At 39.6% G+C, this 144,179-nt stretch overlaps 1 protein-coding gene across 1 annotated transcript; it reads left to right on the top strand.

Moving 5' to 3' along the window:
- Nucleotides 1–80,614: 80,614 nt before the first annotated feature.
- Nucleotides 80,615–133,139, top strand: Pdp (pyruvate dehydrogenase [acetyl-transferring]-phosphatase 1-like protein, mitochondrial). Its single transcript, XM_067140499.2, has 3 exons — nucleotides 80,615–81,258; nucleotides 81,339–81,480; nucleotides 124,056–133,139. The coding sequence occupies exons 1-3, from the start codon at nucleotides 81,028–81,030 to the stop codon at nucleotides 125,216–125,218; spliced, it is 1,536 nt and encodes a 511-aa protein (XP_066996600.1). The 5' UTR covers nucleotides 80,615–81,027; the 3' UTR covers nucleotides 125,219–133,139.
- The last annotated feature ends 11,040 nt before the right edge of the window (nucleotides 133,140–144,179 follow it).

The following is a 144,179-nucleotide window of genomic DNA, read 5'->3' as shown; positions in this document are numbered from 1 at the left end:
GGGGAACATGTTTATGAACGTATGCCATGCTCCACAAAACAATACCTCACACCCACGTATATTACCAACTAAACTTTGTTCTTCACCGTTGATGTACACAAAAGAACATCGATTGATTCAGAACCCAAACGGAAATGTCCAAGTAGGTGCGAAAACAAAGTGAAAGCAGTCCTCCAGTGTGGATTTTTATCACAGTTGGAGAGCTTCAGTACGGTGTATATCCTCCACGAGCATTTATTATAGCTTGGCACCTACGTTGCATGCTCCGTATTAGTCGACGGAGGTCACATTGCGGTATCAGGTTCCATTCTTCCATGAGAGCCTGTTCGAGTTCTTGGAGAGTCTGTGGTGGAACAGGACGCCCACGAACATTTTTGTCAAGCCTATCTCACACTTGATCGATGGGATTAAGGTCGGGACTCACTGCTGGCCATTCCATCTCTTGAATGTCCAGTTCTCGCACGACAGCTCTGGTGATGCACGCTACATGAGCCCTAGCATTGTCGTGCATGAGTACGAATTTAGGGCCAGCACCGTATGCAGCAACCAACACGTGCTGTAGAAGTATCATCTCGATGTACCCCGCAGCGGTAAGATTATCATGGACGACGAAATGATCCGTACGGCCATCAAAACTGATGCCACCCCACAGGACCACAGAACCTTGTCCGAATCGGTCGCATTCCTGGACAACATTTAGCATGTATTTCTCCCCACACCGTCTCCATACATGTTGACGTCCATCACGCTGTGTCAGGGGAAATCTGGACTCGTCTGTGAACAACACAGGTCTCCATTGGCGAAGTTGTCAGTTGCCGTGGCGACGGGCAAACAGAAGTCGAGCTGCGCGATGTTGCTGCGTTACTCGCGGCACTCGAACAGGACGTCTGGGTCGTAAGGACACTTCCCTTATCCTGTCCCTTACCGTCTGGTCAGACACCGTGATCCGGTGAGCTTCCTGATGTCTTGTCGCTGTTCTCTGGCAGTTGCTGAACGACGCAGCAACGCACAGATGGTCAGATATCGGTCATCCTGTGGGGTTGTCATGCGTTCACGACCTTGTCCAACCCTCCTTGTGAATTGGCCTGTCCCATTGCAGTGATTCCACAAGCGGTGAATAACTGACGGTGAGACATTGAGATTCACAGCAACACGACGAAAAGTCCATCCTTCCTGGACCAAAGCGACAGCCCTGGTGACTTGAACCTCGTTAAGATGCCTCATGGGATGTGCTAGTTGACATACAACGTGTTCAAATGACCGCAGTAGTCTGTGTACCTCACAACGACACACTGACGCACCGCTATTCACTTTGTTTTGAGGGATCACCTGGCAGTTTACTGCATAGCTAACCTACAGATGGAGTGTAACTTCGATTTGACATTCCCTGGGTAGCTAGGGACTCAAGGTATGCCGTACGACCATTGGAACCCCACCTACAAAATTAACGTTCACATACCAGACGTTACGAAACATGTTCCACTAATTGTTTTGAACTGTGTGTAATAATGCCGAGCTGTGTGGCTCAGACGGTTGAGGCGCTGGCCTTCTGACCCCAACTTGGCAGGTTCGATACTGGCTCAGTCCGGTGGTATTTGAAGTGCTTAAATACGTCAGCCTCCTGTCGGTAGATTTACTGGCACGTAAAATACCTCCTTGGGACTAAATTTCGGCACCTCAGCGTCTCTGAAAACCGTAAAAGTAGTTAGTGGGAAGTAAAGCAAATAACAATAATTATTATCCGACACAATAAACATGAATACTAGTATTTAAAAAGCAATGTCATCGCTGTACAAGCCATGAAGGCCATTCTAGGGGTGGAAGGTAAGAGCTTCCATTATCCATAACCTTGGCACTAGGTGGAGTAGAGTGGTTGGCTGTACGCTCGGCCTCTTTTGCCCCCAGGTGTTAACCTGGTACCTACTGGAATCCAGCCCACGTCCTTCCGGATGGTCGATCCATACACGCCTTTACAGCCTCGGCCATGGAGTCCCTAACGTGATTATTTAGTATAATTAATTTTACTAATTATACTAAACTTTTACTGAGCAAATACACCGCTTCCTAAGAATTAAGTTCGTCAGATTGTACATTTAACTGAGCATGTATGTTATGGAGGTGGTATAGCATGAACCGACATTTTGAACAGTCACAGAGCATATTCTCAATTGTGGTGGTACGACTAAAGTTGAGTATCTTCTTCGATTGATACGTATACTGATGAACAATTGAAACAGTTATTCCTGACTGGTAGCATGTAGGAACACCTTTCGGCCTGGCAATTATGACAACATGGAGTGCCAAGGGCTCGAAAAAACACTGGAAACTTTGGGAAGTCATCCTGATTTACAACCACTGCACAGCCTCCAATAATGCGGAGAGGTCTGGTGAAACAATAACCAAGGCGCCCACATCCCTCTTGACACCATCCCAGATGTGCTCCATGGGATTGATGTAGGGGGAGGGGGTGTTAACTCACTAATGCCTACCGAATGATATAACTTATCATACTTAAAATTCACTCTTTGGAACAAGATGATGCCCGCCTCTGTGGTGTAGCGGTTAGCATGATAAGCTGCCGCCCCCCCTCGGAGGCCCGGGTTCCGACTTGCGGCTCTGCCACGAAATTTGAAATGTGGTATGAAGGCTGGAACGGGTTCCATTCAGCCTCGGGAGGTCAGCTGAGAAGAGGGTTTTCGATTCCCATCTCAGCAATCCCCGAAGTAGTTTTCCGTAGCTTCCCACTTCTCCTCCATGCAAATGCCGGGATCGTACCTAACTTAAGGCCACAGCCGCTTCATTTCCCTCTTCCTTGTCCACCCCTTCCAATATACCCATCCCCCTACAAGGCCTCATTCTGCATAGCACATGAGGCCACCTGGGCGAGGTACTGGTCCTCCTCCCTAGTTTTATCCTCCAGACCCAATGTCTCACGCTCCAGGACACAGCCCTTGAGGTGGTATAGGTAAGATCGCTCTCTGAGTCCGAGGGAAAAACAGATTATGAAAGAAAGAAAAAAGAAAGAGAATGATGTGCGGCCATATTACAGTCACTGTAAACGGCATTAATCGAAAAAATAAAAAAGGGTACTACTCTGTGATTCGAAACTACTACCACGCACCTTGGCTGACGCAACAGCAGTGATGCGTGGTTTAACCACCTTAGCTTCCGTGAGCCTCAGTGCAGTGTTAGCACGCTGTAGTCCTTATAGACACTTCCAGTCCAAACGCAAGATAGTGTTATTCGCCGCTGTGATAGTCTTCCACGTTCATTATAATTTAAGTAGTAGAAATAACACTGCTTTTAATGATTTCTACCATATTCGCGACATTATATAAATGGTATGGTTATACTAAAGCCAAAAAGAAGCAGGTGCTAATGTTTTGGGATGACTATGATATACGCGTTAGTTGTGCTACATACCTCCGAAAAAATAAGGGGCTAGTGAACCGTTCGATATATAAGAAAACATAAAGGTAAAATAACACTGCCTTGAGGAATTCTCCACATAATTATTACAGGGGCAGATAATGCTTCACCTACTCTAATTCTCTGAGTTCTATTTTCTAGAAATATATCCACCCATTCAGTCAGACTTTATCTAGTCCAGTTGCACTCATTTTTTCCAGCATTCTCCCATGATCCATCCTATAAAATGCCCTAGAGAGTTCAATCGTGATACACTACATTTGATCTCCTGAATCCAAGATATCTGCAGTATCTTGCTGGAGTCCTACAAGCTGAGCTTCAGTGGAATAACATTTCCTAAATCCGAACTGCTTTCTATCGAACCAGTTATTAATTTCGCAAAACCTGTCTATTATAATCAGAAATACAGAAAGGATGTTTCCCAAAGCTTACATGCAATGTATGTAGAACTGACTGGCCTGTAATTTTCAGCTTTATGTCTATCACCATTACTTTTATACACATGGGCTACTATAGCAACTCTCCATTCATTTGATATAACTCCTTCATGCAAACAATAATCAAATAAGTACTTAAAATATGGTACTATATCCCAACCAATTGTCTTTAGTATATCCCCAGAAATCTTATCGATTCCAGCTGCTTTTCCAGTTTTCATTTATTGTATCTTATTGATAAATGTCGTTGTTATCTTAGGTAAATTTTAATACTTCTTTAGTATTAGTAACCTCTTCTATCTGGATATTATTATTTTAACCAACAAACCTTACATACTCCTGACTGAATACTTCTGTCTTTTGAAGATCCTCGTATACACACTCCCCGTGTTCATTAATCATTCCTGGAATGTTCGTCTTGGAACCTGTTTCTGCCTCAAAGTACCTATACATACCGTTTCGTTTTTCACTCAAATTTGAATGACTGCCAATTATGCATGCCATCATATTATCCGTAGCTGACTTCTCTGCTAGATTTAATTTCGTAGTAAGTTCCTTCAATAATTTCTCCTTACTTCCACATCCATTCCTAACTCTATTTCTTCCCAACCTGCACCTCCTTCTTAGTCTCTTTACTTCTCTGTTATAATATAGTGGGCCTTTGCCATTTTTACCACCATTAAAGGTACGAAACTTTTTTCCACATTCCTCAACAATTGCTTTAATCCCATGCCAGAGTCTGTTTATATTTTTATTTGCCGTTTTCCAGCGATTATATTTACTATTTAAAAACTCTCTCATGCCTGATTTATCAGCCATAAGGTACTGCCTAATAGTCCTACTTTTAATACCTTCCTCGCTATCACATTTACTTTTAGCTACGTGATTTTCTATAGATCTTATTTGGTTTTACCAACACCATGTTCAGAATATTCTTCCCTCTTGTTGGTTTCATTACTTTCTGAATCAGCAATCCTTCCCAGATTAACTTATTTGTTATTTGTTGGTCATGCTTCCTGTCGTTCGCATCACTATAACGATTGACATTTGTTAAATTGAGATCACCATCTACAGTCAGATTCCTTTCCATATCGTTTCCCACTTAGCTGATTACCATATCAAATAATTCCCAATCAGCGTCAGCGCTACCCTTTCCCGGTCTGGGCACTCCAAAGACATCAAGTTGCGTATTATCTTTAGAGATGAGCCTTGCACCTAGAATTTCATGTTCGTCATTTTTAACTTTTTGGTAGCTTCAAATTCTTCTTTCACCAGAATGAATACTTCCCCTTATGCCACTCCTATCCTAACTCTACGATCCACACTTCAGTTCCGTGAGAAAGTTTCTGTATCCATTATATAGTTTATCAGCCATGATTCAACTTCTAGTACAATGCCTGGTACGTATACAGGATATCTATTAAATTACTTAATTCTATTCCTTTCTTTAAAATACTTCAACAGTTCTACACTAAAATTTTAATGTCATTCCTACTTAACTTCCAGATTCTTGTTCCGGTACCAGCGCTCCCCAATACGCCTTAATGCCTGGCCACATCCACAGTTCATACACTTGCACTTATTAGCCAATCTTTACGGAATATTTAAAAGAAGAGGAAAAATGAAATAACTTATTCTGTGCAAAAATGAAAGGAAAGTAATATTGTCTTGGATAGTACACAAAGATCACACGGCAATAACGTAATTAATATACTACTAAACTACAGTACTACTTAGTCCTATATTTCCCTGAATGTACCTCCGTATAACACTTCTAAACACATTTCCTAACTTATACGTACTACTGCTGTTTAAGTGATGGGCATCTGAACGCAGATCGCTATCTCCTATCCACCCATAAGGATCTAGAAATCTCACTCCCTGTTTTCGACATACCCACTCCATAGTCGCATTCAAATCGCCAATCACCTTCCAGTCAGTATTCGTCCTACACAGTGTTCCACTGATAACAATCTCCGCTTCCTTAAACTTCGCCCGTGCTGCATTTACCATATCTCACAATTCCCCAACTATGGTGGTACTTATACCTGCTTGCCTTACGTTGTTGGTACAAACTACCACCTTCTCCTTTCCCCGCTTCTTCCCTTCTACTTTCCTCAAAATCTGCCTTAAACTAATTCCTGGATAACACTCTACCCTGGTTCCCGTTCCTACACACTTTCCCCACATGTCTAACAATGGAATCTCCCATGACCAGAGCCTGAAAACTACCCACCTCTTTTGATCCCCACCCTTCCTGGTCAGCTTTGTCTTTCCTGATGGCTGCAGAAGCTACTTCCTCCTCGCTTTTTTCCTCCCGTGACTCTGTTTCACCTGCCTTTTCCTATTTTTAAATGCTATTGGTTCGGGGCGTCGACAAATAGAGATATTTTGCACCTACTTGCACCATGTGATATGAACCTGCGTGTAATTGGAATGGAGGAAGTGTACAGTGTTGAATGTGATGTCTTTTCCTATATTCTACATTTCCGTTACCTACCTTTTTCTTTCCTCCTACTTCCACACTTCTCAGCAACAGTTCAATGTTCCTCATGTTCCCTCTGTGGTTCTACCTACAGTGACTCGCCGATTTCTCACAGGCACTTGTCCTGAATTCTGATCCTGAATAGAGTCCTTAGCCTGCGTTCTCCTTTCCCTTGGAGTATTAGACGATCTGTCTTCAACAATTGCCCACTTTTCTTCCCATCCCACTTTTCTGTTTACTATATCCTGTACATGGTTTGAGGGAGACCTACCTTCCTTCCTGTGTTCTGAGAGAATCCTAATTATCTCCCTCAAACTCTCCAACTCCTCTCTCATATTCCTTAATGCCTGGCCACGCCCACAGTTCATACACTTGCACTCCTTAGCCATTCTTAAAGGAATAATGAAAAGAATAGAAAAAATAACTTATTATGTGCTAAATAGAAATGAAAGGAAAGAAATATTGTCTAGGATAGTACACAGAATCACACGGCAATAAGGTAATTAATATAGGCTATTGCTGCACTACAATACTACTTATTCGTACACCCTAACAGGATGAAACTGCCGTTAAGTACTGAAAACCGAAATTAATACACAATAATTACACAATTTTTAAATGCGCACTTAAGTCCATCCTAATTACAACAACAGATTTCTAGTTAGATAGTTTCTGCAGAAATTTCTACTATACTACACAAATAATTCACTATAATAGAATAAGCACGCTATGTTCTTATAAGATACTACAATACACTAAAATAATTTTAAACTACGTTGAGACGTATCCTACGGAGCTCGATAGCTGAAGTCGATTAAGTGCGGCCAGTATCCAGTAATCAGGAGATAGTGGGCTCGAACCCCACTGTCGGCAGCCCTGAAAATAGTTTTCCGCGGTTTCCAATTTTCACACCAGGCAAATGCTGGGGCTGTACCTTAATTAAGGCCACGGCCGCTTCCTTCCCATTACTAGGCCTTTCCTATCCCATCGTCGCCATAATATCTATCTGCGTCGGTGCGACGTAAAGCAAATAGAAAAAATAGGGACGTATCCTAACAACAATGGTTATTACTGAGCATAGAGATGAAAATTGCAATTAAATTATGAAATTCGCAAGAACTACTCAAGGATTACCAACGAGGCTCAATAAATGCGTGGATATATTAATATAAGTACTGTTTATCCTACTATGCTCTAATAGAAATGGATATTGCCGTTTGGTTAAATGCTGAAATATCGAAAGAGTTACCGTACACAAAGATACACACAAATATAGCAGGAAGGGTACGTCGAATATATCGTATCTACAATACAATTCTCAACTGAAATGTGGTTATGTGATATTTACAGCGGGTGAATTACTATTATTTTCCCTACTACGCGGGACGGAGTGTGAAAGTGTTCTTAAGTGCTGAAAAATAAGAGGTTCTATACAGTAATTCTCAAATAGATACTTCTTTCAGAACTACGCAGGGGACTTGAATTGCAATTATTGATATATAGGAATTTGATTATTAACTTTTACTCGATGAATGATCGAAGGTGCAAAGTACGAAGTATGCCGGAGACTTGAAACTACAAATTATCGTGATACAGTAATCAGCTGGTTCTTGTATTTGTTTACTCAACTACTTTATAAACTTTGGTCTCTTCGGAATGCAGCAAATAATTGTCAACAATCTAAGGAGTGTTGAGTAACCCTCCAGTACCTTCTTTAGCTTTCTTTATCGAAGTTTACAAGCGTATCGTGTTAATGAAGTGAATAAATTATTACATTCGTGAGAGTTTGAACGGATATCTATACGAAATACCGTGTCTATTGTCTGCTTGAATGTAAAAGTTGTGGAAGTTACAACTCCGTAAATATCATACCAACGAACCTACAGATATTTAAATTTTAAAAAAAAATTAATATTATTATCTAACTGATTTCAATATCCTAAATACGAAACAAAGCACACCTACCCAGCCTACTTAACCCAGGAAACGCAATCTACTGAACACCAATTGAACTGCTTGATATGAAATCTTTATTGTACCAGGAACGCTGATCCAACATTGGAGTCCACGCATTTCAAACTGAAAACACGCGCCGAGCGCCAACCGAGCGGCTAGCTGTAGCGGACGTTCTGTGCTTGACATGGATCGGTGCCGTAGGAACCGGCCCCGGCTCGCCAAACCTATACGACATCATGCATCGAACATTCCAAATATTCTATCATTAATAACTTTTATAGGAATTATAATACGAGGATAATGACTACATCACAGTAGGCACTTCTTCAATATCTTCAACGCCACCAAGTTTTGTTGAAATCCGCCTCGGGTTAAAGAAGATGAAAATGAAAACCTACAACCTGTTTTCCAGTCAGCGACTGGGTAATGGATGGAATGAATGAAGCCGCCATCTTGCGGCGAGGAAAAGTCGGTCGGTCGGTTGGTCCGTCGGTCGGTCGGTTGGTCGGTACGTGTTATTATATATATATGTTGTAACAGGAAATGTCCGTAATTTAGGCTTGAAGAGCACGATAATTACTCAGGACGTGTTCGGTACATCAATTGGCGTGGTACAGAGAGCGAGAGGGTCTGCTGAAATGAAGTTCGTTAATTTTTTTTAGCTTTTGGTATTTGCACCAAGAGTTGGCAGCGAAAGAGGAAATAAGGAAGGTGCGGGCTTTAAGATCAGAGCCATTTACCAGTCATGCAATAAGGTCGATAGAAACGTTAGCGGGGCCGATGACCTTCGATGTTAGGCCCCTTAAAACAACAAGCAACAAGCAGAAAAGTTAGCGGAAACCGAGACCATTTGCTATGCTAGATATTTATTAACATAATGCATTCTACCAAGAACAAACATTGTTTACAACTGCGGGCCTGCCCCTACACTATACAAAGTCTCTACTATTCCTTTCATAACATGAGTGGGGTGTTTCTCGAATGCGTTCTCACTCGAATACCACAACACAATTCTCAAATATTTAACAATTTTAAAGGTATTTGCCCATACACAAATTAACTTCAATGAGAGCGAAATAATATTGACTGCCAAATCTGCCCAACCATTATGATTTTACCAAAGAACAGAGGCTCAGCTTCGTAAGGAACATCCTTAAAACGCAGTATGGCAACCTAGATTAAAAAGAGATCCCATATATCAATATCTGATTCGAAAAGCTTATTCTTTGCAACACACGAGGCCCGTACCCTCTCTTAGTACAATTAGCAAATACATTACATTTTCAAGATTTAAGAAACTCCCTCCCTTTGCCCAAAAGAAGGTTGACGAACATTCTCCCTACCTCCACACCCGTAGATGAAGTGAGCGGAACACGCCACTGCTTTTCGGCCAGACAGCTTGCTCGCACGGAGCAATGTGTCTGACTCTACGCAGGAGGCACTGACCTCAGTACATACGCGCCACGCCCCCTCTCTCGGGAGGAGCGGGGCGAGGCGGGGAAGCGACGAGACGGGTGTGAAGATCTGAGGAAGGCTTACTAACAAAAAGATGGGGAAATCCACCAGGGCGGTGTGTCACAAGGGGGGTCATAAAGGGGAAGGGGCAAAATACCCTTTATTAGGTAACACAGAAAAAGAACACATACACAAATAATCCAAGAATACACACAGATCGATCTGGGCAAATAGATAAAGCTGAAAAAAAAGAAATGAAGGCGAGGGAGAGTAATTCATGGTACAGTTGTATTGTAAAAATTCAAGTTCATATCACTTCAGTACAGTAGCCGATGAACTGGGTGTGTCCTATCTCCGTCCTGTGGCTGGCGATGTCCCGCGTTGTTCTACTCGTCCTCACCTTGGATCAGCTCTCGGCACCATGGAGCCACGTATCCTCCAGCGATGGAAGCTCTAGAAGTACTAGCAGTTCTGGAAGGTCGGGAAGTTCTAGAAGATCTGCGAGGTCTAGAAGATCTATTCGCCGAGATCACTCACTCGGAATAATAGCGTAAACACCTGTATTTAAGCCCTTGGACATATCGGGCCTGCCAATCTGAGGTGCCACTTCTGAGCTGAGGAAGAATTAATGCAATGATGAAATCGTAAATAAATCTTTCTTAGAGACTCATAAACTGTTCACTTAAAATAATAGAAAATTAAGCTTTCATGCGGTCGAAAGTCAATGGAATCGAACTCGGAATATAAATTGATCACTTGAAAAATAATGGAGCAATTAATTTTCATGTGCTCGAATGTCAATGGAATCGAACTCGCAAATAAATTTATCACTTGAAAAGAAACGTAGCAATTAACTTTCATACGGTCGAATGTCATTGGAATGGAACTCTCAATTTAAATTGGTCACTTGAAAAAATAATAATAAACGTTCATGCGGTCAAATGTCAATGAAACCGAACTCGCAACTCTAGTTGGTCACTTGAAAAAAATAAAGTAGTAAACTTTCTTGCGGTCAAATGTCAATGAAACCGAACTCGCAACTTAAATTTGTCACTTGGAAGAAATGAAGCAATTAATTTTCATGCGGTCAAATGTCAACGGAATCGCGAATTCGCAAATAAATTTAAAGTACGTGACACTTGGCACAAAATAGTTCACTTAAGGTTTCGAAGAATACGGCACAATCGTTTAGAGTTCTTCCGCTTGGCGATTATTTTACAAGTACTTACACAGTTTATTTAACGCTGAATAGCAATGTTAGAAGAACTAAATGCTTTTTGTGAAATTAATCTCGTTCACACGCACTGTCACGAATAATAATGCTGATAATGAAATAAATTCTGTTCACAAACAGTCCTAGGTTTATGAGTGAATTCACACGTGACACTTTTCAGATTTCACTTGAATAAACACAAGTTCTAATGCACTGTTCTGCAAAATGCTTCAATCATTTAGAAGTTTTTAAAGCTTGAGAAAAACACGTTCCTTCTGCACTGTTCTGAATTTAATAACTGCAGACATGTTTCATAGCCTAAGTTTCCTAGCTGTGAAGATATTCAATCACCTCGAAGTACTTAACACTCGAGAAAATATGTTCTAATATACTGTTCTGTAGAAATATTTCATTCACTTGATGTACTTAACACTCGAGGAAATACGAGCCCTATTGCACTGTTCTATCAAAATATTTCAATCACCTTGAAGTGTTTAACACTCGAGAAAATACAAGGACTAACGTGTTGTTACAGAGTCTAAGTTCATTAGCCATAGAATTATTTCAATGACTTTGAAAGAGTATGACATCGAAGAAAATACAAGTCTTCATGCATTCGTTTGAAAATCCTAAGTCCGCAAGACTTACAATCACTTCTCGTAATTTCGCAGGTTGTTACATCGCAACGCGAACCTCCACCAGCCAGCCGTGCGGGCTCGACTGTGGGGATACACTGTGCCGTGTTGAAGTTTTCGCTCACTTTTTAAAGCAGGATCGTGGAGATTGCAGCTATTTTATTTTATTCAGTATCTTTTTTAATCCACGGAAGCCTCCGTGGATCAGGCGGCAGCACATTGGCCTCACACCACTGGGTTCCGTGGTTCAAATCCCGGTCACTCCATGTGAGATTTCTGTTGGACAAACCGTAGGCGGGACAGGTTTTTCTCCGGGTACTCCGATTTTCTCTTTCATCTTTCATTCCAGCAACACTCTCCACTATCATTTCATTTCATCTGTCAGTCATTATTCATTGCCCCGGAGGAGTGCGACAGGCTTCGGCAGCCGGCACACGTATTTTCCTACCGAGCTCGATAGCTGCAGTCGCTTAAGTGCGGCCAGTATCCAGTATTCGGGAGATAGTAGATTCGAACCCCACTATCGGCAGCCCTGAAAATGGTTTTCCGTGGTTTCCCATTTTCACACTAGGCAAATGCTTGGGTCGTACCTTAATTAAGACCGACCGACCGACCGACTGACTGACTCATCATCGCCGAGCCGAAACTGCTGGACATAAAGAGATGATATTTTGAAGATACATTTATATTACAATGTAGGAGCTCACTAAGGGAGGAGTTTTGGATATTCCTACGGGGTTGAAAAGGGGGATGAATTGTAAAAATGAGTGTATCTATGTCTCAAAACTTCACAATTTAAGGACGAGAAAATTGTTATTTGGTATCTGCTTTAAAAATAAGAAACACGTTTCGTTTTGTTTTCGGAAAATCCCCTTAAGGGGGGTTAAGAAAGGTGAAAAATGGGTTGAATACCTTTTATGAGGATACTTATATCTCAAAAACAAAAGATGTTACAGTCATGAAATTTGGCATTTAGAATCTCCTTTAAACATAAAGAAACGCGTATTTTTTTGGAAAATCTACTTAAGAGGGGGTAAACAGGAGTGAAAAAAGGGGTGAATTTTAAAAATGAATATATCTACAATATACCGGTACCTCAAAAACGTTACATGCTACAGACGTGAAATTTGTGTTTGGAATTTCCTGCAAAAGTAAAGGGAAATGCATAATTTGTTTTCTGAAAATCCACTTAAGAGGAAGTGTTAAAGGGGGTACATTTTCAAAATCATCATATCTACAGTATATCTCAAAAATTGACATATTACAGACGTGAATATTTTAATCTCGTTTAAAAATAAATTTACGCGTACTATTTTGTTTTTGGAAAAAGCCTTTAGGGTAAGTAAAAATGACAAAGCCGGGTTGAATTTTTTATATTGCAATGCTGGTATCTACCATACTGAGGATATTGCAGTCGTGAAATTTGGTATTTGGAATCTCCTTTAAAAATAAAGAAGTACGCATTCTTTTGTTTAACGGAAATTCCAATTGGGGGGAAGAAGTGATTTGAAAAATGAGTTGAATTTTTTTAGGATACTTATATCTCGATAGCGAAGGATGTTACGGACTAGAAAATTGGTATTTGGATTCTCCTTTAAAAATAAAGACACACGTAATATGTAGCGGGGGTAGGGGTGGCATCAATTGAAGGGGATGTAAAAGGGTTTCAATTCTTTTTATGACGACACAAATAAGAAGTGGACTTAAAACAATACGTCCCTAAGGGCAGTTTGACGGGGTGAGGAATGATGACAAAAAATATGCATTTATATGAAACCGTTTGAATTATGAACTTAAATTACAAATGATATCCTAGGTGTTAAATAACAAAAGGTTTGAAACAAATTTAACCTCTCAGAGAGTTAAATGGGGGTTACGATACGAAAACAAATATATTAATTCCTCTCTCCGAAACGGTTTAACGTGCAAAAACATAATTCCAAATAGCGGTACATATATTTTAAATCCTGTGTGTGAAATAAGAAGTACTTTTTAACGTTCCACCCATAAAGTGTTAAACGAGGTTAATTCTGTAAACGAAATTATTAATCCCTCCAAACCCGTTTGACATACAATGTTGAAATGTAACGAGAAGTGTCTTCTTTTATGTCGTAGGTGTAAAATATCCTATACTTCAAAATGTTCCTCCCCTAAGGGATTTAGATAATGGTTGACTCCCTCAAACACAACATCCATTCTTCCGAAATCGTTTCAAGCACGAACTAATTTTTTTATGAAAGGAGGTCTTCTATGCCCTAGTTGTTAATAAATATTTTAAAACATTCACACATTGAAATTGTATTCATTCCTCTATTACTGTTCGACGTACAAAATCAAAATTTCACAGGGTGGTCGCGTTTACATCCTAGATGTTAAATAAGATAGGGTTTTAAACATTCAAATTTTCCGTATGGTGTTCAAATGAGTGTTATATTGGGAAGTAAATAGTCATTCCCCAAATACGTTTGACGTACGAACTGAGGGCTTATTTTACAGGTTCAGCTGACAGTGGACTCTCGAAAATCTAGAACTGAATAGTACCTTTCAGCTTAAAACCGTTGCGAAGCATGGGTATCTTGCTAGTTAAAATGTATATCACTACTCCCAATTTCTACCAACAAGCACTAAACACCAGTACCGTATGTAATCAACACTAAATGGCTCACACACACACAAAATTAAACAATTTCAATAGTTTCTAACTACGGAACTTTATCACTACGATAAAGCACTCTCAACAGAAGAACATTCACAAGCGCGTCCAACAATGGAACTCCATATATCTAGTCACCCGTAGGATATATTTAAGTACCGGTATCTCAGCCTGACAGTATATGATAAATTCCACTTGCCTATATCCAATAAATAACATTTCCACTTGGCCCACCTGATCAAGATTTTCCTTCCGCACAGCTTTAGCTCGGTCAAATCCATGGCCAGGCCTTGAAGCCACGGTCTTGTTATAACACTGCTCCGCCACAGACCATAATAATTCGACAGCATTGATAAATGTGTGATATGGGGAAGTCACAGTATAGTATGGCCTTCATTACGCAGCATCTCATCAACAATATACCTGGTCTAAAAAACAGAGGAATGTTGTTATGCATACATGTAAGTAAACAACATTACCTAAACTTATGTTTAGATGTTACTACACTTCTTTAAGTGACTTCAATTCATATGACACAACCTTTGACTTTGAAGGTCATCATTTGTTGCACTTTCTGGTGGAGACACCCCATTCTGCTTCAGCCGTTATTATAAATTAAAGGGAAACTTAAAAAATAATTCTGTAACATTATTAAATATCATTCAGTAGAAAAACATATTCAATTTATTATAAGCAAGTAAGTAAGTAATTAGTCTTTACTCGTGGCGAACTTAGGGCTCAAGGCCCTCTCTTACACCTAATCAAAATATTTATAAATAATTAACAGAAATACATTTTTAAATACAACAACTAATTTTAAAATAATATAGTTCTAATAGTAAATAAGGAGACAGAAACAATAGAATTTAATTATAGAATGTATAACATGACAATATATATGAACACGATAATAATAATAATCATAAGACCATCAATAGTAATAATAAAAGCAAGAAAAACGGCAGAAAACTACAGCTAGCAAACACGTTTCTAATTTTTATGAAAATATGCTCATTCACACTTCATTCACCGTACAAGTCAGCTAGAAGTATTCAGCAAGTGATTTCGGCAATCAACCCCTGTGGGAGGGGGACGCAGATGAAGAATACACCCATGGTATCCACTTGTCGTAAGAGGTGACTAAAAGAGGCGACCTAGGCGTGGACATGAATTGCGGTTTGCTATCTGGTGTTGGACTCCCTGTGGATGAGAGGGGCTGAATACATTCACAAGTAATCCCTGCCTGTCGTAGACTAAAAGGTTCATGTGGCCATCGCTCCCCACTTTTTTTAGTGCTAATAGTAGACCGATTCACAACTCTTGATGTGCGTGCTGCGCGGAGATGGGCTGTTATGTGTGCGATTACGCCCGAAAGCCCGCTCGTGAGCCCGGGAAACCTGCGGCTGTGAGCGTCATGTACCCGTGCAGTAGTATCCACCTGACAAGCAGAGCCAAATGCCAGAAGGACATATTATTATTGTTTTTTATTTTTCTCTATATTTATTACTCTGTACACGCTATGGGGTACATGGTATTGCGGGTGATTGTAGGAAGGGAGTCCTAGTACTCATTGCTTCAGTAATCGCGTATTAGTCATCGTTCAACATCGGATCCCGGGCAATACCTGCTACGACCAGGTGGGTATTGCCTTGGCTGCTTGGTTCGACTGGAGAGGCCCCTGATCGGAGTGAGTGGCCTTCGGGGAGGATGATTTCGGGCATAACTGCGAAAAGTGTTCAGCCTGCCAAAGGTGGTCCCCCACTGAAGTCTTTAACATTTGATTCCTTGAGGGGTTCAACCCCCTGGGAACAAGCGCAGTGTGAAGGAGTGGGATCCACATCCCTAACGTTCTGGTGCTACCAAAACTGATGGGAGTGACTTAAAGCAGGTAACGTCTATTTTGTTTAGTAGGCACATAGAAGGTGTCTACGGTGAATTGGAAGATCTGCAGAAAATGCGCAACGGTAGTTTGTTGCTAAAGACGAGCACTGTCGTGCAAGCTGATCGGTTGCTCAAGTGCGACCACTTTGGCGATATTCCTGTCAAAGTGGAGGAGCACAACACCTTCAATCTGGTTCGTGGGATTATCTTACACCGCGATCTCATCTTGAACACTGACGATGATTTGATGGAAGACTTGAACCACCGTGGCGTGACATACGTCCGGCGCATTGCGCTCAAAGTCAACGGCGAAGACGTTGCCACGGGTGCGTTCATTGTCTCTTTCAAATTGGCAGTATTACCAGAAAACGTAAAGGTAACAATCTATCGCTGCCATATGAGGCCGTACATCCCGCCCCCCCCATGCGCTGTTACCAATGCCAGACTTTTGGGCATATGTTATATCTTTGCTCGAATCAGTCTGTATGTGGTACATGTGGCAGAGTAGCTCACGGCGCGGAAGAGCGCAACACCCTAACAGGTGTACTAATTGCTCTGGTCTTTATTCACTCCGAGATCGGAAATTTCCGTTATATCTCGGTGAGAAGAAGATCCAGGAGATCAAGACCCAGGATGGTCTTTCCTACAAGGAAGCACGTCGTAAGTTCAATTCTATGAATGCACCTGTCAAGACACAAGACTACAGTACGATAGCACGGGTTCTCCAGGTTTGTCGTTTACATCATCTACACCTGTTAGGATCGCTGCGCCCAAAGCGGCTGTTGCACGTTGAGAAATGCTGCAAAGAGTGAAAGATCGAAGGAGTGGAGCACCCCACTTTCGACCATAAAGGCGTCTGTGTCGGCTGGGAATCCTAAGCCGGCACAGCAGGGAGGGGTTTTGAGGAGAAGTCTTCCTCCTTTAATAGGTCAGCGATCGCAGTGCCCATGCCGGCGGAGGCGTCATCGTCGACCAGGGCTGGGAAAATATCTCCCAGCCCATATAAACAAGAAAATAAGGCGGAGAAAATCAGCGCCATTACCAGGCGCTCCCGCACTTCTCCTGTAAAACTGAAACTAAGTCGAAGTTCTAGGCGTCAGTCCCCTCGTCGTTGAGGATGTGATATACGTCAGTAGATGTATAATGTAGATATGGCCCCAAATTTGAAACACCTATGTTTTTATATCGGAAAACGCTATAGTCATAGAATGTCGTACTGCACTTGTTTTCATATTTTTCCCTATGTTGACGGAATGCGCATGGCTTTTAATTATTTTTCCATTTCCAAGAATTGGTTAGCCTGCCCCTCCGTATATTTTTGTACTGAAAAACCAGAAATGTTATAACCCCCCCCCCCTGTATATTTTTGTACTGAAAACCGGCATTTTTAAAGTATAATTTTTGCTAAGAATAATCGGTGTTCATTTTACTGAAAATATGTGTTAAAACTGGGACAGACCCCATGCAGACGAAAGAGCGCTTTTTTGGGCGTTTTTCCTAAAAAAAACAGCATTTTTTACACCAATTATTTTTCAAACCTGGGAAAACAATGGTTTTTTACTCCATATATTTTGCAAAATTGGGGCCAGTCCCCAAATTATATAAAGTATTTTTCCAGTAGAGGAAGAAAGAAAAATACTTGAAAAATGTATTAAATGGCCAACCTGCACATTATGAAAACTGCTAAGCTGAGAGGAATAGCCAAACAGCGGCAGGTAAAAGGTTATACAAAATTGAGTTGGGCCAAATTAATAAGTCCCATCTGTTCAAGTTTTCCTTTCCATTTCGCTAACGAAATATCTGGTGAACCGTAAGAAGGAGTTGAATGTTGTGAGACTTTTACGACTTGGAGTAAACTTGGCTACCGTTGCTATTTTTTTCTCCAGATGCGAAAAATCCACACAACATCTTTGCATACCGAGAGAAGAGGATGCACAATATTTTAGTTGACTTATTTCACGCAAAGCAACTTCCAAGCCTCAGCAGCATAAATAAAATTGAAGAGATGTTCGAGGTCTTTAATGACTATTACAAAGACAAGGCGCTACCTTATAAATGTTTATTGCAAAAATAGCCGACCTCTTGAACATAGAACACAAAATAAAAATTAATCACAAGTTGAAGAGGAATGACAAACTGTGGGCAGAATTTTTAGCTATGAATCCATTTGAACAACTACAAAAGAAGGAAGAATTTGAAGTGTACATTGCAAAGCAACTTAGGTACTCTCGTAAATGTGTAAACTGATGGGACGAAGAAATTAAATTGACGAATATTTGTTGAAAATTCATCTTATGTCAGATAGCTCTATTTCTTTGTTAAATAGCAGTTTTCCAAATGCATCTAAACATAATTTGAAGGGAGATATCATTTCAATATCATGGATTTTATCTTTAATAATTTTAATATTTTGCGAGTTGAATGGTGCTTGTGAATTTATATATTTTTCCATCTCTTTGACATTGTACTCACCAGGAGGAATTATTAGATCTTTCCAGATCCCATCTTCTCCATATTGTAACACAGTTTCGCGTATATCTGTTTTTGTAGTATCCGATGGCATGTTCTATTTATATAGATAAACATTCTTAGAATTATTTTCTTTCTTGCGTCTTTTAAGAATTTCAACGAAAGAAACAAAACATATGGTAATCAACTCAAGAATGCCTTGTAGTTTTTTTCATTTATGTTGCTCAAAATTTCTCTGTAACTAGTTTATATTGAGCGTAAAAGACGAGATTTTTCTTTCCGTACATAATTACATACATCCGTGTGTTTGCGGTTATAGTAGCACAAAATGTAGCGTACATTTTCGTACCTGTCTTTACAGCAGTTACAACATTTCTATGCTTACTCATGTTGATGACATAAATAGCATACGGTCGAATAAACTGTCGAGGACTGATGCCTACGTCTGAGATTAGTTGAGTTATTCTTTAGAAATCTGTAAACGCATCGTAAGCTTTAAAGCTTTGTTAGGAGGATCAAGATTCCAAAATTTTCTGGAAATATTTCATCTCTACCGTTTTTCACATACCGGTATGTGCGTTAAAGCTGGACATGGTCGAACTGAGATGAATCGAGCGATTGATTTTCCTTTCTGTTGATCTGAAACACTATAAGCATAAATAAAGGCGGTCAAACTCCATAGACGGATAGAAATTGGTGACGTCTAGTTTAAAGTTTATTTTCCAACAATATCAGAAAATTTGTGCGCTTGTAGGTCGAAAAATGATTTGAGACTTTTCGGACTTTTATATATTTGTTATCTGCGTTCAACTTCATTATTCGGCTCGTACTTGATAACAGGCACCCGTATTTCCATATGTGTAATGGTTACTTTTCCTTCTTCTGGAAGAGAAGTATCGTCCAATATTCCATTTTCTCTTATTGAATTCCATCTGTAAAAGGCATCTTTTGCGTATGGGCTCCAAGTAAAGCTTATTGTGTAATTGCCATCCCACTCAGTCTCTTCGTAATCGTTAAAGAATCCTCCAAGATTTTCCAAAGGATATAGCACTTCGTTTGATTTTCATTGCAGCTTACCGTTATTGACAACGTTATATTCTAGCCAAACTTCATCACTTAAAGAGGAAGTGAGATAATGCAATACTGCTGCGGCGATATCGTGATGCTCTATTCTAGAAACAAGATAGTTAACCTCTTTGATAGTTACTGCTGACCACAGAAAAGCAAGGAAATTATCTATGAGTTTTACGTTCGATTGTCCTTCGTAATGTGTATAGTCGGTACCATTGGCGTGAGTAACATGAAATTAATGGCTAGTTGAAATGTATTATTTTCCCATGCATCGCCAACTTTGATTTCTATTGCGGTGTCTTTATTTCTAACCAAAAGATTATTTTTTAGTTCTTTCATTTGGTGAGAACGAATGCCACGGATAGCTTTCAGTTTTATCCTTTTATAGAAAATAAAATGTGACGTCATCCATATGACTCCTTCGTCGGGATCTACAGTTTCAGATTTTAAAGGATGGTCAACGGTTAGTTCTCCAAACATGATTACTTGAATATGAATAAGCATGACTACTCCTCCAAGTGTAATTGGCTTTACTTTACTATCCTTGAGGACAAAGTTCAGCACATCTCTTGCTTTAATTTTTATGGGAAGTGCACTTATGTCTGTTTTATTTCCTTTATCGTTGATGTAGACATCGAATAGTTCTTTTATTTGAGATTCCGTGTGTACTCCAAGTACTTCAGGAGGGCTTTATGAAGCGATAACAATTTTTCTGATCCAGCACTCGTACCAGAAATTGTGAATAATAAAGGCAGTATCAGTTTCTAGTTCAGCGTTGACTTCTATCTTTCTAAAAACCTTCTTGTCGCTATATGCTAGCTTTCTTGTTAGGTTATGAATTACATTGATTAAAGGAGCGTTTTCTGTTTTTGTAGAGTAATCTCGAAACAGTATCTCCATTTCATCTTTAGTGAAATAATTTTTCAGATCACGAGTCCCTTTGCTTGCACTTTATGATGCTAACTGCTTTTCTAAATATTCTAAATATTCTTTGGTGACTACATTACGTTTATCAACGGGTTCTGATACGTTAACTAACCTCTTCTTGAGAAAATTAACGTAATTGTCGTATGGCTTGAAAATATTAGAGCGGTTTTCATTCACGTAATTTAGCAGACTCTTAATTTTCGCATCTAGCTCATCTTTTGTCACACCAAACTTAACTCGAAGTTGGTTTCCTAAAATGGCTAAGGCCATTTATTGTGTCTAAAGTTTCACTCGGATTATCGTGTCCTTCGAAAAACAGTTTCAAAACACATAGGCACAAGTGACCACAGATGTATTCGTCGTAATTTTGTATTATTTCTGCATTAAAAAGTAAGTCATCGGGTTTGAGATAGTCAACTAATTCTTTGGGTACATTGCCACCGTAGGAATCGAATACAAATTTTTCATCATCTTTCTTGAAATAGCAAATCCAGTGCGTACCAACATGATAAGAAGTATCTAGATTTTCAATGCCTGATTCAAAAATTTTAATTGGATTAGCCGGTAGCTCATCGATCATAAACACACCTCTAAATTTTTTAATCTTTAAATTTTAAATTGATTTTTCAATGTCAAAATTGCTTAGTGGACGTGGATATTGCTTGACCAATGAATTTAGGATATTCGCGTCTATTTCTCTAAAAAATCCATTGAACAGATTTCTTCTCTGTAGCGAGATTATGCCTTTTTAGCTCTTCTAGTTCTGCATCGTCCTTTTGTTTATTGTGCACAGCGCTTGTTATGTTTACTGCAGCACTGACACCTGTAGTGATTATGGATGCAATCGCTGCTGCATTTCCTAAAACCCCTCCTTCATGTTTAGTCAAACCCGAACCCTCTTTCTTTTTTCGTATATTTTTTAAAATACGGGTATATCAAATGTTGGAAGTAAACTTCCACCATTTTATCTGATTCTTTTTTCTTTTTCTGTGCATCAGTTAAGTAATTATCGAGGACATCAAATTCCTTCAGCTCATCGTTAGAAAATTGTATAGAAACAGACTTGGGTTTACATTTGCCATTTGGACAAGGCGCAAAGTTTAAACTAAATGGTTTCATTTATAGACAATAAAAATGGTTTACAGACCTAAACCATTTTGATCGACTTCGATACTCATTCCTAATTTTGTTTTTGCATATATTGCTGCGGCAACGGAAGCTGCGGCTACTCTTTCTTTCTAATCTGCATCTTTACTTGGCATTCTCTCTACAGCTGCATATTGTAATTCTTTATTGGCTTTACGCCTTGATTCTAAATCTTGATGATCTCTATATGCGATATCGTGAGGTTTACATCCTTTTTCGTCAAGAGAATTTATTCCTACAACGCCTTTAGCTACTTGCCCATCTAGTGGATTGCCCGGACCGGAGTATTCGAAACAAAAAGTGAGTTAATCTGATGTTATGTTTTCCTGCTTGATGAATCATCCTGTTGACTACCCCACCTCTGAGTTTTTCAGGTGTAGGTATAATTAATTTCACGCCAAATTTATTCGCTAAATTTTTCAACCGATAAGTTATATCTTCCCCTATTACAGATACTACATTTCAATTTTTCCAAAACTGTTCTGGAGTTGTATTTAGATGTTGAGGGATACTATTTAGAAATGATACAATATAAGGGACTCGTCCGAAAATTCCATGTCCAGCATGATTATTTTGAAGAACTTCTTTGCCATCCTTTTCCAACTTCCAGAAAGTATGAGGAAGATTACTCAAGAACCGGATTAGATAGGGAATACCTTTAGGATGATTGACAATAAAGTCACTAAACATATTAGTTAGCATTTGTGTGACCCCAAATTTCTCGTTGTAAAAATTGTTGCCGGCATTTTCCTCTCCATGAGTGACTACAAGTCTATCGATTAAATCCCGAACATCATTCATTCAAACATATTCTACTGGCTTTTCTGTGTATTGCTTCACACATCCTGTACCAGGTTTTGGCGGAGTGCTAACAGACTTTCATCTCGATTTTTCCCTACACCCTTTTCTTCCTTTATTTGTTTCGACAGTTCACTTAGAATAAGCATTCATTTGTCTCCAGTATACGATCTTACTGTTCTCGTAGTCGGATCGTAGTTTTCATAAGCCAAATTTGTGTCTATTGCAATTTCTTTCTAGTGATCTAAACCTTCCGCTGTGTACTCTTTGTTAAATATATATTTTCTCGTTAACAGTGTCAAAAGGGCTTTTATTCCTATATGTTTTTGCCAGTGCTTTCAACGACAAAATCATCGTGATCAAAAATGACTCTTGAATATCCAATAAACCTCTCTTTTCCTACTGGCCTAAATCCAAATATAAAATCATTGACATTGTTGAGGACTTCTAGTAACTCAGGTCCTACGTTGATGAGATTTGAGTTATGCTTGAACACACCTTTTTTACCATTCTATTCCTTCTTGCTTTTCAACTTGTTACAAAAGTGGCTCTAAACCTATTCTTGTTGAAGACGGGATCGATTCATCGTCAGCGAATAAACTTTTTTTCAAACGACGTTTCTTCAGGGGAATAAAATATTAAAGTTGTGTCTGTAAGGTACTAATTTTTTCAACTCTCCATTTTCTTCTATAGCTTTAATGGCACTCTCTTCGATTCCTCCTAATTTACTTTCAACTTTATTAATAGCATCTATGACGGGCTGATCTTCCTTCTTCTATTTTTGGTATTCTGTTATCGGCTTTAAATTCCAGGCTCTGAAACCCTCTTTTAGTTCTTGAAGTTTACTAAGATTATTTTTGCTTGCTTAACTGCTGATTCAGAATCTTCTGTTGCTTGTTTAATTTGTTTCTTCTCCTTCTTTGGCTGTTTATCAACCACAGACTCACAATGTGCTAGCATTTATTTGCCAGAAAACAGGCTGTTGTTTACATGAATGTTTGAATCTCATTTCTGTATCTGCCATCGTGTGCTTTACGAGTCAGGTCTATAGTTTCAAATCCAAAATCATTCTGATTCCAACATTTATTGCCCTTTTGTTTAAATTTGTCGAGTTTCATGTCTCCACCAATTTTTCGTGGTATAGGTGATTTTATAAGATCAAGTTATCTCTCACCAACTGTTTACGAATTCTAGAATAAGTTTGAGCTAAATAAAAGCAGGCAATGCCCTTGTGTCTACCCCTAGTAAAATATTCCCAAAAGATGTCCTGATTTTCTAGAATAAAATCGTCAAATAAAACTACGGAACAATCTTCGCACTCATCTAAAAGTGTAGCAACTTCATTATCGTCGATAACTGTAGCCATCGAATGACCACTTTTATCTTCAATTTTCGTACATCTGCTGATGAGATCTTGATACATTGTTTGGTCTAAGCTCTTTGAATAAATGTACAAGTGTTTAATTCTTTTCCAATTGAGCCAACCTGGAGCTAGGAGGTACTTGTCAATCATAGTAGATAAAGTCAGGGATTCGGCGACCTCCTCCTCCACAGGCTCCCAGGGGCCTCCTCCTCCGCATCCGCACGGGTGGCCTTCCCAGGGGCCCGCTCCTCCGCCTCCACACTGGAGGCCTTCCCAGGGGCCCGCTCCTCCTCCCGCGGGAAATTTGAATTGGTAAACAAAGCAACGTGCTTTTTGACAGCTGTCATCGACAACAACGCATCGCTAACCTCACTGCTGCCATCTTGACGGGCCTAAACCTCAAGCTGCCAACTTAAACTAACTAGCGCGAGATTTGAATCGGTAAGCAAAGCCACGTGCTTTTTTGACAGCCACGTGCATTTTGACAGCTGTCATCGACAACAACGCATCGCTAACATCACTGCTGCCATCTTGATGGGCCTAAACCTCAGTGGTGCCAACTAAAACTTACTAGCGCGAGATTTGAATAGGTAAACATAGCCACGTGCTTTTTTGACAGCCACGTGCTTTTTGACAGCTGTCATCGACAACAACGCATCGCTAACCTCAGCGCTGCCATCTTGACGGGCCTAAACCTTAGTGATGCCAACTTAACCTGACTAGCGCGAGATTTGAATGGGTAAACAAAGCCACGTGCTTTTTTGACAGCTGTCATCCTCCATCTTTAATCAAATGAGCACCGTGCTGCCCTCTTTAGGTACATACCTTTGAAATGTGGTGGCGGATAATTTGAAAAATGCTTTTTGACCACCTGCCACCTTTAATCAACAGAGCACCGTGCTGCTATCTTTATCGTAGTTGTGGGCAATTCCGTGAGCACTCATCCGCCATCTTTAATCGACAGAACACCGTGCTGCCCTCTTTAGCTACATATCTTTGAAATGTGGTGGAGGATAATTTGAAAAATGCTTTTTGACAGCAACCATCTTTAATCAACAGAGCACCGTGCTGCCCTTTTTAGGTGCATACCTTTGAAATGTGGTGGCGGACAATTTGACAAATTCTTTTTGACAAGCTGCCATCTTTAATCTACAGAGAACCGTGCTGCCCTCTTTAGCTACTTACCTTTGAAATGTGGTATTGGACAATATGAAAAATTCTATTTGACAAGCTGCCATCTTTAATCAACAGAGCATCATGCTGCCCGCTTTAGCTACATACCTTTGAAATGTGGTGGCGGACAATATGAAATATGCTTTTTGACAAGATGCCATCTTCAATCAACAGAGCACCGTGCTGCTATCTTTATCGCAGTAGTGGGCAATTTCTACGTAGCAGCTGTCATCTACCATATTGCATCGCAAACCTCAGTGCTGCACTCTTTAACTACTTACCTTTGAAATGTGGTGGCGGCAAATTCCACGTGCTCTTGTTTGGAAACAAACCCACGTGTTTTTTGACAGCTGTCATCCGCCATCTTAAATCAACAGAGCACCGTGCTGCTATCTTTATCGTAGTAGCGGGCAATTCCGTCAGCTGTCATCCGCCATCTTTAATCAAGAGAGCACCGTGCTGCTATCTTGCAGGCAATTTAAAAAGAATTCCGTCAGGTGTCATCCGCCATCTTGCATCTCAAACCTCAGTGCTGCTATCTTTAGCTACTACCTTTGAAATATGGTGGCGGATAATTCAAAAAAAATTACAGCAGTCATCTCACGACGCTAATTGCACAAGATGGCGGCTATACATGACTCCTTAAGGGTGCTTACGCAAGATGGTGGCTGCAAGATGGCTACTATACATACGTTCTTTTGAGACTCCCTTGGGATGCTTGCGCAAGGTGGCGGCTATACATGGCTCCTTATGAGACACCTTAAGCGCGATTGCGCAAGGTGGCGGCTGCTCTTATGAGACGGCTTAAGGGTGCTTGCACAAGATTGCTTGAGACGCCCAAAAGATGCTTGCGCAAGATGGCGGACACAAGATGGCGGCTATACACAGCTCCTTATAATACGCCTTAAGGGTGCTTGCTCAAGATGGCTGCTCCTCTTATCAAGAAAGTTAGCTGAGTGTCTAACGTGCCGTGCCGGTTCGATTCATTAAATTTGGGGCTTAAATGCATAATGTTAAATAGCTCGAAAACGGTGCATCGTAGAGCAAAACGGACAAAATTTTTCTGCCGAATACCTAGGTTCGCAGTATGAGGAACATGATAGCATAAGAAAAACATAGTCTAATGATGAGATCAACGCTTCGGTTCTTACTTAGGCCCTTTGGCATTTGCTCTGTTTTAGCTTGTATTGAAGCAAGTTTTTGTAACATGATCAGATCTAGCTATAGTAGAGAGTATAACGTGCCGTGCTGGTTCGATTCATTAAATTTGGGTCTAAATGCATAATGTTAAATATCTCGTAAACGGTGCATCGTAGAGCAAAACGAACAACATTTTTCTGCCTAATACGTGGGTACGCAGTATCAGGAACATGATAGCATAAGAAAAACATAGTCTAATGATGAGATCAACGGTTCGGTTCCTACTTAGCCCCTTTGGCATTGACGGCTATCTAATTCTACAAGATGGCGGCTGCTCTTATGAGACAGCTTAAGGGTGCTTGCATAAGATGGCTGCTTCTCTTATGAGACTCCCTAGGGGTGCTTGCGCAAAATAGCAGCGACAAGATGGTGACTATACACAGCTCCTTATAATACGCCCTAGGGGTGCTCGCACTAGATGGTGGCTGCTTTTATGAAGAAAGCTAGCATAGAGGCTACGGGGCAAGATGGTGGCTGCTGTTATGCATGCGGTGGAGGGCAATTTGTAATTCTACGTGCTCTTGTTTGTAAAATTCTACGTGTTTTTTACAGCTCTCATCTTTAATCAACAGAGCATCGTGCTGGTATCTTTACAGCACTAAACCTCATAACTTTGAAATGTGGCGGCGGGTAATTTGAAAAATTCTACGTTTTTTTGACTGCAGCTATCTTTAAACAATAGCGGTTATACATACGTTTTAAGGCCTCCTCTTATGTCAAGGCATAGCTCTATTGAACAAGTTTAAACCTGCATCGCGAAGGTAAGAGTGTGCAGCGATAACATCATTATGCATGTTTAGACTTGCAAATCACAAAAGAAGTGATTGAAACATAACAAGACTAGAATTGAACACTGTGTTCGATGTCGTTAACTTCATCATGTGATCGGAACATTAATAGATGTGTTCAGAACACTAAATAAGTAATCAAGTCTAAAATAGAACACTGTACTCGATACAACATGTGTTTAGAACGTGTGAGGGAATACCTTTGTTCTAAGAAGATGAGATTATCGCACATTCATTGTAGGGCTAATAGACTAAAGGGCTAATGGGCAAAAGGGCTAAAGGGCTAAAGGGATAATAGGCTAAAGGGATAATAGGCAAAAGGGCTAATAGGCTAAAGGCCTAATAGGCTAGGGTCCCTCTCCTCTCTTTATCCGGGCTTGAGACCGGCTCTACATCTAGAGGCGGAGTTAACACCCTAAGGAAGGGAGAATGTTGGAAAATAATCTATACGAATATAGCTACTCGATCGACTACATACTACAGAAGGATGACCTAGGTGAGGGTAAGCGCTGGATTGTAGGAAGGTGTTTAAGCTGTTGTACTGTAGAGAGAGAGAGAGCTGTTACTTAATAATATCCACACGACGTAATTCACGCTCTATTTCAAAAATATCTGCTTTGTACTGTGTGTAACCAGCATCATGGTAGGCTCTTAGCAGTTGCAAACGTTTTACGAGTACGTTGGGGTCTTTACAGTATCTTATGTCTACATAGGGTAACAGAGGCTTGTTGTGAACTTTGAGTCTATATGCAGACAGTTGATGTGTGGGGATTTGTTTTGATATAATACGTGCTTCAGCAGTAGCGTTTCTAGGTACAAACTTAACTTGTTTCGATAGCAATGAAGCGTTGAAGTTTTCTTCTTCTTTATCTCGCATCTCTTCTTGAGATATTTGCACTGCGACAGAATGTGTAGTAGGCTTAGGAAATGAAGTAAAATCATCAAACTGTAATGGCAATGAACCATTGAGATCTTATTCTTCTTCTACTTTCTCTTTACTACTGTTTTGATCAACATCATTATCCTTATTATCATAATCATGACCTTGCCTCTCTTTATCTTGAAGTTTGTGCTTAGTAACAGAACTTGTAACAGGCCTAGACAACAAGGGAGAATTAAATATCTCTCGCAGAGGTGTACTTTTTAAAAATAAATCAGTGTTCGATTGAATACGGTTGTGCTCTTTGTATTTTGTTCTCGATGAAGCTACATTACACGCGGCTTCATGACGTTGAGCGTTGTATGCGTTCTTGAACTCTCTTCTACAATGTTTGCATTGAAAAATTGTCCTACATGATATCTCATGACGTCTCTTGTGATAACTTAGGGAAAATGCTTTTCCACACTCTTTGCAAATATACCTAGAAATAGAGTTTTACATGACGGAGTTTTATCTTCTGCTAACAGATTCTTCTTTAAATCTGCTAGACACTTGTTACTCGCTACTTTGGTGATGCGATCAGCTTAGCGATTAACAGTAAACTAACACAAAAGCGTATAACTAAGGTAGGAACAGTAAGGTTTAACCCCGTCAAGATAGCAGCAGTGACGTTAGCGATGTTCTGTTGTTGGATTCTAAATTCCGCGCTACGACATGCATATGGTGGCAACCTTGATGTTTAGCGCCGTAAAGATGGCAGCAGTGAGGTTGGCGATGCTCTATTGTCCTTCAAAGTGAGGTTAGGGTCCGTCAAGGTGACAGCTGTCAAAAAAGTACGTTGCTTTGTTTACCAACAAGAGCACGTGGTCGTAACGTCACGGTCACGTGGTATGCTACGTCAGCATGCGAAGTTCAAAGTCCACACCTACGTAGTTAACACTCTGCTATGTTCACAAGGTTTTTACACATAGTTATTCTTTATGCTTTTAGTTCATACACATACGTTATGTTAAGATAGCAGCACACGTACAAGCGATGGTCGCACGCTCGAGTAGAAGATCTATGCTTTATTAAAAGGTGGTGTGTACACGCTTTTATACTTTGCTATTCTTACTGCTACTATGTTCGCAACATTTTTAAACATCGCTATTCTTTGTGCTTTAAGTTCGTGCGCATAGGTCATGCTAAAATAGCGGTTCATTCTAGCGGAATAAGTTTAGTACGATAGTTAATACACGCATCATCGATAGGTGATGTGTACACGCTTTTAAACATAGCTATTTTCGCGCTTTAATTTCACACACATAGGTTATACTAAGATAGCAGCACAATCTAGCGGAAGAATTTAGTACGACATTTGATGCATGCAAAATCGATAGGTGATGTGTACACGCTTTTAAACATCATTATTCCTTCTGCTTTATGTTCGCTTACACAGGTTATACTAAGATAGCAGCACACTTGTACGATTTTAGCACACTCTAGTAGAATAAGTTTTGTACTATAGTCGATGCGTACATCATCGATACTTGATGTCTACACGCATTTAAACATTGTTATTCTTACTGCTGCTGCTATGTTCACAAGACTTTTATACATCTCTATTCTTTGTGCTTTAAGTTCGTGTACATAGGTTATGCTAAGATAGCGACACACAATTGCGATCGTTGTACACTCTGGCGGGGAAAGTTTAGTACGATAGTCGATGCATGCAAAATCGATAGGTGATTTGTACACGCTTTGGAACATAGCTATTCTTTGTGCTATAAGTTCGTGCAAGACCAACTCCAATGCTCAGACCTCAAGGCAGGTTTCGATTATTGGCAAGATGGCGGTGAGCGCGGGCCATAAATGAATTCAGTGTGATCGTGAATGCCAGTTTAAAGTAATCGTTGTGACTGAAGTATTTCGGGTCTGCTTTTGTGGCTGCGTTTAATAGCTTTCAATAGTGACAAGGAAGTGTAGGAGTCGTCCTTTTTTTCTGGAAGTTTAATATACTAAGTATAGGTTATCTCCTGTTTACACGTGGTCACTTATAGGTTATGTATTTGTTTATTTTTGTGTTCGTGTGTTATTGTTAATATTATTAGTGTCGTTTTAGAATGTAATGTAATGTACGTATTTTCGATTAATATGGGTTATTGAGAAGCTTAAAAAGTACAACAAGTGTGCATATTGAGTTGAGATGCTACAGTCCGAAGGAGAAATGGTGATACACTGTGATGTTGACCAAATGCTCTCATATTTTAGGCAGTTAAACAAAGGTGGCTTGAAGTGCCCATCACCGATCATGGTTTCTATGTGTTGTAAAATATTCATGCTCTTTCAGGTCCTCATAAGTAGTGCTTATGAAGAAGAATTTTCAAAATTGCAAACGGATGCAATAGTTGCTTTAGGAGTTGAAGTCTTTGAAAGTTGTGTTGATAATGAGAGTGATATATGCCAGTGTGATATTCCTTTGACCAGAATTATGAATATGTGTGTGAAAATTCTGGCCAATATTTTTATCAACAATTACACAAAGGTCTTAAATGAAAAGAAAATCTCCACAACAAAAATTGCCAAGAAACTTGAAAATCAGGGTGCCAAGGGAAAGACTGATGAGACAAATCTCAGGCAGAAACAGCACTCAGCAGCAAGTAACTTTAAGGTAATAAATTCATTAATTTTTAGTCATTAACTCATGTTTATTTTTTGGTGTAGGAACTTTTTTAAAACTGTTTGTTGGATATGCACAGTGCTAGTTTTGTTCAACTGCAATATTTTGGTGAAGGGTATATAATGAGCTAATGGGTATGTTGTGTTAAGTTAGAAGGAAATTTGTTCTTTGCTTGGTGTTATGTTGCTTAGTCTGTAGGCCTAATTCGTATGTTGGATGTGTGCACTACTAGTTTTGTTCGACTGAAATATTTTGGTGAAGGGTGAATAACGAGCTAATGAATATGTCGTGTTAGTGTTGATAAATTAGGAAGAAAACATATTTTTCTGGGCTTAGTGTTATGTCACTTAGTCTGTAGTACAAGTTTTGATCGACTGCAATAACTCAGGAGGAAAACGGATTTTTTTCTTTGCTTGTTACAGTATGTTGCTTAGTCCGTATTCCTAATTTGTACGTTGGATGTGGGCACTACTAGTTTTACTCGACTGTAATATTTTGGTGAAGGTTGAATAACGAGCTAACGGGTGTGTTGTGTTAGTGTTCATAAGTCGGGAGGAAAACTGATTTTTTTCTTTGCTTGGTGTTATGTTGCTTAGTCTGTAGGCCTAATTTATATGTTGGATGTGTGTACTACTAGTTTCGTTCGACTGCAATATTTTGGTGAAGGTTGAATAGCGAGTTAATAGGTACGTCGTGTTGGTGTTAAAAGTTAGGAGGAAAATTGATTTTATTCTTTGCTTGGTGTTATGGGTTTAGTCTGTAATTTGTTTCTTGGAAGTGTGCACTACTAGTTTTTGTTCGACTGCAATATTTTGTTGAAGGATGAATAACAAGCTAATGAATATGTCGTCTTAGTGTTAATAAGTTAGGAGGAAAACTGATTTTTTTCTGTTGCTTAGTCTGTAATTTGTTTGTTGGAAGTGTGCACTAGTAGTTTTGTTCAACTGCAATATTTTGGTGAAGGGTGAATAATGACCTAATAGGTATGTTGTGCTAGTGTTATTAGAATGAAAACTGAGTTTTTGTTGGTGATATGTTACTTAGCACTGACTGTAATTTTCTTGAATATGTGTTTACATTTAAATGAAGTCGCACTTATAACCTACTGTTTGTTGTAAAGCTCTCAAAGTCCGCCCTATGTGACATACTCTCATAGACAAAGCGCAATTTAAAATACCACTGTTATTTTATGTTTCAAATATTGCGTGTTTAATAACCATGGATAAACATTTTCGTACTACAAATTTCTTACGACTATCAGGTTATTCGTCGCCATGTCAACTTTGGCCCGGTACGGCAGCCATGTTTTTCTTGCATTGTGGTCTGAGTATTGGAGTTGGTCTTGATTCGTGCACATAGGTTATGCTAAGATAGCAACACACAATTGCGATCGTTGTACACTCAAGCGGGAGAAGTTTAGTACGAGAGTCGATGCATGCAAAATCGATAGGTGATGTGTATATGCTTTGGAACATAGCTATTCCTTGTGCTTTAAGTTCGTGCACATAGGTTATGCTAAGATATTAATGCGATTGCTACATGCTTTAGCGGAAGAAGTTTAGAACAATAGCCGATTCAGAGTCAAGCACCCTTGAATGCCGCAAACATAAATATTGTAGCAAAGAAACAGTTGAATGGAGTTGAAATTAAAAGCGACTTTAAATTATGCTTTGACAAAGAAGAGAGCATTGGGTCAGTGTTGGGATTCAATAAAGAAATTGTAGACCCGAAAACAAAAATCCTTGCTCGTGACATTCCAAAAATAATTCCCTTCGAACTGATCAAAGTTCACTTTAATTTAGCTGATGGAATGTTTGAAAAAGATGGACACCACTACCACCGAAAAACATACGTCATTGCTTCTGTTATGCTAGAAACAAACGTCATTGCTTCTGCTATACTAGAAACATACCGCATTGCTTCTGTTATGCTAGATGCTCAGTTCGTAGACCCCAAAATCTACGAACCAAAATACTCACTGTTTGTACCTCTACATGACAACATTCAAAATATACGTCTCGATATTACAGATAACTTGATCGACATTAATGGCGCTACGACGACTGTAGTCTTGGAGATGCGGTAATGCTGTTAGCCACAATTTTCCTCAATATAAATGAATCACATCTGGTGTACGAAGTGCAAAATACAAACGGGCACATCTGATGCTCACCGAGTGACAACAAAAATGGGCGATGGAGAATAAAGGGCGTTTGCTCAGTTGGTTGAACAATAAAAAGTCAATTTTTAAAAAACACCTGATTAGTTAGGGTGTTCCTGAAAACATCATCGATGAATTACGCAAGCCAGCGAGAAAAAACTATCCGAGAAGTCCAATTAACTTCTACCATATCGATAATGTATGGCAATTTGATACCATGGAAAAAGATGAACTTGTAAAATCAGAATATGGAAAATTAAAAAAAGTATCTGAATACCACAAAGGCTACAACCGCGCTCTAATAGGACAAGATGTACTCTCAAAATTTTCTATGGACAATCTACTAAAGCGTAGGTCAGAAAAAGAAGTTGCCGATGCGTTTGAAGAAATTTTGAAAACAACCGGACGTGTACCAAAAAATCTTCAGACCGGTAGGGGAAAATTGTGTTATAACGAGACATTCCAAGCATTAATGAAAAAGTACAACAATAATCACTACTCTACCTACACAGAAATGAAAGCGGTAGTTGAAGAAAGATTTATTTGAACTCTAAGGGAAAAATTAGAGAGGCAATTATTGATCGAAGGTAACTTCAACTGGATTGGCCCTTTTCCAAAAATAATTGAAGATTACAACCACACTGTACACAGTACTATTAAAATAAACCCACTTGATGTCAACAAAAAGAACGAGCAATTTATATTTGAAACAATATACAAACCAAAATTTACCCAGCCAATCGTAAAGCCTCCAAAATTTTAAGTCGGTGATGTTGTGCATGTCAGCAGATTGAAGAAAATATTTGAGAAAGGGCATACCATCAAGTGGTCTGTAAAGTTGTACACTTTTGCTAAAGTTTTCCTTGGAAATCCCACCTACTATCATCTCAAAGGTACTGATGGTGAAGTAATTGAAGGCGCGTTCAACGAGCAAGAGTTGGGGAAAGCAAAATACCCCAACGACTATCTAATAGAAAAGGTTTTGCGAGAGAAAGGAGATCAAATTTACGTCAAGTGGTTTGGGTTCGATAGTTCGCACAATAGCTGGGTACCAAAAGACAGTGTTGTACTGTGATTGGGTTTTTTAAACCTAATAAATGGAAGAGAAACACTACGTCACAGTTTGTACATTTGACAAGAGCGATATCAAAATTGTAGTTAACGGCTACATGTGTTCCGTACATCTAATCGTTTCTGAAAGTAAAGAATGTTTTGAATTTAGGGAACCATCCGACTGGTGTGAACTTTTGTAAATTATTCAAGACGTTATTGAAGAAGTTAGAAATCGATCTATGGATATTTATAACCCAGAAGTATCGAAATTTGTTGTTGCCTCAAATAAAAATCACGACACAACCGTTGAGGTAAAAGTGCGGGCCATCGTATATGGATAAAAATCTTGGAAAAATAAAAAAATAGTGGCGAGTGGTAAGGTATTTTGAATTTACTAGGACTACATGGGAGGTGTTGATCCGTAATCTAAATAGAATTAATGCAATTTTGTTCGACTATGCTCAAAGAATTACCAAGATTGATGATAAACCTGGATATAGCGATAAACACATATCACCTTGTGATTCGCAGGTAGGGTCAGAAGATGAAGCAGAAGCATCGTAGATTTTCGCTTACATAAATGAAAAGACTAATCCTTGTTTCAATCATTATCACAGTCTTGAATGGCTATCCGACAACACTATCCACTCAAAATCAACGTCTAACTACCATAAATTATTTACATGAATTCGGTTTTCTATCAGCTGTTGGTGAACAACAAATTTCAGAAGTAAATGTAACGACTTATCAACAAGCTCTAAAATTATTCCAAGAGTACTACAGTCAGGAAGTTACTGGAACATTGGATCAAGCAATATTATATTTAATCATCAGTCCAAGATGTGGTGTTCCGGACGTTGAAATATATTTCAGTACAAAAAAGTACACGTGGAACAATAAAAAATATAAAATGGCATTATGCTTTAGTTAATCAACAAGTACTAGGATTAGCCGAAGCTGCTTTCGATGCGTGGCAACAACATGCTGCTCTACAGTTTGAAAATGATGTACGGAATCCAGATATGGTTATTTATAACAAGCGAGGAAATCCACATCGAAATAGCAAAATTGGCGACCAATTTGATGGTTAAGGAGGAATATTGGCTCACGCATATTTCCCAAATAGCATTAATTCTCCGATTGAAATTCATATCGATCAAGATGAATGTTGGTACTTGAACATTGATTCCAATACACCGCACGGTCAAACAAATCTGTATGCTGTTTTGCTACAAGAAATTGGACATGCATTAGGAATAACACATTCAAATCATGAAGATGCCATCATGTACCCGTACAATCGAAATCAGATAGAATTATACCAAGATGATATTCTCGCTATTCGAAGTTTGTATGGAAAAGCTACCGACCGTGATGAATCTGGAAAACATAATCAAACCCCCGACTCAGCAAAGACTGAGCCTAATCTGTGAGATTTGAATGTAAACAGATTTTTAATCGTCAATCAACTGATGTACATATTTCACGAAAGATGGTTCAGGATTTTCGATTTCGATAATTCGATAACGATAAAAATCCGCGTCCTCAGCTCATTTCTGATTGGTTGACATTCTTGCTTCAAGACTTCAAAAACGATACGGCTGTTAATCAAACACCATCTAGTGATAATGTCATGATTATCAACAACGAGATTTACATGATTGACTATCCGAGTTTAATGTTGCCAAATGGTTATCCAAAATCTATGTCTATGTGGAATATTCGGCCAGATACAAACATCCATACAGCTTTGAATACGTAATCGGGTCATACACTTATTTTCTACAATGACGCATTTTTTACAGAAATTGATGAGTGTAATTTTAGGCCTAAACGTCTCAGAATAATTTCAAGAAATGTTCCCTGTTTGCCTCCAGCTATAGATTGAGCGTTTCGGTACATCAATGACATGCTGTATTTCTTTAAAGGCAAAACCGTGTACGACGAATTTACAAATTCATTAGTGAAAGAAGGAAAGTTTGATCTCTCTTTGTTTGGTATATATTGTCCGAAACAGTCTTCTTCCTTTATAGAAATTTTAAGTAATTTGAGAAATGTTGTAGCTCAAGTTAGAAAATAGTGTCGTCTAATTTTTGCTATATAAGTGGTGCTGTACACTATCTTGAGAGAACTAGAAAATTTCAATATAAACTATCATTTGAGTGATCAAGCAAAAGTGTTCTTTAATATTGATACCGTATTTATGGCGTGCAACGTTCATATCGAAAACTTTGACACAATTAAATTTTCAAAACTTGAAAAGCTTATGTTATTTTTATCTATATTGCATTGTTCAACGTCTTGGATGAATTAGAAAATTTCATTATCGATTGTGAATTAGATGAACTTCCAAAATTGTTCTATGCCCAAGAAAGTAATCTTATACTCACAATATACACTATACACATCAATAACTATACTGATGCTGGATTTTTCTATTTTCAAAGAGGCTGTAGCTTAATGCAATGATTATAAAAGGTGCGCAATTTCTAGTAAAAAAGATGAGCACGTTATCAAAATATATTTCGCTACTGAACATGAAATTGTAATAATTGAGTTCTTGTGAATTTCACATAATATGTTTATCCTATATAAATGGACATACAAATTTGAAGAACCAAAATATCATTAGAGATAAAAGATGTATTCTTGATTCTTATTTAACTCGATTCCATGATGAAAATAATGTTAAAGAATTTATAAATCAATTAGCTGATAAATCTGTAGAATTTATTTATTCTAAAATGACCCAATATTGTTCACGAATCAGATAATGTAACATACGAACACCTGTGTGAATTTTCTGATGATAAAATTGACGATTAATCCAAGCAGTCACGTGTTGCTTAGATGGAAAAGTGACGGGATGTTTCTTTTCTAAAGAAAGTTTGGAAGATACAGTTTACCTTCTACCTTGAGGAGACAATCATTTTCCAAAAAAAAGAGGACAATGGAAATAATTTACTACCTCTGGGTATAGGAATTCTCTTATTCAAAGACTTCAGTTCGTCAGGAGAGGCTTCCGATTGAACTAAGCACAAACCTTAACAGTCGTCAGATTTCATTCACTACTGGAAATGAAGTGCTGATGAATAACAACATTTAGAACGCTTGACGTAAACCATTACCCGTATAAAATGTAGGGAACCCATGCAGTAAAGGTAAAGCAAACTTGTCTTTCGGTAGAAGGACAATCAGTGACTAATTTACACTGTAAATAAAGGAATCGAATTTAGTAAACCGTGTAATCAGAATGTCTTCACAGTAGTTTCATCCTTAAAACCTTCTACCGTGTCAACAATTTGAGTTTACGAAGTTCAGGTGATTCAGGCATTTAACTGGAAGTACAATGAGGCCTCTAAGAGTAAGTTTGCACTAGCCAAGGAGGACAATGTCAATTCGAAGAAAGTTTAATCAATAGGGGAACAACCTCTAGCCATGATGTCAGCAGTATTTTCGCAATTGCAGGATAGAGGAGCATCCTTGAATTTTTGATGCACTTTTTCTCACATTTGTTTGTCAATGAAAATGAGACTTAGCAAGCCATGTTAAGACGATAGGAGAATCGGTCCAGAATAATATATTCTTGATATTGAGTTTCAAATTTTGCCTTAGTATAACAGACAACACTGCTGCTAGAAGGGCAGCACAAAGCTCAAGCCTAGGGAGGCAGGGCCTTCAAAGGATCTCCCTTGGAATTAGCACAAATGAGATTTCAATGGCAAACACCAGAACCACTGTTGCAAGTATGGTAGTCTTAATATCCATATGCCTTTTCTGAACTATCGGACAACAGATGAAGTTTTACATTTTCAATGTACGATACCTACAGTTAGGTTTTAAGAATAGAAATGGATTAAATTGCAGAAATAAATTACGAGGAACTGATTCATCCCAGTCTGTTTTCAGGGACCAAAGTTCTTGCTCGAAGAGTTTAGCTAAATGGATCAAAGGGTTTTGCAATTTCCGACAACACTTGTCCTTCGTTAGAAAGGCAATCAGTGCCTTATCCTATAAATAAAGAAATTTCACTTAGGACCACTGTGTCATCTCAAGCCTTCACAGGAGTTTAATTCTTTAATTTAAATTCTGATAAAAGTGTAGAACTGTTAGATTCCAGTGGTGAAGATGAGAATATGGATAAGACTGACTATCGAAAACTCAATAAGGTGTCCAAACAGCCTCTCAAATATAAAGCGAAATTAGAATAGGTGCCTTCACATTTTTTAGATTTAAGTACCAACAGGGAGAAAGAAAAGGAAAGGAGGCACAACGAATTAATCGAGGTACAGAAAGAAGCCGTACGTGTTTTCAGCGAAAAATGGACAAATTAATCCAAAAGTTTTAATATTTTAATTTTAGGAGAAATGTTAATTTACAACTGCGTTTACAAGCAAATTATTTTCTTAGTTATTCATGTTTCTTTCTTGGTAATAGGCATTATATTTTAATTTAAGTTTATGTCCGCTAATAAGTAGAGTAAGAAGTTCACTCAAAATTGTAGTGTACGTACTAGAGTTGACATCTCTTGCCAAGATGAAATTCCTCAATTAAAATAAAGGTGCTGGGCTACATCTAGTCGCTTTTCATTCCCATCTCGTACATCCTGAAGACAACAGTAGTAGCAGGGCAATGTATGTTCTAAAACAAACAACAGTCAGCATTTTGCCCTGAGTCAGCACACGGAGTCATTGACCCCTGGCAAGGTCATTGACCCCATGGCGTCAGGGCCATGTGCTAATGTTTATAATCAAGACAACGTGCACTTATTTTGACAGGTGTGAGGCGCGGAATTTGAACAAGAGAAGGACTGTAAACTCACAGCTGTCATCTTGACAGGTTCTAACCTCACACCACGCGCCTTTTTGTTTTGACAGGTGTGAGGCGCGGAATTGGAGTAAGAGAACGACCCTAACCTTACAACTGCCAACTTGACGGTACTTGACCTCATACCAGGTGCTTTCTTAATTGATCACGTGCTGTTGTTTGTCAGCTGTCAACACGACCGCGTTCTGAGGCGCGCAAGAGTGCAAAGCTAACCTCAGAGGCTAGGGAACCGAGGATATTTTGCTTTGTTGATTTCATGGGGCAGTCATAAATAGTTTGCCCCACTTCCAGCCCCATTACCAAAATAGGAGATGGGTGACTGAGAGATTTGCTCTCTCTCTCTCTCTCTCTATCTCTCTCTCTCTCCCTCCCTAGAGGTCCACCGCTTTGGCGATGAGTCCTTTACCAAAAGTATTGCTCCGGCTATGATGCCAGTTACTGGTCACCTCTCTCGAGGTGACCAGGTGTTTTCTGCCTTGAGCATCTCTATTTATTGCATCGTTGAGTGGGTGGAGGTGCGCAGATTGACGAGCAGTAGAGAGGGTAACGCGTGCACATCGACTTCCAATAGTTGCGCTCTCTGGTAAAAGAGATTGTAAAATTATCTCGAAATTTACGATAGTCGATTATTTTTTCGATAGTCGATTAGTTCGTGCAACAGCGCTGTTATGTGCGTGCGCCGTGCGGTTAGAGCAGCGCTGCATTCCGCATAGTCACCAACGCAGTCTGTTGAGAGAGTTGGCAAAGTCATCTCTATTTTTTTGATAGTCGATCAGTTCACACAATGCCTTTTTATGCGTGTGCGCCGTGCGGTTAGAGCAGCGCAGCTGTCTGCATAGTTACCAGCGCAGTCTGTTGAGAGAGTTGGTAAAGTCATCTCCAATTTTTTTCGATAGTCGATCAGTTCCCACAACAGCGTTTTTACGCGCGTGCGCCGTGCGGTTAGGGCAGCGCAGCTGTCTGCATAGTTACCAGCGCAGTCTGTTGAGAGAGTTGGTAAAGTCACCCCGATTTTTTAAATAACTATGAACGGCAAGATGTCCCTTTCCGACGTTACCTTGCCAGATCCCCCTCCCTTCTCGACAGGACATTTGTGGCTTTTTGCCTCCATACGAAGGACTGATAACTATTAACACTCTCCCTCTTCCTTCTCGGAAATCAAAACCCGAGATTCTTTCAATACCGAAGTCTTCGAACGTTATCCAATCATCTAATGTAATAAAAAATAATGTACATCTACTTTTTACGGTTTTACGAACAAACGAATTCATTTTGTTACTAAAGTGTACCGGGAGGTACACCTCAACCCCTTTCATTCAAAATAAGCGCCTTAAAGATCTCCTCTATCTACCAAAATGTGAAATTGCTACTAAATAAAGTTGAGACTTTAGTCAAAAATGTCACTAACGAAGTATTAAGTAATTGTGTTATTCTGAAGTTGCCTAAACTCACTGGTTTTATTTGCTGTGTGTTTGTTTACATCAAGAAGTTTGGACCTTTTTCCACAGATGTCACTACCAGATGCACTCTGGTGCAAGGTAAAGGAAGTGGTATTGAGATAAATTTTGTGTTTATATGTTTTCTCAAATTTCATTTATTTTTAATGTAATTCTAGGTTTGCAACACTTCTGCCTCATTCCGCCAGTTTTGAATCTTGCCAATGAAAATTTTCTGTAATTAATTTTCAGCCTATCACAGGCTTCTTGTTCGGTTTTGAGTGTAACTTTTGGTTTCAACCAATAAAAATGAGAGGGTGTGTACGGATTATCCCAGAATCACCTCGAACCTTCCCTGAGGGTATATATGTTGCGGCTTTTCGAGTTTCCTTGCCTATTGATCGTCGTCTTTCTGAGTGTGCGTGTTAAGGCAGGAGGCGGGGCGCCACTTTCTTCGGCCGGCAGAACACCTACCAGGTAATGGCCACGTAAATTCAATCTCTCTTGATGTTTCCGCATACTTATCCGAGGGGAAGGTCCGTTTTTCTAACTATGTAACCGTGTTAATGTAAACTTCTTCCTTTTCATGTAAAATTTCATAAAGTCTTTAACTGTAAATCGGGGATAGAGAGTGAGTTTCCCTCTCGAGCTCCCCTTCATCTTGGTTTGAGGTGACTACGATTTCACAACTTTTCTTTCCAGTAATACATTAAAGTTATTTCATGCGAGCCACTTCAGTAGTTTGGGACTAGCCCCAGTTTCATCGGCCGAGAACCCTGTAGGTTTTACATATTTCATTATCTGGGAGCACAGTGTACGCCTCCATTCAGGTTGTGTTCGGGCTATTTATTTATCCTGTTCTTTTTCCGCAAAGCCCCAGTAGGTTGGGTACTAGATTCCCCTGTGTAAAACTATTTCCATTTGTATTTCGTGCCTTATGAGGCCAGAGTGTGTAAGACTGTGATGTGATGTTGCCTTGAGTAGGCTGTAAGAAATCGAGAGCATGTGAGCTCTTTTCAAGGTTTTGTAATATTGTAGATTGTAGATATTGTAATTTGGGGAGCAAGTGCTCTTGAATTAGGGGATTTCTGCCCTTGCCTAAATTATTCCTCATTTGTGAATTTCGTAAACTTGAGATCGTAGCTCAGAAAATGTAAATCGAGGGCTTGAAGCCAAAAATTGTTAAATTCCCTGTTCTCGGGTGTTCCACCCTTGTTTGGCATTGTACCTGAGATATCATTTTTATTGTCACCTATTGAAAATGTGTTAAGTTTTTGGTTTTGAAGAAATACAACCTTCAGTTCAAGTTTTAAATTAATTTTGATATTGTATATAGACACATTCACTCCCGCACCTTCTTTCACCACTCTGCGATCCACCAAACCCCAGTAACAAGTGGTAGAAGAGCGTGATTGAGTGGGTCTAAATTAAGCTGCTTTTGACGGTTAAAACCGAATCCGCGCAGAGCCCCAGCAATTTTCTCGGTCGCTGGGATTTTTTTCTAAATTTGTAGTTTTCTATCATCATGTCTGGTCCTCGCGAAGTCCTCGCTCCCGGGTACTTACGCCAGGAGAAATTCAACTATGAGTTACTCATCAGAAAGGTCCAATCTGGAGGCACGGTTGTGGCAGATACTGCCAAACTTAAAGAGTCATTTGAATTGCCAATTTGTATCCCAATTTTAGGAGAAAAGGGAATTGATGAGGCTCTATGCACCATCACTCACCACACTACCGAATTAGCATCTGTAGTAAGTTTTTTGAAGTAAGCGATCCATCTGCTAAGCAACTTAAAAGAATACAGGCTAGATTGATCCATTTTTATAATAGGGCTAGGGAACTATTGTCTCTAAAGTTGAATGAGGATCATGTCAAGGAGGCTAGTAATCTTGTTGACCATCTTTCAGAAATGTCTAATAGAGTTAATCAATTGTTGACTGAGGCAGCTGCTCCCAAAGCGGACCCAGCCCCTGTGATAAACATAGCAAGTGAGGAGGATTATTCCAAAATGGTAGAAAGTAGAAAATCTGTGGCAACTCAACAAACATCATCCCCATTGGAAACTGAGTCTGGTCATCCGAGACAAATTCCACCTTTTGTTTTGAAGAATACTGTGTTTCAGAACTCTCAACCCTCTATGCCGTCGCCTACTATGTCACCTGCGTTCAGTAATTTGCCCCATCCATTGGTTATATTGCTGAAGGGAATTTCAAAATTTTCAGTAAAATCCACTAACGCCGTAATCTCTTTTCTAAGGTTCTTAGTTGAATTTCAAGATCACTCACTAGTGTTTTCCCTCTCTCATTCTCAAATTTTTCAAATTATATACCCATATTCTGTAGGCGTCCTATCGGACAAAATAGTTATGGCCATTGCTGATTGCTCATCCATTGAAGACTTCCACGCCCACCTGTTGGAAAGTTTCGTTCCGGCTAGAGCAATGTCATCTTTGATCCAGAAGTTCTATTTTGGAGTACAGCGATTGGATGAAAATCTTGCGGACTTCATCCAAGATATCAAATTTTATACCCGAGTGTTCGCTCTGCAATTTTCTGAAGACCAAATAGTGCAAACTATTGTTGAAGGCATTTCTCCACCTTATAGACCTTACTTATGTTTTGCGTCTCGTCCCCAAACCTTGGCAGAATTACAGGCTATGACGGTGTCAGTAGAAGGAGTGAGGTATGCAGACACCTTAAGAGTTGCAAAGGAGCCCCCTCCATCTGCTAGTAGTTTTCGGCTTCCACCTCGCCGAACTTTCAACATCCGCAAATACTATGCTTGTGGGTCAACGGAGCATCTGCGTAACAAGTGCCCATTGATACGTAAAATCGGGTGGGACAAGGAATGGAGCAGGGTCATCACAAGGTTGTTTCAAATGTGGCTCGTTCACCCACCTCGCCAAGAATTGCCCTAATGTCAATAGCACCACCTCCTGCTCAACTCCTGGTGCAACCTCCGCGAATTCCAATAATAAAAAGCGACTAGTGTCATCGGCTAAGTGGGCATGTTCATCTTCCCAAGGCTCAGCCCCCGCTAAACCCAGCGAAATCTCTGGTAAGGGTAAAGGTTCTTCTAATCTATCGTTTGAGGGCCCTAAATAATGCCTCAGAATTGCGGCGGAGACCCGCACTCTTGTACCATTTCTTAAAATTGAAGTGAATATTGAACCCGATACTGCTCTATTAGAATCTGGGAGCGTGTGTTCTATAATTTCGGCTGAGTGGTATTCTAAATTAAAGACTGTTTGTAAGTTTTCTGACTATTGCACGTCTTCTGTCCAGTGCGTTTCGGCTAACCCTTCTACTTTAGAAATTTTGGTGTTCATCTTTGCTAAAATTCGTATTTCTAAATTCACCTGGAAAATAATTTTTTTGTGGCTCAACACTTGTCTTCCCCTGCAATTTTGGGGGCGGATTTCATGTCTCCTACTGGTCTGGTGCTCGATATTCAGAGCAAGTAATGCACCTTTAAATTTGCGAATAATTGTAAGGTTCCTTTGTTAAAGTGTAATTCAGTATCATGTTCATCTCTCTCGTCTACCCAGGATTAGATGTTGTTAGACCTTAGACTTCTACCTGAGGAGCAGGCTGAAAGTATTCGTATATTGTGTCAGTCTTTTCGAATGTATTTTCTGATACTCTTCATGTTACTGACCTTACCGAACACAAGATTTAGGTTACGGATTCGATCCCAGTTAGGTTTCCGCCTTATAGGCTATCTCCACCCAAAATGACGGCTCTTAAGGAGATCATCGATCAAATGCTAAAAGACGGTATTATTCGATCTTATAAGTCGGCGTATTCCTCGCCTATTTTTCTGGTGCCGAAACCCCAAGGTGGATTCAAGCCTGTGATTGATTATAGGGCTTTAAATCGCAAGGTGGTGTTACAATCTGTGCCCGTTCCTGATATTCACTCTTGTTTTTCATGGTTTCGGAAAGCCAAGTTATTTACCATCTTAGACCTTAATCAGGCGTACAACCAGATCCCTCTAACCGAAGAATCGAAACATCTAACAGCTTTTGCCATGGATTGGAACTTGTATGAGTACAACCGGGTGCCTTTCGGTTTTTCACTGGAACTCAGCGAGGGATCCCGCCTCTACCGCCCCAAGGGCAGTGTCCTGGAGCTTCATACTGTGGGTCGGGGATACAACTGGGGAGGATGACCAGTACCTCTCCCAGGCGGCCTCACCTGCTATGCTGAACAGAGGCCTTGCGGGGGATGGGACGATTGGAAGGGATAGATAACGAAGAGGGAAGGAAGCGGCCGTGGCCTTAAGTTAGGTACCATCGCGGCATTTGCCTGGAGGAGAAGTGGGAAACCACGGAAAACTAGTTCCAGGATGGCTGAGGTGGGAATCGAACCCACCTCTACTCAGTTGACCTCCCGAGGCTGCGTGGAGCCAGTTCCAACCCTCGTACCACTTTTGAAATTTCGTGGCAGAGCCGGGAATCGAACCCAGGCCTCCGGGGGTGGCAGATAATCACACTAACAACTACACCACAGAGGCGGACCTGACTAATTTATGAAATAAAAACATACGCTTCAACCCAGGATCGAACCCTCGACCTCCTGCATGCTAACCCAAAACTCTATCCACTGCACGAACTGCACAGCACGACTAATGTATGCTGACAGAATTAGTTACCCTACATGTGGTTACGGTGTTGCCAGATTACCACTCTTCAACGCATTTTTTCTGCCGGATATACTCGCAGGACGAACTTTGGTTAGAGACTTTTTTATTGCTGGCATGTGAGGAGTCGCGCTGCGACGCCCGTGTGGACGAAATTCGGTTCAGGTATAATCAGTATATAGTTCAGACATGTATTGTTGACAGCGATGAAAAGGTGCTGTAAAGCATTCGAAATCTGCATGAACAGTAAACGGAAAATTTTCCTGTCGATAATAATATTCTCAAAATAATTTTTGCTTTTTCACTATTTGGAAGAATATGCTTTACGGCTGGGTGTATTGTACAATCAAGTATTTGAGTAGCCAACATGCATTCTGTTGAAAAGTACTGCAAGCATCTGTTACATATAAAAAAATTGTGTGTGCGATGAAATTTGAGAGCTTAACAATCGTGAAAGGTTTGTTATAAGACAGTAGTGACTTGTGTCTTCACTGCAAACATATAAAAGATGAATATGAAGTTGTTTAGGTGAAGAAGCTGTATATAGCGGATCTACAATTCTCTCACCCTTTACACTGTGCACAAAAATGAAAAATCAAGATTGTTTTCCTCAAATTTAGAAATGTTTGTTAGGTCCATTGGAAAAGTAACATAATGAAAATTTAACGTATGTTGCAACTCAATAAACATATCTTTATACTGTGAAGTTCGTGATGGATTATATGTTGCTGGATTTAAGGCCGTTGCCACACACCATAAAAAGCAATAGTCATCATTATTCTGTATTGTACCTGGAAAAGTTCGTGGGTTTAGGGCATGAGAAGGATCTCAGGTAGTGGAAGTTGATTTTGGAGCCGATACAGAGCAGGATAGAATCGCAGGGCGAATAATAGATTGTTATACTTTTTCCAAATAATTTATTAATAATGTTGAATGATTCATCACCCTGCAATATTAATATAGGACTCAGATCTTTCATTGAAATCAAAAGTTTAAACGTAAATCTTCTTGAATTCAGTTCGAGAAAAATAAATAAATATCACTGATCCTATAGTCTTTCTAACTTTTGTAAAAACACGAAGTGTCAGTTCTTCACCTAAAGTCTTTCTAAGTATTGATTCATGAAATGAACACACACTTATAATTAAAAATTGAAATAAGAATTTAAATTTCTGTTGAAAGTTTCTTAGTTTGTTAGCCTTGAAATATAGAACACTTGAAAATCCTAGAGTTCTTCTATGTAATATGAATATTAAATTTTTGAAAAATAAATTTATCATTAAAGATGAACTTTTGAGAAATGATGAAAAACTACGAATTATCGTTCACACGCAGCACTGAGAAAATCACTGTTCAAGATTGATAAGAAAAAGTCAGTCAGTTTTTACTACTCACTTAGTAAGGAAAATTTGGCTTACAAATGTTGATGTGGAGAATGGGAGTCTGGAACATTCCGCGGAGTGCGGACGGAGACTCGAACTCGATGTTCCACGAAGAAACCACGTTAACGTCCCTCGATGGGTACCATAGATGAGATGATGTTTGAGGTAGCTGAATCTTGTAGAATTTCACCAAGATTTCCGCTGGTCGTGGGGGTGATTTTAGCACACGGAAAGTTCAATTGGCGCGAGTAGTAATTACCGATGCTATCATTCACTGTCAAACACAACTCAGTTCGTATTTTAATTTTATGACGTTAAATGAATAATTACAGTCCTGGCTGCATAAAACACTATTTAAAATTGTCACTGAGAACGTCCATAAATACACAGTTCAAACACTTGAAAAAGCAACATGTAATAATTCTCATCACAGTCTCTGATCACAGTCTCTGAATCACTATCCTAGCAGATAACACTGATTTTCTGGTAGTGGTAATATTATATTACCTTAGAAAAATTTCTTAATATTCACCAAGTTTATCACTGGAGTAAGTCGTGTCCTAATATGGCACGAACACTACGTAAATAAAGAGACACAGTTCAAGGATGTACTGTATTAGAAGAAATGAGTCCTAGAATAGTTAAAATTATTGTACACGACAGTTTCTGTTTATTGTAGTAGTTCAATATTATGTGAAATTAACTAAGTCCACACGTCATATTCTAGTCTGTGGATATCAAATACTAGACTTCGTACTTCAATGATTTCACACGTGTTCTATTTCAAAATGTCTGTGAATTATATCGTAGTCGCGGCACGATAAAATAAGTACGGTGCGACGTCTTTTACAAGTGCGACGGCAATTGATTATCCCATAATTTCGTCTCCACGAAACGCGACGGAAAGTACTATCTTCGAGACTGCACTGACAGACTGTACGAGGGTCAGTCTCCCCTCTGTCTCACTCACACACACATACTGCACTGCTCTGCACTGCTTGTCAGCCTTGACATAGTGGCCTATATATCTGCGCCGGGAGGGGTGGCGTTCTGAATCATGTGACCGAGAGTGCTCAATCTTCTTAAACTTTATACTGTTATAACACAAGAACTACTGGTCAGATTGCTTTCAAATTTACAGGATTTTACTTTTACGATGTCTGCTACAATTTAGCGTTGCCAAATTGGTTAAGGCGTTAAAAAGTTCACGAAAGAAAAATTATTTCGAGAAATATCTCTAGGGGAGGCAAGTTTCAAGCGGTAGGTGACGTCACTTGAACTCGCCTGGCTCGCTCGTGGAGTCTGGTACGTACTGGAATGTTCCTTCGCTCAGCTGTTCGCATGTCGGACGAAATTGTGTGCTGAAATAAAGATTTTTCAATTGATATATGCCAGGGCCTAGGCTTTCCTGGTATATTGGTAACAGCTTGATAACAATGGCTTTTGGAAGTGGGATATATAGTCTTCCTGAGTTTAATGGATCAAACTTACAAATATTATGCTGAAGATGAGAAATCATTTGTAGCGCCTTACTGCTCGCGCCCTCTTCAAACTTTTGAGAATTTGCAAGCAATTCGTTACAATGTGTACACGAAACCATTCTGAAATATTATCAGAACATAACTGCTTTCTCATTTTCGATGTTATATTAAAATGTTTCATGAATTTCATTATTATCTCTAAAAAGAATAAATGTACATGCTAGTGAGGCATTTAGCTTAAGTGCAGAATGAGTAGTTAGCAAAGAAGATACTTTATATTCAAACACATTATAGCATGATATTAAAAACGAATTTGGATCCAAGGTATTCATTGAATTTTTTTATAATAGCACTTATTAACGTGATGAAAAACATTATTAATTGTTTCCTAATTAGATGCCATGTCATTAAAATAATAATAATAATAATAAATGTACCTAGTGAATTCATATTCAATTCATACTATGTCTGCGTTAATGTTTTACGTCATATAATATTCAATTAAACACCGTTAAAACTAAATAAACATGTGTTGTTTTCTAATCTGTAATATGACAAGGCAATAGTTCGATGATTTATATTTGCAATTGAAGATCAGTATCGTTTAGCGTATTAATTCCATCAGGTAGAAACACCTTAAATTCTTCGCAGCTGCATAATATTTTATCTCTAAATCTCGTAGATATTCTTTGAACAGAAATAATTCTAAGTTGTTCATTAACAAGAAGATCGGTTAGTCTTCCTGTTAATTCTATCCATACTATAAAGGAAATACTAATATTGGTCTATTTTATAATTAACAAACGCACTGTTGTTGTAATAAAAATAAGAACCGTGCCTTTGAAAGATAAATGATATACATCGTATGCGGCGAAAGTGGTTATAGCAAAGCACCCAGTCCTTTCTGCGATGCAGATACAGCAAAAAGTACCCTATCAGTAAACTTTTTTCATGCAGCGTTTGTATCACTGATATTATGTGTCTTCTTTTTACAAAATAAAGATAATATCTAAAAATAAAACAAAAGTCAATAAAAAGTAATCGAAAATAATAATAGTAATATTTTATAAATTTTATAATCAATGTACTTTTTCTGATGAATGTAGAAAATCAAGGCACAAGATTTTTCTTGATAAGAGTAGACAGCAGATAACAATCACCGATGATGGTGGGGATGATGATGATGATGATGATGATGATTTTCAAAAATCTTAAAAATATAATTCATTTTACTTTTTAAATATAAATATATATTCTTTTACAAACAGTACACACGCACTTAACTTAGCTGAACTTGTCGCGAAAGCTGCTTCGATAAAAGTAAGAGAGGGGGAGAATTGATTGATCGCTTATATATATACGTACCGGTCAAAGTTTATTATCTGTCACCATTGTATTTTATAAAACGATAAGCACATTGGATTGGTTGCACCTCCACGTTTACACACAGATATTATAATTGGACACTGCTGTTAACGAATAACGAAAATAATAATTATTGAACTTTACAATACTATACGATATAATAAAAATGCATTGATATACGCAGCCAAACAGATCGAGTGACTGAGCATAACTGCACAGTGCACAAGTACTGCACTGCTGTCTTTCGTTCTCACAAACGAAAACGATACGCCATAGACTTCAGATGGTGGTAGCCAGAGAAAATGAGTTTTGCTTGCCACGACATGAATAATCCATGCAATTATTATTTATTTGCTAGTGGCTTTATGCCGCACCGACACAGATAGGTCTTATAGCGACGGGGATAGGCCTAGGAGTTGGAAAGAATCGGCCGTGGTCTTAATGTAGGCACAGCCCCAGGATTTTTCTAGTGTGAAAATGGGAAACCACGGAAAACCATCTTCAGGGCTGCTGAGATTGGGGACTCGAACCCACTATCTCCCAAATGCAAGCTCACATCCATGTGCCCCTAACCACACGGCCAACTCGCCCGGTGCAATTATTATTATTATTATTATTATTATTATTATTATTATTATTATTATTATTATTATTATTTCGACGGACCTGTTTAAGAACTATGTGTTTTGGAGCGAGTCGTAGTAATTACATCTATTCTATAATCAATTACCCTATTGTTTGTCTATTCAATTATCAACAACGTACACTTGTTCGTGAGCATGTGTGTACGCCCTTTTCCCCCGTCACAAACAGGTAGGGGGATACTGTTAAAGTATCGCAAACTATTCTCGGTTGCGAAATGGGATTTTTATAGGAAAATCTTTAGCGTGCTGCTTGTGTACACGACATGCAGGTCGCCTACGAGAACGTTAAATAAAACAGACCTGCACCAAACCTTCTCCGAGAGAGGCTACATGCTATTATTATTATTATTATTATTATTATTATTATTATTATTATTATTATTTAGAAATTGCTTCTTAATTACTTTACATGATATGTCTGTAGTGAAAATAGGAAACCAAGGAAGTCTATCTTCAGAGCTGGCAATAGTAGGGGTTCAAACGCCGGAGGCAAGCTTAAGCCCCATTCACAATGCAAACGTAACGTAACGTAAACTTAAAATTAACGTTAAATTAGAATTTAGCGGCCATGTTATCTAATGGAACCATTCACAGTGTGCCGACGTAAACTTAACTGAGAGACCGTAAAATTAAAGGATTGCAATCTCCAAGCTCTTGCGGTTAATTTTACGTTAGGTTTAAGAACCAGCCAATCAGAGCAGGCGTAAACATTGTATTTTGTGCATGCTATAATGACTTATTTCGACTAAACACTTGTATTTCTCTTTCAACATAATCTTTGTGTGAGTAAAAAGAATTACAAAGACGCTGTACTGAAAAAGAATACGTGGAAGTAAATATACTGTAGCAATGAAATCTGAGGGGAAATGGCGAGAGACAAGCTCGCAGTTCTGGCGACCGGAGGAGAGACAATCCCCTGTCATAGATAAAACAGTGTCCCTGTATATTTCTTAACATTATGCCAGAATGCTAGTTTAAGAAAACGATATCATCCAAACACCTCATCGGATGTGATAGCTAGGCGCATAAATGTCGGTAAAGGAGACCTTACACTTCTTTTTATTAGGAAAGGGGAATCAAATCGTAAGATAGTGTTAAACAGTTCAGGTTTAATCCGCATGTACAAAACGAACTGATGAGGGTCATTTCTGAGAGTAAATTACCGAAATCGCTCTGAGGATTCAAGGGATGAACACATTTTCTACACCGTTGTTTAGCCCGCCATCGGTATCGTTGTTAGGTAGCCCCTAACAAAAACATTCCTTATTAAGAAAAGTTTTTTGGTTTGAATCATCGCGTAACGAAGGAAAACATGTGACTCATAAACTCATTTGAGAATACCTGGAGTTTGAAAAGTTTGAGTCTTAAACCAAAAAACTTTTCTTAATAAGGAATGTTTTTGTTAGGGGCTACCTAACAACGATACCGATGGCGGGTTAGTTCTCCTTTTCATGTAGGCCTACACATCTCCCAGGGGCAAAGCAAGAGATGTTTGAAGTAATATGAATTCCGCTACCATGTTGATTGTTTCCATCGAGATATTAAAATATAAAACTGCGAGATAGCCTAAAACCCTATTTTCGTGCTAAATAACATGGCAGTGTTTTGATTGGCTGCTGTGTACTCGTTACATTCCTCCATTGTGAATACCACAAATGTTACGTTAATTTTACGTTACGTCGTTAAGTTTACGGTTACGTTTGCATTGTGAATGGGGCCTTAGAGCAGCGCGCTAACCAGCCAACTCACACATGATTACTATCTCGAAGGCGCAGTTTTACGGTTTGGTAACCAGCCTACCGAGTTATCCTTATTACGACACGCAGGACGCCAACGGACTTCAATTCAAAAGATCTGGGCCTAACTACACTCAATGACTGTTTTGTGCGCAGTTTTACGGTTTGATGTTGCTAATAACACCATTTTTGGAAGGTACCTACTAGGTTATCATTATTACGACGTGCAATTGCTTCTTAATTAATAATCATGATATGACTGTAGTGAAAATAGGAAACCACTGAAAACCATCTGCAGAGCTGGCAACAGTAGGGATTCAAGCTTACAGCTGCGCGCTACTCAGCCAACTCACACAAGTATAGGGGCCTAAATACACACAATCACTTTTTTGGGGTACAGTTTTACAGTTACATAATCGGCTTACCGAGTTATCCGTATTACAACACGCAGGACGCCTATGGGCTGTCAAATCAAAAGACCTGAGCCTAACTACACGCTATTACCAACTTGTTCACAGTTTTATGGTTAGATGTCCCTCCTATTATTATTGGAAGGTATCTACTGAGTCATTCTTATTACGACGTGTAGAAAGTCTACGGGGTCAGGGGTCCTAACTACATAATTAATACCTTCAGCTTAAGGGTCTGCTCACACGAAAGAAGTAACTATACAAATCATTATTATTTTTATTGTTATTATTTTAGGCCGTCTGCCTTTGTTGCGTTAGTCGTGCAGTTTGTAAAAACATGAGAAGACATCCGGCCGTATCAAGTTATTTTGCAACGTCTGCGTACTGCGAACCTTTGTAGAGGCATGAAGCTGCTGTTTGACTGCTCTCTGAACTAAGTACAATATACGAGTGTGTTAAAACAAAAATCTGTAAATTAATAATCGTAAATACATTCCGTGCTGTACCAACTATGTGGCTGCGCTGTTTAACGATATTTTCCAGTAAAGTGGTAGTGATCTCTAACCTTAATCTCTAGGGGAATGTAAACGCGGTGTTCTGTTTATGATCTGTGTTACATAATATTTAATATTCAGTTGGGGAATAAAATGCCGGCCCTCCGCGGTGTAGGGGTAGCTTGCCTACCTCTGGCCTTCCGGGTTTGATTACCGGGTAGGGCAGGCATTTTTACCTCGATCTATAGGCTGATTCGAGGTCTACTCAGCCTACGTAATTTCAACTGAGGAGCTATTTGACGGTAAGATACAGCCTCCGGTCTCGAGAGCTAAGAAGAACGGTCGAGAGGCTTCGTCGTACTGAACACACGACACCTCGTAATCTGCAGGCCTTCGGGGAATGTGCAGCGGCCGCTTGGTAGGCCAAGTGCTATGGGGGCGAGAGGATTCGTCGCGCAGACCACACGACACCTCGTTATCTGCAGGCCTTCGGGGGCTGTGAAGCGACCGCTTAGTAGGACAAGTGCTATGGGACGAGAGGATTCGTCGTGCTGACAATACGACATCTCGTAATCTGTAGACTTTCAGGTGTCTGCGGCGCCCGCTTTGTAGGCCAAGTCAAATGGGGCGAGAGGATTCGTCGTGCTGACCACATGACACCTTAGAGTTCGATTCTTGACAATAAAAAAATTCAACACACGAAACTTCAAGATAATAACTACAGCGAAGGACTGGTCAGACTGGAAAGACTTGAGGCAGAGCAGTGCTAAGGGCTTATTCGCCGCCTGCTACCTCTAGAAGCCTGCATTCTTTTCCCTGACACCCATTTGTAGAATTTAAAAACATTTAAAGAATATTCCTGCCAACCAACAGCCTATTGCCCACTTACCATCTACAAGATTATGAATTAGGATAGCCCTTTATAATGATTATTAGTGTGTGCTTCTGCAACGCACACTATGGAATTGATTGTTCCAAACACACATTCAGTACTCATGCAACGTTAACCCCAATGTTAGGAGGGTGGCCGGCCACACGGTAGCGATCGTGTTACTTACATAGTAACCCACTACAGTTCGAAACTTTACAAGGTCAGGTACTTTTACCTGCAACTATAGGTTGATTCGATGTTTACTCAACATTACGTTGCACCTCGCAGTCTACCGGGTTCAATTCCCTGTCAGGTCAGAGATTTTCCTTTACCTACGTCTCGGGGTTCGATTCCCGGCTCTACTACACACACGCGAAGATTTGTGCTTATAGCCATAGGGGTTCGATTCCCCGGCACTGTCTGGGAATTTTATTGGTGTATGTGTCGTCAATTATCAACATCACGACACGCAGGTCGCCTACGGATGGCCAACATCGCCGGTGATTTAGGAATAACAGAAGTTTCCGTTGCATGTGAGTTTGGAACTGCTAACCAGCATTTGCTTTTATTCAGCATTACGTCGCACCTCGCAGACCCCCCGGGGTTCGATTCCGAGCCAGGTCAGAGATATTTTTTATATGTAGGTCCAGGCTCTACCTTGCACGCACGAAAATCTGTGCTCATATTATTCAGATAGAGGTTTATTCCACGATTCTGTCTTGCACGTGCTCATAGCCACAGGGGTTCTATTCCCCCCCGTCACGGTCGGGAATTATAAATATTACTGATGAAAAGAAATGAAAGAGATACTGCGAACACCGTGACTACCCGCACGTCGCTGGGGAATCGCATTCTTTGTTTTAATTCTTACCTTTAGTTCTTTACCTTAGAAAATGTCCTGATATATTTTGACATTTTCCCTGATCTCAGTTCCTTCCGGACATCCTTTATTTTGAAGTAGAAAGGACACTTCATGTCGCGAAAATTAATTTTCGTACAGTCTCCATCGCATGTTGTTCAATACATCCCAAGCCAGAAGGGTGAATTGCAATGTTCTCCATGTTCCCCAAGCATTCATAAAACAAGGAAGCCCAGAAACCAGATGGAGGTGAGAGGTGAGCACTTATCGCCTCTTCTGCCTGAAGCAAGACATTTAATAATGCCTCTGAAAAGTGGCAAAAATTGTTTTGTCCCAGATTAGAGCCATAGTCACGTAAGTGTGTAAAGAGGGAAAAATAATTAGTTGTTACTGCTGATGGCTTGGTAACATCAACACAGGAAGTACACTTCAGAATTCTGGGGGCCTGTTGTACAATATAACCAGATAAATTGTAAGCAAAACATTTTTTTAAACTAGCAAGGGCACTGACGGGTTGATTCTTTTCCTGTTCTGAAAGACTTCCACAACCACCTTCAAACACAATCTTTTCCTCTAACTTTCCAACACTGATGCTTTTGTGTCCTAATTTTCATTCTCTGTCTTCTGTTCCAGAATTCTGTTCTGGTTGACATATGATGTTAAGGAGTCTTTCGTTCACAATATTTGATAAAACATGTTTACTGGTACATAAATAGATTGCAAGATTTATAATTGCCATCACAGGTTAGCGATCGCATGATGCCAAAATGTTTCTCTCTCTCGTGGATCCTGTTTTAATTTGCCTGTCAATACATAGTTTAAACCTTAACTCCGAAATAAAAAAACAATTTCCAGTGTGCTCTGAATAGTAACGCTCAATGATTCCAATTTTGTGTAGGAAGAAAATTTAGTGAGTTATTTAGAATTTCACACATATCTAGTAAAATTTGATCGTGTTTCGAATATTTTCTCAAATAAAATGATGGTGTGATGGAATTTAAAGCATTAGACATATCACTGAACACCTGCGTGAATCTACAAATCAATCAATCAATCAATACTGATCTGCATTTAGGGCAGTCGCCCAGGTGGCAGATTTCCTATCTGTTATTTTCCTAGCCTTTTCCTAAATGATTTCAAAGAAATTGGAAATATATTGAACGCCTCCCTTGGTAAGTTATTCCAATCCCTAACTCCCCTTCCTATAAATGAATATTTGCCCTAATTTGTCCTCTTGAATTCCAACTTTATCGTCATATTGTGATCTTTCCTACTTTTATAAACGCCACTCAAACTTATTCGTCTACTAATGTCATTCCACGCCATCTCTCCGCTGACAGCTCGGAACATACCAATTAGTCGAGCAGCTCTTCTTCTTTCTCTCAATTCCTCCCAACCCAAACTTTGCAACATTTTTGTAACGCTACTCTTTTGTCGGAAATCACCCAGAACAAATCGAGCTGCTTTTCTTTGGATTTTTTTCCAGTTCTTGAATCAGGTAATCCTGGTGAGGGCCCCATACACTGGAACCATACTCTAGTTGGGGTCTTACCAGTCGCTTTCAGTCGCTTGACTGTCTTCAAAACCTGGAATGCCAGTTTCTCTAGAAAATATAAGGCTTTTTCTATACTGGTGCTAAATAACTGAAAAGCAAATCGGCGTTCATTCGCTGGAAGGAGGTTGGATGTATATATGCAACATACATACATTATCATTATAGACTGTTATGCCTTTCAGCGTTCAGTCTGCAAGCCTCTAGGAATTTACTAAACGTCGCCACAGTCCTCGATTTGCAACCAGTGTTGTGGCCTCATTTAGTCCTATACCTCATATCTTTGAATCGTTAGAAACCGAGTCTAACCATCGTCGTCTTGGTCTACCTCTACTTCTCTTACCCTCCATAGCAGAGTCCATTATTCTCCTAGGTAACCTATCCTCCTCCATTCGCCTCACATGACCCCACCACCGAAGCCGGTTTATGCGTACAGCTTCATCCATCGAGTGCATTCCTAAATAAGCCTTTATCTCCTCATTCCGAGTACCCTCCTGCCATTGTTCCCACCTGTTTGTACCAGCAATCATTCTTGCTACTTTCATGTCTGTTACTTCTAACTTATGAATAAGATATCCTGAGTCCACCCAGCTTTCGCTCCCGTAAAGCAAAGTTGGTCTGAAAACAGACCGATGTAAAGATAGTTTCGTCTGGGAGCTCACTTCCTTCTACAGAATATTGTTGATCGCAGCTGCGAGCTCACTGCATTAGCATGAGGACACCTTGATTCAATCTCACTTACTATATTACCATCCTGGGAGAACACACAACCTAAATACTTGAAATTATTGACCTGTTATAGCTTTGTATCACCCATCTGACATTCAATTCTGTTGAATTTCTTACCTACTGGCATCAATTTAGTCTTCGAGAGGCTAATTTTCATACCATACTCATTGCACCTATTTTCTAGTTCCCAGATATTAGACTGTAGGCTTTCGGCACAATCTGCCATTAGGGCCAAATCGTCAGCATAGGCCAGACTGCTTACTACATTTCCACCTAATTGAATCCCTCCCTGCCATTTTATACCTTTCAGCAGATGATCCATGTAAACTACGAACAGCAAAGGTGAAAGATTACAGCCTTGTCTAACCCCTGTAAGTACCCTGAACCAAGAACTCATTCTACCATCAATTCTCACTGAAGCCCAATTGTCAACATAAATGCCTTTGATTGCTTTTAATAATCTGCCTTTAATTCCATAGTCCCCCAGTATGGCGAACATCTTCTCCCTCGGTACCCTGTCATATGCTTTCTCTAGATCTACAAAACATAAAGACAGCTGCCTATTCCTCTCGTAGCATTTTTCAATTACCTGGCGCATACTTAAAATCTGATCCTGACAGCCTCTCTGTGGTCTGAAGCCACACTGGTTTTCATCCAACTTCCTCTCAACGACTGATCGCACCCTCCCTTCCAAGATGCCAGTGAATTCTTTGCCTGGTATACTAATCAATGAGATACCTCGATAGTTGTTGCAATCCTTCCTGTTCCGTTGCTTATAGATAGGTGCAATTACTACTTTTGCCCAAACTGAAGGTACCTTACCAACACTCCACACTAATTTTACTACTCTATGAAGCCATTTCATCCCACTATACTTCACCATTTCAGGTCTAATTTCATCTATTCCTTCTGCCTTATGACAATGGAGTTTATTTACCATCCTTTCCACTTCCTCAAGCATAATTTCACCAACATCATTTTCCTCCTCCCCATTTGCTTGGCTGTTCACAACAACACCAGGATGATTTCCTTTTACATTGAGAAGATGTTCAAAATATTCCCTCCATATCTCCAGCGATTCCCTGGGATCTATTATGAGTTCACCTGAATTACTCAAAACACTGTTCATTTCCTTTTTCCCTCCCTTCCTAAGATTCTTTATTACTGTCCAGAAAGGTTTCCCTACTGCTTGACCTAGCCTTTCCAAGTTGTTACCAAAATCTTCCCAGGACTTCTTTTTGGATTCAACAACTATTTGTTTCGCTCTGTTTCTTTCATCTACGTACAAATCCCTGTCTGCTTCGGCCCTTGTTTGGAGCGATTTTTGATAAGCCTTCTTTTTACGTTTACAAGCTGCTCTCACTTCATCATTCCACCAAGATGTTCGCCTTTTCCCATCTTTACACACAGTTGTTCCTAGGCATTCCCTTGCTGTTTCTACTACAGCATCCCTGTATGCCACCCATTCACTTTCTAAATCCTGAACCTGGTTACTATCTACTGTTCGAAACTTCTCACTAATCATATCCATGTACTTCCGTCTAATTTGCTCGTCCTGGAGATTTTCTACCCTTATACGTTTGCAGACAGATTTCACTTCCTATACCCGAGGCCTAGAGATACTTAGTTCACTACAGATCAGATAGTGGTCTGTATCATCGAAAAATCCGCGGAAAACTCGTACATTCCTAACAGATTTCCTGAATTCAAAGTCTGTTAAGATATAGTCTATTATGGATCTGGTACCCCTAGCCTCCCATGTGTAGCGGTGAATAGTCTCATGCTTGAAGAATGTATTCGTAACAGCTAAACCCATACTAGCACAGAAGTCCAGCAAACGCTTCCCATTCCCATTAGCTGCCATATCTTCCCCACATTTACCAATCACCTTTTCGTATCCTTCAGTTCTATTCCCAACTCTCGCATTGAAATCGCCCATTAGCACAATTCTATCCTTGCTGTTGACCCTGACCACGATGTCACTCAATGCCTCATAAAACTTTTCAACTTCATCCTCATTCGCACCCTCACATGGTGAATACACGGACAAAATTCTAGTCCTCATTCCTCCAACTGACAAATCTACCTACATCATTCGCTCATTTACGTGCCTAACAGAAACTATGTTCCGTTCAATGGTATTCCTGATAAAGAGCCCTACCCCAGACTCTGCCCTTCCCTTTCTAACACCCGTCAAGTACACTTTATAATCTCCTATATCTTCCACGTTATCTCCCCTTACCCGAATTTCACTTACTCCTAGCACATCCAGATGCATCCTCTTTGCTGACTCAGCCACTTCTACTTTCTTTCTTACATAAGCCCCATTAATATTGATAGCTCCCCATCGAATTCCATTTCGTTCGCCAAGTTGTTTCCAAGGAGAGGGACTCCGTTACTCCCATAGGTCCGAGGCTTGCTTAAAATGTTCTGAGCTCGGTAGATTCATGAAGCAGGATGCTACCCTACTTACACATAGTCCAAGTGAGGATCCCTCCTCTGACGGGTTATGGACCACCGGTGGATTGTATAGTCCTAGCCGCCTGAGCACAAGGAGGGCCAGGACTCAGAATATGTCCGAGATGCCCACTCCCATTCCATAGTAACTTGTATCCCGACTCTCAGGACCACTTACTAGGCCACTCAGCCGTTTCCCATGGTTCACGAACTAGGTCGTGACTACAGTAACCCATAAACATGAACCATTGCAAAAGTAAATTTATTGTATGCCTTTACACCAGCGAGTTCTGATGAATTGTCAATGTTATACACAAGTTCATAAAAGCGACCGTCCACTGCGTCTATATCAAACACCACAGCACGCTTGTCATAGAAGCAGTTACGTATATATTTTAAAATGTTTAATGCGTCCATCAACAGGATTGGAGAAACAACACTTAACATATCCTTTCTTTCCTGATATTTGTAAATGCCTCCAGGCCTGTTTTTTTGTTTGGCTGCCACCATATGTGAAACCTACCACTTTTCACCCTGCCTGTTCAAGTTTGATTATAATTTGTATTAATATTCTTGCCAAACTCTCTCCATGAGTACCATTTTTACTAGCAAAGACACCAACCGGTTGATCCCAACTGTGTAAGAGAGGTACAAACAAAAAAACAAGGGCATGGTCAGGCAACACATTACACTGGTCTTCAGGTGTTACGTTACCGAAGTCAACAAATCCATCTATGAACAAAGAGGACCCATTAAAATGTACATCTTCTAGTAGTTTCACCTCATCAAAAATTACAATCCCGGTCGTTTTATTCACATCCCTGTCTTCAATGAAGTAGTCTTTAATGTTATCAAGAGCATTTTTATTTACACCATATGAGCATTTTGAATTCTTCATCAGCGTCCTTAAGTGTATCTCAGATGGAAAGGACAGCAAATCATGTTTCAGGCAGTGTCTATAACCCTTGGGTGATTTTATGTGTAGCAAAAATTATCTAAAGGAATCTCACTGTCAAACCTAATACCTCTGGGATTATTTTTCTGTCACTTTTGCAACATAGTGTACAAATTAAGTTTTTGTTTCCAAGATAGCCCTTCTTTACAGTGACGGACACCTTAACCTGAAGGTCTCTGTTTCATCCTACCATGTTCACTTTGCAGAACAGAAACTTTAGCCCTCTCTAACTTAATCGTTTCGTTTGCCATAGCCAAGTTCCATTTTAGGTTCCTTAATTGTTGTTTGAATTTTAACACTTCAGATTTAGAATCATCGGGGTGTGGGTGAAGTGGATATTGCTGTTATCACAAGGGAATTAAGAATCAAGACATTTTGAACATTTGGGGGATGACTTTGCCAGAATATTATCAGACGATTTTCTTTTGGGGGGATTTTCTTTTAGTTACAGTACCAGAAGGATACTTAGGCAAATGAGGAAATATGTGTGTAACAGAATAGTCTTTCAATCGCCAATTGGTTCTTGGGAGAAGTACTTCCATTCCTTCTATAAAAATTTGTCAAATTTAACAATTAAATCTTCTGAAAAGTGAGCATCATAGATGTTGGACTTTTCAGTAATTTTCACGGCCTTCCTTGATATGGCCATATTCCACTTGATAAAATGTTCCTGATCTGTAGGGGGTTAGAAAAACCGTCTTACCTCTTTACAGTCCCATAGCCTGATCTACATCCTGCTACAAAACAATACGGCATCTTCACTACTCACATTATGCACTCAGGTAAATGTAAGGGCTAAACTGCTGTTATCTTGCATTAAATAAAAAGAAAATTATAACACGAAGTTAACCTCAACACACATCAATAAATTCAATTCCCTTTCACTTAATGCTTCTTACAATAGCATTTCAGTTATTAATACTATGAAATAATAGTGTAAGCACTTGTGTATCAACAAACGTTTACACAGAACACCACCAAGACCGATTAAAAATCTTCAGATATTGCACATAAACACACGTGGAGATTATGTAGCCAAAGTCGACTGGAGCTCTGCGTAGCGGAGAATGCTAACCCGATCCGTATCCAATACATGCTATTGAGGGAGAAGAGATAACATTTATTCTTCTGTTCGTTATGATTGCTAGTTTACTCCGCGATACTCTACTCTACGGAGCCGTATTTTGTAAACGCAGCTCGAGTAGAGTAGTGTGTTGTGGAGTAACTAGTAAGGTTAACTCTGAGTACGGTAACGGTATTTCGTGAACGCTTGGAGTGAATACAGAGTAACAGAACAAGGCTAATCAATTAAGGAAGGTTATTTGTTTTACCATAACCTCATTTGCGAGAAATGTCATGACTAATTTGCATGCGAGTGCCTTCATAGCAATGTGTTATATCAGTTGTTGCCACTTTTCTCACCGAGACATGCCTTAAAACAGTATCCGTTATTCTTTATCTCGTAGGAACAATCTTATGACGATGATGATGAGTACCAATATATCGGCTCTGCACTTGTGCGCGATGAGCCATTTAGAATAACTGTATATGTAGATTATGTTGTTATACGACGAAACTGAATTTAAACAACGTTTCCGATTGCAGAGATCAGCATTCAAATATCTGCTGAGAGTCATTGGCCCAAAACTTTCTAAATCCAAAAGTGTGAAACAAGGAAGACCATGCAAGAGCCACTAAAGCATCTTTCGGCTCTAATTTTGCTCTTAGCAACGTCTGATTCATACACAACTATTTCGTGAGAGTTATAACTGCATTGTGTTGTATTTGTGATGATATAATTAAGTGGTCTCATTCCGAAGGTCGTCTAAAATAAACGAAGTTAGCGTTACATATTATACCATTACCAAATACATCTTAGAAATGTGTGGTTAATAATTCAGCTGCAACAAATCAGCTCATCAGTCATAACACGGGTATTCTTATAAAAATGTAATCATGTTATTTCTGCCGATTATCAAATCGGTACCTGAGTACTTTTCCTGTTTTGGATGCAAATATCTTCTTCATTCAATACATAACGTCCTTCTTTGTCGACAACTGGGAAATAATTTCAATTCATTGCCATGTCAATATGTTTGTACTTGTATTTTAATATTTTTACCGCTACCAATGAATGCATTATTGCGCATGTCGAGTTAAATCTACCCACCTATGTACGCGGAGTAAGGTTTTAAAATGGCAAACAACAAACATGTACCTACATACTGCACCCTTGTAGAGCTTCGGTGATCCGTTTAAATTCATTCTTGGCGCGGCTGCTCCTAAAAATATACTCACCGAATTTGGAGACTCATCTCATTGGTGATCGGTCCCTGTCGTCGATTAGGGATGAATATAGGGATTATATGATCAAGAATAACTATCTACTAAATACAAGATTCTGACAAAGACTGATTCTTAAAAATGTGTATAAAAATTTATTACTAAAATTAGAGGAAAATGAATATGTAATTTCCCTAAATAATAATAATAAAAAAACAATTTTAACCTAATGAAATGCAGTGGCTATCAAATAATAATGTATCCAAGAAATTTAAAATCATCAAATAAGACTTGATCACATCAATAATTAAATCTCTCAAAAGTTACACACAAAAATATGTTGACATTACAATTAATTGAAGTTATTAATTAATTTTAAAAATGCATTATTCGCTTCTTCCTGATGATTTGAAACTTGACTCTTACAATTTATCAGACCTTTCTAAAGAACACATAAACTGTACAATGGTGATGCCACACTAATAATAATAATATGTAATAATAATAAGAAAAATAAAATAGCCACTGGTGTCAACTTTAATTGTTAGTAATGTGTATCATAAATTTTGTTACTCAGAACGCTCAAGGATAATGGAGTCATTACTCCTTTGATAATTAACTTTGATTATCGCTTATATTATTTAACCAACATTTTTCAAAACTGTTCCGGGTTTTCTGTGGAACGCAGAAAGGTGAAAAAAGGTGCGGGCTTCAATGGGTCTAACTACAATATCAATAATTGAATTAAAACCTTCAAAGGTTATATTTCTTTGAGGATATCAAACTTAACAAATGTCTTCACTGAGTGAACATAACAGCATGACAGGTACAATCAGTAATCTTGAAGCAAGACTTAGAAAATCCCAGATTAGTGAATTTTTACAGCTTTCGGGCTTCAAACACTTAGTTTACAAATTCTTAGATACCAAATCCAGTTTACAACATTTTACGAAATCTCAATGTTTAGACAGGGACGGAAAAATCCCGATTTAAGAGCTCTTGCTCCAGAAATTACAATATTTAGCCTTTCAGAGGCACCCCTCACTATTACAAAATTTTGAAAAGAGTTTACATGCTCTCGATTTCTTACAGCCCACTCAAGGCAACATTACATCAAAATCTTACACTCTATGGCCTCACAAGGCACAATTTACAAATGGTAACAGTTTTACACAGAGGTATCTAGACGTGTGCAAATTATTAGAATAATGCATGAATTTTGTGTTTCTTCCCTCATTTAGTACAAAAACCCCTATACATATGAATATAAAAGTATGTTTCAACCTGTTTATGTATTCTTTGGTTAATGCAGTCCACTGATGGCCCTTTGGGATATCTGAGGGACAATTATTTCCCTCTCTGTAGAGGCTTCTAACACTGTTTATCAAATCAGCTGATGTTGTGGCAATTGTTGAATGTGGTTTCCATAGCATTTTCTAGTTGAGTGTTGAGTTCCTATGCCAGAATTGAATCCTAGAAGTGTTTTATATTGTTTATATATGTCTGTATAATCCAAGTTTGGGATAAAGGTAGGTTTTGGATTTGTTTCCTAGTGAGATTTTGAAGTGGTGAACTGAAGTTGTGTCTTCTTGAAAAAGTGAGGTTATGGTTAAGAAAACAGATCTTTCTCCCCATAAATAGGCATTGACTGAATGTAAATTAAAGGGAGGTAGATATTCCCAACAAGATTTTGCTAGGAAATCGAATCTTTCGCGAGTATCGGTTAGTAGAATCAGCTCTGCATTGAGATCAGGGGAAAACCGTGCAGTCAAACGTAAGGGGAAGTGTGGTCGAAAACCGATAAGGAGCCTCCATATGCAACGAAAATTGATTCAAATGGCTAGGATGAATCTAAGAAGCACCACTAAGGACTTGAGCAATCAAATAAAGAACTATGGAGTTGAAATATCTCCATCAATTGTCAGAAGCAGTCTTTGTGCTGCAGCACTTCCTGCAAGAAAGCCGAGAAATAAAGCCAAAATAACACCTACCATGACTAAGAAACGGCTGGAATGGGCATAAACAATGCATAATGAGCTTAAGGACAATTGGGGAAAAGGTAAGCAACATGATATATCCCATAATTTACTGTTTGCTAAGAAGTAACTTCATCCTCATGGGTTAAGTGGATTTTTTCAAAAATTCAGTCAGAGGTGTACTGATTTACTTTCTTATATTTTCAAAACATTCTGTTGAAAAAGCCATTCCAATAAGTGCTTAATATCTTGCAGGTAATCTTTTCTGATGAGTCCATATTCTCTGTGTCCGAGGAAAGCAGCCAGTATGTGAGAAGGACCCCCTGATGAGGCGTTTTCTTCAAACTGTACCACACAGAAAGTTAAACATCCAACTTCAGTGATGGTATGGAGTTGCATGTCAGTTCATGGATGTGGCAGATTATACATTGTTTAGGGCATGATTGAGCAGAATCAGTACAAGAAGGTGCTTCGAACCCGCCTGCTGCCTCAGATCAGGGATTAGTTTCCTGATGGAGATTGCATTTTTATGCATGATGGAGGACCATGCCATAAGGCCAAGTCTGTTAAGAAATTCTTGGAAGGAAAACAGTATAATGACATTGCCTTGGTCTGGTAATAGCCTAAACTGCAAACCAATTGAAAATTTATGGGGAACTGTGAAGTCAAGACTGAGGAAAAGAACAATAACCAGAATTGGCCTCATTGAAAACATCATTGATATATGGCATCGAGATGAAGAAATTCAGAAAATGTGGAAGGACCTTGTGTTAATCATGTCAAAGAGGATCCAAATGGTTATAAAAAATAAGGGAATGCACACAAATTACGAAAGAGGTCATTGTATATTGATAGATTATTATAATTATACTTTAAAAGTGAATTACTGTTAGTTTTATCATTTATTCTAAACCTAATCCGACAAATAATTAGCGTGGCTATCCGTACTTTCTCCGTGTAAACAATAAAATGGGTTGAATTACAAACATGAATGTTTAGACAGGGACGGAAAAATCCCGATTTAAGAGCTCTTGCTCCAGAAATTACAATATTTAGCCTTTCAGAGGCACCCCTCACTATTACAAAATTTTGAAAAGAGTTTACATGCTTTCGATTTCTTACAGCCCACTCAAGGCAACATTACATCAAAATCTTACACTCTATGGCCTCACAAGGCACAATTTACAAATGGTACCCAACCTACTGGGCCTTTGTGGAAAAAGAACAGGTTAAATAAATGGCCCGAACACAAACTGAATGGAGGCGTACACTTGCGCTCCTAGATAATGAAATATTAAAACCCTAACAGGGCTCTGGGCCAGACGAAACAGGGGTTAGTGCCAATAGGTTAGAGTTTCCAACAGATTGAAACTTATCAGTGTCTCCAGTCCACCGTTGCTTTTTACAAGGAGGGGTCATACCCTACGTCCAATCGATTTCACTTGTTAGATATCGTGCTTGAGGCCTTGAGACACTTTTCATGTAATTGTAGGCAACTATGTTCACGAGTGCAAGGAAAGAGCGTGTAGAATCATGCAAAGAATTCCTGCTACCATTGCAGCATTAACAAGGCATTACATTATTTTATCCCCAATAAACGAATGCACGAAGATCATTCAAAACATGTCAGTTATCACATTTTCCCGGTGATACGAATATAAGAATAGGTTATATCAAATGTTGTGATATAACAGTCCTTTCTTTCATCTTTTTAGCACACTCACATACTTTCAAATTAAAACTATAACATCATTTGTCTCGCATTCATCATAATAACGCTCTTTTTTTGTTGAGAGCTCGTTTGCCTCTTACTTGACATGTTTACGTCTTAGCAGTCTCCGCTAACCATAACCTGTAATAATGTCAACCATGTGTCTGTGTGACAAAATACTATTTGAATACACCACTAGGAGCGCTTTTTTTAAAGAAACAAAAGGCGCTCACTGCTAAACGCATTCAGAAATCTAACGGAAATGTGTTAATTTGTCTTTAACAATTGTTTCGTAACAAATGTTGGAAATGTGTTCGTGAAACAGGGCACTTTGAAACGAAGTGATAAATTAATAACAGTCGTTAGTTAACATTTGTTAAGTAAAATTTAACATAGTGTTGTAGAAACCGGGCCCTAAGGTAAAATTAACCGCAATGGCTTGGAGTTTGCAATTCCTTAATTTTACGACACGCAGATAAGTCTACGTCGGCGCATTGTGAATGGTTCCATTATATAACATGGCCGCTAATTTCTAAGTTAACTTTAATTTTAAGTTTACGTTGCGTTATGTTTGTATTGTGAATGGTGATTTAGACTGCAAACAACGACATCATCATACAGTCTTCACATAGAAGAAAGGACCGCGGCAGCAATCAGGGCAATATACTACATAAAGAATATCAGGAACCTGTCTATCAGCACGGCCATGGTACTATTTAGAAGAGCAATAGCACGGAATATCACTTACGGCATACAGATCATCTGGGGAAATTTAAAAACAGGTGAATTAACCGAAATTGAAAAGGTGAAGGCGATGTACATGAAAAGAGCAATGGGAGTAAGGAAGACAGCCCCCTCACAACTTCTATGCGAGATGATGGGAGAAACCGAGTTCATAGAGGACATCAGGATCTAACACCACCTACCATCTACAGGACCATATCAAGAGCTTCTAAGAAACCGAAATAAGAAGAGAGAATAAATACTGCTGGAGTTCTACAGCTCGCCTGCTATGGTGGAGATGTCCTGGACCAGAGAGAACCAGAAGCAAAGACATGTGATAGCCAGACTTTCAGTACACAGCTTTCACTACAAGCTGTGTATTAACAAGCGATTTCACAAACCAGACGTAGATTGCGCGTGTGAGCTGTGCGGCAAAAATTGTGAGACATACCACATACTAAAGTGCACGAAAAGAACGAAGTCGATCACAGACTACAGTAAGGACTAAGATTCTGTACTCTGTTCAACGAGCTAGAATAACATAGAGAGGTGGAAGCGCTGCCTGGGTGAAGCTAATACAACGGACGTCCGCCATGTTTCCTGTGGTCACACAAGCAAGGGGGCATGGCCCTTGAGTTACGAAAAGTGTAGAAAATACGCATTTTATAATCACTTGGGAAGAATTAAAGAACGGTGACGAAAGTTTAATCACATTTTCCCGGTGATACGAATATAAGAATAGGCTATATCAAATGTTGTGATATAACAGTCCTTTCTTTCATCTTTTTAGCACACTCACATACTTGATAATATTGCGGCACGAGGCCAAAATCACGATCAGTTTATTGTAGTGTAGTTCGAAATCATCGCACAGTGACATACGAACAGGCCTCGAAATCGGAACAAGAGCGTTACACTGCTTGGCTGTTGTGGTTAAGCGTAAACTACAACAAAACTGTGGACATAAATATTTATGACACGATAAGGACCTACAATAATTTACAACCTCATTCTGACCATATTTTAAAAAGTATTGCATCCCCATGAGTACTGTCTTCTTTTTAAAATCTCTTTACTCTCTAGAGTTGGTTTTTCCCACGGTCTCAGAGAGGGACCCTACCTCTACCACCTCAAGTACAGTGTTCTGGAGCGCGACACTTTGCGTTGGTGGATACAACTGGGAAGAAGGGCCAGTACCTCGCCCAGGCGACCGCACCTGCTATGCTGAACAGGGGCTTGTTGGAGAACGATAAGATTAGAAGGGATAGACAAGGAAGAGAGAAGGAACGGCCGTAGCCTTAAGTTGGGTACCATCCCAGCGTTTGCCTGGAGGAGAAGTTGAAAACCACGCAAAATCACTTCGAGATGGCTGAGGTGGGAGTCGAGCGTACCTCTACTCAGTTGACATCCCGAGGCTGAGTGGACCCCGTTTCTGCCCTCGTATCGCTTTTCAAATGCCGTGGCAGAGCCTGGAATCGAACCGGGGCTTTCGGGGGTGGCAGCTACTCACGCTAACCAGTACACCATAGAGGCAGCCCATGAGTACTGTACCACTATAATTGTTTAATGTAATTATTTATTATAATATAGGGGCATATCATCCAGGGGTGTGCGATAGGCTTCGGCAGCCGGCACAATTCCTATCCTTGCCGCTAGATGGGGCTTCCGGACCCGAACGAATGACTGGAAACAGGCTGTAGATTTTCATTTTCAGGGGGCGTATCATGTTTTTCCCATTACCATATCATACTGGGATTACTAGCTGAAAGGTAACCTTGAAAGTTGTCCATTATGAAGTGTAGCTTAGTTTTAAATACCAATGCAACTGACATCTACAATAAAGGCTGCATACATTTCACAAATATCAGTAACATACTGTATTTACCATACTTGGTGTATGTTTTATCGAAATAGGTGACTTTTCGTGGTTACATTACCTTGGTGGTGGGCAGTCCATTGTCTTCGTAAATGTGCATGGAAATTAAATAGTGTTGGAACGGCATTTGCCAGTAATCGCCGTTGGTCATTTGTTTCATATATGTACTTATCTTCGAAATGTACAGAGCATAAGCGACTGCATTGAGTGGAATACCATTTACCTCTTTTCGTCCTCACAACGTATTGTTCCGTTAATTCCTTGTTCTTTAAAGGAAATATAAAACCTAATCCGACAAATAATTAGCGTGGCTATCCGTACTTTCTCCGTGTAAACAATAAAATGGATTGAAATACAAACATGAATTACAAAAATAATACTTACTTAAAATACGATATATCCTTGGTTTTATTACTCCAATTAGTACAACCGTGCGCTGAGTATACGGGTGGCATTCTTGAAAGCGAGGATCTATCTTTTCACTACTTAAGACTTAGGAAATTTAATTGGCATGCACTATCTCCGTGTCACCTCAACATATGTTCTCGCGCCAATTCGCTTTGTTTTGACAACCGTTAACATGGCTGCCTCTTATCAATTTGCTTCCGCAGGGAGCGCTGGTGTCTGTCATACAGCCCCTCTATGTTATTCTAGCTCGTTGACTATGCACAACTGAGCGCATCTTCTTCTTCTTCTTATTGCGGAGTGAAATATAAACTCGTGTCCTCATCCCGTGGTGGTGCAGCTCTTTTCAGGCACACCCCTATTGGAGGTGAGCCGCATGTACCACATAACAGCCCTCCTGCCGTTCTAAAATTTCTGACAGTACCGGGAATCGAACCCGGGCCCCCGAGGATAGTAACTAATAACACTAACCATTACGCTACGGAGGCGGACTGTATGCGGAGTAGAAAGAGTATACTCTAACATAACTCTTCTTTTTCTTGGTATTTTCTTGGGCGCTGCTAAAAAGCCATTACCCAGTCGCAACACTTATTTTATCACAAATCTTCAAGAAAAACAGACTGAGTTTTACTTATGACGGATAGAGTTGATCAACACTTGTAGAAACACTCAAGAAACACTAGGGATACAGGTCGAGAACGTGACGTCTTCATAGGTTACAGCAAAGAGATTGAGTTACATTTATGTAGAGGAGGATGCGTGTTAAGAAGCTCATAAGACTCACTAGTCAAAAGAAGTTAGAGTTTAATGTTACAATTATCCAAAAATTCTTGAATAGCAAGAACAAGTGAAGGTATAGGCTGTTGAACGAGGCGAGTGACTGTTGTGGGTACTTGTATGTTTTGCGAGCGTAAAGTGTGGAAAAAACGTTTTCTATGTAGGGCGAAATGGGAACATTTGAAAGAATATGTGATTAATGTCGGCCATACTATTATTACACGAACACATGGGTGAATCCACAACTTTAATTTGAATTTATAAGCCGGAGTCAGAGCGTGATTAAAGCGTAATCTGATAAGTGTTGTAATATGTCTGGGTGAATATTTTGTTGTTGAAAACCATGGGTGACTAACAATACCGTACTTGGTTGCAGCTGATAGTAATATTTTCCTTTGAGTTTCGCCGATTGTGTCCAATTGTGCTGCCATTTTTGTTGTACAGCAAGTTTAATAATCGGCGTGAAATCTGTGTAGGGATGGGCTATGGAAGCATTGATTCCGGTTCCGTATGCAGCTTGTTTTGCCATTTTATCAGCCTGATCATTACCTGCGTTGTTCGAATGACCTTTTATCCATGTTAAAGTTATATCAGCACCATTTTCATCGAGTTCAAATAAAAGGCGTCGAATATTGCAGATATACCAATTTGTATAGGACTTGTGTGGCGTTAAACCTTGAAGTACACTTAAGCAGTCGGTAAAAATGATCGCTTTGGAGATATGATGGTTTTTTATGTATATCAAAGCTTGTCGTATAGCGAAAGCCTCAGCAGTAAAAATTGAGGCATAGTTTGGAAGTGTGTGTTGCTCACGGACGTGTAACTGCGGAATGTAATATGCGGCTCCCGTACCTACATTTTATTTGGATCCGTCTGTATATATTATGAGAGTAGGATTTAAATCGTTTATTGCCATTTTAAGTGTTAGTTGAGGTATTTCAGAAAGTTGCATTGTGCTTTTATTAAAGGAAATGTGCTGATACACTACAATATTTGGTTTGTAGTGCATAATATTGTATGGCATTGTATTGTATGGAAGCGAAATATTTTGTTGAATGCCAGTATGATATTGTCGCGTCAGGTTGAATGCTTCTAACAAAGCTGGAGTTCGTGATTGCTGTTGAGAACGTTGACGATATTTCTCCATTAATTGTAGTTTGGGTAGAATAGGATGTCTAGCTAGCGCCATTCGTGGCAATAAAAATTTAGAAGCTAAATACAAACGGCGATAGTGGAGAGGCATGTCACATGATTCAACAAGTAACGCATTAGTTGGGGTAGAGGGTAAAGCACCTATACATAATCAGAGTGCTCGATGTTGAATTACGTTGAGCTTGTGAATAAGAGTGGAGGATGCGATATCAAAATAAAAGGATTCATAATCTAAATGCGAGTGTAATGTATGCCGATAAAGTAATAAAGCCGTTACGGTATCAGCACCCCAGTATCGTCGAGTTGTTAATTTCAATATATTAGTAAATTTTTGAGTCTTTTTCGACAGGTATTCAAAATGGGGTTTCCAGGACAGTTTATTATCGAAAAATATACCAAGATACTTATGCACCCGGACGATCGGAATTGTAATATTTGCAATTCTGAAAGAGTCTGTATTATACTTGCGTTTATGCGTGAAAATCATGGCCACATTTTTAGTAGAGGAAAGTTCCAAACCATGCTCGTTTAACCATGCTTCAGCAGCAGTTAATGCTCGAGTGATATGAGTTCTGCAGACTTCCAGACTTTCATGAGAAAAATAAATGGCTATATCATCCGCATAAAGTAATATTCTTGCATCGCGAAGTACGACACCTTCTAAATCCTTTAAGTATAAAGCAAATAATAGGCCACTTAAAATGTCGCCCTGAGGCAACCCATTAGACGCGTATCGTACATTAGACGTAGAGGTTTGGCATGTGATTTCCATTCGCCGAAAATATAAAAGATGTTGGAGTATTTTAATAAAATTAGCAGGGAGGTGTAAGTTATGAAGTTTCGACAGTAACATGTGTTACTTTGATATCAAGGATAGCAGGAATTGTTCCATGTTTGCGTTATTTTGCTAGTAGCAAATCCGTTAATAACATATTAATGGGATCCGCTGTGCTTCTCCCTTTTATAAAGGCATATTGATAGACCGGTAGCAAATTGTGATAAGCTAGACACCACAAAAGCCTTTCCAAAAGAATACTGAGGAAGACCTTCCTTAAACATGATCCTAAAACGATTCCTCTATATTCGATGAGATTGGTAGTCGAGAGTTTTGGTTTCGGTATGGGCACAAGCGTAAATGTATTCCATGCAGAAGGAGGAGCATCTGAGTTTAGTATTTTATTGTAATACACTATGATTATTGCATGTGCATGATAAGGAAGATGGGAGAGCATTTTATAGGTAATATAGTCCGGTCCAGGAGCAGAAGTAGGTTTCTTTTGGAGTATGTTAAAAAATTCTGGGTAAGATATAGGTTGGGAGAGTGTGAGAAATTTATCTGAAAGAGGCACTGTAGTATACTGCTGAAATTCTTGAACAACGAAATCCGGAGTTAATGTGTCTTAAAATTGGGAGATGCTTTCGAGGTGTGGTTGGTCAAGTTTATTGCATCCCGTATGAGCTAGTTTTATTATAACAGCCCAAATATCCTTAATACAGGTGTTTCTATGTAGGGAGTTAATAAAACATTTCCAAGATTCTCTTCGTCTTTCGTTGAATACTTTTCTCAGGTGGGCAGTGTACTTTTTATATTGCAAATAATTAGCTGGTGTGAAATTTTGATTTAAACTTCTAAGCAGGCTGCGTCTGCGTTTTACCATAGCAGCGCATTGCTTATTCCACCAGTGAATATTAAGTCGTCTAGTAGTATTGTTATATTTACGATAATGAAAAGGGTGATATATATCTAGGTAGTTTTGAATATGCTGATATAAGGAAGTATAGGCAGAAGCTGTTTGTGAGGCAAATTTAATGCGATTTGAAATATAATCATGAAAGAGGCCAAAATCAAAACCTTCCAGATTCCGTGTTCTACGCCGAAGGTTTAAAACTATGTTCTGCGGATGGAGCTGTGTTATAATGTCAATAATTATAGGAAAGTGATCACTTAGATGAGTGTCTTTGTGCGTGTACCACATTGATTTATGGACGATATTTTCGGAACAAATTGATAGATCTACTGCACTATTAGGGTGTCAGGGTGGAGATAGCCGCGTAGGGGAGCCATCATTTAAAATAAACATATGGTTATTTAAGACTGCATTAAGAATATGACGTCCTTTTGTTGTGACATCGACACATCCCCAGTCAGTGTGATGTCCGTTTAGATCAGCTGCTATTATTAAACTGTCTCGGGCTGAAGACTGTGAAAAATAGTGATGCCATTGAAAGGCGTTGCCGTGTATAGAAGGCGGGCAGTAGAGGTTCACGATAAGGAAATGTTGTACTCTCACAGCCAAGGAGTATGTGTTAGGAATCGTGTAAGGTAGCAAGACGTTAGTATATGGTATTTGCGACGCAATTAAAGTGAGTACCCCACCGTAGCCACAATCATCGAGTCGCTCAACATTATAACCCTGGACGGAAAAGGTGGAGTCAGGTTTTAACCATGGCTCTTGTAATATAATAATATGGGGATGATATTCTTGGATGAGAAGTATTAATTCATGCTTTTTTGGAGTAATACTTCTACTGTTTCCATTGCAGTATGCGCATCCTCCTCTACTAACAACTGACTTTGTTAAAGAGGATTTTTAATAAGTGAGCCCATTGAGGCTGTTCACCCAGAACGTCTGCTAGTCGCTTGAAGTCGTGCAGTATTTCTTCTTGAACATTCTTTGTTAATCGCGGGAGTATAGGTCGATCAGATGAAGTCTGAGGACCTTCTGAAGGGGAAGCCGTGCTAGTTGACTGTTCCTCTTGCACCTTCGGCGGTTGAGCCTGTGAAATAGATTCCCGTGGAGCATGGTCCAAAATAGGATTGCGTAAGATCGCGTGATAGCCTGCTCTATCAAAGCCTGGCAGGGGAGCTGGACGAAGTGGTCTTTGAATTACTTCAGTGAATTATTGTCCACACACATCATGCGCTTGATTGCGATTTGTTGCTGATAAACTTCACATCGATCGGATCCTACACTGTGATTTAGCCCACAATGTAGGCATTTACGTATTGCATCAGAACATGTGTTAGTTTCATGATTCTTAGAGCAATTACCGCATCTCGAGTACTTTGTTCTGCAGTTTTTGGCTGTATGCCCATATCGTTGACACTTCCCGCAGATAATAGGGCGAAAAATAAACGCCTGAACCTCTAGTATTACATGAAAAATAGTAACAAATTCGGGTAAAGCTTGGCATTTGAAGGTTAATTTTATCGTTCCCGTAGGAACAAAGTTAGCTTCTCCATCAACTGTCACACGTCGGTTGAGCCGTTGGACTTTAACTATAGGAACGGGGGATTCAATGTACTTGATAATGTTCTCTTCAGTTAATTTCTTATCAACTCCCCGAATTAATCCAATGCGATACAAGTTGGATTCCGGAATGAAAGCTTTAAGTTTATGAGAGCTCAAAATGGGGTGTTTGTGAAAAAGGTTTGCATTGTTAGCTGAGTCAAATAGAATTTGAATACGCTTTGCACCTTTCGGTTTGATAGATTTTATACCGACAATTTTACAATCGTAGAAGAGCCGACCAAGCGCCATGGGATGAATATTTCCAGCGTTTTTCTCATCAGCTGACTCAACATAGATTACGTACGGACCGCGGTGTCCTGAATAGTAGTAAATCGGATTAGTTATAACAATCTTATCAGAGTGTATATTGGATAAAGAGTTTTCACCACCGATAGCAGGTGTGCTGACACTATTAGTGGTTGACCGCACTGTTTCTTCATGATCAATATCACTAGAAATGTCCATGTCCGGTGAACGGTTAGTCCCGTCACTCCCACTATCGAAGAGAGCCATACATATACTGTAACGCTTGCACTATAGAATACTGCACTTGTCGCATACGCACCAAGTAGGAAAATAGAACCGCACACTATCACTGTTCGAAGCGAATTGAACATAACTCGAATGGTTTTTCTGACCATCTTATTGAGTTAACTCTTTGCATTTGTGAACGGATCGAATGAACGCTGAGTTTACGGAGAGTTGGGGAGTAGTATTTTGTAGTGATGGGCTGCGAATGGACTCGCGAAGACTCGAATCTGGGATCGTAAAACTCGAGGTACTCGAGTCCGGACTCGAGGCCGAGGACGCTGGCAGCGTTATCTGCGAAACTACACGATGCTTAATATTTTAGGTAGGCCAAGGACAAGTATTGGGTCCGTTTCCAAATAATGCACAGTGATATAATGTACAAACTGATGTACATTATGCCGTATTTACATGAATGTATAGGCCTACACAACAAAACCATATTGTAACGTAAACTGAGGAATGTATGGACACAGGTGCTTATGAGCTACAGTCCGGCTCTATGGCTAAATGGTTAGCGTGCTGGCCTTTGGTCACAGGGGTCGCGGGTTCGATACGCGGCAGGGTCACGAATTTTAACCATCATTGGTTAATTTTGCCGACACGGTGGGTGGGTGTGTGTGTTGTCGTCATCATCATTTCATCCTCATTATGACGAGCAGGGCGCCTACCGGTGTCAAATCGAAAGACCTGAATCTGGCGGGCCGAACATGTCATCGGACACTCCTGGCACTAAAAGCCATACGCCATTTCATTTTACCGGCGCACAGTGTGAAGCTGTAGAGATCAGGCAGGACAAACGTACATTTTCGACTAATCTATTTATATTATAAAGGGCATTATTGTACGCTCGTGACTATACAAAGAATACCTGACCGCAAAGCTTTTAAAGCTGTGTGTGGTATATCTGATCTCTACAATTGTGTGAACATTGCGCCCCTTACCGAACCTTGCGTCTCGCACTGCCAATTGTCTGCAGTGTGTTCAGATGAATCTACGTAACTAGCGACTGTGTTAAGATATTTTAAATGTGAAATAGGGATGGTCCGCCTCTGTGGTGTAGTTGTTAGCATGATTAGCTGCCACCCTCGGAGGTCCGGGTTCGATACCCGGCTCTGCCACGAAATTTGAAAAGTGGTACGAGGGCTGGAACGGGGTCCACTCAGCCTCGGGAGGTCAACTGAGTAGAGGTGGGTTCGATTCCCACCTCAGCCATCCTGGAAGTGGTTTTCCCACTTCTCCAGGCAAATGACTGGATGATACCTAACTTAAGGCCACGGCCGATTCCTTCCCTCTTCCTTGCCTATCCCTTCCAATCTTCCCATCCCCCGCCAAGGCCCCTGTTTAGCATAGCAGGTGAGGCCGCCTGGGCGAGGTACTGGTCATCCTCCCCAGTTGTATCCCCGACCCAGAATCTGAAGCTCCAGGACACTGCCCTTGAGGCGGTAGAGGTGGGATCCCTCGCTGAATCCGAGGGAAAAACCGAACCTGGAGGGTAAGCAGATTAAGAAGAAGAAGAAATAGGGATACAGCTAGATTGCTTTCTTTCTTAATCTGCTTACCCTCGAGGGTTGATTTTTCCCTCGGATTTGGCCAGGGATCCCACCTCTACCGCCTCAAGGGCAGTGTCCTGGAGCGTGAGACAATGGGTCGGGGGATACAACTGGGGAGAATGATCAGTACCTTGCCCAGGCGGCCTCACCTGCTCTGCTGAACAAGGGGCTTGGTGGGGGATGGGAAGATTGGGAGGGATAGACAAGGAAGAGGGAAGGAAGCGTACAATGAATAGTTAAATCATGTTCCTAATCTTTACTCCGTATCTCAAGTTACCAAAAGCTAACCTACTGGGCGATATAATGCAAATATGCAAACTCATATCCTCATCCCGAGGTGGTGCAGCTCCTTTCGGGACAACCCCCATTGCAGGTGAGCTGCATGTACCATTTCAATCACATACCAGCCTTCCGGACATTCTAAAATTTCTGGCGGTACCGGGAATCGAACCCGGGGTTCCAAGGATGGGAGTTAGTAACACTACCCGTTACGCTACAGAGGTGCTATAATGAACGCGCCCAAATAAATATAGACGAAGGAGAAAAGGAAGAACATTGTTTGACAAACTAAACGAATGGCATTTCGAAACAAATAAGTTACGGTCATACACTCGCGTGTTTCACGTTATGGTCATCATTTACGTAGCTGTTGTAATAGTATTTAATGATTGGGGCATTTCTTCCGACTGCTCGGCAACAGGTCGCAGTTATGGATCGTGACGTCACAGTGGAGACTCGAGTACTTCGCACGGGCAAATACTTTAATACGATAATACCGGACAGCTTGCTGTTTTCAGCACCTGTTTTCACCTACATGGCTTGGTGTGACCAACTCTTCAAAAACATATTGCCATCTGCATGATTCTTGGCGCACTGCCGTGTTGTTTATAATGTATCAGTGTCTGTCACTAAATAATCTTACATTGCAGTTATATTCCAAGAAAAGTGTTATGCGCTGAAAAAATTACCCAGCAAGATAATGGGCGTGAGAAATGATAAGCACCGCAAGTATTACAAAAAGTAATGACCTCGCATCTGTGTTGAGGTTACATTCTATGCCCCTTATATTAGGAAATTCAATCAAATACCCTACTGAAATGTTAGTAGGACGTAAAACCAATAATATTAACAAATATGCAAATCTAGTATACTCAAGCTTGAGGGTCCATATTGTTAAACAGTGCCATAAATTTCACAATCGAAATCTTGTGGGTCTGTAGCGTAATGGTTATCGTGGTAGTCTTAAAATTGAAAATTCAAAGCCATGAGTTTCGAATCCAGTCACCTTTTCTTTTACTGTAAGAAAATAATAACAATTTTCTTTACGTCCCACTATGTACTTTTACGGTTTTCGGAGACGCCTAGGTGCCGGAATATAATCCCGCAGGAATTCTTTTACATGCCAGTAAATCTACCTACACGAGGCTGACGTATTTGAGCACCTTCAAATACCACCGGACTGAGCCAGGATCGAACCTGCCAAATTGGATCAGAAGGCCATCGCATCAACCGTCTGAGCCACTCAGCCCGGCGTAAGAAAATTATTTCATTGCATTATTGGCACAGGCTTGAGCACCAGTCCAATTAATTTAATACATGTGTATGGTAATTCTTCATGCATTAATTTGTGAAAGAGACTTTAAGAAATTCTGACCGGGCGAGTTGGCCGTGCGCGTAGAGGCGCGCGGCTGTGAAGCTTGCATCCGGGAGATAGTAGGTTCGAATCCCACTATCGGCAGCCCTGAAAATGGTTTTCCGTGGTTTCCCATTTTCACACCAGGCAAATGCTGGGGCTGTACCTTAATTAAGGCCACGGCCGCTTCCTTCCAACTCCTAGGCCTTTCCTATCCCATCGTCGTCATAAGACCTATCTGTGTCGGTGCGACGTAAAGCCCATAGCAAAAAAAAGAAATTCTGGACCCTTCAACTTTGTCAGGAACATCGTAGTTCACTCACGTAACCCCAATATGTGTTATATACACTGACTGACAGAGCAAATTCAACACCAAGAAGGAGTGGTCAGAACTTTATGCCAATTGCAGGGTAGACTGACGTCACTGAGGTATGCTCATGATGTGAAATGCGCCGCTGTGCTGCGCACGTAGCGAACGATAAATGGGACACGGCGTTGGCGAATGGCCCACTTCGTACCGTGATTTCTCAGCCGACAGTCATTGTAGAACGTGTTGTCGTGTGCCACAGGACATGTGTATAGCTAAGAATGCCAGGCCGCCATCAACGGAGGCATTTCCAGCAGACAGACGACTTTACGAGGGGTATGGTGATCGGGCTGAGAAGGGCAGGTTGGTCGCTTCGTCAAATCGCAGCCGATACCCATAGGGATGTGTCCACGGTGCAGCGCCTGTGGCGAAGATGGTTGGCGCAGGGACATGTGGCACGTGCGAGGGGTCCAGGCGCAGCCCGAGTGACGTCAGCACGCGAGGATCGACGCATCCGCCGCCAAGCGGTGGCAGCCCCGCACGCCACGTCAACCGCCATTCTTCAGCATGTGCAAGACACCCTGGCTGTTCCAATATCGACCAGAACAATTTCCCGTCGATTGGTTGAAGGAGGCCTGCACTCCCGGCGCCCGCTCAGAAGACTACCATTGACTCCACAGCATAGACGTGCACGCCTGGCATGGTGCCGGGCTAGAGCGATTTGGATGAGGGAATGGCGGAATGTCGTGTTCTCCGATGAGTCACGCTTCTGTTCTGTCAGTGATAGTCACCGCAGACGAGTGTGGCGTCGGCGTGGAGAAAGGTCAAATCCGGCAGTAACTGTGGAGCGCCCTACCGCTAGACAACGCGGCATCATGGTTTGGGGCGCTATTGCGTATGATTCCACGTCACCTCTAGTGCGTATTCAAGGCACGTTAAATGCCCACCGCTACGTGCAGCATGTGCTGCGGCCGGTGGCACTCCCGTACCTTCAGGGGCTGCCCAATGCTCTGTTTCAGCAGGATAATGCCCGCCCACACACTGCTCGCATCTCCCAACAGGCTCTACGAGGTGTACAGATGCTTCCGTGGCCAGCGTACTCTCCGGATCTCTCACCAATCGAACACGTGTGGGATCTCATTGGACGCCGTTTTCAAACTCTGCCCCAGCCTCGTACGGACGACCAACTGTGGCAAATGGTTGACAGAGAATGGAGAACCATCCCTCAGGACACCATCCGCACTCTTATTGACTCTGTACCTCGACGTGTTTCTGCGTGCATCGCCGCTCGCGGTGGTCCTACATCCTACTGAGTCGATGCCGTGCGCATTGTGTAACCTGCATATCGGTTTGAAATAAACTTCAATTATTCGTCCGTGCCGTCTCTTTTTTTTCCCCCCAACTTTCATCCCTTTCGAACCACTCCTTCTTGGTGTTGCATTTGCTCTGTCAGTCAGTGTATTATGTATCTTTGTTTTCAGAGGTAAAACAGAAAATTCAAAGAACGGCAAAAGCGAGATAGCAGCGTGAGGTTGAGTTGCTCTGTAGAGTTCGGGAAGATCGGCCGTACCGAAGAAGAAGAAGAAGTCAACATAATGGACCAAACTACTGTTTCTTAATTACAGCTTCTTTTCTTTCCCAAAATCTTAATAAATCATGGATGGAGTGTTGGACTTCTTCCATTACCCTTCTAAAACCAAGCCCCTTGGCACTACAGCCCTTGAAGGGCCTTGGCCTACCAAGCGACCGTTGCTCAGCCCGAAAGCCTGCAGATTACGAGGTGTCGTGTGGTCAGCACGACGAATCCTCTCGGCCGTTATTCTTGGCTTTCTAGACCGGGGCCACTATCTCACCGTCAGATAGCTCCTCAGTTCTAATCACGTAGGCTGAGTGGACCTCGAACCAGCCCTCAGGTCCAGGTAAAAATCCCTGACCTGGCCGGGAATCGAACCCGGGGCCTGCTCGTAAGAGGCAGACACGCTACCCCTACACCACGGGGCCGGCCCATTTCCCTTCTGATTAGTGTTAATAGAGGATGGCTGGCCAGTTGTACTTCCTTTTAAAATAATCACCACCACGGAATGGTCAGCGTAATGACCTTCGGTTCAGAGGGCCCTGGTACGATTCCCGGCTAAGTCGGAGATTTTAATCGCGTCTGTTAATTCCTGTAGATCGAGGGCTACGGGTTTTTGTTCGTATTCATACGCATCTTCAAGTATATACAACACATCATGCAAAAAACAACCACAAAAACACTAGTGAGTACGGTATATATCCCTCCACATATGATTGCTGTTATGAAAGGCATCCGGCCGGAAAACTAGGCTAAGTCCATACAAAATCCTGCTCTAGGTAATTGAGAAAAGATTAGAAAGAAGAGGAGAGTGTAGTTATTAAATATTTCCCCAGAGGCTGGGTGGATCCTCAGACAAATTCTGCTTTATAATTTTTAAGACATAGCGAAAGACACTGCTAACATAATGCTCGTTTGGAGGTTTATGGAGGAGGAATTTCATATTTTAAAATTTCATTCTTAATTACTATGGCTATTCAATTATTTTAACAAAAATATTTCCAATGAGTGTAGTGCATTCCTCTCAGGTGTAGCACAGACAAGTATGCAGTTCACACCAACACGCTAGATGTCACCACCGTCGCTGTTCGCACTCCACTCAATGCTGTTGAGATACAGCTGTCCGGTATTGGTGTATTAAAGTATTTGGCACGGGTTACTCGGCGAGGCTTGGACTCGCCAGACTCGATTCTCGCGAGTCCAAGCGTTACTCGCGCACATCACTAGTTGATTTTGTAAACGCAACCTCGGGGGTCGTGTTTTCGTATTTTGTGAACGCAGCCCTGGAACGCAAACAAAAGGCGAATGCAAAAATGTCAATAAAAGGAAGAAAAGAACGTTTGCAAGTTTTGTTTGCAGGTTATTTTTTTGACGAAATTTGGGTACCATCGCTTTTCTATGTTTTGCAATGTAAAGCTGAACCAAACATTCCGTTTTAAAATATAAGTCATTTTAGTGAATATGACATTATCCAGCATACGTTATCTATGAAAATTAACTTGTAACTAAGAAATTCATTCTACACTTACCGGTATTGTTGTATATGCTATTTCAATAGTTTTAGGATATGGCAGTTACGGCTAGATTTCAGCAAATGATTGCAAGTAAATGTTTCAAACATTGTAGCTTCACAGTAAATGATGTCATTAAAAGATCTGTGCATAGTTTAGATTCTCAGCATCATGTAAAATTGCTCTTTAGAAGTAAGTGCTACAGTGTGAGTTGCACGTTTGACAGCTGTAATTTTCTTCATTCCTCGCCAAAGTATGATGCCGTTGCTCGTCTTTCCCCTCAGGAGGTAAGTGACTTTTTATAATATTTTTAATGTTCGGATTATCCATTACACATTAAAGCAAAAAATTGTACGTTTTTCATTAGGTCACGACAATTTTACGGGAAAATGAGTACACGCAAGAGTTCAATGATGGTGGATCAGTGAAATCTTACGACTCGAACCAACTCTCCTCTAATAATCCAATCGAAGATACCAGATCAGAAGCGAAGTGTCTTTTAACCACAGGTAATGCTTTACATTCTTCCTTCATTATATTTTAGAGCTAGTAATTATTGTTTTATTCACTTAAAAGATTTGAATGAAGTGATAATTGTTTCAATGTGAAATGCAAGTTAGCCATCCCAATGACAAGATCATGGAACAGAACTTAATACACCATGGTATTGAACATGTCAAGAACCAAGCTCGCGTAGGTTTCATAATAACAACAACAACAACAACAACATCAAAAATTCTCAGTGATGTAAATTAGAGAGATTTTCTTTTTCTCCAATTTTTCTTCCCCTTTTATTCATGGGGCCTCTAAATATTAGTTCCTAATTAGTGCCAACCTCCAAGATCATTTGCTACCATGTTTTTCCTTCATTCCCACCTATATACTTGGTCCCTTCACAAAGCTGCAGATTGTTCTTATTGGGTCTTCTTGGATTTTTTCTCTCCCTGGTAGTCCTCGTGTGGAGAGAGTGATTCTACCCAGTGCCTCACATTCCAGTGGCGGCTGATGGTATCTGAAGCTGGGTGTTGCACCAAAATTTTCAGTGTCACATTTTTATAGCTTACAGAAATAACAAGAGACTCTATTATCGTTAAGTAATGAACTACATTCCTACTAAAACTGAGTCCGTCTCCGTAGCGTAACAGCTAGAGCTATTAGCTGCCGTCCTCGTGGGCTCGGGTTCAATTCCCGGTACTGCGAAAAATTTAAGAATGGCAGGAGGGCTGGTATGTGGTTGAAAAGGTACATGCAGCTGACCTCCATTGGGGGTGTACCTGAAAAAAGCTGCACTACCTCGGGATAAGGACATGAGTTTACTTTACTAAACCCGAAATATATCTGGCGATTTCAACCCAGGAAACAAGAGGCTAAATATACACTATAACTACAGTTACTCTCAGTAATAAAGTTTAGGCTTTACGAATTTTTTCACGGTTTTCGGAGGCGCCGAGGTGCTGAAATGTAGTCCCGCATGCCAGTAAATCTACTGACACGAGGCTGACGTACCACCTTCTTACCGGACTGAGCCAGGATCGAACCTGCCACGGTGGAGGATAGAAGGCCAGCGCCTCAACTCTCTGAGCCACTTAGCCTAGCACAGTTACTTTTGCCTAACTTGAATTGAAAATTTGCCCTCCTGTTTTTCATTGAAGCAAGATGTTGGTAATATTGTGGGTGGCCTGGTATGGCGTGGAAAAGAAATTACCCAGCAAGTTGATCGCGCGGGTAGCATCGCGTAGCTATGAGCTTGCATTCGGGGGATAGAGGGTTCGAACACCACTGTTGGAAGCCCTGAAGATGGTTTTTCCGCTGTTTCCCATTTTCACACCAGGCAAAAGATGTGGCTGTGCCTTAATTAAAGCCACGGTCGCTTCCTTCCAACTCCTAGCCCTTTTCTATCCCATCGTCGCTGTAAGGCCTATCTGCTTCGGTGCAACATAAAGTAAAAATTGTAAATTAAAAAAATGGAAGTTAAGTTACCTTTGCGAGAGGAGAAAAAGTAGGAATGAAGTAATCTCCGCAGAGTGGTGCTATCTAACGGGGACATTTGGAACTGTTTCTCGACAGGGGCCTTGCTAGTCTCGTGCAACTCCCTGAGACCGATACCGGCGAGCATGCTACCTGATGCTATACAGGCTTAAGGTCGTCCCTGCTGAGGTACATTGCGCCACGCGGTCCGCTAGGGAGTTGCCGTAGTAAAGCACCCCCCCCCCCCCGAGTCTGATTCGAAGCCAACAGCATTTATTGGTCCGTTACGAAGCATTAGTACAGCGAACAACCAAAGATGGTTGATTTTAACATGTTTTCGAATATAGAGTTTACTAAACTAAAACAATAGAAGAAAAGACGATAAATGAAGTGTAAAATTATTGGGAGTTGTGCAACACTGCAACAATACCACGCACCGCCCCTGTCACATTCGAAAAGTGTGTGTTCAGCTGATTCTTCTGCTTCATTGCATTTCCTGCATATATTGTCTCTTATTACTCCAATTCTGTGTAGGTGTTTTTTCAGATGGCAGTGTCCTGTCAACAGTCCTACTACCCAACTTATATTTTCACCGCTGAGTTTCAACAGTTTTTTTTTGTATGTTTCTTGTTTGGTCCTTTTATCAGTTCCTTTGCAAGCCTGCATCCTGGAGCATTTTTCCAGTTCTCCATTTGTTTCTTTTGTACCTATTTTCCTATGTAGTGTCGGGCTTGTCCATAGGAAATCCTGCATACAGGATCTGGGCCTACAAAATATGTTTCTTCCCTTTTCCTGGCCAGTTTATCTATTGCTATTTTGCTATTTTTTTGCTTGAAGTCGTGGCGACACAGGTCTCGTGGCGATGATGGGACAGGAAAGGCCCGGCAATGGGAAGGAAGCGGCCATGGCCTTAATTAAGGTACAGCCCCAGCATTTGCCTGGTGTGAAAATGGGAAACCACGGAGAACCATCTTCAGGCCTGCCGACAGTGGGGTTCGAACCCACTATCTCCCGGATGCGAGCTCACAGCTGCACGCTCCTAACCGCACGGACAACTCGCCCGGTGCCGGTTTATCTTCCTTTTCATTTCCTTCTATACCTGCATGCCTTGGTACCTATATTATTTTGAAAATGTTGTACCTTGAGAGCTTCAGGAGAAGTGAATGGCTATACCAGACAATTTTGGATATTATCCGGACTGCTTCTAGTGCCTTAATGGCCGCTTGGCTGTCCGTAAAAATGAAAATGTCCTTATTCTTATAGTTCATTTTCAGATTTTCTTCAAGACATGTTGTGATAGCTATCACTTCAGCTTGAAAGACTGTAGTGTGTTGCCCAGGCTCATCAAGATTTATCTCTCAGGTCTTCTCCTGTTGATCCCTCCTCCTGTGCCATCCACAGTCTTCGAGCCATCAGTCCACCACACTATATCTTCTTTTTCAGTATTCCATTTGTTGATATCCCAGTCTTCTTTTCTTATTATCTGGGTCTCTTAACGGTTTTTCAAATTTGTACTTTGTCATCATATGATCAGAAGGCATGTGTAGAACTTCCTCTGTTATTACTCTGTTAATTTTACAGTGTCATATATTGGGACTTAGTGCATTCCAGCACTCTGATTGTGCCAGTTTGTATGACCCCATTCCAGTCTGTTCTTTTATGAAATTGCATAGTGATGGGTGATCTAGTAAAGTATTCAAGGCTTCTGTCGGCGTAGTTCTCGTAGCCCCATTTATGGCTATGCATGCCATTCTCTATAGGCTATCCAATCTACTACTGACTTTTTCTTGACTTACTTTCTGCCACCAGATGATTGCAGCATAGGCCATCAACGGTCTAATGATCATTGTATATATCTACATTACCATTGATGGTCTTAGGCCCCATGTCTTCCCGATGGCTCTTTTACATGCATACAGCAAATTCTTGGCCCGGGTTATGTTCCTTTCTATGTGTGGATTCCAGGTTAGATTTTTGTCTTAACACTACACCTAGGTTCAGTGCCTGTTTTTCCATATATATATCTGTGGCTTGGTTCTAAAAGGGCAATGTCATTTTTTATCGAAATTGAGATATTAACTGATACAAACGCGTTTTATCCTGGCTTGCAACATGTTAAAAGGGCCAATGTCTCTGTTAAGTCCTCAACGAACAGTTAACGTTTAATTAAATAAGCCCTTGCCAATAATGTTAGATTACCAGTAAAGATTAGAGACGTAGCAATTTTTAAAGAATACAATAGAAACAATTAGCGTTTAATAAGGTGACTTCCACAAAGAAAGTATAAAGTTATTTGAAGTTAGTTGTTGAAAACAATAATTGGAAAACTATAAGCAAAACTTCAAATGCTCATAGCTCAAAGACAGGTTTTTTGACGTTGGCCCTTTTAGAACCAAGCCACAGATATCTTGTCCAAATAGCTTCTGTGATCTCTTTCCCTGTAATTTTCTCCTTCTTGTAAAAGGGACCAGAGTTATCTTGTTCGGGTTGACTGATAGTTGACCGAGCTCGATAGTTGCAGTCGCTAAAGTGCGGCCAGTATCCAGTAATCGGGAGATAGTGGCAGCCCTGAAAATAGTTTTCCGTGGTTTCCCATTTTCATACCAGGCAAATGCTAGGGCTGTACCGTAATTAAGGCCACGGCCACTTCCTTCCCATTCCTAGGCCTTTCCTATCCCATCGTCGCCATAAGACATATCTGTGTCGGTGGGATGTAAAGCAAATAGAAAAAAAAACCTGATAGTTGTTCTTCCTGACACCAGTTCTCCACAAAGTTACATGATCTTCGCATGAGGTCCTGGATAACACTAATCACCTTACCTCATACCACAATCACTACATCATCTGCGTATACTTGTGTAAAAAACCCTGTTCTTTGAGCATAGCTCTGATTTTGTTCACCACGAGGTTCCACAGCAGAAGCGAAATAACTCCTCCCTGAGCACAGTGTTGGTTTGCCCTAACCATCAGCGTTTCTCCAAACAGGGTTGCTTTTGTCTTCCTTCCATCTAACATGGATTTAATCCATTTGACAACGTTTTTCTCACCTTGCTCTTTTCCAATGCTTTGATCATAGTCATAGGTTGTATTGCTGAAGGCTCCTTCTATATCGAGAAGTCCCACCAGTCCAATTTCTTTATATTCTAGGCTTTCCTCTAGTTTACAAACCAACTGGTGGAGTGCTACTTCAGTGGATCTGCCAGGTCTATATGCAAACTGATTTTCATGTAACTTTGACTTCAGTTGCACCGTTCTTCTGATATATTTATCCAGAATTTTCTCCATTGCTTTCAGCATGAAGGAGGTTAAACATAATGGTCTGTATGCTTTGGCTTGGGCAAAATTTGCCCTTCCAAGCTTAGGTATGAATATTGCTTTAGCTTCAGACCATGATTTTGGCACATACTCTAAAGCTAGGTTGGCTCTGAAAAGGTCCGTCAGGGCATTGACGAGTATCTTCCGTCCTTCCTGTAGGAGCATCGGAAGTATCTCTTCTGGCCCTGGAGCCTTTATAGGATGAAACGTGTTGATTGCCCATTTTACATGGTTATATTTTATTATTCTGTTGGCACAGTTCCAGTCTGCTCTTCAAGCTCCGGTCTCTGTTCCAACCGTTTCTTCTTCTGTCATCTCTGCCTCAGGAAAGTGACACACCATTAGTATCTCCGGTGTGTCCCTCCCTGCCTGAGTAAATGACCCATCTGGTTTCTCCAGTGTCCCCACTTGATTTATATGGGTTGCTTTCAGAACCTTCTGGAGCTTTGCTGTTTCAGTGTGTGATTCCACTTTCTCACAGAACAGTCTCCAAGATTTGCTTTTTGTATCTGTAGGTTATACTCTGTGAGTTTCCTATGATACTCTAGATGATATTCTATACAACATCCTAATCTCTTTTTTTATTTTGGCTAGTTTGTTGTTCCACCACCTTACCTTTTTGGTGTCTTTCTTTTCTTTGAGAGGACAGTTGTCATGGAATGAGTCTGTAATGGCCTCTTCTAATTGTTCCACTGCCTCATCCAATTCTTTCAGTCCTTTCACGTTAGTTGGAATTTTTGTACAGCCTTCCGTAGAACTTCTATGTATCTATCCCAGCCAGTTCTTTTTGGGTCTTTGTACATCTCAATCCCACATAGTCTCACATCTATTGCAGATTGGATGTTCTGGTGGTCTGCCAATGATGGTTCTTCCAGCACCTTCCAGTCATTAATAAAGTTTGCAATATGCGTAGTGCTTAGTGTAATGTCTATTACCTCCCTACGATTTTTATTTATAAATGTAGGCTTGTTTCCTAGGTTTAGTATCGTCAACTCATTTCCAATAATAAACTCTAGTAAAGACTCGCGTCTTGCATTGCAGTTCGTGCTGCCCCATGCCGTGTGGTGTGAATTTGCATCTGCTCCAAGGACTAAGCGTTCGCCTTCCTGTTTTCATTGCAAATTAAGTTCTCAACGTCTTCTGATGGGGGCAGATTAGTTGAGTCATATGGGAGGTATGCGGAACCTATGGTTATTGCTCTGGGTCCCTCCCAATTTCCAAGTTTAATCTTGGCCACGTTTAAGTCCCGTGAACAGTGTTCCTGCAACGTAAGGCATTTTAGTTTCGTGTTCACAAGAAGACATATTCTGGGTATTTCCAATGTTGTATCGTACATCAGCCTACCTCCAGATTCCGTCAGTCCTGCTACTCTGCCCTTGACTACCCAAGGCTCTTGAATAAGGGTTGTCTCCAGTTAATGAATACATCAATATTTCACTTTTAGTTCAGCACTAAAGACTTCATGCACTTCCATTGAGGTACGTAGGTTTAGATTAAGACAAGCTGTTTTGAAGTTATTCCCTTTAAGTCTTTTCAGAATCTTTGTTGTTGCTATTAGAATTCATATTCTGTTTTAGCCATGCAGTTTTATTCTGGCATCCCGGTATGGTAGTAATTGGGTGTGTGATTCGACAGTGCAGAGCAGTACTGTCGTAACCAGCATTTTTTGCATCTTACATTAAAGCAAATTAAAAGTTCCAATGTATGCCAGAAATTACCATGGAGACGTATAGCTGTCAGTATTGCCTAGAATGCTGACATGTGAGTTGTATAAGAGTCCTGTATTGTAAATATAAATGCTGTTAATGCTATGAAGTGAGCAATCTCTAGCTGTAATATTTTCTTAAGGATTAAGTTAATGTTGTTTCAGTTGTGGATGTTGATGATGATGATGATGATGATGATGATGATGATGATGATGATGATGATGATGATGATGATGATGATGATGATTGCTGGTTTAAAGTGATGTAGGCTACTACAGGGTCTTTACCCCTACTTATGTATGCACATTCCTTCATGAAAGGCGTACTTGAGTCTGTACTTTTACATCCTTCACAATTACAATGGCTCTGTTTTTAATTTTAAACATATTTTAAGCAGTTGGTGCGTCACCTGAGGATATTATCCTGTAACAGATCATTGATGGGGAATGACAATTTAGCAGTGATTAGATGAGCAAAATAAAGTGGAAGGTAAAAGGAAGGAAGTTAATGAGAAAGGCATACGTTCTATATTGGAGCAATGGAAAAGATTCGAGGAATTCTTGAAGTGTAGGGTCAACTGGGGTAATTATGGGATGTAAATGAAAACTTTCAAATTCTAGGGCACTAAATCTCAATATGGAAATTTGGCACGATGTTAAATTATTGTAATTTGATACCCGCAAATCATTTCCTGGAACAAAGTGTATTAAAATCTTACAACTGGTAAGCATTTCCACAATAACTGTATCCCACAATTACCTCGTGGTTTGGGGCAATGTTGGGACAGGCCTGGGGCTAAAGAGGGATACAGTGTTAACTCAGTGAGGAAGCTTGTTTGATAGATACTGAGGCAAAAGTGGGACAGAGCTTATTCATATTATGTAACTGATTTTTTAAAAACTTCTTCTTTGGCATAATATTGCAGTACTTTTGTTAATTAAACAGATTTTTACTGTTAAAAATTACCTGATACTTGAGGCAACAATCACTTTTATTTACTACCAAATCAGTGTTCTCCCCAGAAATTTTCGATAGCCGGGTTGTGGGAATGAGTAGCTTGGTGGGGAATACTGTGTAAAAAAATGTCATAAAATTTCAATTTATTCTCCTCAGGGTATTAACAATAAAATACTAATTGCAAGTTACTTTACGTCGCGCCGACACAGATAGGTTTTATGGACTACGATGGGACAGGGATGGGCTAGGAGTGGGAAGGAACCGGCCGTGGCCTTAATTAATGTAATTTGGACACGAGGGCGAAACACAGGCAACCAAGAATGAGTTAGCTGGAAAATTTATAATGTCCAATAACGGACCATTATATTGGTATTATAAATTTACTCATTCGGGACAAATATTTTAAATTCCCTATGGGAATCAACATCTGTATTATCACAACTTGTTTGTCATGAAATGCCATCTGAAGTTGAAGAAATTGAAGAAAGGAAGGAATGCAAGAAGATGGGACCTAAACAAGTTGAAAGACAAAAGTGTGAGGGGTTGTTTCAAGGAACATATTGCATAAGGACTAAATGAAAAGGCTGAAGGAAACACTATAGAGGAAGAGTGAATAGTCATGAAAAATGAAGTCGGAAGGGCTGCTGAAGAAATGTTAGGACGGAAGAAAAGATCAATTAAGAATCAGTGGATAACTCAGGAGATACTAGTCCTGATTGATGAATGAAGAAAATACAAGAATGCTAGAAATGAAGAGGGCAGAAAAGAATAATGGCGATTAAAGAATCAAGTGGATAGAAAGTGCAAGGTAGCTAAGGAAGAATGGCTGAAGAAGTGCAAGGAAGTTGAAGGTTGTATGATCCTAGGAAAGGTAGATACTGCATACAGGAAAATCAAGGAAATCTAGGTGTATGAATATTAAGAGCTCAGATGGAAAGCCACTTCTAGGGAAGGAAGACAAAGCAGAAATATGGCAGGAACATATCCAACAGTTGTATCAAGGTAAAGATGTAGCTGATTTGGTTCTGGAACAAGGAGAGGCTGTTGATGCTGATGAAATGAGAGACCCAGTTTTGAGGTCAGAGTTTGACAGAGCTGTGAGAGACCTCAATAGGAACAAGGCACCTGGTGTTGATGACATCTCTGAATTACTGACTGCCTTAGAAGAAACCAGCATGGCAAGGTTATTCTAGTGTGTAAGGTGTATGAGACAGGAGAAGTGCCATGTGATTTTCAGCAGTGTTGTTATACCTATTCTCAAGAAAGTGTGAAAACTACTGCACCATTAGTTTAGTAATATCTCATGCCTGCAAAACACACATTATTTACAGGAGAATGGAAAGACAAGATGAAGCTGAGTTGGGAGAAGATCAATTTGGCTACAGGAGAAATGTAGGAACACGTGAAGCAATCATGACTTTACGTTTGATCTTAGAGGATTGAATTAAGAAGGACAAGCCCACGTACATGGCGTTTGTAGATCTAGAAAAGGCATTGGATAATGTTGATTGGACCAAGCTATTTAAGATTCTGAAGGTGATTGGGATCAGATACCGAGGCCGAAGGATTATCTACAATCTGTATAAAAATCTGTCTGCAGTGATAAGAATAGAGAGTTATAAAAAAGAGGCAGCAATCCAGAAAGGAGTGGGGCAAGGCTGCAGTCTGTCTCCCCTCCTTTTCAGTGTTTACATAGAACAGGCACTAACGGAAATCAAAGAGGAATTTGGAATGGGAATCACAGTCCATGGAGAGGTAATCAAAACGTTGAGATTTGCTGATGATATTGTTATTTTATCTGAGACTGCAGAAGATCTCGAAATTGCTGAATGGTATGGACAAAGTCTTGGGTAAGGAGTACGAGATGAAAATCAATAAGTCCAAAACAAAAGTAATGGAGTGCAGTCAAGCGAAAGCAGGTGATGCTGGTAATATTTGATTAGGAAAATAGTCTTAAAGGAAGTAGATGAATATTGTTACTTAGGTAGTAAAATTACTAACGATGGCAGAAGGAAGTAGGACATAGAATGCAGACTAGCACAAGCAAGGAAGAGCTTTCTTAAGAAAATAAATTTGCTCACTTCAAACATTGATATAGTAATTAGAAAAATGTTTCTGAAGAATTTTGTCCGGAGCGTGGCATTTTATGGAAGTGAAACATGACGACTCATTGGCTGAACGGTCAGCGTACTGGCCTTCGGTTCAGAGGGTCCCGCGTTTGATTCCCGGCCGGGTCGAAGATTTTAACCTTAATTGGTTAATTCCCATGGCACGGGGGCTGTGTATATGTGTTGTCATCATTTCATCCTCATCACGACGTGCAGGTCGCCTACGGGTGTCAAATAGATAGACTTGCACCTGGCGAGCCGAATCAGTCCTGGGATATCCCGGCACTAAAAGCCGTACGACATTTCAGTTCATGGACGATAACTAGCTCAGGAAGATAGAGAATAGAAGGTTTTGAAATGTGGTGTTACAGAAGAATGCTGAAGGTGCGATGGATAGATCAGAACATGAATGAAGAGGTACTGAATCAAATTGGTGAGAGGAGATCGATTTGCTAAATTTGATGAGAAGAAGAGATAGAATGATAAAAAACATCCTAAGACACCGAGGACTTGTTCAGTTGGTGTTTGAAGGAAGTGTAGGTGGTAAGAACGGTAGGGGTAGACCAAGTTATGAATATGACAAGCAGATGTAGGATGCAATAGTTATGTAGAAATGAAAAGGTTAGCACAGCATAGGGTGGCATGGAGTGCTGCATCAAACCAGTTGACTCGAACAATATGGTGGTGTGGGTAGCTGACACTAAGGGTACAAGAACAACTGGTCATACTGAACGGGAAAATGAAATTCAGAGTGGAGAAGAGCAAAATAATGCTGATAACAAAAGGTGGCAGTAGGGAAAGGAATTGTAAAGAATGGAGGTGAGAACTTTGAAATGGGGGATAGCTTGATATACCTAGAAGTGAACTAATGCAAAATGGAAGACTTGATATAGAGATTCGCAAATTGGTGCAACAGGCAAATCCATTCTACCAGAATGTAAGGAACCTAGTTTGAAAGGAGGAGTTGCTACGGAAGGGTACCTTATTGATATATGCAGTGGAGATAAAAGTAGTGGCAAAGGAGAGAGGAATTCAACTACCAGTAAATGAAATTAAATTCCTAAGAAACATGATAGGAGAAAACAGTGAGAAATGAAGATGTCGGGAAGGAATTGGAGTAGAAAAGAAGAGGTAGAATTGGGGAGGATAGAATAAGATGGTTTGGACATGTAGAGAGAATGGAAGACAAGAGGGGAGGATCCCAAAACAAATTATGGAGGTTAAGTTTGGGATAGGGAGAGAGAGAGAGAGAGAGAGAGAGAGAGCAAGAGGAAGACTCGGAACAATATAGACTTGATCAAGACCATATATGAAGGAACCTGAAATAAAACAGAATTACAGAAGAAGAATTGTGGGACCGAGCTCAATAGCTGCAGTTGCTTAAGTGCGGCCAGTATCCAGTATTCGGGAGATAATGGGGAGGTAGGACTAGAAATGTTCAAACCTGGCTGGGGCTGGATTAGGGGAATTGATGATGATGATGATGATGATGATGATGATGATGATTAAAAGGATTAAAGGTATCTGTTTAATGATGATCATTAAAGGTGTTTGATAAATCATGTTCCTCATGCTTGTTTTTTTTTTACTGTCAGTTGGGTTCAGAGTACTTATATCTGGTGTCCTGTATCCATCTCTTCTTCTAAGCCCATGCTGTGATTTGTAGTGTAGGTCTGTATTGTTCATATTTAAAAAATTGATTACAATTTAAAAACTAGAAGGTACAATAATGAGCAGATTCGTTTAGATGCTCTCTTTTTCGCATACCTGTGTACTTGTATGACTTCTAAAGATTCTTTGTAAGTCAGGAAATTGCCGGGCTGAGTGGCTCAGACGGTTGAGGTGCTGGCCTTCTGACCCCAACTTGGCACGTTCGATCCTGGCTCAGTCCGGTGGTATTTGACGGTGCTCAAATACATCAGTCTCGCGTCGGTAGATTTACTGGCACGTAAAAGAACTCTGGTGGGACTAAATTCCGGCACCTCGGCATCTCCAAAAACTGTAAAAGTAGTTAGTGGGACGTAAAGCAAACAACATTATTATTGTAAGTCAGGAAATTTGCCTCTTTATGAACAGTTCCCATTTACCCAAGAAATGCAGACGGTGTGACTGTTTCTTAATTGTGATCGTCCACCTGATAGGTGGTCGGGAAAATCATCGTAGTTCGTAAGAATCTCAAGAGATGACAGGAGTAGTACAAAGGGCACTTGGAAAGTTTTGCAATACGCAGAAACGGTCGGCTGGACACCCCTGTTATGGTGAGGGATGAAAAAAGGGGTGAAAAGTGGTCTAGAAGACAGCAAGGCATGACCTTCACACAAGTTGTTACCAAGCAGTGGGATTGAAAGCAAGTTAAGATGTCAGTGTGGTCTAAAGGTGAATATCACGCAATTATCCGCTACAGTTTTGCTCGTGGATTAACTGTTGACCAGTGCCTTCCTATTTTACTCATTATTCATCTAGCTCTTAATGTAAAAACAGTCAATCATTTGTACTTTGCAACCTATACAATTTTATGTTATGTACCCTGCCCACTTTGTGATTTCTAGCTGATGATGACGCCATTAAGCGTCGAAACCGGTAGTAGTAGTAATAATAAATAACATGTTGTGAACACCTTGTACAACACACTTTGTATTGAATAGGTTGAACCTTCTTTAATTCTAATTGTGAATGTCAGTTCAATACGGGAAAATGAAGTTCTTAACTTATAATCGCTACAGGTGACGAAACTTGGCTTTATTATTACAAATTACAATGTCCCAACAAAATCTCAGAACAAGGTGTGGCTGTTTGAAGATGAGGGTACTCCTGTGACTGTGCGAAAGTCAAGGTCAGTGAAGAAAAGGTTGATTGCAGTATTCTTCACTAAACGGCATCCTGACTCGGGTTGTGCTAGAAACACAAAGGACAGTTACTGCAAAGTGGTACAGTGAGACTTGTCTGCCGCAGGTCATCCAGGCTCTCAAGCAGCTCCATCCAAGGTCACGGCTCAACACTTGGCTCTTGCATCACGACAATGCTCCAGCACATTGTGCTAATGTAACAATGGATTTTCTTGCCAGATCAGGGTTGACTGTGCTTGATCAGCCTCCATACAGTCCTGATCTTGCCCCCATGTGACTTCGCACTCTTCCCAGAAGTGAAGATGAAAGGGCGGCGTTTTTCATCCGACGAGGACCTTCTGGCAGCATGGGATCAAGAGTGTGAAAATGTAACCGAAGAAAAGTTGCAGAGTTGGTTCAGTGACTAGTTTCGACATATGGAGAAGTGTATTGAGTGTGGTAGAAATTATTTTGAAAAAGTTTATTAAAGTGTTCACTCACATTGCAAAACTTTCCTAGTGCCCTTTGTATGTTTAGCTGCTAGTTGGAAGGTTGATCTTTCTTTTAAAACTATTTGTGAGTCAGCAGTATAATTTGTTTGGAAGGCAGACACTATTTTATCTTGAAGTTATCAGTTAAGGGACGTAGCGTCCGTTTATGTTGACGATAATGAAATTGAAAGACTTGTTTATGATGATATGGATAGTGATGAAGATTATTGTTTGGAGGATAATGTGGAGAGTTCATCAGATGATGAAATTGAAAATGAAAATGCAATTGTGAGTGCAGCGGGTAGATTATCACAGGGTGTCCCAAAATCTAGTGACGCGTATGTTGGTGAGCTTCTAGGTTCTACAACAGGTTTTCAAGCGACTGGTAATGTAAGTATTGAAGGTGTGAGTGTGAATTGGTGTGATGTGGAAACTCCAGAAAGTGAATTCCCCAGAAAAAGTGTCTCATTTACTGTTCACCACCCAGGACCCAAAAATATGCCTCCCCGTAATGCAGTCCCACTCTTGTACTTCTTTCTGTTTTTACCCTTGGTTTCTGGAGATTATTAATGCAAGAGACTTATCATTATGCAAGACAATACATTCATACGTTAGGTGTTCTACAGAAGCACAGTCGATTTCGTCTATGGCCAGATGGTGGTATCAGGATGGCAGATTTGAAACGTTTTATTGTCCTGGTCATAAATATGGGTCTTGTGAAGGAAAAGAACCTGTCATGTTATTTTATCAACTCAGCACCCTAGTCAAGACACACCCTTCTTTAGAAAAGTGATGGCAAGGCCTACTTTCTTACTAATAAACATATTTCTATATTGTGGACAGCACATGCAGCAAAGAAACTATGGTCCCCTCTTCAAAGTTAGGCCAGCCATTTACCACTTCAATTCTTGTTTAAAAAATCATTATGTTCCAAGGAAAACATTGAGAATTGATGAGACATTAGTAGGTGCTGAAAACAACTCATCTGATTCAGTATCTGCCAAACAAGCATCACCGCCATTGGGGAATTAAACTTTTCAAGGTGTGTGAACCAGGTTTCTCAAATACAATGCAGTTCAGTGTTTATTCACCCATAAAATTTGGAGGTTCTGCATCAAGTGGAAAAGAATTGGGGTTTGATGTATTTTTCAGTTTCCTGAATAGTATTGGAAGTATATTTGGGAATGCGTACCATATTGTTGTGGACAACCGGTATACTTCTGTTGTCCTGGCATTAGCTCTTTGGGAAAAGAACACACTTCTCACCGGTACTGTTCGTAGTAATAGAAAAAATCTTCCTCTAGGAATAAACTCTTTAAAATTAGAGCCTGAACTAACTGTATATAAAGAAGTGGCCCACTGCTGTTCACTGCACGGAGAGAAAAATCTCAGAAAAAGTTATCAGTTCTGTCTATTGCATGCCCAGCTATCAATAACAAGGAGAAATGTAGATCTTTGAATGAGAGGGAAATTGTTATGCCAGTTGTAGTGACAGAGTATACAAAGGGGATGAAGGGGTATTGATGTGTCTGATCAGAAAATTTATCACGTGTCAGCTGAACGAGCTAGCCATAGGAACTGGTACAAATTTGTTTTTCATATTGTTGACATGGCCATCCTCAACGCCTATATTCTATATACACAGAATACAGATGAAGATAAACTAATACCAAGGTATGACTTTATTGTGAACATTGTAGAGTCTCTCTGTGAACATTGTAGAGTCTCTCTGTGGTGCTCAAGAAGTTCAAAACTTGCCAGTTTCCAGCAGCGCCTCTCACACTATAGAGAAACTTCCCAATAATCATCTGTGTTGTATGCAATTCTCCTGGAAATAAAAAAGTGAAAAGGTCCAACTATGGCTGCTTCAGATGTGATGTTGGTTTATGTGTGAACTGTTACAAGGACTTGGATCAAAACGCCAAAAAGAGGAGGGTGTGTGAAGACCACCATGCTGGTATTCCTGAAAAATGTTCATCAATGCATCAATGTTTATTCTATTTCTAAGTTTTAAGGTGATATACAATACATGCATATTATGATTTATTTGTGGCTACAAATTTTATTTTAAAATGTCTAAAGCAGTAACTTTACCCTCAGCATTTGAGGTAAAATCCTGCAGCAGTACTAGGGTTAATATATCAGCGCTTCAATTATACGTTGAAGACACTTTTGAAAACTAAATCAGAATAATTTACAACTTTTCTTCAGTCTGCCAAAACTAATTTTGAATAAAAGTTATAAACTACCTGAAAAAGAGAACATATGGTAACAGAATTATACCTGAAAAAGAAACAACTTAATTAAAATGGAATCACATGTTTCATTCTTGAAAGAACATCACCAGATTCTATCAAAAATCACTAAAAGTATTTAGGAATGTATAAAAATTTATGTTTATTTCTGTTTAAATATGTAAAAGCATGAAAATTGGAACTTACTGTAATGAAATCCTCACTTCTCTCCACTCTAGCATAGAATGCAAGTTTCTGCAATCTCAGTACTGTGTTGTTGACGTGAGTCCATCTGGCTAGTCAGTTCGTTAACCTTCCGCCATGCCACACCTCCTGCCCTGGCTAGGTCAATAGGTCAATGACATGCTGTACATTATTTTAGGTGGTTATTTTTGTACAGTTGGCTTTATGTCGCACCCACAGAGATAGGTTCTATGGCGACAAAGGGATAGGAAAGGCTTAGCAGCGGGAAGGAAGTGGCCGTGACCCTAATTAAGGTACAGCCCCAGCATTTGGCTGGTGTGAAAATGGGAAGCCACGGAAAACCAACTTCAGGGCTGCTGACAGTGGGGATCGAACCCACTATCTCCCAGATGCAAGCTCACAGCTGCATGCCCATAGCCGAACAGCCAACTCGCCCAGTGTTTTATTTTTAGTGCCCCCCTTATTGTTGAAGGTATTATTATTATTATTATTATTATTATTATTATTATTATTATTATTGTTTTGTTAACTATACAGCTGTTCTTAATGACTATTTAATGGGCTGTCTGTTATACTGGTAATTTTCCATTCTGTCATTTTCCATTTACATCGACTCCTTAGGAACTGTATTTGCAGCATTATCATCATTTATTAATTATGGTTCATGGTGTGGGTTGCTGTAGTCACGTCCTAGTTTGTGAACCATGGGCAATGGCTGAGTGATCTGGTAAGTGGTCCGGAGAGGTGGGATACCAGTTGCTACAGAATGGGAGTGCGCATCTCGAACATATTCTGAGTCATGGCCCCCCTTGTGCTCAGGCGGCTAGGACTATACAATCCACCGGCCGTCATTATCCTGTTAGAGGAGAGATCCTAACTTGGACTACGTGTAAATAGGGTAGCATCTTGCTTCATGAATTTACTGAGCCCAGAACGTTTTAAGCAAGCCTCGGACCTATGGGAGTAACGGAGTCCCACTCCCATTTGAGAGGCGAGGGACTCCTTGGAAACAACTTGATGAACAAAATGGAATTTGATGGGGAGCTATCAGTATTAATAGGGCTTATGGAAGAAAGAAAGTAGAACTGGCTGAATCAGCAAAGAGGATGCATCTGGATATGCTAGGAGGAAGTGATATTCAGGTAAGGGGAGATAAAGAGGAAGAGATGGGAGATTATAAAGTGTACTTGACGGGTGCTAAAAAGGGAAGGGCAGAGCGTGGGGTAGGGCTGTTTGTCAGGAATACTATTGCACGCAACGTAGTTGCTGTTAGGCACACAAATGAGCGAATGATGTGGGTAGATTTGTCAGTTGGAGGAATTAGGATGAGAATTGTCTCAGTGTATTCACCATGTGAGGGTGCAGATGAGGATGAAATTGACAAGTTTTATGAAGCATCGAGTGACATAGTAGTCAGGGTCAACAGCAAGGATAGGATAGAGCTAATGGGCCATTTCAATGCGAGAGTTGGAAATAGAACTGAACGATACGAAAGGGTGATTGGTAAATGTGGGGAAAATATGGAAGCTAATAAGAATGGGAAGCGTTTGCTGGACTTCTTTGTTAGTATGGGTTTAGCAGTTACAAATACATTCTTCAAGCACGAGGCTATTCACCGCTACATGTGGGAGGGTAGGGGTACCGGATCCATAATAGACTATATCATAACCGACTTCAAATTCAGAAAATCTGTTAGGACTGTATTGGTTTTTTTAGGAATTTTTCGATGATACAGACCACTATCTGATCTGTAGTGGACTAAGTATCTCTAGGCCTGGGATAGAGAAAAGTGAAATCTGTCTGCAAACGAATATGGGTAAAAATCTCCATGACGAGGAAATTAGACAGAAGTACATGGATATGACTAATGAGAAGTTCTGAACAGTGGACAGTAAGGAGGTTTAGAATATAGAAAGAGAATGGGTGGCATACCAGGATGCTGTAGTAGAAACAGCAAGGGAATGACTAGGAACAACTGTGTGTAAAGATGGGGAAGAAGCGAACATCTTGGTGGAATGATGAAGTGAGAGCAGCTTGTAAACGTAAAAAGGCGGCTTATCAGAAATGGCTCCAAAGGGCTGATGCAGACAGGGAATTTTACGTAGATGAAAGAAACAGAGCAAAACAAATACAGTAGTTGTTGAATCCAAAAAGAAGTCGTCGAAGGATTTTGGTAATAACCTGGAAATTCTAGGTCAAGCAGCAGGGGAAACCTTTCTGGACAGTAATAAGGAATCTTAGGAAGGGAGGGAAAAAGGAAATGAACAGTGTTTTGGGTAATTCAGGTGAACTCATAAGAGATCCCAGGGAATTACTGGACAGGTGGAGGGTATATTTTGAAAAATCCCAACGTAAAAGGCGACCATGGGATTATGGGTAGATTATTAAAATCAGTCACAGGCATTTATGTTGACAGTTGGGGCTGCAGTCAAAAGTGATGGTAGAATGAGTTCTTGGTTCAGGGTACGTACAGGGGTTAGACAAGGCTGTAATCTTTCACCTTTGTCTATTAAACTATTAAAGCAGTCGTCAAACAGCTGAGAGCACTAGCGTAAACCTAGGCAGGAGTAGAAGGGATATGTCAACAGGCTTACTTACATAGCTTGGAAGAAATCACTACTCATCTATCACCAAAGTTTGAGTGTCCCCATCTGACTTAGACCCTGCTTACGTTCATAAGATTGTCATACACTGGTTAAGACTACAGGATAATTGTGAATTCAACAAATTCTGATGTTAAATATTTTAAAGTGTTACAAAATTCATAACCTATAATCAATATGGCGCATCAGTTTAGACGTTTTGTAGACAAACAGAATAATACCTACACCTAAACTCAGCTGTTTTGAGAGTGTATTAAGATTTCATTTCTGTATGGTATAACACGTGAAAAAGTTTACTCCAGATTCTAACAAAGTGTTTTTATGTTCAAACAACGCAAATTTTTTGATATTCAGCAGTTTAATAGATTGTAAATGCAGTTATACCTAGACCAACTAATAGGCATTGTATTTTGAGTATTAGAATATGTTTTAATTTTCAAACTCAACAAATTGTCATATCATTCTTAATTAGATGACGTAATATATAAACGATTTATGTGTAATAGGGTTTTTTAAAGTTTGTTATTGATAAGTTTGTCAACGACAAACCATAAGTGTAAGTTCTGGAACAATGTTACCAATCAACCTTGTAAAAAAAATTATGGCTGAAGATTTTCAAAAAATGAACGAAACATGTCCTATGTTTTAACAAAATCAAGCAATAAAACAAGGATGAGATCCTAATTTTGTATTTGCTTTTAAAGTATTGAATAGGTGGAAATCTAAGTTTTACTATTCTCCTTTTAATAGACTTTCAATACGGGAAAAAAATGAGGATAGTCTAATTGTTTCCATTCCTTCCAAGTTTTCCTCTTTTCCTTTACATTATCTTTCATTCTAACATTCTATCATGTTGTATCTTACTCTCCTGCCTTTCCTGACGTTCTGCTACTTGTTTTCCCTGCACGCCTTATAAATGCACTCTTAAATTTATCCCATTCCTGTTCAACATGACTAATATCTGTCCTTGGTATCAGTTTTTGTAATTCTTTCCTGAACTCTTCCTAAACCTCTTGTTCCTTTAATCTCCAGACCCTAATTCTTCTTTCTCTTTTTTCTTGTAGAGTTTGACCTTGCCTACTTTTTTTTTTTTTTTTTTAGAAGACACTTTCCAGTGTCGATTCACTTAAATATAACTTAAACGTTTTTCAGTCTGTCGAACACAGAAGTTCAGTATAAATATTACACCATAACATACCTCACAATTAGTTTTTAACTTATAATAACATACCTGTAAAAAGAACACTATTAAACAAAGAATGACATGTTTCGTTCTTAAAGGAACACCATCAGATTCTATCATGTCACACTCAATATTTGGAAATATTTGTGTTTATTTCTGTCCAAACACTAAGGCAGGGCCTCTCAGGGTGCACTGTGCATGTTGCAAAAGACGACTTCGCTTAGTTGACCAGAATGTAGACCCCCACTCCTCGATTTGGAGCTCTCTCTCTCTCTCTCTCTCTCTCGCTCTCTCTCCATAGCAAATCCGAGCCGAGCTTAGCTGAGTAGCCCAGAAACGAAGTGTTGGTCCGAGCCGAGCGGGACCGATGCACTGTGCACAGGAACCTTGCGCCGCTGTTTGCTCGTGTGAGATTTTGGGCGTTTGAGAGGCCCTGCACTAAGGTATTTGAAATTTGGAACTTACCTTAATGAAGTCCTGCTTTGTCTCCACTCCAGCATACAACGCAAGGCATTTGAAAAACCGTTGTTATTTCATTGGCTTGAATCTGACCGGCTGCCAGCTCGCTGACCCTTTATTATGTCATGCCCCCCACATTGGTCAGGTCGGTGACATGCTGCATTTCCCCTTAAGGTACTTTATCCCTAGTGTTCCCTTAGTGTTATCATTATTTTGTTGTTACTATTCTTCTTCTCCTTCTTATTTCTTAATGAGCATTTAATGGTTGCCTATTATACCAGTAACTTAATTATTTTTTTGAACTAGAGAGTTCTATTAAGGTGTTTTTTTAAGTTATAAATAATAATCTAAAAGATTGTCTCAAGTTAATCAATACTGATCTGCATTTAGGGAAGTCGCCCAGGTGGCAGATTCCCTATCTGTTGTTTTCCTAGCCTTTTCTTAAATGATTTCAATGAGATTGGAAATTTATTGAACATTTCCCTTGGTAAGTTATTCCAATCCCTAACTCAAGTGGTGAAGGCAGTGCATAAATTCACAGACTTTACTACAGATAAGAATATCCAAACCCACATTCTAGACCTAGTCAGAGATTACCTCCTGTGGGATTCATTAAGCACTAATGCAACAAGTGTAATTGTTGTCCAGATGTTAATTAAGCAGGGTGAATAGGGGGAATTTTTTACAAATGTATGGTCATTCAGGTTAGTTTTGATACCTTTTATTTGTGATTTAAATCTCAATTGCTTATTTTATATTCAGAGATTTACTTTTATTTTTGATGTGCAAGATTTTTAGATCCCTTTTGATATCCCTGAAATGGTGTGTTCTCCAAAGGCTGAATATGGATTGTATCTCGTTTTTGTGTTCTCTGTATCTTGTGTATAAATTACAGCTGTCAGGTCAATGACATGCTGCACTTCCCCTTCAGGTGCTTTACCCCTAGTGCTTCCTTAGTATTATCAGTGTTGTTTTGTTGTTGCTAGTAATTATTATTATTATTATTATTATTACCTGTATAATATGCAGACCATTAAATGGTCATTAAGAACCCTTGCATAGTTTTTAAAAAGAATTGTAATACTAGAAATAATAATAAGGATAGCAACAACAAAATAACAATGATAATACTGAGGGAACACTAGGAATGAAGAACCTAAAGGGGACATGACCAGTATGGGGGGCGTGATGTAATGGAGGGCCAGCAGACTGGCAGCCGGTTGGATTCGAGCCAGTGAAAGAGCAACGATTTTTCAAATGCCTTGCGTTGTGTGCTGGAGTGGAGACGAAGCAAGACTTCAGTAAGATAAGTTCCAAATTTCAAATTCCTAGTTGACCGGGCAAGTTGGCAGTGCGGTTCGGAGTGCGCATCCGGGAGATAATGGGTTCGAACCCCATTGTCGGGAGCCCTGAAGATGGTTTTCCGTGATTTCCCCATTTTCACACCAGGCAAATGCTGTTGCTGTATCTTAATTAAGGCCACGTCCGCTTCCTTCCCATTCCTAGGCCTTTCCTGTCCCATCGTCGCCATAAGACCTATCTAAGTCCCAACTGATGAGCCTAGCTTAGCACACGAGGGCGAAACGCAGGCAACCAAGAATGAGTTAGCTGGAAAATTTATAATGTCCAATAACGGACCATTATATTGGTATTAAGACCTATCTGTGTCGGTGCGATGTAAAGCAAAGTAGCAAAAAAAAAAAAAAAAATCCTAGTTGTTCGGACAGAAATAATCGTAAATGTTTCCAAATATTGTGTGTGACATGATAGAATCTGATGGCATTCTTTTAAGAATGAAACATGTCATTCTTTGTTTAATAGTGTGTTTTGTACAGAATGTTACAATGTAATAGGCTGTTTATATTGAACTTGTGTTCGACAGACTGAAAAGCTTTTAAGTTACATTTGCCTACTTTAAGCTTTGCTATCACTGCTCCATGGTCACCCCTAAAGGCTTCCTCAGGCATAGCTGTAACATCCATAAGATTCTTCCAATGTCCTTTCTCCATTAATATGTAACCAAGCAACATTTTTGTTCTTCTGTCTCCCCATCCATACGTGGCTATTTTCGTTCCTGAACCATGTATTTCCTATTATTTGTTGGTTCCTCTGACAGAATTCCATTAGCATACCCCCTTCTTGATTCTTATTGCATATCGGTCCCAGAATCTCTGGCCAGCCGTGAGGTGAAAAGTATTAAGGTTAGGTATGTATTGGAAAAGTACGTTGATTTTTGTGCAGTAGGTTAAGGCCATTTGAAACTGTTGCTGGTAATGGATTTATCAGTTTTTCTCAGGAAACTTGGATGCCTCTCTTGGGGAAGTTGATGCCAACAGTGTGCTGCCCCGTCCGACCACAATTCCACAACGCAAAGCAGGGAGGGCTAATTCTCTTCATGCACATTATTTACTAGGGATCTTAGAAGCACTGTATTGTTTTTAATTGTCTTTTGCAATGGACAGATAACATGCATAATTGTTCATATACTGTAATAACAGCTCAGTGTATCAGAAGCCAGCAGGTTATCTTCATTTGGAGTTTTCTGCACAGAAAGAAACTGGAATCAGTATAAGGAGTTCTTCAATAACTTACTTCCATAGGCATTACAGTAGACTGTGAAAATGTAGCTTTTGTTACCTGTCAACTTAGCAGTATTATAAAAGCTTTTGAGAAAAATAAGCATTACAATGCATGACATAAACATTGCTCTTAAAAAATATTTCCGCAACATGTATTTAGTGGAGAATCGTCCCAATGTAAAACATCCATGGTAGATTCATAGTTTAAATCAGCCATTTCAAAACACGTGGCCTGTGGGCTGAATGCTGCCCCCATTTTTGTGAAATGCAGCCCCACCGCACTTTAGAATTTAATAAACAATTATACCTTTAGTGTGTATAAAATACAAAATCAGTGTTGCTTTGACTATCAAATTTCCTGTCAGCACAGATAATAAGGAAGCTCTTAAGATATTCTCATATATTGTATGATTTTAAAAATAATGTAAGAAGGTATTTGTATATTCATCAAGGAGAAAATTACTGTAATTTGTTAATGCCCCGAAAGCTTTTAAATATTCGTCTAGGACTCATTTCTCTCAACTTCCCCTCACTTCGCACCTGCTACTTACAATTGGTCCCATAGTGAGTCACCACATACCATAATCTTCTGTTGTCAGTCAGCCAGTGTCATTGATCTTAAAATTCTTTTCAACAATGTGTATTTAGAGGAGAATTGCCTCAGTGTAAAACATCCATGGTAGATTCATAGTTTAAATCAGCCATAAGCTAGAAGGAATAGCTCATTGCTTTTTTACCATCCAATTTTAGTTGAAGGCACATCCGGTAGGAAGGGCAGTGTAGTTGGCTTCACTAGCTACTGTGAGAGGGGCATTCCCGAACACTTCTCATTTATACCGGTTGGGTTACTGTTTACAGTTACAGATGTTGGAGTTCATAATACTGTCACGTGCCAGCCCTCTGTCTGTAGCCCCCTTCGATATTTCCTGGGGAAGGGATGAGCGAGTCAGGCCGAGACCTCCCCGCCGGAGTGTGGGGGCATGGCCAGCTCTTCTTGTATTGTGTTCTTCGCCTGGTTTCCCCATGGGCCTTCTCAAAGGCAAAACGAGAATGTTCCCTCACTAGCTGCATTGTGAAGATTCCAAAACTTCATCAGCAGGGATATAAAGCTGAGGTTAGCCATGGATGAATGAATGGGACTTGCACAGCAGTAGTGCTGGCTGCCATCAGAGTTGTGTGGTTACTGTTCAGTTTTCAGTGTTGGCAGTGTTATAAGTAGTGAGTGTCATAGTGGTGTTGGAAATGAGGGCTGGTTAGCACTGTTGTTGTTGTTGTTGTTTTTGTTTAGTTGTCAGTGTTGAGTAGTGTAGTGACTGTGGACAGCAGTCACGTGAACTGTGAGTTAATTGAGTTGACTGTGTTATTGTGTGAGTTACCGGGCTCATCTGGAGTCAAGCCAAGGTATAGTCATGTGTCATGATTGCTAACAGACTGTGTGTTGGGACTTGTCTCTGTGCATCTGTTGTATGAAGGGACTGAGCATGCGAAGCAAAGTGAAAGTGAATCCTGTCAGCCTGGATTATCACCTGTTCAGTAAATGCCAGTGTTTAAATCAGCCATGTATGTAGCGACTAATTAGAGAACTATTGTCACCCATTCTTAAATATTGCACATGCACGCACACTAATTCATCATCTTCTATTAAATTATATTGTTTTCCATGGTTTCCCATTTTCACACCAGGCAAATGCTGGGGCTGTACCTTAAGGCCACGGCCGCTTCCTTTCAACTTCTAGCCCTTTCCTATCCCATTGTCGCCATAAGACCTGTCTGTGTCGGTGCGATGTACAGCCACTAGCAAAAAAAAAATGTAGATTGATACAACTGACAATATTTTGTACTTATATTTTATGTATGTAACATACCTGGTTAGTGGACAATAATTATCGTGGGGTTCTGTTTCAAGAGTGTTTTCAAAAGGACAGTGACATTCTCCAAACTCTCAAATAGTAAGAAGTGAACAATTGCAAGTGAGCACAGCATATTCCAAGAAATATGGGAAATTCTTTACTTCTGCTGTGAAAGTAGAGGTAAAATTGTGTGTTTGATTTGCAGTCAAAGTATAAGTGCCCTAAAGGAATATAATTTAAGATGCTACTATGAAACCCATCGCCAGAAATATTATGAATACCAAGACAAATCAAGAGATAAGAAATTACGGGACTTAAATGTTGCACGTGGTAAGGAACAATCTGTGTTCAATAATTTAAAAGGAGACAGTGAAGCTGCTGTTAAAGTGAGCTATGGTACCTATGTGATAATACCAATATAAATGGTCCATTATTGGACATTATAAATTTTCCAGCTAACTCATTCCTGGTGCCAGTGTTTCGCCCCTGTGTGCTAGGTTGGGCTCATCAGTTGGTACCTAGCACACCTACCAAGACGCTGGCTAGTGCATACCCTGGAGGCCAAGCAGGCATCAATTTTTGGTAATGAGAAAAAGTCTCTCATAGTGCATTGGCACTGCCAGTGGCTACAATTAGCCTACGCAGTGGCCTCCACGGTATGCACTAGCCATGCGTCTTGGTGGGTGTGCTAGGTACCAACTGATGAGCCCAACCTAGCACATGGGGGCAAAACGCTGGCAACCAGGAATGAGTTAGCTGGAAAATTTATAATGTCCAATAACAGACCATTTATATTGGTATTATAAATTTACTCATTCGGAACAAATATTTCCGACTCCCTATGGGACTCAACATCTATATCACTTATGTGATATTCGAGCTGATACCAAAAAATTCCATATATTTTAGTGACAGTGAATTTGTAAAGCAGTGTCTTGTAAAAAAAACCACCAAAATTTTGTGTTCCGATAAAGTTCAAACTCGGTCAATATGGACAAGATTGAAACAACATGGTAAAAATACTCAATTCAAAGTTCAAACTTTCAGAAACATTTCCTAGTCACAAAATAAAATTGCCGAGATTGTTGATGTATGTAAACTAAATGAACAATATTGCTGGTTCATAGCCTCTTCTATTGCAATTAATGAAACTACAGATATTTGTGGTGAAGCAGGAGCATCTGTTTTTTCATGCACGACTGCGATAGAAGGTTAAATACACTAGCGGAAATGGAAAGTGCTACACCATGATTAACTTGACCAAATGCCACCAAACTGACACCCCAGTATTTCCATGCCTGTAAGATATGTTGATTAAAATTTCATCCTAATACGACCTAATTGTTAGCACATGAAAGGGCCATTCCTAAAGATGGTGGCTGATGTGTGCACATGATGGCTGTTGGGTGTGTCTAAAGTTACTGTCTCTTTTCAGGTAGAGATTGCAACAAAGCATGCCTAGAGGACGTGCACGGGCAGCTGATCGCCATCTTTCGGACTTTGTGAAAGGTTGAATCATGGGTATGAGGGATATGGAAGCATCATACCGACAGATTGCGCAGACAGTTGGCTGTAGTGCAATATTTGCAGAACGAGTAGTGACGAGATGGACTCAGGACAACAGTGTGGCACCAAGTGTAGGCACGGGTCCTCCCAGAAGGACTACACCACAATAAGATTGTAGGATTCATCGGATGGCTCTAAGGAACAGACGAATGACAACAGCTGAAATCAGGGCAGTGATAACAGGCAGAGTGTTACCACGAACTGTCAGAAACAGATTACTGGAAGCTGGGTTGAGATCTCGAGTTGCCATGCGTTGTTTACCACTGACACCAAACCACAGACAACCAAGGCTTTTGCAAGGTGTAGAACCAGAGTCAACTGGGACATTGATTGGCATTCTGTGGTGTTCAGCGATGAGTCTCGCTTCTGTTTGTGGAGGTCAGATCGACGTGAACGTGTCCTTAGACGACCAGGTGAAAGATCACAGGAAGAAGCTATTATCGAGGCACGTACATCTTGAACTCCTGGAATTATGGTGTGGGAAGCAATTGGATATGACAACAGGACGGATTTGGTACTTGTTGAGGGGAACTAAATGCTCGCCAGTATGTGGCAAGAATCGTAAACCCTGTTGTCACACCCTTGATGATGAGGTTACCAAATGGCATATTTCTGCAGGATAATGCAAGAGCCCACCAAAAACGCCTTGAGGAATGTACATATCATTGACTGACCTGCCCGGTCCCCTGATTTGTCACCCATAGAGCATGTCTGAGATGTGATAGGAAGACGTATACGGTCATACCAGTTTCCAGCCAGCAATCTTCACGAAGTGACACATGTGTTTCAGGCATGGCCAGAAATCCCTCAAGATGACATTCCGAGGCTGTTTGCTTCCATACCACGCCAAATACAAGAATGCATTCGTGCCTGTGGGGGTCGTACCTCATACTGATGATGATGGTAATGGACAGTTCTGAATGGGCTGAAAGTTTAATCATTTAATACCTGTTATGTTATGAACATCTCCATAAATTTTGATAAATATCAGAGTGGTTCTTCATCGTGTAACACTTTCCATTTCCGCTAGTGTACAATTGAGGAGGTTTTTCGCTACAAGGTACTACAGCCAGTGAGGATAATTGGCTTAATGGTTTTGCATTTATGGTAGACAGTACAGGACATTTAAATGGCATGCTTTCTCTATGCTGATGATCTGAAGATCTTCAAGGTGGTAAATAGTGAGTTAGACTGTAAGTTGCTACGGGCTGACTTAAACCTCCTGAGTAACTGGTGTCAAAAGTGGCTACTTCATTTGAATACTTCAAAATGCACTGCAGTTACATTTTCATGTAAGTTGGAACCAGTAACTTAACATTTATGCAGTTTTCAGATAGCTCGTGGGAATGAAATAAATTATCTCGGTGTGACACTTTCAAACTGCTACGGTGTTTCCTTCGAGAAACATTTAGGCAAGATTTCTAGGTAAGGGTTTAAATTACTCGGCTTTCTGAAAAGAAACTGCTCTGAATTTGTTAGTTCTAGAACTTTCATAACTTTGTTTTGCACTCTAATCAGGTAATCAGGCAGCCCTGAGGATGGTTTTCCATTTTCACACCAGGCAAATGCTGGGGCTGTACCTTAATTAAGGCCACAGCCACTTCCTTCCCACTCCTAGAACTTTCCTGTTCATAAGACCTATCTGTGTCCATAAGACGTAAAGCAACTTGTAAAATTTAAAAATAAAAAATAAAATCCCACACCTGTTATGAGGTGTGGCTACCTTCTCAGCAGTATTTAATACAAAACTTGGAAGGACTCCAAATTAGTTTCATGAAATGGATCAGCTACAAAGATTTGTGTTTCCTCTCGCTTTGTCCGATTACGAGTACTTTTGTGAGACTGAGAGTTTGAGGGTATTGCACTTGTGCCACAGATGTGTCAATGCCCTCTTTCTTTTCAAGTGTCTAATGAATAGATTGGATTGCTCAGCATTGTTGGAGTTGATTCCATTACATGTTCCTCACTGCAGTACTAGTCAAAGATATATATTTTCAGTCTGCCTAAAGTGAGAATTGTGGTTTGGGGAAACTCATGGCTGCTGAAGGCATTAAAATCACTGCATGAGGTGGGTGAATCAATGGACCTCTTTCACTCCCCCCCCCCCGCTTTAAATTTAGACTTGACCTAACAACCTCAAGGACATAAGGTCCTCTCTGTATGGTATGTATATATATATATATAGATAGTTATTTTAGAAGACAGATTTTTATTTATTTAAGGTGTTGTAAATATGTAAATACATCTCTAGATCTAGTTTAATCTTGGTAATTATTTTAGGAAATTAGTTTTATTTATTTAAGGTGTATTTGTTGTATATAATGTTTTATTGAATCATCTATAATTGGGTAAATGACCTGTTGATGATGAATAAAAAAATCTATCTATAACTTAAATTTATTGTACAAGGTGGAAATCAGGTAGTGATTTCTATGAGTGACCATATCAAGGCTTTTAAATTAAAGCTGAAGCTATGGGAGGGGCAACTGAAAAGTGTCATTTAACTTTATTTTCCACCTGCCAGGATTTCATAGAGCCCCTGGCACGTCTGATTTTAATAATGTTATTTGCTTTATGTCCCACTAACTACCTTTGCGGTTTTACTCCTTATTTTAATAATTATACATCTAAAATAAAACAACTAACGAGTTAGAAAATACTTCGGTTTGAAGATTTCAAATAGTCTGAAGATGATTTCTCTTTGTTTAGTGATCCATTGTCCTTTGATGTTCTTGAGGCAGGTAGCCATGTCCATATGGAATTTATTGACAATCAGTGTAATGCTGTGTTAAAAAAAAGGGGTTCTATGAAGTTGGGATTCTTAATGTTATTCTTATTTGCCAAGCCCTTACTCTGAAAGATGCCAGTTCACTGCAGGAATACTAGTATTGCTTGGCTGTACCTTTCTGTGTTGATTGTAATCTTCACTTATGAAGTTCAACAAAACTTCTTGTAGATCAGACCTGACAGCACAACATTTACCGTCCATCCCAAAAGTGACCACAAAATCAGGTAGCTGATGTTGAAATTCTAGTTCGTGAGAAGAAAGTTGTCAAACCTCAATTAAACAGTAATAGTGAGCAAATGCTTTTTGATAATGTTTCGACACGACGATCTCTTAGTTCCCACTTGCACAGATAAACGGAGTTGAGATTCTGTCGGACTTCAATCCAGGCTTTACTTCACTAGAGCGATATTTTCAGGTGTTTGAATTCTTTTCGGATAGTTATGCATGCGTGCCAGCTTTCCTGATTTAAGCGGGAGGTTCCCGATTTTTCATCATTCCGATCCTTCGATTTTCAGAGCAGTTTCAGTAATTTACGTATTATTTTAAACTCCTGCGCGTTTCCTTGAACTATCAATATATAGCTGAGTATGGCTGGTCGATAGTAGTTCTAATAATCACAACTGGATGGCAGTACGGGGCACGGTGGGTAGCCATGTGTTCCTCTTTGATCTATAATACAGTCAAATACTCAAATAGCTTAATAATAGGAAGTGGAAGTCACAAGCGAGTAACCTAACCTCAGAAGTAGCATCCCATAGACGTCTACCCTGGGCAGGACCTGCATAAGTGCTCGTGTTGCGCCACGTAGTAGTGCTTCTCGGTTGTATGTCTTAATAATATTTGTTTTGGCCAAAATGTCAAAAAAGAAATATGATGCCGTATTTGAAAGCGCTTATAGGGAAGAGTTTCCGTGAATCGAGGAAGGGACCAACGTTCACATTCTGTACTATATGTAGGTGTGATTTTTCAAATGTGCATGGCGGAAAGTGCGATATACTCAGACATGTGCAAACGAAAAAACACAAGTGTGTCCAGTATGAAGAAAGAAATCAGAAACTAGACTTATCATGTAAAAATCAAGATGTAAATCCTGTGACGAATGCTGAGGCTTTATTTACATCATTTATCGTAAAACACAACCTGCTTGTAAATTGTGCCGACCATGCGGGGCCTTTGTTTCGAAAAATGTTTCCTGATTCCGAAATCGCTAAATGATATGGGTGTGCTAGAACAAAAACAGCAGCTATCATTGCAGAAATGTGCGTGGAAGAAAGGGCGAAAATTGTATTACATTTCCAGGTGAATGCAATTTCCTTTGCTACTGATGGTAGCAATAAAAGCGACTTGAAAATATATCCTGTTATTGTAACATTTTTTAGGCCTGAACTCGGTGTAATTCAGAGTTGTCTACTCTCTGTGCCTAATTTAGAAGGGGATGCTACTGGAGCTAACGTTGCCAATCATTTGCCCTCAACTTTTCAGGAATTTTGCATTCCATTAAAAAGCTTCCTAGTTCTTGGTGCTGATAATGCTCCAGTAATGGTGGGATTAAAGAATGGTGTGGCAGGATGCTTGAAGCGGGAAAATAGTAACAATCATCATAGGCTACTCTTGTCGCCTAATTAATCTTGCTGTAGAGAAGGGTGCAGCATGCTTGCCTGTAAATGTAGATGAAAGTATAATTGATGTATTTTATGGTCTGGAAAGGCATGCAAAGAGGAAAGAAAAGTTCAGAGAATTTCAGACTTTACACAACACAGAGATCAGGAAAATTCTGAAGCATGTGCTTACTCGATGGTTATCACTAAGAAGGTGTTTGGATAGGATTTTGCTGCAGTGGGACCCTTTGGTTACTTATTCAGGAGCGAAATTGTGAGTAAGGATTCTCAGATGGGAACTTACAAAAATTCATAAGCACAGTCGAAGTGCAGATGTGTCTTGTTTGTCTGAAAAGGTGAAGCATTGTCATAACATTTCACCACTCTCCTCAGTTAAAAAGAAAACCAGTCATCAGTTTCACTCCCCCCAAAGAAATTAAACTACTGATGACACTAAGTAGTGTCACGTGAAGAACAACTGTTCATGTTCCTTTCATCAAATTTACATAAATCCTTTTGCCTTTTTCTCTCAAATTTTATGGATATCTTTGAGAATCCAAACGTAGCTCTTCAGTCAAGTATGCCGCACATCCACTTATTGAAGTCAATTTTGGAGGAACTGTTGAATGTGATGGCAAGGTTTGAGAAACCACATGTTATTAAAAGCTCCTCCTCTCTCCTTGATGTAGATTATCATAATCCAGCAAATCAAAAGTATGATTGTGACCTAATAGGGAACTCTGCGTTTGTTTTGGTGAACACTTTGAAGTGTGAGGAAAAGTGCATATTCTTTAAGTCTCTTAGAAAGTGTTTCTCTTCATCATGTGACTACATGGTACACAAATTTCCATTCAGAGAGAAGTTTCAATTAATGCAGAAGTTACAAATATTTCTGCCATAAGTAAGGCATTATTTTCTAGCCTTAGATTGTTCACTAACAAGTTTCTGAACATTCTGACTAGTGAAACGGAACATTTAGATAAAGAAACTGATATTCTGCACTCCCAGTTCTGTAACTTTAAGCTGGAAGAAACAGACCTGGCAAAAGGAAGAATGATGTTCAGTGGGCATTGGTAGGTCAGATAAAATCAACTGATGGTGTACTTAAATATGACAGACTCTCTAAGGTGATGCTTGCTATTTTATCAATTCCACATAGCAATGCAGAATGTGAAAGGATTTTTAGCAGAGTCCCTACATCTAATTTTTAATCTGATTTTTGATATGCTCTATTGGTGGAAAAATATCTAGTTTCCTCCATGGGAACTTAGAATTTCCATTTGGAATTGCTAGGCGGGCATTAATTCCATTGTGGAGTCTTATCTCCCGTATGCAGTTATCAGACTGTGCCTCTTAAATAGGCTTCTGATAAGTTCACCTGCATACACCTCAGCGTCAGTGGGTAGGGTCTGACACATCCCACTCTGATGAGTCTAGTGTCAGACTTAAGACGAAACGCTGGTTAATAGAGCAAACGCTGGAAAAACCCTACATCTAATTTTTGATCAGAGTCACAAAGACAAAAAAAAAAAAATCAGTTCAGATCCTTGCTGTCTGAACAAACTTTTGAAACTTTTAACCTTAAAATCAGTTTGCTGGGCTGAGTGGTTCAGACGTTTGAGGTGCTGGCCTTCTGACCCCAACTTGGCAGATTCGATCCTGGCTCAGTCCGGTGGTATTTGAAGGTGCTCAAATACGCCAGCCTCGTGTCGGTAGATTTACTGGCACGTAAAAGAACTCTTGAGGGACAAAATTGTGGCACCTCGGCATCTCCGAAAACCGTAAAAGTAGTTACTGAAACGTAAAGCAAATAACATTAATTAATTAGTTACAATCAATTCAGGAAGGCAAGTGCTTTGAGCAAAAGTTTAGTTCCGAGTTTCTGAAGAGGGCTAAGTCGGCTACGGGTGTGTTGAACAAAGATTAATCATAATGGCTAGTCCACACCAAAGTTAATGAACAATGTTAACGAAAACATTTCTCAAGATGTTAATAAACTTTTGTTAACAAACTTCTTTAACATTATGTCCACACCAAAATATTTGTTTGTGAGGTTACAATGGATAAGGTCAGGAAGAAGAAAATACTTAAAGCTGCAGCTTTCATTATTTTAATGAATGCAATTAGAGAAAAGCACAGACGCAAAGTGTGGCAAAGAAAAATATTGGAAAAGCGTTTAGAATTAAGTTTGGAGAGGACACTTACTCAAATTTCTTTAGAACACTTTCCCGCCTTGTCAATACTTAACATATTTTATTATACTTAATTACCATACATGTTTCGAGAGCTAACTACTCTCTTCTTCATTGGTGCCAAAACATCAATTAATCTGTGAACTTTGTATCTTGGTACAAATATACTTATCAACAGAACAATTATATATAAATATTTTTTTCATATCAGTCAATACCGATCTGCATTTAGGGCAGTCGCCCAGGTGGCAGATTCCCTATCTGTTGTTTTCCTAGCCTTTTCTTAAATGATTTCAAAGAAATTGGAAATTTATTGAACATCTCCCTTGGTAAGTTATTCCAATCCCTAACTCCCCTTCCTATAAATGAATAGTTGCCCCAATTTGCCCTCTTGAATTCCAACTTTATCTTCATATTGTGATCTTTCCTACTTTTAAAGACGCCACTCAAACTTATTCGTCTACTAATCTCATCCGCGCCATCTCTCCGCTGACAGCTCGCGATATACCACTTATGAACATTAAAATAAGAATAATAGTTAACACCACCTTTCCAATACTTATCTTTCCGTATATTTAGGATATAAACATTACAACAGGCGTTGTAAGATGGGACATGTTTTGCTTAACTGTCATAAGCATCATTAGCCGAAATAAATCTTAGCCTAAAGTTAGGTCAGGGCCCCGAACCTAGTGTCCTTAAAATATATGGCACCCTAAGAATCAACATTTACATTTAGAATATCAAATAGGCTTAAAATTAGTGTGAAAAACCATAGAATGTTACAACATGGCTAAGAGAAAAAATAACACAATCGTGTTAAAATAGAGGTTAAAAACAGAAAGTGTATACAGAGCTGGTAGTGAAATAATTAAAATCATTAGGATATCATTGCTACCAGTCAGTCAATCAGAATGTTCAAACATAAAACATTGAAAAATATATAAGAGTGTTCATCTTGGCTACGTGAAAAAAACACGTAATCGTGTTGCCAGAGGTTAAAAACATAAGGTACAACACAGAGCTGGCAGTGTAATAATCAAACTCACTGCTACCAATATTTAAAAATTAAGAGGGTTCCTCCTATTCATTACAAAGATGTTTATTAATGTGAAAGAATCACATATCGTTCACATGAGGTACTAGTTTCGGCACCAGATATGTGCCATCATCAGCCACAAAGTCAAATCGGGCAAACACAATAAAACCTTAAAACAACTTTAAACACACTATAACATCTGCATGGATGAATATGAAATATGACTTTAAAACAACTTTAAAAACACACTATAACATTTGCACAGATGAATATAAAATAAAATATGGTAGATGATGAAGTTGCATTCCATTTTAAAATCCGTTAAAATGATGACTCCGTTGTTGTATACCCATGGCGGTTTGTCCAGCTTGTATATATCTTAAGTTTTCTAAAACTGTTAAATTATGCGGTGGGGTTTATTGTCATATGAAGTTGACACTATGTGTGTTCTGTAGTTTGGTTCCGGAAAATAAACGTAAACATAAACTTGGTTAGATCCAAAGAATTAATTCCCACTTCAATATGGGTTGAGGAACCTGGGGAAGAAATTAGAAGTCGAATTAGGCAAAAGATCGGAAGGAAAGATCAAAAAGAAAAGTCTAGAAAAACCCAGAGAATACTAGAAACGAACTCACCTTGAGCAGCCTGAGTGATTGGCGGACGGAGCTGGACTGATGGATGAGATTATAAGGTTAAGGGGCGAGGCGGAAGGGAGGAGAGGGGAGGGGTAGAGGTGGAGCAACTGTCACGGAGCTAAGGTGGAGCGGAAAGATGTGGTAGTGAGGTTAAATGATGTGGATATGTACTGCGTATGGTTTGAAAGATCGAATTGTTTTAGGTGGTCTAATATTTCTTAGCCATTTAATTAAGAGATCATAAAGAATATTAGATTTCTCGGAAATTTCATTTAAATTATAGTTAGGGTTGAAATATTGATCGCAATGAATGAAACATTAAAGAATATATCTTTTCTTTTCACAGATCAAGAAAAGTCAAAACTATTAAATATGAATCCAGGTCTACCCACAGTTAAGGCCCTCCCTAAAATACATAAAATTGACGTCCCTATCCGGCCTATTATTAACTATAAACCCAGCCCTCTATATAAAATTGTGCAATTTGTTCAGCGATTTTTAACTAAGAACTATCAATTTATCTCTAAAAAATCCATCAAGAACACTACTGAACTAATTGACTACCCTTCATTCTTTCGACATAGTAAATATGTATCCAAGCATACCCACAACCAAACTTTTCTCCATTATTGACGATAAACAAACAGAGCTCTCTCAGCAAATTAGAAATACAAGATTTTATTTCTCTTCTGAAACTGGTCATCAACAATAATTTCTTTAAATTTGATGAAACCATCTATCAACAAAATGGACTGGCCATGGGATCACCCGCATCGGGAATTCTAGCGGACATTTATTTAGATTTTCTGGAATATACAAAAATAAATAGCAATACTTTTCCAAACATCCTCATGTGGGCCAGATATGTTGACGACGCATTTGTTATAATGGATGAAGAAATCAAGAATGCGACCTCTACCCTGCAAGAACTAAACAATATTGACCCCCACATCAAATTTACGCTTGAGTCCAAAAATAATAAAGTAATTAATTTTCTGGATTTAACTATTCTCAGAAATCCATCTGCTCTTTCATAAAGAATTTTCAGAAAACAGACACAAACTGCCAATACTATTCGTCAAGATTCCATACACCCTCAAACACACAAACGTGCAGAGTATAATAGCATGGTTCATCGTGCATTCACGATACCTATGTCTAAAAAAGACCTCAATAGCGAACTCAACACTATAAGAGCAATCGCCAAATTCAATGGTTACAGATCACTTATAGAACAGATAATCAATCAATTTAGACACCGGCCCAAGACTACTCTCACTAAAGAAAAACCTATAACTAACGTTTCATCTACTTTTACATTCAACGACGGTATCCATCAAATCACCAATGTTTTTCGAAAACATAACGTAAAAATCTTCTTCAGAACTAATAATAGGACCTCAGAAATTATACATAATTCAACATCAGTCAACACCTCTAACAGACTTTCCAAATCTGGAATCTATAGATTCAAGTGTATCGACTGCAGCGCCTCCTACGTGGGACAAACAGGACGCAACTTATAACCAGATATTCAGAGCACGTCAGCGCGGTAAGATATAACAAGTTTTCTGCTGTAGGCCTACACATTCACGACTCTAATCATAAGTTTACTGATATAGAACATGATTTTGAAATACTTCAAATAGCAAACAAAGGGCCAATTATGAACATTGTCGAAAATTGTTTCATTCATTGCGATCAATATTTCAACCCTAACTGTAATTTAAATGAAATTGACGAGAAATCTAATATTCTTTATGATCTCTTAATTAAATGTCTAAGAAATATTAGACCACCTAAAAACAATTCGATCTTTCAAACCATACGCAGTACATATCCACATCATTTACCCCCACTACCACATCCTTCCGCTCCACCTTAGCTCCGTGACAGTTGCTCCGCCTCGCCCCTTAACCTTATAATCGCATCCATCAGTCAAGCTCCGTCCGCCAGTCACTCAGGCTGCTCAAGGTGAGTTCGTTTCTAGTATTCTCTGGGTTTTTCTAGACTTTTCTTTTTGATCTTTCCTTCCGATCTTTTGCCTAATTCGACTTCTAATTTCTTCCCCAGGTTCCTCAACCCATATTGAAGTGGGAATTAATTCTTTGGATCTAACCAAGTTTATGTTTACGTTTATTTTCCGGAACCAAACTACAGAACACACATAGTGTCAACTTCATATGACAATAAACCCCACCGCATAATTTAACAGTTTTAGAAAACTTAAGATATATACAAGCTGGACAAACCGCCATGGGTATACAACAACGGAGTCATCATTTTAACGGATTTTAAAATGGAATGCAACTTCATCATCTACCATATTTTATTTTATATTCATCTGTGCAAATGTTATAGTGTGTTTTTAAAGTTGTTTTAAAGTCATATTTCATATTCATCCATGCAGATGTTATAGTGTGTTTAAAGTTGTTTTAAGGTTTTATTGTGTTTGCCCGATTTGACTTTGTGGCTGATGATGGCACATATCTGGTGCTGAAACTAGTACCTCATGTGAACGATATGTGATCTTTCACATTAATAAACATCTTTGTATTGAATAGGAGAAACCCTCTTAATTTTTAAATATTGTAATCCCACTTCAATACGGATCATGAAATTTCTAAATATTAAATCACTGCTACCAGTCAGTTAATAAGAATGTTCATACGTAACACAAAGTGATGATTATATTCTTTTGAATGAAGAAATAATTAAATCCCAATCTTGAATTGATACGTGAGTCGGGCAAGAGAAATCACATATTGTAGCAGACATGGAGTAGTAACACTTGAAACAGGATTGATCACGCCTGAAGCTGCTTATAAGGTAGAGGCCAATATCCACTTCATCCGAAACAATGGTTAAAGCCGAATAACGTGTATTAATTTTTACTGGGAGTTCAAGACCAAAACGGAATAAGAATCAAATTGCGTGGTCTGAAGTCTCTTTTGTTGGATTGACTGGAGACATTGACTGTGTGCTTCACAGATACAACACACGCAGCAACGGGCATACGTTTAACAGACCCCATCGAACGGCTAATGTCACCAGTTTTGGTCTTGAACTCCCAGTAAAAATGAAGACACCTGTTATTCGGCTTTAACCATTGTTTCGGATGAAGTGGATATTGGCCTCTACCTTATAAGCGGCTTCAGGCGTGATCGGTCCTGTTTGAAGTGTTACTACTCCATGTCTGCTACAACGTGATTTCTCTTGCCCGACTCATGTATCCATCCAAGATTGGGATTTAATTATTTCTTCATTCAAAAGGATATAATCATCACTTTTTGTTATGTATGAACATTCTTATTAACTGACTGGTAGTAATGAGTTGATTAATACACTGCCAGCTCTGTGTTGTACCTTATGTTTTTAACCTCTGGCAACACGATTGTATGTTTTTCTCTTAGCCATGTTGTAATATTTTATGTTTTTTTTTTCACACTAGTCTTAAGCCTATTTGATTTTCTAAATATAAATGTTTCTTAGGGTGCCATATATTTTAAGGACGCTAGGTTCAGGGCCCTGGCCTAACTTTAGGCTAAGATTTATTTCAGCTGATGATGCTTACAACAGTTAAGTGAAACATGTCTCATCTTACAACGCCTGTTGTAATGTTTAAATCCTAAATATAAGGAAAGATAAGTATTGGAAAGGTGGTGTTAACTATTATTCTTATTTTAATGTTCATAATCTGATGTCCAATACGGTCTACAATGAGTTTTATTACTTGTAACATACCACTTAGTTGAGCAGCTCGTCTTCTTTCTCCGAATTCTTCCCAGCCCAAACTTTGCAATATCTGTGTAACACTACTCTTTTGTCGGAAATCACCCAGAACAAATCGAGCTGCTTTTCTTTGGATTTTTTCCAGTTCTTGAATCAGGTAATCCTGGTTAGGGTCCCATACACTGGAACCATACTCTAGTTGGGGTCTTACCAGAGACTTACATGCCCTCTCCTTTACATCCTTACTACAGCCCCTAAACACCCTCATAACCATGTGCAGAGATCTGTACCCTTTATTTACAATCACATTTATGTGATTACCCCAATGAAGATCTTTCCTTATATTAACACCTAGATACTTACAGTGATCCCCAAAAGGAACTTTCACCCCATGAACGCAGTAATTAAAACCGAGAGGACTTTTCCTATTTGTGAAACTCACAACCTGACTTTTAACCCCGTTTATCAACATACCATTCCCTGCTGTCCATCTCACAACATTATAGAGGTCACGTTGCAGTTGCTCACAATCTTGTAACTTATTTATTACTCTATACAGAATAAGATCATCTGCAAAAAGCCTTACCTCTGATTCCACTTCTTTGCTCTTATCATTTATATATATAAGAAAACATAAAGGTCCAGTAATTCTGCCCTGAGGAATTCCCCTCTTAATTATTACACGATCAGATAAAGCTTCGCCTACTCAAATTCTCTGAGATCTATTTTCTAGTAATATAGCAACCCATTCAGTCACTCTTTTGTCTAGTCCAATTGCACTCATTTTTGTCAGTAGTCTCCCATGATCTATCTATCTATGCTTTACACAGCTCAATTGCAGTACAGTCCATTTGACCTCCTGAATCCAAGATATGTGCTATATCTTGCTGGAATATTACAAGTTGAGCTTCAGTGGAATAACCTTTCCTAAAACCGAACTGCCTTCTATCGAACCAATTATTAATTTCGCAAACATGTCTAATATAATCAGAAAGAATGTTCTCCCAAAGCTTACATGCAACACATATCAAACTTACGGGCCTGTAATTTTCAGCTTTATGTCTGTCTATCACCGTTTCCTTTATACACAGGGGCTACTGTAGCAACTCGCCATTCATTTGGTATAGCTCCTTCAAGCAAACAATAATCAAATAAGTACTTAAGATATGGTACTATATCCCAACCCATTGTGTTTAGTATATCTCCAGAAATCTTATCAATTCCAGCTGCTTTTCTAGTTTTCAACTTTTGTATCTTATTGTAAATGTCATTGTTATGTAAATTTTAATACTTCTTTAGCATTAGTCTCCTCCTCTATCTGGACATTATCCTTGTAACCAACAATCTTTACATACTGCTGACTGAATACTTCTGCCTTTTAAAGATTCTCACATACACACTCCCCTTGTTCATTAATTATTCCTGGAATGTCCTTCTTCCTTCCCGCCTCTGCTTTGTCCAGCACAAATCGTAAAGGATTCGAAGTTATTTTGGTGTAAAATCTTAGGTGAATAAATCTGTGTATTTATTATGCAGTAATTGCGTGGGAGTCTGATATTTGTGTGGCAGAGAGTTGAGCAACAGATATTCACAGGGTCATCAGAGTTATAAAAATAGAGGAAATGTTTCATCAGAACTGAAATTTAATAAATAATAGGGCAGGTGAAGAAAGAGAAAGGTAAAATTAAATAGAGGTGGGAATGGAGAAAGAACAGGGCATTAAAATATATTTTAGGTGTAAGTTAAGAAAAAGAAAAAACTAGTACCTGTACAAATAGAAATACAGAGTGGAGCATATTTAGGTAGAAATTTTTTTACATTGTATAGCATTTAAAATACTGTGTGGGATGTACTGAAAGAAGTTCCGATGTTTGGACCGAAAATGCGAACACACTTCCATATCATTATGTTTGTCATGAATGGAAGACAAGTTTGTTGAACATCTCTCTATGATCTGACTTATAAATGAATTTATGAAGGAATGAATAAATAAATAAATTAATTAATTTTTAACTGTTATAACTTAGTCTGTGGTCAGGCTGCTCTACTAAGAAAGGTAAGGAAAATGGATCATAAAAGTATATCTTTATGGATTTGTAATTGCAGTAATTACATTGTTTATAATCATCTGGTAGTTTTTTATGAGTGTTAAGTACACGTATGGTGCATTATGTTGCCCATTAGGCATGAGAAAAGCTTCATTGCCTTATGTAGAGCATATTCCAACCGAAATCTGTGACACAGCAGTCCACTGTGTCCTTGGGCTGCCAAGACGACTTCTACCCAGCCAGGCAGCCTGTAGATACTGGAGTGCCACATGGTCAACATAACACCCTTGGCCATGTTGCTAGGCTTTATTGACTGGATCTGCTGCCTCTGTTCAGACAGCTCCTCAATAATTTCATGAGTCTGAGTGAATCTGTTCCAGCCCTCAGCCCAGAAATAAAATTCCTGGACTTGCTGGTAATCACACCAGGGTCCTCCATATAACAGGCAGGTACACTACACCTACACCATAGGAAAAAAATGAAATGGCGTATGGCTTTTAGTGCCGGGAGTGTCCGAGGACATGTTCGGCTCACCAGGTGCAGGTCTTTCGATTTGACGCCCTTAGTCGACCCTAGGGATTTTGATATGCTAACAAATATGGCTGGAAGCCTCCGTGGCTCAGACGGCAGTGCGTCGGCCTCTCACCGCTGGATACCGTGGTTCAAATCCCGGTCACTCCATGTGAGATTTGTGCTGGACAAAGCGGAGGCTGGCCAGGTTTTTCTCCGGGTACTCCGGTTTTCCCTGTCATCTTTCATTCCAGCAACACACTCCATTCTCATTTCATAGCATCAGTCATTCATTAATAAATCACTTTGGGAGGGGCGACCCCATCGTACTAATAGCCTATATCTGTTTCATTCATTACATCCCTGACCCGGTCAATGACTGGAAAACAGGTCGTAGGTTTTCATTTTCAACAAATATATGGCTATTCCCTCACTACTACTTACAAGATAAGAGATACAGTCAGTCACTCACTTGCCCACTTTAGTACTGTAACAGGTGTGCCCACTTCTTTTGACAATGTAGGCTGTCTACAGGGCTAAGGCCGTAGCCAGCATTTTCTCTGTGCACATAGCTTATGCTAACTTGCGTGGTGTTGCCCACGCGCAAACATGGCCCTCTGCTGCCCATAGCTGCTGTCTGAGGGCAGCTCGGTTGTGCAGGCCTTTCCTAGGGGTTACATGTTCCTCTGAAGGCCCATTTGCCATTCCATAATAATAATAATAATAATAATAATGATATTCATCACCCATTTTCATTTCTCTCCTGGGTCAGCTCGTGAATCAAGGACTTCCATCATCATCTCTTGACCACTCTTTTCCTGCTTCAAATATTTCTTCTATCTTTTCTCCTCTCTTTATACTCTGCTCTACTGTAACTATCCACCTCATGTGAGGCCTTCCTTGTGGTCTCTTTCCTGTTGGTTTCTCTGCAAATACTTTCCCTTATCATGTGTCTATACTATTTCAGCTTGCTTAATTCTGTCCTGTGTTGTAGTTTTGAAACTCCAATCCTCTTTCTAATCTCTTCATTTTTGATTCTGTCTTTCCTTGTCTTCCCTACGATATCTTTAAGGAATTTCATCTCGGTTGTCTGAACTCTGTCATCTCATTTGTTGTTGTCCATGTACCTGCTGCATGTGTCACTATATAATAGGCTGAATATATTCCTTGCCGGGCTGAGTGGCTCAGACGGTTAAGGCGCTTGCCTTCTAACCCCAACTTGGCAGGTCCGATCCTGGCTAGTCTGGTGATATTTGAAGGTGCTCAGATACGACAGCCTCGTGTCGGTGGATTTACTGGCACGTAAAAGAACTCCTGCGGGACTAAATTCTGGCACCTCTGCGTCTCCGAAGACCGTAAAAGCAGTTAGTGGGATGTAAAGCAAATAACATTATTATTATTATTATTATTATTATTATTATTATTATTATTATTATTATTGAATATATTCCATGGAACTTCTTGGTTCCACAGTATATCCCTCACACTCTGGTAAAAGCCATTTGCTTGTACTCTTTCCAGTCTCCTCTCTAGTATCCCCAGTTATCTTCTCATCTTCTGTTATTATACTTCCCAAGTATTTGATACTTTTCACAGCTTCTACTGGTTTCCTATTTAACTGTTATCTTCCCTGTGTATTTCTTTCTAACTTTTGCCATAACTACTGTTTTACTCTCCTCAACACCAAGCGAGTTGGCCGTGCTGTTAGGGGCATGCAGCTGTGAGCTTGCATTCGGGAGATAATGGGTTCAAACCCCACTGTCGGCAGCCCTGAGGATGGTTTTTCATGGTTTCCCCATTTTCACGCCAAGTAAATTCTGGGGCTGCACCTTAATTAAGGCCACAGCCATTTTCTTCCCACTTCTAGCCCTTTCCTATCCAATCATCGTCATGAGATCTATATGTGTCGGTGCGATGTAAAGAAACTTGTTTTCAGAAAAAAGCCCATCCATTATTCTCCTTCCAAACTCTTCTATCACCTGATTCCAAACAACAACAACAACAACAACAACAATCATCGTAGTCATCATGTGAATCAGAAAGAGGTAAGCTTTCAAATGGTGTAAGGGTTTTTCCAAATTGCTTGTGTGTTTTGCAAGATTATGCATTACAAACAGCAAACAAACTTTCTCTCTTTATAATATTAGTATTGGTGATCTTGGTTCACGTTGTATAAATTTTAACTGCATATCACAGAAATTATGATACCGGTAGGGCTACTGGTATTGTTCTGAAGCGGGATTAATTATGTTGTTGAGCTGGAATATTTATTAGTGGTTTTTTCTAAACTGAACGTGGAATGTACAAAATATTAATTTTTCTATATCTGCACAATCAGCATTGGAATTTTCTTTTTACAATGAGAAAAACATGTAACTAAATATGCAAGAACTGGAACATATTTTTTTTAAACTGATAATTAGTTGTTCAGTAGTATTCTGCTATCTGTGATGAGGCATTAACTCTAATGATTTGTTTTTCTTTAATTTTCCAGGAATGCTTCTGGGAGTTTTTGATGGCCATGGCGGAGAAGAATGTGCACATGTTGTAGCGAAGAGATTATTTCACTACATTACTGCCTCGATGCTGCCACCAGATCTCCTCCAAAAATATCTTACGTCACTATACCAAGAGGAAAGAATGGAGCTTCTTGAGTCATACAACAACAAAATTGAACTGGTAGATGAATTAAAAACTTTATATAATACCAGTTTTCAGTTATTTATTAAGGAATTGTCTGAAACAAAGAGTCAACAGAAAGACTTTCTGATGAAAGAAGCTATAGAAAATGCATTTCTCCGTTTGGATAGGGATATGTCCCAAGAAGCTTTGCAAGGAAGTGATGGAAAGATAAATACAAAAACTTTATCTGTAGCTATGTCTGGTGTTGTAGCTTGTGTGGCACATATAGATGGACCCCATTTACATCTAGCTAGTGTTGGAGATTGCCAGTCTGTATTAGGAATTCTTAGTGATGTTAATACCTGGACTGCAAAAAAATTGAACTTTGAACACACTGCTGATAACCGTTGTGAAGTAGAGCGAATATTACAGGAACATCCAAAAAATGAAAAAGATACTGTCATTAAAATGGACCGCCTTCTCGGTCAACTTGCTCCTCTTCGAGCATTAGGAGATTTTAGGTACAAGTGGAGTAAAGATGTTCTTAACCAGATAGTGTTGCCACATTATGGGGAGAATGCTTTGCCTCCTAATTATTATACACCTCCATATCTCACAGCGAGACCAGATGTTACCTATCACCGCCTGACTCCTAGAGACAAGTTCTTAGTTATTGCTTCAGATGGACTTTGGGATTTGATATCCCCTCTGCAAGTTGTTCGCCTTGTAGGGGAGCATATGAGTGGCAAAGTAACCCTTAGTCCTTTTCGTCTTCCTCGTAAGGGTATGCAGCTCTCAGAAATAAATAACATGTTACTTCAGAGGAAGGAAGGGCTCAAAATGAAACCTATTGATACAAATGCTGCTACACACCTACTAAGAAATGCATTGGGTGGCACAGAGTACGGTATTGATCATGCCAAGCTTTCACAATTACTCTCAATGCCAGATGAAGTAGTTAGATTGTTCAGAGATGACATAACAATTACTGTGGTCTTTTTTGACTCAGAGTATTTAAGACATTGCCCTGCCTAAATATTTCCCTCTGTGTTTCTCTATTAGTTTGTTATTAAATTGGATGACAGCGTTATGTCAGTTTGTGTACCTGAATATTTAAAAAAAAGTTATTCTTTATTAAATGAATGTACTGTAGTTAGTTTTCATTAGCTTAATGGTTATTATTATTCAAGCAGTTGAATTTACCAGCGGTGAAGAGCTCTTAAAAAGCTTTTGAGGCTTAGTCTACCCCCAAAAAATTGAATTATTATACCTATTAACATAATTTTGTAAGAACTATGTATCATAACATTTGGCTTTGCTCTTTTTGACCATATGTTAAGGTCACTGTTGTGACATTCCACGCAATATGGAGAGTTCAACACTGGATGTTTGTGGCGTTGGCCTCAGCTTGCTCTGCGGAAGATTGTACAGTGGGGATTATCGATTCACCCAAGGCGCTGGGAGAAAGTTTAGAGCCAGTCAGCCAATGTTGTGGCTAGACTCAGCCACTACTACACTACTGCAAGTTGCTAGTTCTTTCCTTCCCCACTATATGATGAGGAAGGCAGGTCGCCAGCTAATCTTGTAGCTCTTTGGCTGCTGAAGAGAAAGTTCTGTTGAAATTCATTATTTAAATATATGTGAATATACATATTTTAAAACGTGTTGGTTTTTCGGGCACAGATGTCCCACAAGACAGGCCTCAAGGGGGGGCCACATGGCACCCACTTTAGTCAGTCTCTGTTATCCCCATTTATTTTTCCAGAATCATAGACATTTTGAGTTGTTTTATATAGTATTACAAAATTGATGCAAACAAGGGATATACTAAATAGATGGGAGAATACTTCTCAAAAATGCTAAATATTAAATACACTGAATTGTTTAGATGGGATGGAGCAAGACGACACAATAGAAGAAGGGGAACAAGAAATAGATGAAGCCATATAGAAGATGAAGAGTGGTAAAGCAGCAGGAGTGGATGAGGTGACTACAGAAATTATAAAAGCAGCAGGACCTATGGGGTTTACAGTGGCTGTAAGGATTATTTATAATAATATGTAGGAAAAACTTGATCCCAAAAGAGTAGGGAAAGGAACAAATTATTCCGATATTTAAGAAAGGGGATTAGAAGGAATGTAGTAACTACAGAGGGATCACCCTTATTGCCCATGTAGCTAAGATCATTGAGAGAGTATTGGAAAGAAGGCTGAGGAGAAAATTTGCAGGAATGGAAGCAGAACAGTGTGGTTTTAGAAAAGACAGATCATCGTTTGACCTGACCTTTACATTAAGACAGATGATGGAAAAAATATGGGAATTTGGAAAAGACGCAGTGCTGACATTTACGAATATTGAGAAAGCGTATGACAGTGTGCCTAGATAAGGCAAACACATTAAGGAAAACAAAAAGACAAAAAAATGTTAAAAGCTATATACAAGAATTGTGTTAGTAGCGTATAGACCAGAATAGGAGAAACAAAATGGCTTAAAGTTGAAACGGGTCTCTGATAGGGAAATGTCTTGTCCCCAATACTATTCATAATAGACTTGGGTGAAATTAATAAGACCATTAAACAGAGATTGGGAAGAGAGGCAACAAAAGCCTTGTTGTTTGCTGATGATATAGTGATATGGGGTGAGGATGGAAAACCAAGTAGATGTATAGAACAAAAGAGATTTAAAAATGTGAGAGTAGAACAGTTGTGGTCGGGCTGAGTGGCTCAGATGGTTGAGGCGCTGGCCATCTGACCCCAACTTGGCAGGTTCGATCCTGGCTCAGTCGAGTGGTATTTGAAGGGGCTCAAATACGTCAGCCTCATGTCTGTAGATTTACTGGCACATAAAAGAACTCCTGCGGAACTAAATTCCAGCACCTCGGCGTCTCTGAAGACTGTGGAGCGTAAAGAAAATAATATTATTGTTATTATTATTATTAAAAAAATAGTATCACTAGGGAAAGGAAGGAAAGGGGAAAAGGAAATTGGATGGAAAAATTCTGGAGGTGATTGGGAAAAGAATTCAAACAGCTTCTACCAGAGTGGGACTGAGACTATCCAAAGCAATGTAAAAAGGTTTTATATCCAACTTATTATGAACCTATACTAACATATGCTGCTGGAACATGGAAAAAAAAAGAAGAAAAAAGAGTGCTGAATATAGGCAGTGGAGATGAAATTCCTGAGAGACATCGAAGGCAATATCAGAAAGAATAGGGCTGGAAATGAGGAAATCTGAAAAAGGACAGGAACCTCAAAACTTAAGGACAAGATAGATACAACTAAACTGAAATGGTATGGGCACATGATGAGGATGGGAGAGGAGAGAGTGCCAAGGAAGGAATTTGCAGAAATGTTAACAGTGAAGGGGCCTAGAGGACGACCTCGAAATGGATGGGTAGGTACAGTGAGGGAGTGCATAGAGAAACGGGGAGGAAAACAAGATGATGTAGTCAAGAAAGGAAAGGAGTGGTGAAGAGAGACAGGCAGCAATGGAGGTACTTGATTCACAACCCAACCCAGAAAACTGGAACCTGGAAATGAAGAAGGATTAAAAAACTGTATATGTGTTTGAATAGGGTTTTTATTTATTTTTCCTGTAAGTAGTTAGGCATGAAAATTGATAAGAAAAAGACCAAGGCAATGATCATGGGGTCAAAGAAGGACTCGACAGCTAAAATAATACTTTCGGGTTAGGAGATCGAACAAGTGCCTAAATTCAAATATTTGGGAAGAATAATCAGAAGTGATCTTTATTGCTTGGACAAAGTGAAGGCTAGAATTGCAATGGCCAAGGAAGCATTTATGAAACAAAGGACACTGTTGAGTGGGCCTCTAAATAAGGACCTTAAGAAGAGGTTATTGAAGTGCTTTGTGTGGAGTGTGGCGCTTTATGGGGCTGAGACTTGGACATTGAGAAAAGAGGAAGAAAGATGACTAGAAGCATTTGAAATGTGGATCTGGTGGAAGACGGAGAAAATCAGCTGGCAGGAAAAAGTAAGGAATGAGGAAGTATTAAAGAGAGTGGATGAAAGAAGGGGAACGATATTGGAATGCAATCACAGACGGAAGAAAAATTGGTTAGGCCACTGCTTGCGACGAAATTGTTTAATAACCGAAGCATTGGAAGGGAAGATACAAGGGAAACTGAAGAGAGGAGGGAAGAAGTATCAGTTAGTGGACAGTGTAAAACTTAAAATAACCCATTGGAAGACAAAGAGAATAGCTGAAGACAGAACAGCATGGAGAATTCACGCGAAGACCTGCCGATAGGCAGGCCACCAGTGATGATGATATTTTATGGCCTACATCGGACCACTAGTCAGTTATAAAAAGAATTTCTTGATTTCCTATCCGCCCAATATTTTTTCATTCTGAGAAATGCTGCCTTCCTTTGTTCTGTTGAAAATACCCTCCCATTAGACCTTTTATTGATCTTGGTCTGTAGCCTGGTGTGTGTGTGTGTGTGTCTTGAAGTATCTTAATTTTTTCTGTTTTAGTTTTGAGATCGTCTATTGTTATTTGTAGTTGTTTAATATCCTTCTTAATTTCCGTACCTGTTTAATCTTGGTCTTGCTATTCCATAATTTTTCAATTGTTCTTCTGCTAGTTCTGGTGTTAGGTGTTCTGATAAGATGTCCAAAGAATGATATGTTTTTTCCTAATTGTGCTCAATACTGATTCAATTTCCTTATAAACTGTTTTATTTGATGCTATTGTCCATTTACTTGATACTGTTTATTTATGCATGTTCTAACTTTTCTTCTTTCTGTCTTAGGTATTTTGTCTGTTTCAGCTGTCCTAGTAGTTTTGAAAATGGTTTCACTGGCATAAGTTATTTCTGTTTTATAATGTCTTAATTTTGCTGCTCTCGATAAGCTTTTTTCATTGTATGTAGTCTTGGTAATATAATTTGCTTTGTTTAATTTATTTATTCTGTTATGCCAAGCTGGTTTCTTATTAAGATTATAAGTCATGATTTCTCCTGAATACTTAAATTTAGCATGAACGACCTGCATAAGCAGAAACATATCAGAAAGAAAAAGAAGAAGACTACAATTTATCAAAAATTTTGATTTCTTGCCCATAAATTGTTACTTTGAATAGCTATTATATATCTATAGATCTTTTTTCCTTGTTTGACTGAGCGAGTTGGCCGTGCGGTTAGGGGCGCGCAGCTGTGAGCTTGCATTTGGGAGATAGTGGGTTTGAACCCCACTGTCGGCAGCCCTGAAGATGGTTTTCCGTGGTTTCCCATTTTCACACCAGCTACCTTAATTAAGGCCACAGCTGCTTCCTTCCCACTCCTAGCCCTTTTCTATCCCATTGTCACCATACGACCTATCTGTGTCAGTGCGACATAAAGCAAGTTGAAAAAATTTCTTTGGTTGTGGGTATACTTTGACAAAGGCAACACACATTCATATTAAACTAACAGATGGAAAATAAAATAGAGTTTTTCAATTTTCATGGTAAAACAAGTATCCTTAGCTAACAGGGTGCTCTGTATTGTTTTACCTATATTCTGTTTTTAAACTGAAAAGTCAAGGAGATTCGAGAATTGACTCATGGATCTGCTGTTGAGAAATAATCTAAGGTAAGCAGATTTCTTCAGCCTTCCATGTGTTTACAGCTTTGCTTGTCACTGGAGTTTACAGTTATTAATACCATTTCAACTTTCCCACAATCATTTACTTGAAATGGAAATATCTGTCCATTAAATATGTTAATGCTGTAGTTTCCCATGTTGTTTTTGTTGTTGTATATTTTCTTTCTTTATTATTTTTAAAAAGCATCACAGTTATAATAATAATAATATTGATTTTACTTACTACTGACTACCTGTATGGTTCATGGAGGTGCCGGAATTTTGTCCCGGAAGAGTTCTTTCATGTGCTGGTAAATCTGCTGACACGAGGCTGACTTATTTAAACACCTTCAAATACTACCAGACTTAGCCAGGAAGAATCCCACCGACTTATGCTCGGAAGGCCAGCGCTTTACCATATGAACCATTTGGCCTGATTTTCTGATCTCGGAGCCTATCTGGTAGAAGATAGATGAAAAAATACCTTTCTTTCTATTTAGCTAAGTGGAAAATAAGTTTAATCTAAATGAGGTACTTACACAACTTTTGTTCAGTTTACTAGGTCTTCATCTGACACTTTTCAGTTCTACTTTTGTCTGTGTAATCTCTTGATTTCTCCACTTGCGACAGTTGTAAAATGTATTTTAAGACTTATTGTTAACTTCATATCTCCTTTCGAGAACATGGCAGGGAATATGACAAAAGCCTGCCTGATAAAGACAGTATAATAATATTAATTGTACAGTATAGCCTCAGTTACTGTGTGCAGACATTTTAATTGAGGTCATCTAGGTTGACTACAAGTCAATTTTGATGTTCCATTTTACTCTACTAGATGGCAGATTCTCTTGGGTGACCTGTGGCTGAGTTTTTAAAATTAATCCTGTTGGGTGAACACCAAATGTGTCGTCATAGATCTCTTACATGCCGACATTATATGACTTGGAGTATTGGATGGACTTCCTCTACCATTCAAAAGTCTGACTACGTTGAGACCTTTCCTGTTTGTCAGTTGAGGTGAAAAATCTCATTCAGAATTAATTCTATGTATTGGTCAGATTTAATGGTGCTGTTGAAAGAAAATTAGGCCTACAATTCTTGTAGCACTATTTTGGGTGGAGTTTCATGAATATTTTTGGGTTCTCATGTGATAAATACCAGTTATTTGGTGAATTTACACATCCATGCAAATAAAGCCATGCCTTCCTCATCAGAAAACAGCATTAATTCAGGATTTAATTTGCCACTGGTGACAGACAGACTGAAGAAGCCAATTGTGCAGTAATGTTTTCTTTGGAGCTGGATCTCTTGGGCATAAACTTTGCACTTCTGTGACTTTGTAAGGCTTAAATTTCAGTTTTCTTGCTGCCTGCCATGGAGAAGAGTATGAAACATCACTTTTTTGAACCAGTTTCCTTAAAGAGTTTTGGAGGGATCGCTCAAGTTATTGACAAATATTTTGAATTTGCTTTTGGCAGTTAAGACACTTGGCTGTTTAAGTCTTTTTGGTTTAATACCGAACCCACAATTTTGAATTTATTCACATCTTTCTTAATTCTCTAACACGTTGGCACTGAAGTTCATTCTCCCAGCAGATTTATGCTTTAAAAATCTACAGCACATGAAAATACTGTTCAACACTTAATTCAAAAGCCATCGATCGCTCCAAATGAATCAATTACTTCTGTATAAGCAGTCACACTGTACGCTAGCTATGGCATCATCGATTCGCCCAGATACGGCACGGGGAAAACCAGCAACTCAACTGAGACTCGCACTGTACATATGTACGTACATATCTTAATTACAGACTCTTTGTGCTTTCAGTGCTCAAGTCTACAAGCCTCAATGAGCCAGCCTTCTATTTGCAACTGCATTGTGGCCTTCTCTACTAGCACTGTACACCTATCTTCATATCATTAGCCTTGGTTTCTGTCTGCTTTTCTAACCCTATATGACCGAGATCATTATTCTTATAGGTAACCTATCCTCCTCTGTTTACCTACCACCATAGTCAGTTCATGCATACAACTTCATCAAGTTCATTCCTAACTTTTCCTTTATCTCTTAATTCTGAGCACCATTGTTCCTATTTGTTGGCACCAAAGTGTCATTCATTCTTGCTCTTTTCCTCTCTGTTTCTTTTAGCTTATGAATAGGCTATATTCAAATTCAGATTTATTCCCTTTACCTGCATTTTACGGAATAGGATACTTTACAAGAACAACCGAGCTTGATAGCTGCAGTCGCCTAAGTGTGGCCAGTATCCAGTATTCGGGAGATAGTGGGTTCGAACCCCACTGTCGGCAACCCTGAAAATGGTTTTCCGTGGTTTCCCATTTTCACACCAGGCAAATGCTTGGGCTGTACCTTAATTAAGGCCATGGCTGCTTCTTTCCCACTTCTAGCCCTTTCCTGTCCCATCGTCACCATAAGACCTATCTGTGTCGGTGCAACGTAAATCAACTTGCAAAAAAAAAAAAAAAAAAAAAATTACAAGAACAAAAGCACCCTATGCTTAAAGATACAGTATAGATCATATGTTAAACTAGGATAACACATGGTTACGTATATAATATTCTGAAATCTTCATAATTTGAAGTCCACCGGGCGAGTTGGCCGTGCGCGTAGAGGCACGCGGCTGTGAGCTTGCATCCGGGAGATAGTAGGTTCGAATCCCACTATCGGCAGCCCTGAAGATGGTTTTCCGTGGTTTCCCATTTTCACACCAGGCAAATGCTGGGGCTGTACCTTAATTAAGGCCATGGCCGATTCCTTCCAACTCCTAGACCTTTCCTATCCCATCGTCACCATAAGACCTATCTGTGTCGGTGCGACGTAAAGCCGCTAGCAAAAAAAAAAAAAAAAATTTGAAGTCCACATACATCGTATTTTTGGAATTAATCAGAATTTCCATGTAACAGTGTAAAACTAACACTTCAAGTTATCAGTACATAAAGTTCATTTCTTATATAGAATTTAATTGATACACAGAATTATAAAGTGAAAAACATCATATGTTTACATCAACATGGTATATTTGAAAATCATCAGAATTCACGTAGAGTATATAATACTTTGTTCAGTACTTTTTTAAATCTTTTTGTGAATATGAAATCTGTCAGCAGTTTAATTTCCTGTGGGAGTTTATTGAAAAATATTACTGCTTTTAAAAGAATCCTGTTCAGAAAATTGTTTGTTTACACTTACTCTTAAATAATTGTCCTCTGGTTTCATATTTATGTATGTTATGGTTGGTTACCACCTTTTGTGTGTTATTCCTTTCCAGTAAGATAACTTTAAATATATACAAACCATACAGTGTTAAAATATTGTGTTTTTTTTTTTTTTTTGAAGCAAGCCTACATGATTCTCCGTCGCAGTCCAAATATAAATCTTACTACCCTTTTATGTAATTTGAATAACCTCTCCATGCGCTGCACCTCCCCATATTCCAATATCATGTAAGTGAGAATACAGGGTGAACAAAAACTGTTGCACTTGGAGGTCGGCATGCGATTCCTCATCCTATTGCAAGACAAAAGTTTCTATAGCCAAATCGGATCTGGTGCTGTTGGAAAACAAGTCAAAAACAAGAAGCTGGCAACATTGTCGCATCCTGCAGTGCATCGGAATGTAATAGAGAAACGTGCATCATCCCGCTCTACCGTACCCGCCATTGCAGCTCACTGAGCAGACTGCTGGATTATCAAACCCACATGTACCATGGAGCTACGGCTCGAATCTACGCTAGGTTTTTTTCCTGGTATTTTGTGTGTGTGACGTCTGGTCCCTAGTTCCCGTCGTGTAACTGCGTTTGTAAGCACTACATCCTGTTGTCACATGACAATAGTCAAACACATGACAGTGTGATCCATTCAACTGAATGCATGAGTCAACTAACCACGCAGTGCACATCCATAACTGGTCCTGTCAAGTGCATATTAGTGCGGCTTCCTGATGGAGTACACAAACGGCGAATATGTCGATATGCTTTTAGTGTTGGGTCCATCCGATAACCAAGCTTCTGCTGCTGCTCGTGAGAATGCAGCATGGTACCCTCAAAGGCGCCATCCCGATAAGAATGTTTTTCGTCGCCTTGAGCAATGCCTGCGGGAAACCGGTAATACAACATAAGATTTATTCTGAAGCCTCCACCTTATCAACACATTTGTGAAATAAGATTTATTCTGAAGCCTCCACCTTATCAATATATTTGTTTACATACTATCATTCACAAATGTGTTGATAAGGTGGAGGCTTCAGAATAAATCTTATGTTGTAGCTACAATCAATACGGAAATGAAACTTATAAATTATGAAACCGGTAATATTCATCTACAAGTAGTGGACAGAGGTCATCCAAGGACTAGACATACTCCACAAACAGAGAACGACATTCTTGAAGCTGTTCACCAATCACCTCGTCGAAGTAGTTCCTACCCGTGATATTGCAAGGCAGTTCCAGGTATCTCAAATACTGGTTGTTGATGTGTTGCGCGACGAAAAACTGCATCCATATCAGTACACGTTAACTCAACACCAGTGGCCAGAAGACCACATTCAATGAGTACAGTTCTGTGAATGGCTTTTGCAACAAGTTGAAGATAAAGAATGTGATATGGAGTGACGAATGTAGCTACACTCGGGAAGGTATTTTCAACCATCACTACAGCCATTATTGGTTTGACCACAACCCACATGTCACCCGTGAACGTGGTTTTCAGGCACGCTTTGGCATAAACCTGTGGGCTGGAATTGTGGGTGGAGTGCTTTTAGGCCCTTACCTATGCCGGACAAGTTGAATGCGCCCTGCTATCATTATGTTTCTGGGCAATACTTTGCTTGGCGCGTTAGAAAACTTTACACTTGGTGTTTGGCGACAGCTATGATTTCAGCATGATGGTGCACCGCCACACTTTGGAATGACTGCGTAACTGGTTAAATGAAGTGTTTCCAGGGAAATGGATTGGTCGTGGAGGTCCAATGTTCTGGCCTCCGCATTTCCCGGACCTTAATCCACTAGATTTTTCTTTGTGGGGACACTTAAAGAAACATGTTTATAGTACTACACCAATGGATGTACAAGACCTAATAGCTCGCGTGCATGCTGCATCGGCAATGGAGTATGCAGGTGTGTTGCGTAGAGTCCGGCAAAGTATGCTCCAGCGATTGGCGAAGTATTTGCAAATGCAAGGTGGTCGCTTTGAACATTCTTCGTAAGAGTATGTACTGTCTCTGTGAAGATAAGACCGGACGTCACACGTACTGCACCCGTCCACCTCCCGAGTCCCAGACTAGCATTTATCTCAGGGGTGTCGGTTCATTATTTAAGTCATCAAATATAAATATAGCGGCATAAATGAACACGGGAATGAACGGAGCAATTTAAAATTAAAATGGGGAAGGCTCGATTGTAAACTTGAATTTAAGGACTCCATGATAGGACTAGGAAGTGACTGTTAACTTTAAAAAGGGTCTCATCTAACTACAATAAAAAGATTATGAGAATGGTTTCCTTTGAAATAATTTGCCAGAAGGAGCAGTTTATTACGCCATCCGACGTACGAAACTTTGATACATTTGGCAACGATATTTAAATTCCCACACATGTTACATAAACAAATCACTTGCTATACCGCAAGTGGTATCAATATCTTGCTGGGTTGCTTCTGAAAGAAATTACAATTGGAGTATAACTTACGGGTCGATTCCATTTGAATCGAACCGTTGTTCAAGGATATAGCTTCCTTCTATCGGGAGCCCGAGCATAACCCATGTTACGGTCGGCTTCCCGATTTAACTAAGATGATGTACCCCGGCTATATACATTTTTCCGAGACCGGTACTCGGACTGGGTAATGTTTCTCGTGAATTACGAAAAATGGATTACACGGACAGTTCCTATCTTACGATGTCCAGCTGATGCCATACCACTGAATTAGCATTTATATTTTATTTACACATGATCTGAGATGTTACAAAGTAGCCTCAGTAGACTACTGCCACAGATGAGATAACGAGAAGCGGTGGGAAATACCGTGCGAAAACCGTACGATAACGAGGTAACAAATGACTAAATATTTATCATTCTTATTATTCAACATACGAATAGAGGGATGTTGTCATCAATTAATTTAATCCACTATCGTCAGAATATTTATTTATCCACGAAATTATCATCCTTGAAATTATTATTATTATTATTATTATTATTATTATTATTATTACTCCTCAACGGTTCCTGGCACTGTCACGTTTGATTAATATCGTCATTATGTGGGACGCAAACACAAATGGTTATTAATGTTATTATTATTAGTATATCCCTCTTGTGGTTATTATTATTATTAATGAATAGGTGACTCCAGATATTATTATTATTATTATTATTATTATTCACGTCACTCAAGATTATTATTATTATTATTAATGAACCGGTCACTTCCGCCAAAAATGCATTAGGATATCGGTCGCAATTATAATTATTTCACTGATCAACCAACGGCATCATTACTGTTATTATTATGACAATTATTAATCTGACCGCGATGATTTAACATCGTCCTTACATTATTATTATTATTATTATTATTATTATCGGTTGCATATTATCATTTAGATTCCCGTTTAACATCTTTATCAACGCTCATTTAAGTAAGGCGGTCCAATCATTTATCTGAAATATTTATTATTATTATTATCACGACATCATGATTGTCATCGCTCGTCATTACAATGATTACACTATACGATCATTTATGTGGACTCTGAACTCTCATTATCCTTAGATCCGTAGTATCTCGACGAATAGCTGTGCAGTCTATTTATTTCGTACATGCTGTCACGGGTCCGAATTCTACCCGCTACGTAACTCAGTATTTCTCTGTGACACTGCCCGTACATTTTACACTCATTTCAATATCCTAAGTGTCTCTCGTACGGAATTATATCCCTTTCTATCTCAATATTCCTTGATTCATTTATTTCTCACAGAATTATCAACTGACTTATTTATTCCACTTCTGACATCGTACGACCTTTTATTATCTGACTGCAGATTCTTTAACATTTTTCTATCTCATTTTGATCTACGCCTTAGTTCGTTCTCCACAAATAATCGTAACATCTTGAAATTATATTTACCAAAATTTGACAATCATGGTTTCGTAATATTAGTCCTACGTGTTCCGGCTAATGAATTGCAACTTTGAGACATGACATTTATACGTAAAAATATATTGGACCGTAATTTAAACCACACGTTCATTAACATGTACGGATTATTAGCACCGATCTACATTTCAGTATTATTAATTTATCAAGTTAAATTACCACACACTTTAATTCCGAATTAAAAACGACCTCCCGTCATTAAATGATTTCCGACAAACTCAACACCTGATCACTTGAAATTTATTATTACGCACGGCTCACTAAATTTCCGATATCACATGAATTATTATTATATCCAAATAAAAAAAAGTAAATTCTTCTTAAAAAGTAGTTTTATTATATTTATTATTATTATTAATTTAAAAAAAATATTTTCGCCTGTTACACGGTAGTCCACTCTTAATATGTTTAACGCATAACCCCTTTTACAATTTCGATTTATTCTGGCACTAATCAATCCAGATACGATTTACTTGGAAATTATTATTATAATCGCTTCTCACAAATTTAACAACTTCACTTTGAAACTGTGAACGTACTAATCAACAACAAAACACAACTGGTATGACGAAGCTGGACTTTCCTTGAATGTCATTACATAGCTCGTTAAAATGACAAACAGAAAAACACATATCGGGTCTATTTAACTATAATAACCAAAATCAAATGTAAAGAAAATTATTCTTGACTACAAAGAAAATATGAATGCATGCATGACTTAGCGTACTACTCTATATCTACAAAATTTACATCTCCAACAAACTGAATACATAAAAAGACCCGATTATTTACATTGTTATTATTTACTACTGTCCGTGCTACAAATTTAGGATGGGGTCGTTAAGCGACTCATCTTGTTACAGAAGGTAACCAAGTCTAATCAAATAATCCCCATTTTTCCCATCACGATAACATTTCCCAAATATTATTTACATTATGTACTCATCTTAGTTTCTCGGTATTCCATTACAGCTTTGCAGATGTGAGGCTCCTTTCGGCCCCTCTCTGCATTTTACTCCTCCATTCTTGATGGCGTAGTTCCACGAAAGATTTCCTGGCACATTACCATTTTACACTAATACCTTAATTATCACAAAACTTCACCATTGACAACGTTAACACTGAACACTTTAACTTTTATACAACAAATTAATATCCTAGACCCAAAAATTTAATATTTTACACTATTTTAATCTTCGTCCAATTACCGCACAATGGACCTGGACACGTACGACGAGGTGTCAAATTTTGCGCCCATCGCGATTTATGTCGTCCGACGCGATACGCCCGTTTCATACGGCCTTCTTGAAGTGTTCATGATAGCGGTTCGATATTGCAAAGTACAGGCTATTATTCCCTTAAAGTACTGTTCGTCACACAGTATGTTATTTACGTACTTATTGTGGTACAATTTATATTACTCTCTTACAGTGCAATTACTTTACTTCACTGATATTTATAACTGACAAACACTGTCCTACGTTAACTATTTCCAGTTCATGTTGCTTGAGCGCGATCACATTTTATAAACACTGGCGGGTGCTCGCGCCATTAAATGTTGAGTTACTGTACACCCGTAGAATTCTAAGTTAGCTGCGACCGACTGTTCAGCTCCAGAGATTCATTTCAAGTGTGTGTGGCGAGGATCCCTTGTGCTCGTATATATGGATGAAGCTTTCCCTCGCCGATTCATTGACGTCATACCCCTGAGGGAGGGGGTGGATTTTTAATATCGGTACTTGCACTCCGAATTGGACGTTAAAATTTACATCAAATTAATCCACTCCGCTAGCATATTTACTGAATTAAATATGAACTCCTAACGATCACAGATTTAGGAGATACGGGTGGATTTAGCTCCTCACATTTCGCGCCTTTGGACGCGTCCCTTACAACGTGGTCTTCGTTCAGCCAATGACATTCAAGCTGTCTGGTTTCCAAGAAATCCAGCCTTCAATTTATTTAATTTGCCAATAATTATTGATTATTTTTCCATGCGTGACATCTAATAAATTCATTACATCGATCCGTGTACTCACAATAATTTATTACTGATTACTTTTGAAGTTACGAGAATATCTCATCCATCATTCCTTAAGATGGTATCCCTGAGTCTTCCATCAACTTTTAGCGATTGGCCGGCAAGCGGTCACGTGATTTAAATCTCCACCTGCCCGACCATAGGCTAGCGAATGTCCTCGCAACCGCTGTAGTTTTCCATGACGTCACGGAATCTCCGTCCTGCCAAAAATATCCCAGCGCATTACTCATGTTGCGAGCTTCCTTTGTGTCACCTATCCCTTTCCCTTTCTGACCAAGACTTATTTGTGGACTTGTATTTTCCTGTTCGCCAACTAATGAGATCCCCTGCTGTGAAGTAGCGAAATGTTGTTGTGTCGAGCTAATCCGTCAGGCTCCAGTCTGTCGTCCTTCCTCGCTCCTATTTCGACATTACACAGATGAAATATTTTCAACTACACTTCTGTATTTCAATAAATGTACCATATATTATTTTATCAATCAAATCATGACTGACTATGGGCCTAAGTCACTCGGGTTCATCACACTATGGAATTATTGTACGTAGCATAATGGGCAATCCAGTGTAGCCTACCTACTGTACTGTATTGTGTTTCCTTGTACCGCATTGGATAAAGACGATGTTACTGTATCCACTATTAAGTTCTTCGTATTGGCTTTATTTGTGCCATGGGCGAATCAAAGTGGTCGTTTACGTCTGTAAGAAGTTCATGTAATGTTTGAATGTTTAAATAAAGGTAACTGTAAGACAGAACATAGTGTATTGCATAGTGGAGGTGTACTTTGGATACAATTTGATACATTAACTGAAAACAAAATTGGGGCGAACGCGACTCGAATATTGGCGCGTCCGCACAACCGGCATTTATGGCATTACCTCGTCTCACTGAGCTAATGAGACAGCTCCGGCAGAGCGCCGAGTTCATGCGACCTATGCTTGGCCACGCTGCATGCCGTTACAGCGTTGCCAGAGCCTTGTTTCTTAACTTGCATTTCTGTTAAACCTATTGGTGGGACTAGGTTTTGCAAGATAAACTTTTGTCGTGAATTTCGACGAGGAACCCCATGCCGATCTCCACGTGCGGCATTTTTGTTCACCCTGTATATTAAACCATAATATATTGTCAGTTGATGTTCAGTGTCTAAGAAGTTAGAAATTCGTTTTAATATGAAGGAGTTGCTGATCATTTCTTTATTTTTTTTTACAGATTTTATTAATCTGACTCCCATGTTTTCTCTGCTGTAATACCCAAAATTTTAGTTGGTTACTTCTTGAATTTTTTCACAATCGCATGTCTATATTGGATTTCCTCTTAAAGATTATATGGCTAGTATGGAGGGATTTACTCTCAAGTTTACACTTCTAATGTATATATTTAGCTGGCCAGTTATGTGTTGAGTCCTCTTAAGTAAGCAAGTAGTATTTGAGTCTGAAGTCAGAATTGAGGTACCGGTATAATCAGTGTATAGGATAACAGAGCTCTGGTCAGGTTGAGGTACATCATTCATATGAAGAATAAAAAGAATAGAGCCTTGAGGTGTGCCTTCATCAACTAGATGTGGCGTTGATCGAAATTTAGAATATTTATTTTCACTTATGCGGAGAAATTTAGTCAGCTGCCATCTATTAGTCAAATAAGTTTTAGGTGACGTGAACGCTACTGATCCACGAAATATCACTGTAATATTTGTTACAATGTGAAAGGTTATCATTGATTTACTCAAATAAAGTCTCAAATCCCAGGTAGATTAAGAAATACCGTCGTTACTAGCAAGAAATATGAATACGTACTTACGAGCTGTAAACAGGAGTCCATCATGTTGCATATCGCTGCTCGCGCCGTCTTTTGTTTGTTTCTTGAGGTCCAGGGCTGGCACCGATGAATGGAAGTGCCATGTCTGTGGATTCTCATTATCTTTGTACATTTGTGTAGCGCGGACAGTTCAAAAAGCAAAATGGAGGTGAACAACATTAAGGATGTTATCGCTTTTTTTGAGGACAAAAATCACCATTTAATAAGGAAATTACAAGACCTAAATCTCGTGCCGAAGCAACCGGAAAATAGCATGATCCCTGGACCAATAGATATATTACTTTATTAAAGGAACAGCACTATTAGACAATTGACAGTTGAAGTGACACGACACCAAAGCATTACCGTGAGCAAAGACATGACACACGAAAGTGTTGTGTTACACACAAACAAAACACGGAAGCCCTGCGACGCAGAAAAAATTGTATATAGCTGTAAGGCAGTAAAGTATGTACTCTGTAAAATTAAATATTTCCATTATTTCTTAATCTACCTGGGATTTTAGACTATTTGAGTAAATCAATGATTACCTTTCATATGTGACAAATATTACAGTGATATTTCGTGGATCAGTAGCGTTCACGTAACCTAAGTTTTATATTTTTTCTAAATCTAACGTCCCTCTAATGCCATAAGTTTCAATCTTGTGCAGCAATATCCTGTGATCTATAGTATCAGAGGCTTTTGACAAGTCCGTAAACACCCCTAGTGAACATCTCTTTCCGTCTGCAGAACCAAGTAGCTTTTCAAAATGATATGTTATTGCATTCACTGTGGATAAGCCGTTTCTGGAACCAAACTGCTTTTTCTTAATTAGGCTATTCTTCTCCAACAACTCTACTATTCTGTTATATATCACATATTCTAGAACTTTGCAGAATGTGCATATTACAGCTATCGGCCTATAGTTGCCTAATAGAGATCTGTTCCCCCTTTTGAATACTGGCTTAATTATGGCTTCCTTTGTCCGGCCTCGCGGTGTAGGGGCAACGCGTCCGCCTGTCACCTAATTTGCCACCCCCCCCTGTCCGGATGTTCTAATTATCCACTTCTGCTTTAAATCTAGATCGGCTGGAAATGATTGAAAACTCCAATTATTCTCCTTTCTTTGACGAAGTGGACTTACAGTACGATATATCATATTGTATAGTGTATATGAAATTTACTTGGAGTTCATTTGAACACTAACAATAAGTGAACTCTATACGCTTCTCCATATGTTAATACTGTACATCACATGCAAATTATAGCACGATGTCGAGACATCTGGCGGCGGTACTGCGAACCTGGTTGGGGACAGTTTCTATGCTCAGAACTAGCACACACTTCCCGGCCTTGTATATCTCGTAGGCAACGGCTAGGGAAAGATACATGTTCTAGACTACAGCATTGTTAACATCTAGGACAAAGTAAATTATATTTATTGTAGTAATAATCAAATAGTTATAAGAGGAAAATGTAATGCATGTATCATCCAACTTGAATGAATTGTAATAAAAGAGTGCTCCCTTGTTTTAGTCGATCCGGAACTCTATTCTATGCACTTGCATGTACGCCTAGGCATTGTGGGAGTAATCACCTTATTAGTGATGGGTCATTTGTGAACGAACTAACTGTTTTAAACGACTCATTCCAGATCTCTCCCACTGAGAGCTGGTCGTCCGACTGGAATGTCGACTGTGTCATGATTTGCGACTCCAACCTATATTGTACTATAAAGACTGGTGGATGACCTGCCATCTTTGAGGAAACTTGATAGCTGCTCTGCCATGTTTTCTTCTGGCAGAAATGAAGTTGGTGGGGGGGGGGGGGCAATGTAATATGGCGAGTGGATAGCTGAAGCAACTTCTGTTAATTTGCCAATTCATTGCTTGCATCCTGTACATCTAATTGTATTATAAACACGGAGAGGAAATAATAAAGAAACTATGTTTTCATATATTGATTATTTAAACTAGTGATGGGCAACGCTCTCGAGACCGATCCTCCTGTAGTGCAAGCTGTGCGACGTACCAGTAACTACGACTGCAAACTTGATAGTGTATCATTGGCAGTTATTGCGTGAAATAACGTTCTCATGTGAAAACGTGTGAGCCAGTACATTTTGTCAAAAGAATGGAAAAGTACTGCATTTTCAACTATGAACCCCTTAATACCATTAACGAAAGTGAAAACCAAATGTCAGTATCTTAAAACTGTTCATGGCTTATGCGAGGTGGACATCTTAGCTTGTGAATAACTGTGGATAGGATGTGCATCTGCTTGTATACTAGAGGGTACATTATTCGAACTTGAGACGGGGAAGATATCCTTTGCTGCATATGCAACCCCCATTACACATGAGTGGAACGTGTAATCTAAAATGCCCGACTTTGCTCCAATTCTTTCAGCAGGGGTGATGGACAACGCTCTCGAGACCGATTCTCGTGTGCTGCGAGCTGTGCTATGCAACGTCCCAGTAACTACGAGTGTAAGCTTGATAGTTATCATCAGCAGTTCTCATATGGAAACGTGCGTGATGATAAATTTTGTCAAAAGCCTAGGAAAGCACTGCATGTTGAACTATGAGCTCCTTAATACCATTAACGAAAGTGAAGACAGGATTCCAGTACCTTAAACTGTCAGACACGTTGGCTGAATGGTCAGCATACTGGCCTTCGGTTCAGACGGTCCCGGGTTCGATTCCCGGCCGGGTCGGGGATTTTAACCTTTATTAGTTAATTCCAATAGCCCGGGGGCTGGATGTTTGTGCTGTCCCCAACATCCCTGCAACTCGCACACCACTCATAGCACTATCCTCCACCACAATAACACGCGATTACCTACACGTGGCAGATGCCTCCACCCTCATCGAGGGATCTGCCTTACAAGGGCTGCACTCGGCTATAAATAGCTATACGATTTAAAAAAGTATCTTAAACTGTACACGAGTTATTTGAGGTGGACTTCGTAGCTGAATAATTTGATAATAACTGTTATTAGGATGTAAACCTACCTGGATGCCTCACAATCGTTGTCGGCAGGGTAACTTCTTGTGATTCAGACTGGACCGGAGGTGTTCTGTGACTATTTCTCTTCATTTATAGTATGTGTTTTTAAGTGTCGGATCATCCCAAAAGTATTTCTGCCGACGTATTTTACTTCTTTTGAATAAACAACATAGCGGGCATCTCTTCAAAATAACCGACATCCACGACTTGCGTTGCATTTCGGACACGTCTTCAAGTTGTTGCGTACAACTAGACACAATTACACATTACACTGTCATATACCGAAGTACATAATTGTTATTATTAACAAATGCATCGCAAATGGGAAATATCCCGGTGGCAATGGTCACTTACAGTAGTATAATAATAACCAGCATAGTGATGTGGGCA

Source organism: Anabrus simplex, chromosome 2, assembly GCF_040414725.1.
Source record: "Anabrus simplex isolate iqAnaSimp1 chromosome 2, ASM4041472v1, whole genome shotgun sequence".
NCBI lineage: Eukaryota > Metazoa > Arthropoda > Insecta > Orthoptera > Tettigoniidae > Anabrus > Anabrus simplex.
This window is presented reverse-complemented; position numbering and strand designations above follow the sequence as displayed.

Bases quoted from the DNA above. Each gene is read 5' to 3' on its own strand.
- Pdp (XM_067140499.2), top strand. From the start codon at position 81,028: ATGGCAGTTACGGCTAGATTTCAGCAAATGATTGCAAGTAAATGTTTC. The intron at 81,259-81,338 runs GTAAGTGACTTT...GTTTTTCATTAG, and splicing joins CTCGTCTTTCCCCTCAGGAG to GTCACGACAATTTTACGGGA. The intron at 81,481-124,055 runs GTAATGCTTTAC...TTAATTTTCCAG, and splicing joins GAAGTGTCTTTTAACCACAG to GAATGCTTCTGGGAGTTTTT.